At 38.5% G+C, this 121896-nt stretch overlaps 1 pseudogene; it reads right to left on the minus strand.

The window, feature by feature from the left end:
* Positions 1–59431: 59431 nt before the first annotated feature.
* LOC114118703 (probable inactive 1-aminocyclopropane-1-carboxylate synthase-like protein 2) lies at positions 59432–103534 on the minus strand (annotated as a pseudogene).
* Positions 103535–121896: the final 18362 nt, after the last annotated feature.

Below are 121896 nucleotides of genomic sequence, written 5' to 3' on the forward strand. Positions count from 1 at the left end.
CTGTATGCATAGCTCAGTCCCTTTATTTTGGAGCACCTGCTAACACAGATATGATTTTTGCCTGTTTCATAAAGGTATACCTCTGTGATGAGAGCTGTAGAATCTAGGACTATATAGGTAATTAGTCCAAATTGAGGGAATATGAAAAAGCTTAAGGAAGTCTGTCTTTTAATCCAAGTCATGTTCTCTAAAACCAATTCTACCAATCATAATAGTGATATATTAATGTCTATCCATTGAAATTTGATGTGCAAATATCTAAGATGGGGAGGAGAGTGTGATTAAACCCCAAACTCTAGCTGACTCGCCAACAACTGATGACTTCCCTTCCTGTTTCTTGGAGCCTACTCTCCTTTGCACCCAGGCTGTTGACCAGTACCCTTCATCCACCCATCCTCATATCCCATGTGGCACTGAGTCTATCTGAGTCTTTACTCATGATCAATGTATAGAGATTTAGAACTAAGAGACGTAGATACACACAGGAAGCCTTATCCTCCCTAATCCATTATACTTGCCTCTATAACCTGGAGGGCAGGCAACCAACTCTAGCAGGTAACTACTTCTCTGTTAAGGTGAGGAAGGTCTCTGTGATGCTAGGAAGTCATTATCACCCACTCACCTTTCATTCTAAGATTTACACTGAGAAAAGTTTGTCCCACATAGAAAAGACCATAATACACACTTAACAAAGAACTTACATTTATTTTCTTACCATTTTACTTCCCTTTTATTGAGGGTAGTAAAACTTTGTTTTAAAATTAAGTCTTGGATAACAAAAATTATATCTTTAAAAACTTAAACTGGCATAATTAAATCAATTTCTCATATATCAAGTTTCCCTGCAGCTGCCGCAGATGGAAGATATCATCTAGAAAAAAGAAGGAAATCTCTTTGTATTTCGACTCTCAAAATAAACTTTAAATCTGTAATAACATTATGGTCCTGAAAAGCTATTTTTGAAATATGAAAGTTCTTTTTTCTATATTACAAAAGCTTTCCTTACATATTAAGAGCAAATCATGGAATTCTGATCTTAGCTTAGGTTTATCTTAGTTATGGAAGACGATGAATATTGTTTTATATTTTTGTATTTGCTATGATTTAACTATAAAACAGAAAAATATACTCTTTAATTTTATAGCACATATATTTTTCCATTTTTATAATGTCATTTTTTTCTTCTCCATCCTCTCAACACATATCTGAATCCAAATAAACAGACCAAAAACCTAGTGTTTATAATTTAATTTATTTGTCAATTTTCATATAATCATATTAGAAAAAATATAGGGTGTTTTTGATATTTGCTTTTATAAGCCAACCTATATATGATAACCACTTAATAACACATTAAAGATTCCTTTTCAACTCAAAGTATGAATCTGACTCATTTTGTCATCATTGCTTTGTATATTTTTTAATTAATATACATTTAGAAAAATTATATATTTAAAGAAAAATGGAGCTAAAGTAGAGACCCCACATTCTCTCTTTCTCTCTCATACACACACACACACACACACACACACACACACATATAGTCACACATAGTCACCCTTATTATTAACATCTTGCATTCATGTGGTGCTAAAATAAATTATGGACTTAAGTTACTAATAAAATGGCACCCCACTCCAGTACTCTTGCCTGGAAAACCCCATGGACAGAGGAGCCTGGTGGGCTGCAGTCCACGGGGTTGCTAAGAGTCGGACATGACTGAGTGACTTCACTTTCACTTTTCATTTTCATGCATTGGAGAAGGAAATGGCAACCCACTCCAGTGTTCTTACCTGGAGAATCCCAGGGTTGGGGGAGCCTGGTGGGCTGCCATCTCTGGGATCGCACAGAGTCGGACACGACTGAAGCAACTTAGACTTAAAGCAGCAATGTACCATCAGCAGCTCATCAATTGTAACAAACAGGCCACACGAATGTATAACATTTTAAACGAATATATGACATTATGCTGATTGAGTTTAGTTCTCCATTCCTTAACTGACGAAGGTCCTCAATTCAGTTCAGTTCAGTCGCTCAGTGAGGTTCGACTCTGTGACCCCATGAGTTGCAGCATGCCAGGCCACCCTGTTCATTGCCAACTTCAGGAGTTTACTCAAACTCATGTCCATTGACTAGCTGTTTATAAATTTTTATCACTATAACCATTGCTGCCATAAACATCCTTGACTTTTACCCATAGGTACTAGGAGTTTTATTACTATGAAATGAATTTTCTTATGAAGTAATCAGGTAGGTGACAGTATATGCATATTTTACTCATTTACTGTCACTGGATAATTCACCCTCCTTTTTTCATCAGTTAGGTTCAGTCGCTCAGTCATGGCTGTCTGACTCTTTGCAACCCAATGGACTGCAGAATGCCAGGCTTCCCTGTCCAAAACTCATGTCCATTGAGTTGGTGATGCGATCCAACGATCTTATCCTCTGTTGTCCCCTTCTCCTCTTGCCTTCAATCTTTCCCAGCATCAGGGTCTTTTCTAAGGAGTCAGTTTTTTGCATTGGTGAAAATATTGGAGCTTCAGCTTCAGCATCAGTTTTTTCAATGAATATCCAAGACTGATTTCCCTTAGGACAGACTGGTTTGATCTACTTGCAGTCCAAGGGACTCTCAAGAGTTTTCTCCAATACCACAGTTCAAAAGCTTCAATTTCAGCACTCAGCTTTCTGTATGGTCCAACTCTCACATCCATTCACGACTGGCAAAGCCATAGCTTTGACTATGGACCTTTGTCTGCAAAGTAATGTCTATGATTTTTAATATGCTGTCTAGGTTGGTCACAGCTTTTCTTCCAAGGAGCAAGCGTCTTTTAATTTCATGGCTGCAGTCACCATCTGCAGTGATTTCAGAGACCAAGAAAATAAAGTCTGTCACTGTTTCCATTGTTCCTATTTGCCATGGAGTGATGGGACCAGATGCCATGATCTTAGTTTTTTGAATGTTGAGATTTAACCCAGCTTTTTCACTCTCCTCTTTCACTTTCATCAAGAGGCTCTTTAGTTCATCTTCAAATACTGTCATAATGGTGGTATCATCTATGAATTTGAGTTCTCCTGGCAATCTTAAATCCAGATTGTGCTACATCCAGCCCAACATTTCACATGATGTACTCTGCATATAAATTAAATAAGCAGGGTGACAATATACAGCCTTGACGTACTCATTTCCCAATTTGGAACCAGTCTGTTGTTCCATGTCTGGTTCTAACTGTTGCTTCTTGATCGGCATACAGATTTCTCAGGAGACAGGTAAGGTGCTCTGGTATTCCCATTTCTTGAAGAATTTTCCAGTTTGTTCTGATCTACACAGCCAAAGGCTTTTGCATAGGCAATAAAGCAGTAGATGTTTTTCTGGTACTCTCTTGTTTTTTCTATGATCCAATAGATGTTGGCAATTTGATCTCTGGTTCCTCTGCCTTTTCTAAATCCAGCTTGAACATCTGAAAGTTCACGGTGCACATACTGCTAAAACCTAACTTGGAGGATTTTGAGCATTACTCCAGTGTGTAAGATGAGTGCAACTGTAAGGGTAGCTTGAACATTTTGGCATTGCCTTTCTTTGGGATCGGAATGAAAACTGATCTTTCCATCCCTGTGGCCACTGCTGAGTTTTTCAGATTTTCTGGCATATTGAGTGCAGCACTTCCACAGCATCATCTTTCAGGATATGAAACAGCTCAACTGGAATATCATCACCTCCACTAGCTTTGTTCGTAGTGATGCTTTCTAAGGCCCACTTGACTTCACATTCCAGGATGTCTGGCTTTAGGTGGGTGATCCCACCATCGTGATTATCTGGGTCATGAAGATCTTTTTTGTACAGTTCTTCCATGTATTTTTGCCACCTCTTCTTAACATCTTATTCTTCTCTTAGGCCCATACCATTTCTGTCCTTTATCGAGCCCATCTTTGCATGAAATGTTCCCTTGGTATCTCTAATTTTCTTGAAGAGATCTCTAGTCTTTCCCATTCTATTCTTTTTCTCTATTTCTTTGCAATGATCGCTGAGGAAGGCTTTCTTACCTCTCCTTGCTATTCTTTGAAACTCTGCATTCATCAATCTCAAAGAAAGCCAATGCCAAAGAATGCTCAAACTGCTGCACAATTGCACTCATCTCACACACTAGTAAAGTAATGCCCAAAATTCTCCAAGCCAGAATTCAGCGATACGTGAACCGTGAACTTGCAGATGTTCAAGCTGGTTTTAGAAGAGGCAGAGGAACCAGATATCAAATTGCCAACATCTGCTGGATCATCAAAGAAACAACAGAGTTCCAGAAAACATCTATTTCTGCTTTATTGGCTATGCCAACACCTTTGGATCACAATCAACTGTGGAAAATGCTGAGAGAGATGGGAATACCAGAACACCTAACCTGCCTCTTGAGAAACCTATATGCAGGTTAGGAAGCAACAGTTAGAACTGTACATGGAACAACAGACTGTTTCCAAATAGGAAAAGGAGTACGTCAATGTTGTATATTGTCACCCTGCTTATTTCACTTCTATGCAGATTATATCATGAGAAACGCTGGACTGAAAGAAGCAGAAGCTGGAATCCAGATTGCCAGGAGAAATATCAATAACCTCAGATATGCAGATGACACCACCCTTATGGCAGGAAGTGAAGAGGAACTGAAAAGCCTCTTGATGAAAATAAAAGAGGAGAGTAAAAAAGTTGGCTTAAAGCTCAACATTCAGAAAACGAAGATCATGGCATCTGGTCCCACCACTTCATGGGAAATAGATGGGGAAACAGTGGAAGCACTGTCAGACTTTATTTTGGGGGGTTCCAAAATCACTGAAGATGGTGACTGCAGCCATGAAATTAAAAGACGCTTACTCTTTGAAAGAAAAGTTATGACCAACCTAGATAGCATATTCAAAAGCAGAGACATTACTTTGCCAACAAAGGTCCGTCTAGTCAAGGCTATGGTTTTTCCAGTGGTCATGTATGGATGTGAGAGTTGGACTGTGAAGAAAACTGAGCACTGAAGAATTGATGCTTTTGAACTGTGGATTTCTTTGGAAGGAATAATGCTAAGGCTGAAACTCCAGTACTTTGGCCACCTCATGCGAAGAGTTGACTCATTGGAAAAGACTCTGATGCTGGGGAGGGATTAGGGGCAGGTGGAGAAGGGGACGACAGAGGATGAGATGGTTGGATGGCATCACGGACTTGATGGACGTGAGTCTGGGTGAACTCCGGGATGTGGTGATGGACAGGGAGACCTGGTGTGCTGCAATTCATGGGGTCGCAAAGAGACACAACTGAGCAACTGAACTGAACTGAACTGCTTCTGTTAGGTCCATATCATTTCTATCCTTTATCATACCCATCTTTCCATGAAATATTCCATTGGTATTTCTAATTTTCTTGAAAAGATCTCTGAGTTCAGTTCAGTAGCTCAGTCGTGTCCAAATCTTTGCAACCCCATGAATAGCCGCACGCCAGGCCTCCCTGTCCATCACCAACTCCCAGAGTTCCCCCAGACTCACGTCCATCGAGTCCGTGATGCCATCCAGCCATCTCATCCTCGGTCATCCCCTTCTTCTCCTGCCCCCAATCCCTCCCATCATCAGAGTCTTTTCCAATGAGTCAGATCTTCGCATGAGGTGGCCAAAGTACTGGAGCTTCAGCTTTAGCATCATACCTTCCAAAGAAATCCCAGGGCTGATCTCCTTCAGAATGGACTGGTTGGATCTCCTTGCAGTCCAAGGGACTCTCAAGAGTCTTCTCCAAACCACAGTTCAAAAAGCATCAATTCTTCTGTGCTCAGCCTTCTTCACAGTCCAACTCTCGCATCCATACATGACTACTGGAAAAACCATAGCCTTGACTAGACGGACTTTAGTTGGCAAAGTAATGTCTCTGCTTTCGAATATACTATCTAGGTTGGTCATAACTTTCCTTCCAAGGAGTAAGCATCTTTTAATTTCATGGCTGCAATCACCATCTGCAGTGATTTTGGAGTCCAAACAAATAAAGTCTGACACTGTTTCCACTGTTTCCGCATCTATTTCCCATGAAGTGATGGGACCAGATGCTATGATCTTCGTTTTCTGAATGTTGAGCTTTAAGCCAACTTTTTCACTCTCCTCTTTCACTTTCATCAAGAGTCTTTTTAACTCCTCTTCACTTTCTGTCATAAGGGTGGTGTCATCTACATATCTGAGGTTATTGATGTTTCTCCCAGCAATCTTGATTCCAGCTTGTGCTTCTTCCAGTCCAGCATTTTTCATGATGTACTCTGCATATAAGTTAAATAAGCCGGGTGACAATATACAGCCTTGACGTACTCCTTTTCCTATTTGGAAACAGTCTGTTGTTCCATGTCCAGTTCTAACTGTTGCCTCTTGACCTGCATACAGATTTCTCAGGAAGCAGGTTAGGTGGTCTGGTATTCCCATCTCTTTCAGAATTGTCCACAGTTTATTGTGATCCACACAGTCAAAGGCTTTGGCATAGTCAATAAAACAGAAATAGATGTTTTTCTGGAACTCTCTTGCTTTTCCATGATCCAGCAGATGTTGTCAATTTGATCTCTGGTTCCTCTGCCTTTTCTAAAACCAGCTTGAACATCAGGGAGTTCACGGTTCATGTATTGCTGAAGCCTGGCTTGGAGAATTTTGAACAGTACTTTACTTGCATGTGAAATGAGTGCAATTGTGCAATAGTTTGAGCATTCTTTGGCATTGCCTTTCTTTGGAATTGGAATGAAAACTGACTTTTTCCAGTCCTGTGGCCACTGCTGAGATTTCCAAATTTGCTGGCGTATTGAGTGTAGCACTTTCACAGCATCATCTTTCAGGATTTGAAATAGCTCAACTGGAATTCCATCACCTCCACTAGCTTTGTTCATAGTGATGCTTTCTAAGGCCCACTTGACTTCACATTCCAAGATGTCTGGCTCTAGATGAATGATCACATCATCATGATTATCTGGGTAGTGAAGATCTTTTTTATATAGTTCTTCTGTGTATTCTTGCCATCTCTTCTTAATATCTTCTTCTTCTGTTAGGTCCATACCATTTCTGTCCTTTATCGAGCCCATCTTTGCATGAAATGTTCCCTTGGTATCTCTAATTTTCTTGAAGAGATCGCTAGTCTTTCCCATTCTGTTGTTTTCCTCTATTTCTTTGCATTGATCGCTGATGAAGGCTTTCTTATCTCTTCTTGCTATTCTTTGGAACTCTGCATTCAGATGCTTTTATCTTTCCTTTTCTCCTTTCCTTTTCACCCCCCTTCTTTTCACAGCTATTTGTAAGGCCTCCCCAGACAGCCATTTTGCTTTTTTGCATTTCTTTTCCATGGGGATGGTCTTGATCCCTGTCTCCTGTACAATGTCTCAAACCTCATTCCATAGTTCATCAGACACTAGTCTTTCCCATTCTATTATTTTCCTCTATTTCTTTGCATTGATCACTGAGGAAGGCTTTCTTATCTCTCCTTGCTAATCTTTGAAACTCTGCATTCAAATGGATATATCTTTCCTTTTCTCCTTTGCCTTTCACTTCTCTTCTTTTCTCAGCTATTTGTAAGGCCTCTTCAGATAAGCATTTTGCCTTTTCGCATTTCTTTTGCTTGGGGATGGTCTTGATCCCTGCCTCCTGTGCAATCTCACAAACCTTCATCCATAGTTCTTCAGGCATTCTGTTGGATCTAATCAGTTGAATCTATTTGTCACTTCCACTGTACAAGTGTAAGGGATTTGATTTAGGTCATACCTGAAAGGTCTAGCGGTTTTTGCTACTTTCTTCAATTTAAGTCTGAACTTAGCAATAAGGAGTTCCTGTTGTGAGCCACAGTCAGCTCCTGGTCTTGTTTTGTTTTTTTTTGTTGTTGTTGTTGGTGGTGGTGGTGGTTTTGTTTTTTGTGGTGTTTTTTTTTTTTTTTTTGCTGATTGTATAGAGCTTCTCCATCTTTGGCTACAAAGAATATAATCAATCTGATTTCGATATTGACCATCTGCTGATGTCCATGTGTAGAGTCTTTCCTTGTGTTGTTGGAAGAGGGTGTTTGCTATGACCAGTGCATTCTCTTGGCAAAATCTATTAGCCTTTGCCCTGCTTTATTGTGTACCTCAAGGCCAAATTTGCCTTTTACTCCAGGTATATGTTGAACTCCTACTTTTGCATTCCAGTCCCCTATGATGAAAAAGACATCTTTTTTTGGTGTTAGTTTTAGAAGACCTTGTAGGTCTTCATAAAACTGTTCAACTTCAGCCTCTTCAGCATTACTGGTTGGGGCATAGACTTGGATTACAGTGATATTGAATGGTTTACCTTGGAAATGAACACAGATCATTCTGTCATTTCCGAGTTGCACCCAAGTAATGCATTTTGGACTCTTTTGTTGACTAAGGCTACTCCATTTCTTCTAAGGGATTCTTGCCCACAGTAGTAGATATAATGGTCATCAGAATTAAATTTACCAGTTCCAGTCTATTTTAGTTCACTGATTCCTAAACCGTCAATGCTCACTCTTGCCATCTCCTGTTTGACCACTTCTAATTTAACTTGATTCATGGACCTAACATCCCATGTTCCTATACAATATTGCTCTTTATAGCATCGGATTTTATTTCCATCACCAGTCATATCCACAACTGGGCATTGTTTTCACTTTGACTTCATATTTTCATTCTTTCTGGAGTTATTTTTTCACTCTTCTCCAGTAGCATATTGGGTACCTACTGATTTGGGGAGTTCATCTTTCAGAGTCATATCTTTTTGCCTTTTCATACTGTTCATGGGATTCTCAAGCAAGAATACTGAAGTGGTTTGCCATTTCCTTCTCCAGTAAACCATGTTTTGTCAGAACTCTCCACCATGACGCATCCATCTTGGGTGGCCTTACCCAGCATGGCTCATAGTTTCATCAAGTTAGACAAGGCTGTGGTCCATGTGATCAGTTTGATTAGTTTTCTGTGACTATGGTTTTCATTCTGTCAGCCCTCTGAGATAATGGAATATTTTCATCAAATATTATGAATGCAAATCACATCTTCTTCTAGGGTCTTTGTACATATCTATTGAGATTTTTGAAGTTCATTTAATAGATTTAGAGTTTCACCAACAATTGGATAATAGGTTTGGCTGATATTACTGTGTTCTCAGTAATAACACAGTAAAAAAACTGTTCTCAAAGACATAATGACTATATAAGGATCTGTACCCATATAGTCTTTTTTTGCAATTTTTAAAAATTTTGTTGATGCATAGTCGATTTACAATGTTGTGTTTAATTTCCGCTATACAACAAAGTGACTCAGTTATATACATATATATATATATATTCTTTGTCATATTCTCCTCCACCATGTTTTATCACAGGATAATTAATATAGTTCTTTGTATTATATGGTAGGACCTTATTGTTTATACTTACATACTCTTATCTGAAAATGAAAGTGAAATTGCTCAGTCGTGTCTGACTCTTTGTGACCCCATGAACTGTAGTCTACCAGGCTCCTCCATCCATGGGATTTTCCCAGGCAAGAATATTGGAGTGGGTTGTCATTTCCTTCTCCAGGGGATATTCCTGACCCAGGGATTGAACCTGGGTCTCCCACACTGCAGGCAGATGCTTTATCTTCTGAGCCACCAGGGAAGCTTACTCTTATCCGAGGGTGGTCATTTTTTCCATAAGTTTAATAATAGTACTTTTGTGATGCTGTTCCTTGACAGAATTATTCCCTGTGTTCTCTGCTAAGTAATCTGTATACAACTCATCCAATCCAGCATTCAGGCCTTAAAATTGATATGGTCTTGCATTTTATATTGTGTATTCTGTTATACTCCTATCACTTCTCATATATTTGAAATCATTGTTTAGGGAAATACTATGAAGTCAAGTATTTACTATGAAATAAAACTTCAAGGACTCCTATGTGTTCAACAGTATGCCCATAACAGTAGCAATTTGCATCTTCAACTTCTTGACTACAAATTTGTTGACTGGAAACACATATTCTTGGCACTAGGAAGCAAGTGGAGTTAAGTCGCAAATTCTGAAAGTATATTTTTGTGTGCAAGAAGATACAGAAGTGATCCATTTCAATAATCAAATGTTAGTTGAAGAAACTCAATTTCAGAGAAGCAAAGTGAATTGCTAGAGATCACCCAATCCGTTATTAATAGAATCAAGATGAGAACAAATATATTCTTTTTTTTTGCCTTTGATATTTTTTAAATTTAAATTTTTTATTGAAGGATAATTGCTTTACAGAACTTCATTGTTTTCTGTCAAACCTCAACATAATTCAGCCATAGGTGTACATATATCCCCTCCCTTTTGAACCTCCCTCCCATCTCCCTCCCCATCCCACCTCTCTAGGTTGATACAGAGCTCCTGTTTGAGTTTCCTGAGCCATACAGCAAATTCCTGTTGGCTATCTATTTTACATATGGTAATGTAAGTTTCGATGTTACTCTTTCCATACATTTCACTCTCTCCTCCCCTCTCCCCATGTCCATAATTTTATTCTTTATGTCTGTTTCTCCATTGCTTCCCTGTAAATAAGTTCTTCAGAACTGTTTTTCTAGATTCTGTGTATGTATGTTAATGTTAAAATACCATATCTATCTTTCTCTTTCTGACTCACTTCACTCTGTATAATAGGTTCTAGGTTCATCCACCTGATCAGAACTGACTTAAATGTGATCCTTTTTATGACTGAGTAATATTCCATTGTGCATATGTACCACAACTTCTTTATCCATTCATCTGTTAATGGAAATCTAGGTTGCTTCCATGTTCTAGCCATTGTAAATAGTGCTGCAATGAACAAGGGGATACATGTGTCTTTTTCAACCCTGGCTTCCTCAAGGTATATGCCTTAGGAGTGGGATTGTTGGATCATATGGTGGTTTTATTCCTAGTTTTTAAAGGAATCTCCATACCATCTTCCATAGTGACTGTATCAATCTACATTCCCACCAACAGTGCAAGAGCATTCCCTTTTCTCCACACCCCGTCCAGCACTTATTGTTTGTCAACTTTCTGATGGCCATTCTGACTGGTGTGAGGTGATATTTCATTGTGGTTTTGATTTGCATTTCTTAAATGATGAGCAATGTTGAGCATATTTTCATGAGTTTGTTAGCCATCTGTATGTCTTCTTTGGAGAAATGTCTGTTTAGGTCCTTTTCCCCCTTTTTTATCGGGTTGTTTGTTTTGCTGGTATTGAGTTGTATAACCTGCTGGTGTATTTTGGACATTAATTCTTTGCCAGTTGTTTCATTTGCTATTATTTTCTCCCATTCTGAGGGTTATCTTTTCATCTTGCTTATAGTTTCCTTTCCTGTAAAAAAGCTTTTAAGTTTAATCAGGTCCCACTTATTTACTTTTGTTTTTATTTCCATTACTCTAAGAGTGGGTCATAGAGGATCTTGCTTTGATTTATGTCATCAAGTTTTCTGCCTATGTTTTCCTCTAGGAGTTTTATAGTTTCTGGTCTTACATTTAGGTCTTTATTCCATTTTGAGTTTATCTTTATATATGGTGTTAGGAAGTGTTCTTAATTTCATTCTTTTACATGTAGCTTTCCAATTTTCCCAGCACCATTTATTGAAGAGGCTGTCTTTGCCCCTTGTATATTCTTGTTTCCTTTGTCAAAAATAAGGTACCCGCAGGTGCATGGATTTATTTCTGTGCTTTCTATCTTGTTCCATTGGTCTATATTTCTGTTTTTGTGCCAGTACCATACTATCTTGATGATTGTAGAATTATAGTATAATCTGAAGTCAGGAAGGCTGATTCCTCCAGCTCCATTCTTCTTTCTCAAGACTTTTTTGGCTATTCAGGGTCTTTTGTGTTTCCATATGAATTGTGAAACTTTTTGTTCTGGTTCTGTGAAAACTGTCGTTGGTAATTTGATAGGGATCGCATTATATCCATAGATTGTGTTTAGTAGTATAGTCATTTTCACAATATTGATTCTTCCTACCCAGGAACATGGAATATCTCTCCATCTGTTTATGTCATCTTTGATTTCTTTCAACTGTGTCTTATAATTTTCTGTGTACAGTTCTTTTGTCTCCTAGGTAAGCTTATTCCTAGATATTTAATTTTTTGTTGCAATGGTGAATGGGACTAATTTCTTAATTTCACCTTCTGATTTTTCATTGTTAGTACATAGAAATGCAAGTGATTTCTGTGATTGATTTCTACAACTTTGCTAAATTCACTGATTAACTCTAGTAATTTTCTGATACTATCTTTAGGGTTTTCCATGTACAGTATCATGTCATCTGCAGACAGTGAGAGCATTACTTCTTCTTTTCTGATATAGATACATTTTATTTCTTTTTCTACTCTGATTGTTGTAGCTAGGACTCCCAGAACTATGTTGGATAATAGTGGTGAAAGGGGACACTGTTGTCTTATTCCTGAACTTAGGAGAAAGATTTTTTAGTTTCTCAACATTGAGAATAATGTTTGCTGTAGGCTTATCATATATGGCTTTTACTATGATGAGGTAGTTTCCTTCTATTCCCATTTTTTGAAGGGTTTTAATCATAAATTTGTGCTGGATTTTGTCAAAGGCTTTTTCTGCATCTATTGAGATGATCATATGGTTTTTATCTTTCAATTTGTTAATATGATGTATCACATTGATTGACTCATGTATATTGAAGAATCCTTGCACTCCTGGAATAAACCCAACTTGATCATGGTGTATGAACTTTTTGATGTGCTGCTGAATTCTGTTTGCTAAAATTTTGTTGAGAATTTTTGCATCTATGTTCATCATGATATTGTCCTGTAGTTTTCTTTTTTTGTATTTTCTTTGTCTGGTTTTGGTATCAGGGTGATGATGGCCTCATAGAATGAGTTTGGAAGTGTTCCTTCCTCTGCAACTTTTGAAAAAGTTTTGGAAGGATAGGCACTATCTTTTGTCTAAATGTTTGATAGAATTCACCTGTGAAGTCATCTGGTCCTGGGCTTTTGTTTTCTGGGAGACTTTTGATCACAGCTTCAGTTTCAGTGCTTATAATTAGGTTGTTCATAATTTCTATTTCTTCCTGGTTCAGTCTTGGAAGATTGAAATTTTCTAAGAATCTGTTCATTTCTTCCAGATTATCCATTTTATTGCCATTTAGTTGTTCATAATGGTCTCTTATAATCCTTTGTATTTCTGCATTTTCTTTTGTAACTCTCCCTTTTCATTTCTAATATTCTTGATTTGATTCTTCTCTCTTTTTCTTGACAAGTCTGGCTAAAGGTTTGTTAATTTTGTTTATCTTCTCAAAGAATCAGCTTTTAGTTTGATTAATCTTTACTATTGTTTCTTTCATTTCTTTTTCATTTATTTCTGCTCAGACCTTTATGATTTCTTTCCTTCTCCTAATTTTTTTTTCCTTCCTTCTCCAGTTGTTTTAGGTTTAAAGTTAGGTTGTCTATTTGATGTTTTTCTTGTTTCTTGAGGTAGGATTGCTATAAACTTCCCTCTTAGAGCTGCTTTTGCTGCATCCAATAGTTTTTGAGTTGTCTTGTTTTCATTGTCATTTGTTTCCAGAAATTTTTTAGTTTCTGTTTTTATTTCTTCAGTAACCTGTTGGTTATTTAGAAATGTGTTGTTTAATCTCCATGTGTTTGTGTTTCTTACAGTTTTTTTTTTTCTTCTAATTGATATCTAGTCTCTTAGCGTTGTGGTCTGAGAAGATGCTTGATAAGATTTCAATTTCCTTAAATTTACTGAGGTTTGATTTGTGACCCAAGATGTGCTCTATCCTGGAGAATGTTCCATGGGCACTTGAGAAGAAGGTGTATTCTTTTGCATTTGGATGGAATGTCCTGAAGGTATCAATGAGATCCATCTCATTTAATGTATCATTTAAGACTTGTGTTTCCTTATTAATTTTCTGTTTTGATGATCTGTCCATTGATGTGAGTGGGGTGTTAAAGTCTCCTACTATTATTGTGTTACTGTCAATTTCTCCCTTTATGTCTGTTAGTGTTTGTCTTATGTATTGATGTGCTCCTATATTGGGTGCATAGACATTTACAATTGTTATGTCTTCCTCTTGGATTGATCCCTTGATCATTAGGCAGTATCCTTCCTTATCTCCTATAATCTTTATTTTAAGGTCTATTTTGTCTAATATGAAGATTGCTACTCCAGCTTTCTTTTGCTTCCCATTTGCATGGAATATATTTTCCCATCCTCTCACTTTAAGTCTATATGTGTCTTGAGGTCTACAGTGGGTTTCTTGTAGACAGCATATATATGGGTCTTATTTTTGTATCCATTCAGCCAGTCTGTATCTTTAGATTAGAGCCTTTAATTCATTTATACTTAAAGTAATTATTGATATATATATTCCTATTGCCATTTTCTTAGTTGTTTGGGGTTGATTTTGTAAATCTTTTTTCTTCTACTGTATTTCTTGACTATATAAGTCCCTTTAACATTTGTTGTAAAGCTGGTTTGATGGTACTGAATTCTCTTAACTTATACTTGTCTGAAAAGCTTTTGATTTCTCCATCAATTTTGAATGAGATCCTTGTTGGGTACAGTAATATATGGTTATAGGTTTTTCCCTTTCAGTACTTTAAATATATCCTGCCATTCCCTTCTGGCCTGCAGAGTTTCTGCTGAAAGGTCAGCTGTTAAGTATATGGGGTTTCCCTTGTATGTTACTTGTTGCTTCATCCTTGCTGCTTTTAAGTTTGTATGTGTATGTGTGTTTAGTCTTTGTTAGTTTGATTAGGAGGTGTCTTGGTGTGTTTCTTCTTGGGTTTATCTTGTATAAACTCTTGCGCCTCTTGGCACAAGAGAGGACTCTTTGTGCCTCTTGGATTTGATTGACTATTTCCTTTTCCATGTTGGGAAAATTTTCAACTATAATCTCTTCAAAAATTTTCTCATACATTTTGTTTTTCTCTTCTTTTTCTGGGACCTCTATTATTCAAATGTTGATGCATTTGATATTGTCCCAGAGGTGTCTGGGACTGTCCTTAGCCTTTTCATTCTTTTTACTTTATTCTGCTCTTCAGAAGTTATTTCCACCATTTATCTTCCAGCTTACTGATTCGTTCTTCTGCTTCAGATATTTTGCTATTGATTCCTTCTACAGTATTTAATTTCAGTAATTGTGTTGTTTATCTCTGCATGTTTATTCTTTAATTCTTCTAGGTCTTTGTTAATTGATTCTTGCATTTTCTCCATTTTGCTTTCAAGGTTTTTTATCATCTTTACTATCATTATTCTGAATTCTTTTTCAGGTAGTTTGCCTATTTCCTCTTCATTTATTTGGACTTCTGTGTTTCTAGTTTATTCCTTCATTTGTGTAGTATTTCTTTGCGTTTTCATTATTATTATTATTATTATTTTTAATGTATTGTGTTTGAGGTCTCCTTTTCCTGGGCTTCAAGGTTGAATTCTTTCTTCCTTTTGGTTTCTGCCCTCTAATTTCGGTCCAGTGATTTTTGTAAGCTTGTTATAGGGTGAGATTTGTGCTGAGTTTTTGCTTGTTTATTTGTTTTTCCTCTGATGGGCAAGGCTGAGTGAGGTGGTAATCCTGTCTGCTGATGATTGGGTTTGTATTTTTGTTGTGTTCGTTGTTTAGTTGGGATGCCCTGCACAGGATGCTATTGGTGGTTGGGTGATGCCGGGTCTTGTATTACAGTGGTCTCCTTTGTGTGAGTTCCCACTATTTGATACCCCCTACAGTTAGTTCCTTGGTAGTCCAGGGTCTCGGATTCAGTACTCCCACTCCAAAGGACCAGGGCTTGATCTCAGCCTGGGCACACCTGTCAGCGGTATCTTATTCTGCTTTACCGGTGCCACCTCTAGCTCCTCCACCATCTCTTTTTGCCTCACTTTTCTCTGAAGTGGCAAAAGTGGGTTAGAGTAGTACCTGGTTGTTGGTTGAAAGCATTGGTTGAGGATTAAGTGAGGTTATCCACACAAAGCTCTTAAGACAGTTTTTCTAAACAGCAAGGACTCAAAACTGCTAGTTCTTTTGAATAGTATCTGTATAATCTTTGAGGCTCACTCTTTCTCTGGGATCAACAAATGTATTCTGAACTGACAGTTATAGCCCTTTTTCCCAATGCCATACTTAGTCCATCCAGTATTTAGGACTGACTGTATGAACTCAGCTATCCCTCCCCCTTTCTCAGCTTACTCAGTTGAAAACATAAACAAAATTTCTGCCTCACTTCAACTTTGCAGTGCTACTTATTAAAGAGAATATTAGATTCAAGTTGTAATAGCTAATTTTTTTGATCATTTACCATGAGTCTGACAGGCTTCTCAAGTGGCTCAGTGGTAAAGAACCTGCTTATCAAAGCAGGAGATGTAGCTCAGTCCCTGGGTTGGGAGATCCTCTGGAGAAGGAAATGGCAACCCACTCCAGTATTCTTGCCTGGAAAATTCCATAGACAGAGGAGCCAAGTGGGCTACAGCCTATGGGGTTGCAAAAAAGTAGGACACAACTTAGCAACCAAACAACAGCAGCAAAACATGAGTCTGGCATCATGGCTGAATTTTTAGTGATAATTTTTTAGATTGTGATAAAATAAACATAACATGAAATTTATTATCTTAACCACTTTGAAGTGTGCAGTTCAGTAGTGTTAAATGCATTCATTTTGTTGTACAGTCAGTCTCTAGGGCTCTTTAATTTTGCAAACCTCAAATTCCATTTCCATTAAACAATAGCTTCCCATTCCTTGATCCTCTGAATCGCTGGCAACCAACCATTTACTTCTGTCTTTATAATTTTGTCTACTCTATGTACTTCATATAAATAGAATTACAGTATTCATCTTTTTGTCACTGGCCTATTTAACTTCACATAATATCCTCAGAGTTGATCAGTGTTGTAGCACGTGTCAGAGTTTTCTTCCTTTCTAAGGCTAAATAACAGTCCTTTGTAAATAGATACCACAATTGTGTTTATCTATTCATCCATAGGGTTTAAAAAAATTCAAACACAATTGAGCAACTGAGTACACATGCATGCACTAATCCATACATGAACAGTTTGGCTGCCTCTGTTAATACCTTTTGGCTCCTGTGAGAAATGCTGCTATGAACATGATGTAAATTTATCTCTTCTAGACTTTGATTTTAGTTCTTTGGGGTTATGCCCAAAAGTGGAATTGCTCAGTTATATGGCAATTGTATTTTATATATTTTAAAGAATGATCAAGGACTGAAATCTGAAGATTTCATATTTCTCTCTCCCCCGCTTCCAATGGACATTAATAATAGTAGTAAGTCATTGGGAAAAAATCATAAAGAAATATATACATAAGAAGTGAGTTTATAAATAGAAATTGATAACAACAAATATTTTTAAAGACTATACATCAAATATGTTGTCTACCCCCTGGAGACTTTCTTGGCAATAAAACCATGGGCTAAATAGATTGTAAGTATGAGGCAGTATGGCAAATTCTATCTTCTTACAAACTAATCATGGGCAGGGTGGTAATTTTATACCACAGAGATGCCAATGTTGATAAATTTAATTTTTTTAATCTGGTATTCCTGTCTGTTCTTGATTCCAGGGAACCAAGATTTTTGTATTGCTTCCCTTTGAACATCTACACTATGAAAACGTGAACAGAAATGATAAAATTTTAAGTCTTATGAGGAAATGTTTTTATTTGAATTGAGACTGAGGATATTCCTTGGAGAAAATTCCACCAGTTTTCAGGGAGCAACTCTGTAGCCCGTCAGCACAGGAAGGGAAGTGCAATGGTGAGTGAGACGGGGCTGGTGTGTGAACCTGTCTTCCAGATTTTACAATCACAATAGCCTCAAGTCAGACTGTCTAAGGCTGTGGTAATAGATGTAATAGATGTCGGACACAAGGAATTCCGAGTCTTTCTAGAGCCCGTTAGTCTCATTTTTCTCACAAATCTATGTTTACTAACTCACAGTCTTTGTGATTGGCCAGAAATTTTTAAATGGCTCTGATGCTTTCTCTCTGGCAACTTTGAGAAAGTTAATTAACTTCTTTTTGCCTCAGTATCCTTTCAGTACAATATCTTCTATATTTTATCTACTATTAATTCAAAATAGAAAAAACTTACAGTTTTATCATTTCCGTTGAAGTTTTTAGAGTATAGGTATTTAGAGGAAAAAACACACAAAGTTTCTTTTCCTGAGTTATTTAGGTACTGAACAGGAAAACCAGATTTTTAAATTAAATTTGTCAGTATTACATCCTCAGTTCAGTTCAGTTCAGTCGCTCAGTCATGTCCGACTCTTTGTGACTCCATGAAACGCAGCACGCGAGGCCTCCCTGTCCAGCACCAACTCCCGGAGTTCAATCAGACTTGCATCCATCGAGTCAGTGATGCCATCTAACCATCTCATCCTCTGTCGTCCCCTTCTTCTCCTGCCCCCAATCCCTCCAGGTATCAGAGTCTTTTCCAATGAGTCAACTCTGTACATGGGGTGGCCAAAGTACTGGAACTTCAGCTTTAGCATCATTCCTTCCAAAGAAATCCCAGGGCTGATCTCCTTAAGAATGGACTGGTTGGATCTCCTTGCAGTCCAAGGGACTCGCAAGAGTCTTCAACACCACAGTTCAAATGCATCAATTCTTCGGCACTCGGCCTTCTTCACAGTTCAACTCTCACATTCATACATGACCACTGGGAAAACCATAGCCTTGACTAGACGGACCTTAGTCGGCAAAGTAATGTCTCTGCTTTTGAATATGCTATCCAGGTTGGTCATAACTTTTCTTCCAAGGAGTAAGCGTCTTTTAATTTCATGGCTGCAATCACCATCTGCAGTGATTTTGGAGCCCCCCAAAATAAAGTCTGACACTAGTTCCTTTGTTTCCCCATCTATTTGCCATGAAGTGATGGGACTGGATGCCATGATCTTCATTTTCTGAATGTTGAGCTTTAAGCCAACCTTTTCACTCTCCTCTTTTATTTTAATCAAGAGGCTTTTTAGTTCCTCTTCACTTTCTGCCATAAGGATGGTGTCATCTGCATATCTGAGGTTGTTGATATTTCTCCCGGCAATCTTGATTCCAGCTTGTGTTTCTTCCATTCCAGCATTTCTCATGATGTACTCTGCATATAAGTTAATTAAGCAGGGTGACAATATACGGCCTTGACATACTCCTTTTCCTATTTGGAACCAGTCTGTTCCATGTCCAGTTCTAACTGTTGCTTCCTGGCCTGCATACAGATTTCTCAAGAGGCAGATTAGGTAGTCTGGTATTCCCATCTCTTTCAGGATTTTCCACAGTTTATTGTGATCCACACAGTCAAAGGCTTTGGGAGAGTCAATAAAGCAGAAGTAGATGTTTTTTCTGGAACTCTCTTGCTTTTTCCATGATGCAGCAGATGTTGGCAATTTGATCTCTGGTTCCTCTGCCTTTTCTAAAACCAGCTTGAACACTACCTTCAAATATGCTATTGGCCTTCCCAGGTGGCATAGCGGGAAAGATTCTGTCTTCCAATATAGGAGACATGAGTTCAATCCTTGGGTTGGGAAGATCCCCCGGAAAAGGAAATGGCAACCCACTCCCATATTCTTGCCCGGAGAATCCCATGGACAGAGAAGCCTGGTGAGCTACAGTCAGTGGGACTGCAAAGAGTCAGACACAACTAAGGAACTGAGTGAAGTGCATCATGCTCTTACGGGATATGTACAGGAAAATGGACCAGCATAATCCAGAATCCTTTAGCTGATTTTTCAGCATGGGATCTTTAGTCATAAACTTTACCTAATCCCAATTCATTCCTTCCCTTAAAAGATCTGCCTTGCATCACTGGAGCCCAAACCCCAAACTCTTCAAATATTTTCCTTTAAACTTTCCACTCTAAGACATGATTCAGGTACTATCTATTTGTTATTCTTCCTATATGTGATTGAGTCTGATTAACATCGTTTGGTCACCATTTTTCCTGGTGGTCTTTTGGGGAGCTGAGAATGGAAATAAGAAAGCCATTGTGTCATTAACAATGGTGAGCTATTTATAAGCTGTTGGAAATCTAGAGTCTGTTTTTCCAGAAGAAATGCTATCCAAATAATAAGCTACTGTTGTTTTTTACTATAGATAAACATCTACTGAGTCCTTCTGTCTTCTATTTGTGTGTGCCTTTACATGTATTGCCTTTTAAAATACTTACTAAACCCTCCTCATTTTGCTTTAGGTGACTGTTCTCCTGTCTCATCATTCTGCAGCCTAGTCTTCCTGCAAACACGCTTGTTATCCCTACTCCTGCTAGGTATCTTGGCAATTGCCTCCTTTCACCATTACACTGTTCCAGTGAGTTTCTCAGTGCTGATATTCTCAAATTCCTCACATTCAGTCCTACCTACCTTGGAAAAGTCCTCATGTTCATAAGAATAGTAATAGTCTTATGATGATTGTCAAAGTTAAATTTTAAAAATGTTTTAAAATTAATTGGCATTCATATATGTATTCATGTGAGTGCTATGTCGCTTCAGTCATGTCTGACTCTTTGTGACCCTATGGGCTGTAACCTGCCAGGCTCCTCTGTACATGGGTTTCTCCAGGCAAAAATACTGGAATGGGTTGCCATGCCTTCCTCCAGGGGATCTTCTTCACCCAGGGATTGAGCCTGTGTCTCTATGTCTCCTGCATTGGCAGATGGGTTCTTTACATACTAGGGCCACCTGGGAAGCATATATATATATATATGCATACCTGACAGTTTAAACTCATTAATAAGGGAACCAATAGAATAAAAAACAGGAATTTTATATGATCAGTGAAGAAAGGTGCTGAAATAATATGGCTAAATTAGGTGCAAATGGGATTATGTTCTACAGAGCAATAAAACTGTGATTTTTAAGTCCTCAAGTCTGACAAAAAAAAAAAAAACCATTGCATCTAATCAGTTTTCTACAACTTAAATTCTATATTTCAAAGTTGTAAAGTGCCTGGATCCAAATCAATTTCGATTGCCATAGTGAAAATTCCATTTTCTGAGGGAGTCAGGTGTGTTAGATAGCACTTTGGCATAACATTAAAAGGTTGCACAATCATCTTGCTGATTTATTTCCAAGTCAAGAATAGTTCTCTGTAACGTCATAAAGAAATTATTAAAGAATCTAAAAAATTTTGATTACTAAATAAATGTTGTTTAAGGGGAGCAAATTTATTAACTAATGTGAACTTTTAGCTGAAAATAAGGGTTTCATTTATTAAATCCCAGTGCTGGATTGTGCTACATCAACTTGGTGAAGCTGGGATTTATGTTTTACTGAAGCTCCTTCTCTGTGTGGTGCTAGATAGGACTTGGAAGGTAGAAGTTAATAGCAGCCATGATTTATGGAAAGACAGTGGGATGAGTTACAGTGATGTTTCTTCATAGAAGCGCCCAACAGATCCTAGCTCATCCCCACTCCGTCCTGCTCTCTGATCAGCTTGCTTTCCCGGCCGGGGGCCAGGCTGGGCAACAGCTGTTCCAGGCCCACCAGCAGATGTTTGGCAATGGCTTCCTGGAGGCTAAGAGCCTCTTGTAGACATCTCTAGGCATACTCCTTTGCATCTGTTTCATTGTCTGGGCATGCTTAGTTTCTGTATTTGTCTTCAAGCTCTGACTTAGTCATTCTTGCCAGAGTTTTTGGCATGAACTGGTTAATGTCTGTGTCTGACCTCTATTTTCTGTTCCAGACCTTCACTTTACCACCTGTTCCCATATTTCTGTAAGAACTAAGGTCTGTGATAAATCTTTTACTCCCCAAATGTTCAAAGGAGCTCTGCTTCCCTGACTTAACCTTGACTAATGCATTCCTACTATTTTAGAGCTATGATCTCTAATTTCAACCCACTCAAATATTTCCAACCACATTTTGACACAGAGTCTAGTGACTAAAATGATAATGATGACCATAATATTAAAACAATAATAATAATAGTAATAGATAACACTTACCTAAGGAGGCTAGCATTATTGTAAATAATTTACTACTAAATGCTTAGATATTTCTCAGTCTGTTTAAGCTCTGCTTCCTTTCTCTGTCAACATCAGGTTGAAAGTATTTTTAATTGTGTGGTCATATACTTATGAAAGGATCACAGGGAAATCTAGGGGTGTAGTTAGATGAATGATGTAGGTAGCTAAATATAATCATTAGAGATTCTCTAAGATGTTAAGAACTATTGCTATAAAGGATCACAGGAAAATTTATTTGGACCCAAAATGCTGTATATTGCAATCACGCCCCTTATTGTGAACTTGTCGTATATCAGACACTTTGCAAAGGTGTTTATGTATACTACCTCATATAATTCTGCCAATGACACCAAAAGATAGAGAAATACCATACTTTTTATATAGGTGATAAAACTGAGACTAAGAAGAGTAACTTGTCCAAAGTCACACATTATGTATGCAATTATAATGGAGACTTGTAATTTTCTTCCTATATTCATTCTCTCCTATCACTAGACCTCTGAGTCTTACCCAAATGGATAGTCACAAAAATAGTGACTACGTCCCTACAGTGCTTTGGAACTATGTACTGCCACTTGGCTATATATCTGACATGAGATAAAAATAGAAGTGATAGAAAGTGATCCTAGAGGGAGAGCCTATATTCTCTTATTTGCTTTCTTTCCTGATTGCTATGATGCAGATGTAATGACTAGATCTTCAACAGCCATCTTTGGTCATGAGGTGACATTGGGAATGGTGATCAAGCTTAGTGGAGAATGATGCCATAAGTATCTTGAATCATTAATACACTGCAACACTTTAGACACCTTTAGAACTTTTACCTGAATAAAAAATAAACTTCTACCCTATGTAAGCCACTGTTATTTGGGATTTTCTGTAACATTCAACTGAACCTAATCTCAGTTAATGCAGCAATATAACTTTTTATGTACACACACAAAAATAAAACTGAAAAACCATACCATCAGTATCACCTTCATTCTTAGCATTTTTCCCCCTTGTGGTAGATTAGAAATCAGAAATATTTCTCTGTTATTATAGATTTCCAACCTCAAGTCTGAGAACTTATATTCATCAGGAGTCCTTGAAAATGCCCTCAACATGACTTCTAATCAGAGTACTAAAAGTATAGAGCTATTGCTAACTTCTAACTTTGACTTTTTTTTCTGTAATAGCAGGTTGGTAGAAAAATGCATTACTCAGGATCTTGAAAATTAAATTGACTTCTACCTTAAGTGATGATCAGTTGAAAAATTGGACTGGATTGCTTTTTACAAACCTTAAGAGCATAGACCCGATGCACTTCAAAATATATGTAGTCAAATTGACTAACTTGACGTCTTTTGCTCTTCCTTTATACCTATGGGAGAGTCAGACAGGCTTGTTTTTGGCTTGGCAATGAAAGTAAAGAGGTTATATTATGAGAAAATATTTTTTAGTCATTAAAAACAAAGAATAATGCTTTAAAAACTCTTGTAAATGTGTATTTGTGAATCTGAAGAGAGCAAAGCTAATGCTCTATGTACCCAAGTTCAAAATAGTTTTCCTAGTTCTTACTATTCTTGGGGCCAAATTCCCAAAACCATTGTTTTGGGAATTCTGTTTAGCAACAAAATTTGCTAAATTCAATTTCAGTGCCGAAAGTGGTGGGCCTCCAATTAACCAACAGCATTTATTTCTCCTGGGCATGCAGACACTAACAAGCCTTGTGAGTTAATACACAATTCATGACAGAAGCATTTAGACCTGGATGAGGGAAAATAAACTATGTTAAAAACTGTCCTGCAATGCCTGTATAGATGGTATTTAAGGTTTGGGATTTTAAGGTTTAGTGAGACAATCTCTCTATAAATTAATTCCCCCTGGACTTCTAGATGCCAATATTACACCATTAGAGCTTCATCTGGTCATAAGATGAGTATGTCTTTTGTTTAAATACTCTTGAATTGAATAACATGCTAAGTATGTCAACTCCTTTCTAAGTATGTGTGTCAAAAGTAGGTTGTAAAAGAATGAGGAACATTGGGCTACTACAGTGCCTTAGCCCTCCCCAAAGCAGGCAAGCTGGAGTGACATGCTTAGTTCACCAGGAGCATTAGAAAGGCATTTTGTACCTTTGGGCGTATGTAAGAAAAACAAAACAAAATAATAAGGTAGCTGCAAAAAGGGAAGGTGATGTGATTAGAGACTTGTTTTTCCTACTGACTACCATGTAATGTTCAGGTTGCAAAGCTGGCATTTTAAATCAAATCAGTTTACTTCTCAGTAATATTCTATTGAAGTAAGGGAAAAAAGTTGTGAAATTCTGTTGAAAATTTAAAAAATAAATAGTTCAATCAAATGAATAACTACTTTTATTATTTCAAAATGGTTCTATCAACATATTTTCCTAAATTTACAATTGAGCAGATTTTGGGGCATCAGAGGCCAGGAAAGGAAGACATGAAGTTGGTTGTGTCCTTCCTTGAGTGGGAAGGAAGAGGGTGAAGACAAATTTAGCTGCGTAAATCATCCTACAGGGAATTTTGTACCAGTATATTTGTCTCACTTACTATATAGAAATGCCTCCTTTCTTGTTGTTGCAGGTAACCCTGTTATCTTATAATCCAATGAATATCATTCTACTTCCAATTTAAAATACTAGAATCTATTCACAGCTGAAAAACATAGTGGAAATGTTGAAATAATCTTAATAGAACTTGGTCAAACAGTGATCCCACTGGGAAATCTTTTTCTAAATCCTGAATCCCTCCCTTAGGTACAGATTCAGAATGTATGGCTGAGTTCCTTTGCTGTTCACCTGAAATTAGCATAACATAATTAATTGGCTATACGTCAATACAAAATAAAAAGTTTACAAGAAAAATATATAAAAGAAAGCATCAATGGAGCCAGAACTCAATGTCTGTTAAGGATCTAAGTTGTTCAAATGAGAAGTGTATTCAGTTACCAGTAGTTTTCCTCCTGTTTTCACTATTTTTCCTATTATTCTGAGGTAAAATAAGAATCTAATGGTTTGTTTTTTGGAGCTATAAGCTCTCTTCCTATAGTCCCTTCCCTATGAAAGCAGATAGCTCTGTAATTGGACATTTGACTTAATAGAGCTACTGCTTTTAATGTAGTAATCCTTGCAAATGAAAATTGAGTTAAGAGAGACTGTCTGGAATGGAGACTCCAAAATAATGAACAACAAATCCACAATAGATGACAGGACCCAACAGTCCAGCAGTGTGCACTTGTCTTCATTTGGAAAATGCTGTGTATGTTCACCAATAATTGAGGAGTCCAACCAGGGATACAACAAAAATAAGCTGCTGGGAATTGTTTCCATGTTCCTGAGCTTGAGATCACAGCCCAGTGTCCAGCCTCTTCATTACTAGAGAAACATATGGTCTATTTCTACAGTAAACACATCCTTAAGAAAACAAAAAAGGAGTCCATATTGGTAAGGATTTAGGCTAAATTATACTGGGAAACACAATACAAATATTTCTGAGTGATTGTGTTATTTTATTTTATTATTGTATTTAATAATTTATTTTTATATTAAAATTACTGCTACTATAGCAGGTGACAGTATGCTGGATTCAACTCAGCCTTTTTTGAAAAACAGAAAAGAATCACCTCAGATTTTTGGCAAACAAAACTATTTTCTGTCTTCAACTTACATGAATTTATTTGCTTGAATGGTTTCCCAAATATCTTTTATATTTTTGTTGTAAATTTTGTAGAAACGTGCATTTTAGAAAATGTATATTCCAAAAAAAAGAAAATGTATATTCCTCATCAAATAAGAGAAGAAAAATATGCCCCTTCATTTTACTGCACATATAAATCTCCTACATTTGCAGAAAGATTTACCTGTTCTCTCATACTCAGAGGTAAAATATTTGTTGTTTTTTTCAGATTTTTATTTTTATTGAAATATAGCTGATTTACAGTGTTAACTTATTCTGCACAGCAAAATGATTCAGTTAGAGATATATATATATATTCTTTTCCATTATGATTTATTATAGGATATTAAATATAATACCCTATGCTATACAGTAGGGCCTTGTTGTTTATCCATTCTGTATACAACAGTTTGCATCTTGTTGTTGTTCAGTTACTCAGTCCTGTCCAACTCTTGCAGCCCCATGGACTACAGCATGCCAAGCTTTCCTGTCCTTCACTATCTCCCAGAATTTGTTCAAATTCCTGTCCATTGAATCGATGATGCAATCCAATCTTCTCATCCTCTGTTGCCACCTTTTCCTGCTGCCCTCAATCTTTCCCAGCATCATCATTTTCAATGAGTCAGCTTGTTGCATCAGGTGCCCAAAGTATTGGAGCTTCAGCTTCAGCATCAGTCCTCCCAATGACTATTTAGGATTGATTTCCTTTAGGATTGACTGGTTTAATATCCTTGCTCTCCAAAGGACTCTCAAAAGTCTTCTCCAGCACCACAGTTCAAAAGCATCAATTCTTCAGTGCTCAGCCTTCTTTATGGTCCACCTCTCACATCCATACATGACTACTGGAAAAATTCATAGCTTTGACTATACAGACCTTTGTTGGCAAAGTGATGTCTCTGCTTAATATATATGCTATCTAGGCTTGTCATAGCTTTTCTTCCAAGGAGCAAGTGCCTTTTAATTTCATGGCTGAAGTCACCATCCGCAGTGATTTTGGAGCCCAAGAAAATAAAGTCTGTCACTGTTTCCATTGTTTCCCCATCTACTGGCTATGAAGTGATGGGACATTTAGACATGGAAGCCCATGTCTTGGCTATTATGAAGAGTTCTGCTATGAATTAGAGGTCCATGTATGTTTTTGAATTATAGTTTTGACCAGAAGAGGATTTTCTGGATTACATGGTAGCCCTATTTTTTTTTTTTTTGAGGAATGTCCATATTGTTTTCCCTAGTGACTGTACCAACTTAAGTTCTCCCCAACAGTGTAAGAGGGTTCCCTTTAGAGACGAAATATTTTTAAAAAATAGAATGTTTTTTTTTGTAAAGGGTTACAAATGATCTAGACCTTAGAAGACTGGTTCAACAAAAATGAAACAGGTACTCTATGATAAAGTTTTAAAAGTTTAACCATATTACTGAATTTAGACTTCATCTATTCATAGTGGAAAACAACTTTCTTTCATGAATATAAGAAACAACAAACATCTTCATGTCATCAGGTACTACTTTGCAAAGTTCAGGAATAAAGCTGTTTGTGTTAGGGAGTCATCAATTTAAGGGAAATGCTAGAATTTTCTTTTCTTTGAAAGACTAGAATTCAATAAGAAACCCATCTTCTTCTTGTTGCAGCTGTTGGTATTGTTTTGCTGTTTGAACTTAACTCAGGATATACTGATTGTTCTATTTATCAGAAGAAGTTTCTACTAACCATGATGTCAAAGAGGGCAAAATGTTATTTTTCAATTGGAAGTTTTCAAAAGTTTTACATTATTATTTGAGGAATTAAAGAAGAGAGGAAAGAAGAAGGACGTCCAGAGTGGTGTGAAGAAAAGAAGACCGCCAAGGAAATGAGGCAACAATTGGCATAATCATTCAGCATCATCAGAAATACAGACTAGGGAATAAGCACAATAATATAATCCTCTCTGAAATTTCATGATTTGAGAGAAGGTAGATACTTCTTACAAAATTGGGACTGGAAGCTCAAGCTTGTTATTTGGATATTAATAAAGGGGAATCTTGGGGCTTCCTTAGTGTCTCAGATGGTAAAGAATCTGCCTGCAAACAGGAAATGCAGGAGACCCAGCTTCGATCCCGGAGTTGGGAAGATCCCCTAGAAGAGGGCATAGTAACCCAGTATTCTTGCTTGGAGAATCCCACGGACAGGAGCCTGGTGGGCTACAGTCCATAGGGTTGCAAAGAGTCGGACACAACTGAAGTGACTTAGCATGCACGCAAAGAGAAATCCCATTGTAGTATTTCAGTATATTTAGATATTCTATGCTCTGATTTCTGAAGTGACAAGCTCTTAGGATAAATGAACATATGTGTAACATTTTAAAAAAGATAGTCCTCATAACTTTGTTCTTTTTTAGTTAAAACATGTGTTTTAGTGCCAGACTTTTGAAGATATTCTCTCTAGCTAAAGGGAACTTTGTACATCATAACAAGCCAAGAAGGATATGGCATTTCTGAAAGGTGAAGGAAGGATTTTTATTGTGTTTCATGTTATCTTACATTTTTAAAAAATCAATATTATAAATTAAAAGTTGTCTTATCCAAAAATCCAAATTCTTTTTTAGATGAATTGTCCTCGTGTACATTTTCCAAGTTACTACTCAAGGATGGTATCTTCCATCTCTTTAAATAGAGCTGACCATTTCTTCTTTTGTACCTGTCCCTGGCATGGCATGAGTCCATAGCAAAGGAGGGGACTGTGACATTGTATCAGCTGACATAATCTCTTGCTGCTTACCCAAAAAACTCTCAGTGACTTAACAAAATCTACTGGACATCCATATGGAGTCCATAACAGTCCAACGGAATGTTTCCTGAGGAATATTCCACTCAGTGATTCTAAGACCCAACTCCTTCCATCTTACAGTTAGTCAACTGCCAAGGCCTTTGCCTGATTCGCAGAATCTGGCTAGCAGATGGAGGAAAAGAAAGAAGTCATCATGCAGAGAGAGATTTTATAGCCCAAGCCTTGAAATAGCACCCAACTTCCCAATGATATTTCATTGGCTGTAACCCAGTCACATGGCAAGACCAAGGAAAATGGAATTGCAAGGGAAAATGGAATTTGTACTTTGTTCATCCAGAAAGAAAAATAAGCATCTGTCTAATCTCTGCCAAAAAGTACATATCATTAACTGTAACACACCTTGCTTTCTCTGAGGTGTATATATTTAACAATTTTATATAAAATAATTTCAATTTCTAGGATCAAAGACACATCTGTAATCATATCCAAGAACTAAAAATATTCCAACAATAATTACACTGTGTTATTGTTGCTGTTTTGAATATTCTCACCCTTACCTCCTTTAATGTACTCATATTTAATAAAAGGAAATCTGGCTCTTCTTAATGTTCAAATTATCAAAATTGTATGCATCCATGTCAGCCCTATGCATGTTTCCTTTGAAACAGGTTCAGGTAAAGTTCGCTTTGTCAGAAATCTGTAATGATTTCATGCATTAAATAGCCTGATTTATGAGTATGAGCTCTAATGAAAGCAGCAGTCCTGCTTATCATCACCTTTGGCCCGGTTTTGCCGCAGTCTTGCTGGACTCGTTTTTGAAAGCTCAGGATTCATTTTCTCTAGTTGTCATAGAGATGACCCTCCAGTGCTGTGCTGTGGACTGTGCTGTCACTTCAGTCATGTCCAACTCTCTGCAACTCTATCGACTGTAACCCAACAGGCTCTCTGTCCCTGGGATAACTCCAGACAAGAATATTGGGGTGGGTTGCCATGTGCTCCTCCAGGGGATCTTCCCAGCTCAGGGATCAAATATGTGTCTCCTGTGCCTCCTGCATTGGCAGGCAGATTCTTTACCACTGGGAAGACCACTCATTCTCATAGCCAGTTCTTTTTGAAACAGATTACTGCCAGAGGGTGTAATCATTATATCTAGGTGTGTTAGTGAAGAAAGTTAGTGAATTGTTTAGCTTTGTAATGAGACATAATGTTTCTCTGAATTTTGTACTTTTACAAAATTTTGCCTCCCTACATGAGTTCTAGAGAATTTTGCAGTAATCAGTTGAGTTCATATATCATATAACTCACTGTCTGTAGTAAAAAGCAACATAATAATCAGTTTATAAATCTGATTCTTTTGCCCAATTTCATATAACATTGAAGGCTTCTGTTGGACAACTGTCTTTGAATATTAAAAGTTAATGTACTGTTAGTCAAAAAAAGGAGAAACAAAGCAAAATTGTTAGAGTAGGCCTTTTCCTATAAAGTGTTAGATAGTAAATATTTTCAGCTTGTGAAGAATAGTCTTTGCAACCTACTCAACTCTGATATTATAGTGTAAAAGCAGTCATAGGCAGAACATGAGAGAATGGGTAAGGCTGTGTCCCACTGTAACTCTATTTACAAAGAGGGACAATGGGCCAGATGTGTCCGGCAAGGTAGAGTTTGCCAGAGTTTGATGGAAAGATTACTGGCAGTCAATACCAAGCTTTAAAATTAATGAGTTTCACAGGTTATTTTATTCCCTCGTTAAAATTAGCACCTATCTGACTATTCTAAAATGGGCCAGATGTGTCCGGCAAGGTTGAGTTTGCCAGAGTTTGATGGAAAGATTACTGGCAGTCAATACCAAGCTTTAAAATTAATGAGTTTCACAGGTTATTTTATTCCCTTGTTAAAATTAGTACCTGTCTGACTATTCTAAAACTAACTCTTTCGTATTTTAACTAATGTCTCCTATACATGGGCTTCCCAGTGGTAAAGAACCTGCCTGCCAATGCAGAAGGTGTAAGAGATGTGGGTTTGATCCCTGGGTTGGGAAGATACTCTGGAGGAGGAAATGGAAAGTCACTAAAGTATTCTTGCCTGGAGAATCCTGAGGAGCCTGGAGGGCTATAGTCCATAACATCACAAGGAGTTGGATATGCCTGAAGTGACTTAGCACACAGCCCTCCTCTATATACTTATACTGATCAAACGTTTTCTAAACGGTCTATAACTTCTTCCTCACTATACTTAATCTTACTTTAATTAGCTTTCTGCCCAGAATATTTTGCTTTCACCTACAAAACATTGTGCTGAGTGGAATAAAAGATGATGATGCTTTTTTTCTTAGAGTTCAGACGCAGAAGGAAACGGCACATACAGAAGCAAAAGACCCAGACATAGGAGAGGGCCTGACTTGCCACTGCTACCTAACAAGAATGAACAATTTTTAAAGAGGTATTGCAAAAACAACGGATCCATTAAAGAAAATAAGTTCCCCTAAATCTATTAAAGGTGCAGTCATATAAGAAATAATGTAATAGACTGTGTCAGGAATTGTGTTTAATAGTGTGTCAGGAACTGAGAGAGGAAAAGTAGATACTGTGTAAAAATCCCCAGCAATCCAGTGCTTGTTGAATGGACTGGTCAAATGAAAACCATACTCTGTTGAACTTGAAAGGATTTTATGGTACACTTAATATGAAGTAGATGACAAAATGTTATATGCTATTATTTTAGAATAATGTTTGGAAGGAATTTTCCAATAAAAAAGCATTTATGAAAGCTTTTTGAGCAGTGAAAACACTGAGTCTGAATAAAACAATAAAAATATATTTCAAGCAGTGCAGAAGCAAGACTGTTTCTGTCCTGAGCCCTTCCTCGTTTCCAGTGTGGCAAAGTGCCGCTGGCAGCTGCCCAGAAAGTATTTGTTTAAAGGATATTGACTTTGTTTTCAAACAAAAATTTCCAACAGGACTTTGTTTAAAATATTCCTATTCCTGAAGCGCCATTCTAACCTTAAGAAAAACAGTCATTTAGAGTTGTGTGTGTATGCTTTAGTGTGGAGTGTCCAATGAAAAGTGAATTATAATTTTTACCAGGTCTCTTAAAATCTCTTCTAATTTGATTGATGAAGTGTTTAGTCATATTTTGAGTAAATATTCTGACTCCACCTTATTTTTAAGCATCCTTTTTGGCTCAGCCCCTGGTGCATTAACCTTTTATAATTCTAAGTATTTCTTTCCTAAACTTCCAGTTTCATGTCAGGCTAATGAAAACTGATCAGAAAACATACTGCACTTAAAAATAATATTCTGTATTTCTATTCTAGAGAGAGAAAGCACAAATAGAGAATAAAAAGTGCAAAATAAATGTCAGTCTTTAGCAGAGCAGCAGAGGGTGTGTTTTCTCTCATTTCCGTGCCAACCATCATTAGGCTGGGAATGACAAGAACAGCCTGACAGAAAGCAGAGAAATGTCTCTGGCTAACGATATAGCAGGCATTTGGGGCACTGTTGGGTGGTTAACTTACTGGCCAGCCCTTGTTTTTGGCCTATTACTCCATCCCAGGGTTTTTCTAGGCCTCTTCAGATACGTTAGTTCTCTCTGTCCTGTGTTCCTATAACAACCCATCCTTCATATTTCTTACCTGTTAAATTGTAAATTCCATGAAGGTCAGTAATTTGCTTGTGATATTCATTTCTATTAGCCCAATACCTCAGTCAGCGCCTGGCCCTTTGTCAGCATTCAGTAAATAGTTATTGAATGAAGGAATGAAAATACGAACTGCCTGAGAGATTCGCGTTATTGGAATTGACCGTCTTGATATGGTGGCTGCCCATATAATTTAAGTAGAGTTATCAGGAAAGCTTGTATTCTTAAATGTCCCTCCTACATCCTCCCCAGAATGCTTAAAATACCACTGTTAAGGCATGCTATCTACAAGGCATCATCTGATCAAATGCAATGTAAAAACAAAGGACCTTGTTTTCAGTCTCAAATAGTTTCTTATGAAAGAAACTTATGAAAGAGTCCAACCAGGACAACCTATTTCATAAATAGATAAGAGAAGGGCCATAAGGAAGAGCAACATATGAGCACAAGGAGAACAAAGGAAGGAGAGATGAAAGGCATTCTGAATGGAGGCTGATGGTCAGCTGTCCTGGTCAGGGTGCTTCCAGTGGTCCTACTACTCAGGACCTGTGATGCTGGCCTTCATTTGACCTAAATGAGAGGCTTCAAATAAAGAGAGCAGTGACCCTCAGGACAAAAAGGTGCCCCTTTGCTTTTCCTCTGTCTGTTTCTATTAATGTATATTCCCATCATGCAGGGAACCATATTTTTGCACATCTGATTTTTCCCTGATGCTACCCTGAACCATTACTTTGTGTACTAAAAATTATATAAAAAAAAAAAACAGTTTTAAAAGAAATTGCTTCTCAAAAATTAGTATGTAGTACATTTAGCTGGAAAGTACTGTACTTTAGTGCTCTTATATGTTTTTATACAGTACTAACCCTTACAAATAGCTGTGAAAAGAAGAGAAGCGAAAAGCAAAGGAGAAAAGGAAAGATATAAGCATCTGAATGCAGAGTTCCAAAGAATAGCAAGAAGAGATAAGAAAGCCTTCCTCAGTGATCAATGCAAAGAAATAGAGGAAAACAACAGAATGGGAAAGACTAGAGATCTCTTCAAGAAAATCAGAGATACCAAGGGAACATTTCATGCAAAGGTGGGCTCGATATAGGACAGAAATGGTATGGACCTAACAGAAGCAGAAGATATTAAGAAGAGGTTACAAGAATACACAGAAGAACTATACAAAAAAAATCTTCATGACCAAGATAATCACAATGGTGTGATCACTCACCTAGAGCCAGCCATCTTGGAATGTGAAGTCAAGTGGGCCTTAGAAAGCATCACTACGAACAAAGCTAGTGGAGGTGATGGAATTCCAATTGAGCTGTTTCAAATCCTGAAAGATGATGCTGTGAAAATGCTGCACTCAATATGCCAGCAAATTTGGAAAACTCAGCAGTGGCCACAGGACTGGAAAAGGTCAGTTTTCATTCCAATTCCAAAGAAGGCAATGCCAAAGAATGCTCAAACTACCACACAATTGCACTCATCTCATACGCTTGTAAAGTAATGCTCAAAATTCTCCAAGCCATGCCTCAGCAACACATGAACTTCCAGATGTTCAAGCTGGTTTTAGAAAAGGCAGAGGAACCAGAAATCAAATTGCCAACATCTGCTGGATGATAGGAAAAGCAAGAAAGTTCCAGAAAAACATCTATTTCTGCTATATTGACTATGCCAAAGCCTTTGACTGTGTGGATCACAATAAACTGTGGAAAATTCTGAAAGAGATGGGAATACCAGACCACCCAATCTGCCTCTTGAGAAATGTTTATGCAGGTCAGGAAACAACAGACAGAACTGGACATGGAACAACAGACTGGTTCCAGATAGGAAAAGGAGTACGTCAAGCCTATAAATTGTCACCTTGCTTATTTAACTTGTATGCAGGGTACACTATGAGAAATGCTGGGCTAGATGAAGCACAAGCTGGAATCAAGATTGCCAGGAGAAATATCAACAACCTCAGATATGCAGGTGACACCACCCTTATGGCAGAAAGTGAAGAGGAACTAAAGAGCCTCTTGATGAAAATGAAACAGGAGAGTGAAAAAGCTGACTTAAAGCTCAACATTCAGAAAATGAAGATCATGGCATCTTTTCCCATCACTTCATGGCAAATAGATGGAGAAACAGTGGAAATAGGGGCTGACTTTATTTTCTTGGGCTCCAAAATCACTGCAGATGGTGACTGCAGCCATGAAATTAAAAGACGCTTACTCCTTGGAAGAAAAGTTATGACCAACCTAGATAGCATATTGAAAAGCAGAGACATTACTTTGCCAACAAAGGTCTGTCTAGTCAAGTCTATGATTTTTCCAGTGGCCATGTACGGATGTGAGAGTTGGACTGTGAAGAAGGCTGAGTGCCGAAGAATTGATGCTTTTGAACTGTGGTGTTGGAGAAGACTCTTGAGAGTCCCTTGGACTGCAAGGAGATCCAACCAGTCCATTCTGAAGGAGATCAGCCCTGGGATTTCTTTGGAGGGAATGATGCTGAAGCTGAAACTCCAGTACTTTGGCCACCTCATGCGAAGAGTTGACTCATTGGAAAAGACCCTGATGCTGGGAGGAATTGGGGGCAGGAGGAGAAGGGGACGACAGAGGATGAGATGGCTGGATGGCATCACTGACTCGATGGACATGAGTCTGAGTGAACTCTGGGCGATGGTGATGGACAGGGAGGCCTGGCGTGCTGCGATTCATGGGGTCGAACATGCCTGAGCGACTGAACTGAACTGAGGAACTCAAAGTAAATGTATTATTCTTTAAAAAAAAACAAAATGTTCCCTTTCATATATCAATTTTGTACATAATATAATACGAAAATGGAACATCCTTGTCACTGAAATCCCTTGATTTTTATTTGGTATTAAGTATAAATCAAATGGCATTTTTAAATGGGCTCTCTTAGTCACATGTCATTAAAGAGTACTTACGTTTCTTAAAAGTGATTTGCCAGTAGGTGTGTCATCCAACAGAGAAGTGTGCCTTAAGTGGATTTGTTTCATATTTTATTATTTACACCACAATATCTTTCTAAATCCAAGAGCCTATGAAGTCCAAAATGCATTATATAGATTTTTCAAATGTGAAATGGTATGAGAGTCTTATCATTAACTATCATGAATCTATCATAGAAGTCAAACACTGTTAAAAGTTAAAATCTACATGTCTAAAGAGATGAACATGTGTAAGCTAGGAAAAATCCATCCTAACAGAGTGGAGTGGTTTTCGAAGCTGCCTAAAACATTTATTTTCTTTTCTCAATAACTGCTACTGCTTAACAAGAAATATGTATTTCTGACTCACACTGCTTTTTAGTAAGGGATGATTTACTTTAGAGGAATTTATCATTGTAGCTAGAAACAAGAGATGTGCAACTCTTTTACTTGTCTGTACAGAATCTCATCTAGGTGGAATAGAGAGAAGATACTTAGTGACTTAATACATCAAATAAGTGTAGACCTTGTGTAGTTTGAAGATGCTAAACAGAAGTAGAGGAGAATAGAAGAAAGAACAAGAGACTGGGAATCAGAAGTCTGCCTAATTGGATTCTGAGCTCTAGTTTCTCTCACCTGTTAAATCAAAGAGATCATAAGAGTATCTACAGCTTCTCATCCAAGTCCATTGATCCAAGTCCATTCCAAGTCAGTCTCACATTATTAACTCTATTTGGGTCAACGGAGACTACAGAGAAGGGACAAGAGTAAAGAAACAGCTATTTTTATTAGATTAAGGCCACAGTTTTAGATCTTCCTAGCAATTTCCCTTCGTGACTAGCAGAGATTCCTAAAGAGAGTCCATTGCACCCCCTAACAAACTTCAGTTTCATGTAGGAGTTTCAAATACATAATACATGTTAAAACTCTGTTTATATTCCAAAGATACTACAAACTTTATCTAGTTCATCTATTTACAGTTAGCATGCAAATCATAAGTGGTAGCTTGGCTTGTAAGCTGCTACAGCAGCAACACTTCTAGAACTGGCCATTTTGTAGTGATTCTAGGGGCAGATTATGTTGTGCAGATAATGTTTATGTTCTTGATTTACTAAGTCCTTATTTTTCAAGTAATGGCAAATTTAGATGAGTAAAACATGAACTAAATCTTAAAAATTAGATAATATAAGGAAACTTGAGAGGTTGAATGTAAAACCCATTCACTTATTATGTACAGATACCAAGACAATTTATAGCACTAGTAAAAACAATCTACATCTTCCTTTAATTTGTGTTAGAACTGTTGCTCAGTGAACTGATACAAATATACACGAACACTGATGATGTATGTCTAAGTTCATCCCTTGAGAAATTAGACTTCAAAATAAAAGAAGACTTCCCTGGTGGCACAGTAGATAAGAATCCATCTGCCACTGCAGGAGACAAAGCTTTGATCCCTGGTCCAGGAAGATCCCACGTGCCATGGAGCCGCTAAACCCATGTGCCTCAGCTACTGTGCCAGAGAGCTGCAACTGCTGAAGCCCATCCCCCAAGAACCTGTGCTCCACAGCGAGAGAAGTCGCTGCTATAAGCAGCCTGTGAACTGCAATGAAGTGTAGCCCCCATTCACCTCAACTAGAGAAACCCCACGCAAAGCTACAAAGACCCAGAACAGTCACAAATTTTTTTTTAATTTAAAATTGATAAAAGAATACAAACCAGAAAAGAACGTTAAAAACAATGACTAGCTGATAATAAGGGACAAAATTAAATTAAAGAAATTGTCTTGAATCTGTATTCAAAGTTTCCAGAACATTCTTTTGTTGTTTTATTAACTTCATCAATTTTATTCTTTACTGCATGAAATAAGTAAGGAGCATGTGTTCCTATGCATGGGTATAATGTCACTGAAGTTCAAATGTATGAAGAGGCCAAGTCAGGGTTGCGTGCCCTTTGGCTTCAGAATTTGTCATGGATATAGTGAATTTACTCCCACATTAATATTAGTGAGATGTGAAAAGTCATACTGCTGACTTCAATTCAGATGCTTCAAGAAACGATATCATCAACTTTGTAGCGAAGTCAAATTAGAATATTAGTCAAATAAGTAATACAAATCATTATTTTCTTATAATTCAACAATAAAATTAAATTTTCTTTCTTAAATTCTTTGATGTGATGGTCAGGAAGCTAAAGTTCCACAGAAAACAGTAATTAGATATCTTCTCTTTTTTTATCACTGATCTAATGTACAGAGTGTCTTGTGAATAAATTCAAGAAGGCACCCAATAGTCTCTGCTGTCTTGAATTTATTCATCAAACACCCTGTACCCGGCAGGTGCCACACTCTGTAGTCAGGGAACCTGGCCACAACTGTAGTTTAGCACTCACTAACATTATCACCATAGACAATTTAGTTAACTCAGAAAGCCTTAGTCTCCTCATTTGTAAAATAAGGATTGTACTAATCATATCTTGCAGAGTTACTGTGAAAACAAGAAGTAATGCATATTAATCACTGATTGTAAATTATCTTCCTCATTTGAATTTTATAGACATGTATTTCCCCCTAACCTATGGCCATCAAAAGCCAAACCAGCTGCGAAGTCTAATACCAGAAATAATCACCCGTCCCCCAATTCCACTTTTCCCATTCCCAAGCTGGGGCAGAGGAATTACAGGGAATGAGAACAAAGAGTAAAACAGACTATATACTTTATGTGCAATCATCTTCCTTTAAACAAGTTGACTAAACAAGGAGTCCCATTTGTAATACTCTAAAGAGGGATGCTGGTGGCTCAGTGGTAAAGAATCTGCCTGCAGGAGATTCTTGCAGGAGACACAGGTTTGGTCCCCAGGTCTGGAAGATCCCCTGAAGAAGGAAATGGTAATCTACTCCAGTATTCTTGCCTGAGAAATCCTACGGACAGGGGACCTTGGTGGACTCCAGTCCATGGAGTCAGACATGACTTAGCAACAAAACAACAACAACAAAGGAGGGATGAATATTGACTCTAGAGGAGGTAAGAGGGTAGAACACACTCCGAAAGAAATGGGGTGAGTCATAGCAGAGAGCCTAGGGAGCCCAAGTTGAAAAAGCCATTTGTGAACATGCAGTCATTTCATGTATGCAGCAGGCTACTTAGAGAGGACTTTTGCAGCATAAATGGCCAGAGCATAAACTTATTCTTATGACATTCACTCATACTTCTTCAAAGTATTCAGTATGCAACAAATAATTTATAAAAGTAAGAACGCTGTTATATAAACTTGTTTCACTAGTCAACGTGCCAAGGTACTTCTCTATGTACCTTATCTATCTAGATCTTTCTATAAAGAGAAGCTTAAATATTATCTGCTCAAGTCTCCTAAAATTGAATAAAAGAAAATATAAGCAAGAATCATTTAACTATTGATATTATTTTCTTAACTCCTGAAGCTAGTTAAAGACAAGAAAACAAACTCTGTTTTCCTGATTACCAGGTGCAAAAGACCATATATGAACATCCATGCCCAACATTCAGTCAATCATGGTAGGATATGTGGTCCAACTATCTCTAAAACTGTTGATCTATGGTCATAAGTACGTCAGGCAGGTCAGCTTTTTATTTCATTCTCTTTCCATTTCCAAACCCTGATTATCCAAAATGTCCCTGCATATCCAGTTTCCTACATTCTCTATAACAAAACAATTTGCTTAACTTCTAACAACTAGACTCCAGACAAAATGAGTCATCAGGTGAGACTGAGAAGCAGATCAGGAAAGTCCTGAGGCAATGGTTTTCAGAGAAGAGCAGGGGATCAGATGGAAGAAGAGTGCCACACACTGGGAAAACAGAATATTGTCTCCTCAGATGTTTCTAAAATGGTGTTTAAAGGGAAGTTCTCAAACTGAGAACATTCAAATTTAATTCTCCCCCTCCCCTTTTATTGTCATTTATTTTGCTGATATCAATTACAGAGGATTGGGCTTTGGATTAGTCATAATCCCAGTTCATGACAACATCATCATGTTGTATTTAAGGCAAGGGTTGCTTTTAGTGAGTTCTTGAATTGATATTTTTTAATAACATAGTAAGCCCGGTGGACCCAACACCCCAAACAAAAGCAAGGCCCTTGACAACAGTTTACATGAAGCCATGACCCCACCTCATCTCCTTGCCTGCCCACACCCAGAAGAACCAAGCTTAGACAAGTCTAGACCAGAGTTGAGGCATGATTGTCATAGGCAATAACGGTTCTGAAGTTTTGTTATACTGAATTAACAATGATTTTCCTAACTGTCATTAATGGCTAATCCCACTATTTTCATGCAATTAATTTAATCCAGTTTCAGATTTCAAGTTGGCAAAGTAGTTGGGCACTTTGGCGAAGCAGTTGGACTTGAATTCTGGAGTCAGACTAACTTCGGTTTAAATTCAAGAGCCACCACTTATTACCACCATTTATTTTTACCCTGGGCAAGTTGGCATAAGTTCCCTAAGCTTCAGTTTCCTCATTACAAATAACAACAACAGCTAGTATTGTGAGAACGTAATGATATAATCATGAAAACTAACATACTGCTTGGCACAGAGAAAATGCTCAATTTATGCAAGCTATTAGTATTTCTATCTTTTATTTTCTGGGAAGTATTTTATAAGAATTATGTTTAAAAATTTATAGTTATATTTCATAAAACAAATTTCATGTTATTGTGGACTTTTAATTCCAAGGAGATGATTACTATTACTATATGACATGTTTTTTGTAGTTTCTCTGAAACTATATGATTTTCAGAACATCTTTACCTCATCTGATACGTAAAAGCTTTCTAGGTATGTTTGAATACGTCAGATTGCTTCAAATGTATGCAATTGAGATTCAGTACAATTAAACTGGTAAAAAATGCATGACATCCATATGCCTATAATAATCTGACACTCAGTAAATTTTGTCTTCAAACTCTCTATTCTACTCTGAGAACGTGGGCAATGTTTTAATGAGTCTCTTTCTTTACACACTACAGGTCATAATATTTTGTTTACTGGGATAAATTAAACACTTCTTTCCCAACTAAAGAAATTTATTACTTAGCTTCCTATCATGAACAACTCCTTTCAAAAATCAAACACACCAAAAACTTTTCAGTTCAGTTCAGTTCAGTTGCTCAGTCATGTCCGACTCTTTGCGACCCCATGAATCGCAGCACGCCAGGCCTCCCTGTCCATCACCATCTCCCGGAGTTCACTCAGATTCACGTCCATCGAGTCAGTGATGCCATCCAGCCATCTCATCCTCTGTGGTCCCCTTCTCCTCCTGCTCCCAATCCCTCCCAGCATCAGAGTCTTTTCCAATGAGTCAACTCTTTGCATGAGGTGGCTAAAGTATTGGAGTTTCAGCTTTAGCATCATTCCTTCCAAAGAACACCCAGGACTGATCTCCTTCAGAATAGATTGGTTGGATCTCCTTGCAGTCCAAGGGATTCTCAAGAGTCTTCTACAACACCAAAAACTTTTACTTAGTTTATTTTTATTATTAGTCCCATTTATTATATTCTGTATTAGAGAAAATATTTTCATTTCCAAAGAAATCCCAGGGCTGATCTCCTTCAGAATGGATTGGTTGGATTTCCTTGCAGTCCAAGGGACTCTCAAGAGTCTTCTACAACACCAAAAACTTTTACTTAATTTATTTTATTATTAGTTCCATTTATTACATTTTGTATCAGAGAAAATATTTTCATTTCCTTGGAACTTTTACATATTCTCCACTACTCCTCCCACATTAATCAACAAGTCTTCCAAAGCGTTTGAATGGCATTCAAATTTAGAAATAACCTTATAAACTTCTCAGATCTAGAAGTGACTGGTCTAAACCAACTTGTACTTCCTGATGCATTTTAACTTCTAGGTTAATAAAGCCTCTTGTCTACTCAGAGTTGTAAATTTCATTATTTTATTTCTATTTATTTATTTTTAAACCAAATTAACATAAGAATTGAGAATTGTGGGGAAAAAATAAAGTTGAAGAAATTATAGGAGAAGAAACATCTATGAGAAAAGCTAAGAAATCTTAGGTGGTGATTAAGAAGAGATGCTTCAGGGGACTTATATTTATGTAAATGTATTGTTGATGTTTATATTTACATACTCAAAGGAAAACTGCGGTGGATTAAACAGCAAAATGAAGTTAAAAAAAAACTCACCATATGGAAACTAAAATGAATTTTTCAGAAGTACATAAATACATAAACAATACTTAATAGTCCTTGTATGAAGAATAAAGAAATAAAGCAAATCAGAAAATACTTATAGATGAATGACAATGAAAGGACAACTTCAAGATTGCAGCACTTTTATATGACAAATGGCTATCATATCAGAAAACAGGAATGACAGAAAACATAGGCGTCAAGGATAAACTACATATGACCAAACAATCCCACTATTGGGAAAATACCCTGAGGAACCCAAAAGTGAAAAAGATATATGTACCCCAATGCTCAGAGCAGCACTATTTACAATAGTTAGGACATGGAAGCAACTTAAATGTCCATCAACAGATAAAGAAGTAGCGGTACATATACACAATAGAATATTATTCGGCCATAAAAAGGAACACATCTGAGCCAGTTCTAATGAGGTGGATGAACCGAGAGCTTATTATACAGAGTGAAGTAAGTCAGAAAGAGAAAGACAAATATCATATATTTACACATACATATGGAATCTAGGGCTTCCCTGGTAGCTCAGTTGGTAAAGAATTCTCCTGCAAGGCAGGAGACCCCAGTTCAATTCTTGGGTCAGGAAGATCTTTCTGGAGAAGGGGTAAGCTACCCACTCCAGTATTCTTCAGCTTTCCTTGTGGCTAAGCTGGTAAACAATCTGCCTGCAATGTGAGAGACCTGGGTTCTATGTCTGGGTTGAGAAGATCCCTTGGAGAAGGGAGAGGCCACGCACTCCAGTATTCTGGCTGGAGAATTCCAAGGACTGTACAGTCCATGGGATCACAAAGAGTTGGACATGACTAACTAATATTCTTTCACTTTTCATGGAATCTAGAAAGATTGTACTGATGAACCCATCTGTAGAACAGCAACAGAGACACAGATGTAGAGAGCTTGTGGACACAGGGGTGGGGGAGGAGATGGCATGCATTGAGAGAGTAGCATTAAAACATATATATTACCATATAAAAAATTAGGTAACAGGTGGAAAGTTGCTGTATGATACAGCAAGCTCAAATCCAGTGCTCTGCGATGACCCAGAGGGGTAGGATGGGGTGGGTAGTGGGCGGGAGGTTCAAGAGGGAGGGAACAGTCCCCGCTCTCTGTTCCCTCCACTCCCATCAAAAGATCAATTTCTAAAAGTCCCCTGATTTATGAATGACTTTGAAATGCACCAGAAATCCAAGAACTGTTCAAATCAGAACAGATGTAGGGGTTTCCCTTGTTTAAATGAGTGTAAATTTCTAAAGTAAAACCAAAACGGTTTTCTGAAGGGAAGTTGAAGTTAGAATTCTGTCCTAAAGCAAGAAAATCTATATAATGGCATTATTTATTTTTTAACTTTTAATTTTGTATTGGAATATAGCCAATTGACAATATTATGTTTTCAGTTCAGTTCAGTTCAGTTCAGTTAAGTCTCTCAGTCGTGTCCGATTCTTTGCGACCCCATGAATCGCAGCACACCAGGCCTCCCTGTCCATCACTAACTCCTGGAGTTCACTCAAACTCACATCCATCGAGTTGGTGATGCCATCCAGCCATCTCATCCTCTGTCGTCCCCTTCTCCTCCTGCCCCCAATCCCTCGCAGCATCAGAGTCTTTTCCAGTGAGTCAATTCTTCACATCAGGTGGCCAAATTATTGGAGTTTCAGCCTCAGCATCAGTCCTTCCAATGAACACCCAGGACTGATCTTCAGAATGGACTGGTTTGATCTCCTTGCAGTCCAAGGGACTTGCAAGAGTCTTCTCCAGCATCACAGTTTAAAAGCATCAATTCTTCGGCGCTCAGCTTTCTTTACAGTCCAACTCTCACATCCATACATGACCACTGGAAAAACCATAGCCTTGACTAGACGGACCTTTGTTGGCAAAGTAATGTCTCTGCTTTTTAATATATTGTCTAGGTTGGTCATAACTTTCCTTCCAAGGAGTAAGCATCTTTTAATTTCATGGCTTCAATCACCAGTGATTTTGGAGCCCCAAAAATTAAAGTCTGACACTGTTTCCCCATCTATTTGCCATGAAGTGATGGGACCAGATGCCATGATCTTAGTTTTCTGAATGTTGAGCTTTAAGCCAACTTCTTCACTCTCCTCTTTCACTTTCATCAAGAGGCTCTTTAAGTCTTCTTCACTTTCTGCCATAAGGGTGGTGTCATCTGCATATCTGAGGTTATTGATATTTCTCCCAACAATCTTGACTCCAGCTTGTGCTTCTTCCAGCCAAACATTTCTAATTATGTACTCTGCATATAAGTTAAATAAGCAGGGTGACAGTATACAGCCTTGACATATTCCTTTTCTTATTTGGAACCAGTCTGTTGTTCCAGGCAGACAGCAAAGGGACTCAGCCGTACTTATACATGTATCCATTTTCCCCCAAACTCCCCTCCCACCCAAGCTGTCACATAACATTGAACAGAGTTCCCTGTGCTAACGTAGTAGGTCCTTGTTGGTTATCCATTTTAAACCCAGCAGTGCATACATGTCAGTCTCAAGCTCCCTAAATTCCCTTCCCCTCACCCTTTCTCTCTAGTAACCATAAGATCATTCTCTAAGTCTGTGAGTCTGTTCCTGTTTTGTAAATAGGTTCTTTTGTATCATTTCTTTTTTAGTTTCTGCATATAAGAGATATCATACTTTCTGACTTACTTCATTCAGTGTGACAATCTGTAAGTCTATCCATGTTGCTGCAAATGGCATTATTTCATTCCTTTTAATGGCTGAGTAATATTCCATTGTATATATGCACCACATCTTCTTTATCCATTTATATATCAATGGATATTTAGGTTGCTTCAATGTCTTCACTACTTTAAATACTGCTGCAAGAAACACTGGGATACATGTATCTTTTCAAATAATGGTTTTCTCTTGACCTATGCCCAGGAGTGGGATTGCAGGATTATATGGTAGCTTTTAGTGTTTTAAGGAACCTCCATACTGTTCTCCATAGTGGCTGTACAAATTTACATTCCCACCAACAGTGTAGGAGGGTTCCCTTCTCTCCACTCCTTTTCCAACATTTATTGTTTGTGGATTTTTTGATAATAGCCTAAAATAACAGCATTCTTAGAAACATTAAAAATTGATTTCTTTCTCACTTAAAAGAAGTCTCAAACTTAAGAAAATTATTAGGGACCCAGATTCCTCTCATTTTGCAGCTCTGTTATTTTTGGCATGTGGCTTTCTCTTCATCGTCCAATACAGCTTCTGGAACTACAACCATCATGTCTGTATTTTAGCTAATAGGAAGAAGGAAATGAGAGGAACACATTGTCTCCCTTCTAGAACAATTTTCTTAGTCATACACAACACTTCTATTTACATCCCATTAGCCAAATCTTAGTCACAAAGCCATAACAAGCTGCAGAAGGCCAGAAGATAAATATTTAGCCCAAGCAGTCATGATTGCAGCTACAAATGAGAAGTTCTGGTGAAAAAGAAGGGAAAAAGTAGATATTTAATCCAAACTAAGACCTTCTGCCATAGGAGAGTGAAAACCATCTTCCAGGACTTTCTGTCTACAATATTGAGTCTTCTGCTGCTGCTGCTGCTGCTAAGTCGCTTCAGTCGTGTCCGACTCTGTACGACCCCAGAGAAGGCAGTCCACCAGGCTCCCCTGTCCCTGGGATTCTCCAGGCAAGAACACTGGACTGGGTTGCCATTTCCTTCTCCAATGCATGGAAGTGAAAAGGGAAAGTGAAGTCACTCAGTCGTGTCCGACTCCCTGCGACCCCATGGACTGCAGCCCACCAGGCTTCTCCGTCAATGGGATTTGCCAGGCAAGAGTGCTGGAGTGGGGTGCCACTGCCTTCTCCATTGAGTCTTCTACTTGCCCCAGTTAGGAATCTCAAAAGGAAGGCTTAACTTGGTGCCTGCAGCATACTCTTTGCTACAATTTATTTTGCACTGTTGCCCTCAGTGGGCTTTCCTGCCGACTCAATGGTAAAGAATCCTCCTGCCAATGCAGAGGACACTGGTTCTATTCCTGTGTTGGGAAGGTCCCCTGTGGGTAACCATTTGGAGAAGGAACGGTTACCCACTCCAGTACTCTTGCCTGGAAAATCTCAAGGACAGTGGAGCCTGGTGGGCTAAGTCCATGAAGTCACAAAGAGTTGGACACAACTTATCAACTAAACAGCAGTAGCATTGTTCTCAAGTGCTGACTATTATGAAATTAGGCTTGACTTTATGAAAGTAAATAGGAAAACGTGAGGACATTAATCATTGAAAGTCTTTTCCAAAAGCTTAATTTATCTGACGCCATTTTATTATCACTGCACCTGAAACTAGAAACTGGGGCAGAAGCCTTTAATATGCATTAAACATTCCTGCCTGCTTATCTTTCCTTCCATCTCTGTATTCCTTTCTTTGATGAGTAAGCAGTCTCAGAGTCTCAGGGATCACTAAATATAGGTGTCAGCCAACTAGTGTCTGCTGGCCAAAGAGTGGCCCACTGCTAGTGTTTATAAATAAAGTTTTACTAGAACACAGACAAATCCATTAGTTTACGTATTATTTATCACTGCTTGCACTGGTAATAGCAAACACCCTCTTCCAAAAACACAAGAGAAGACTCTACACATGGACATCACCAGATGGTCAACACCGAAATCAGATGGATTATATTCTTTGCAGCCAAAGATGGAGAAGCTCTATACAGTCAACAAAAACAAGACCAGGAACTGACTGTGGCTCAGATCATGAACTCCTTATTACCAAATTCAGACTTAAACTGAAGAAAGTAGGGAAAACCGCTAGATCATTCAGGTATGACCTAAATCAAATCTCTTATGATTATAGCTGCTTCCCTGGTGGTGCAGAGGTTAAAGCGTCTGCCTGCAATGTGGGAGACCTGGGTTCGATCCCTGGGTCAGGAAGATCCCCTGGAGAAGGAAATGGCAACCCACTCCAGTATTCTTGCCTGGAGAATCCCATGGACAGAGAAGCTTAGTGGGCTACAGTCCACAGGTCTCAAAGAGTCGGACACGACTGAGCAATTTCACTTCACTTCACTTATGATCATACGGCGAAAGTGAGAAATAGATTTAAGGGCCTAGAACTGATAGATAGAGTGCCTGATAAACTATGGAATGAGGTTTGAGACACTGTACAGGAGACAGGGATCAAGACCATCCCCATGGAAAAGAAATGCAAAAAAGCAAAATGACTGTCTGGGGAGGCCTTACAAATAGCTGTGAAAAGAAGAGAGGTGAAAAGCAAAGGAGAAAAGGAAAGATATAAGCATCTGAATGCAGAGTTCCAAAGAATAGCAAGAAGAGATAAGAAAGCCTTCTTCAGCAATCAATGCAAAGAAATAGAGGAAAACAACAGAACGGGAAAGACTAGAGATCTCTTTAAGAAAATTAGAGATACCAAGGGAACATTTCATGCAAATATGGGCTCGATAAAGGACAGAAATGGTATGGACCTAACAGAAGCAAGGTGGCAAGAATACACAGAAGAACTATACAAAAAAAGATCTTCAGGACTCAGATAATCATGATGATGTGATCACTCATCTAGAGCCAGACATCTTGGAATGTGAAGTCAAGTGGGCCTTAGAAAGCATCACTACGAACAAAGCTAGTGGAGGTGACGGAATTCCAGTTGAGCTCTTTCAAATCCTGGAAGATGATGCTGTGAAAGTGCTGCACTCAATATGCCAGCAAATTTGGAAAACTCAGCAGTGGCCACAGGACTGGAAAAGGTCAGTTTTCATTCCAATTCCAAAGAAGGGCAATGTCAAAGAATGTTCAAACTACCACACAATTGCACTCATCTCACATGCTAGTAAAGTAGTGCTCAAAATTCTCCAAGCCAGGCTTCAGCAATACGTGAACCGTGAACTCCCTGATGTTCAAGCTGGTTTTAGAAAAGGCAGAGGAACCAGAGATCAAATTGCCAACATCTGCTGGATCATGGAAAAAGCAAGAGAGTTCCAAAAAAATATCTACTTCTGCTTTATTGACTATGCCAAAGCCTTTGACTGTGTGGATCACAATAAACTGTGGAAAATTCTTCAAGAGATGGGAATACCAGACGACCTGACCTGCCTCTTGAAAAATCTGTATGCAGGTCAGGAAGCAACAGTCAGAACTGGATATGGAACAACAGACTGGTTCCAAATAGGAAAAGGAGTACATCAAGGCTGCATATTGTCACCCTGCTTATTTAACTTATATGCAGAGTACATCATGAGAAAAGCTGGACTGGAAGAAACACACACTGGAATCAAGATTGCCAGGAGAAATATCAATAACCTCAGATGTGTAGATGACACCACCCTTATGGCAAAAAAGTGAAGAGGAGCTAAAAGGCCTCTTGATGAAAGTGAAAGAGGAGAATGAAAAAGTTGGCTTAAAGCTCAACATTCAGAAAATGAAAATTATGGCATCCGGTCCCATCACTTCATGGGAAATAGATGGGAAACAGTGGAAACAGTGTCAGACTTTATTTTGGGGGGCTCCAAAATCACTGCAGGTGGTTACTGCAGCCATGAAATTAAAAGACGCTTACTCCTTGGAAGGAAAGTTATGACCAACCTAGATAGTATATTCAAAAGCAGAGACGTACTTTGCTGACTAAGGTCCGTCTAGTCAAGGCTATGGTTTTTCCAGTGGTCATGTATGGATGTGAAAGTTAGACTGTGAAGAAGGCTGAGCGCCGAAGAATTGATGCTTTTCAACTGTGGTGTTGGAGAAGACTCTTGAGAGTCCCTTGGACTGCAAGGAGATCCAACCAGTCCATTCTGAAGGAGATTAGCTCTGGGATTTCTTTGGAAGGAATGATGCTAAAGCTGAAACTTCAGTACTTTGGCCACTTCATGCGAAGAGTTGACTCATTGGAAAAGACTCTGATGCTGGGAGGGATTGGGGGCAGGAGGAGAAGGGGACGACAGAGGATGAGATGGCTGGATGGCATCACTGACTTGATGGACGTGAGCCTGAGTGAACTCCGGGAGATGGTGCTGGACAGAGAGGCCTGGTATGCTGCGATTCATGGGGTTGCAGAGAGTCAGACACAACTGAGCTACTGAACTGAACTGAACTGAAATATCGCTGCTTTCACACTATAGTGGCAAAATTGAGTAGCTCTGACAGAGTCATTTGGCAGACAAAGTCTAAAATAGTCTCTATGTGGTGTTTTAACAGAAAAAGTTCACCAACTCCTGGTCTAGAATACTGGAGCTGGAACACTTTTTAGATAACCCAGTGCACGGGTTTCCATTTTTAACTCTTCAATAAATACCGTGTTCCTTTTTCTCTTTGATGTCTTTTGCCTTAAACGTTTGTACCTACCAAATTCTAATTTATTAATTAAATAATTTAATGCACATAAAGATGTTCAACCAGAATATTTGCTCAGCATGAGACCACTTGTGGGCTAACATGCTCTTATTACCACAAGTGGGGTTACATTAAACTGCTATTATTGCTTTAAAAAAGTACAGAAACAGTTTCTTTCAGACTATGTACCCAAATTGAGAAGAACATAATTGATTTCAATTAAACTTTTTTTTTTAATTCAATAAAGCTTTCAGATTCCTCTGACATCCTAAAGGACCCAGAGAGGTTTTGGGATCCTAGGTTGAGGATTAAAATAGGTGAGAATAACAGCCTAGAGAGATTCTTGCTCAGTGTCACCAAATAAGATTTAACAGTGAGTAAGACCCAGGTATTCAGACTCACCTTTCTATGTATTGCCTTGACAATTGCACAAGTGAATGGGAAGCCAGGATATAATGCTAAGCTACTTACAGTCTAGGTAAGTATACACCTGTAAACAACATGGATTCCTGAGAGAGCTGGGATCCTCACGGAAGGATCAGGGTGAATCTAAACCATGTAGATTAATAAATCTCTTGAGAAAAAATTCCTTTGTCTTTCTTTTTTAATTCATCTTTTTTATTGAAGTATAATTACTTTACACAATTTTGTTGTTTTCTGTCAAACCTCAACATGAATCAGCCATAGGAATTTCTTTAAAAAGAAAGATAGAAAAATAACATATTTTAAAATGTTAATAGATACTCATTCTGGATGGTATGGGGAGGGAGGTGGGAGGGGGATTCAGGATGGGGAACACGTGTACACCCGTGGCGGATTCATGTTGATGTATGGCAAAACCAATATAATATTGTAAAGTAAAAATAATAATAATAATAATAAATACATGTATCATAAAAAAAGAGATACTCATTCTGTTTCAATACCTAACTTTCTAAGGCACAACAAATTTTAAGCACCCTTAATCATTACCAGATAGTGAAACAATTGTGGAGTTTTCTGCATTCTCTGAAGGATGTCAAGCAATTCTTTGTTTTTTTCTCCATGTCAACATTGTGTTTTCTTTCTAACTTCATCCATTTGGCAAGAAGGGCCTTCCTGTCACTGTGGTCTCCTTTCTCCCATAGTATGAAATTTTGCAGAATAGTTTGCTCAAGTTACCAGGAGTGATTCCAGAACTGTATGCTCCACATTCACTAGCAACTTTGGAAATGTTTTGCCTTGAAACAGGATTAAGCCTTGCACAAGTTTGACTGGGAAAAGGCCCCACAAATTCCTTGGCAAAGAAGGATCAGAATCAAACTCTTCTATTTCTCCTTTAAATGTGTTGCAGAGTTGCTGTTGTTATTTTGTCATTTGTTTCATTCAGAAATAAAGTGTCAGTAAGGCGACAATAAACATATTGAACATAGAAACACAAGGAAACCTTGTTTTAATTTACTAAAAATGTGAATAGGAAATAAAAATCAACAAAGAAACAGACATTGCCCCATAAATGATCTGAAATTCATAACCTGAGAAACTCTTGTGAACACCTACCTCAACCTTTTAGAGATGAAGTCATCCAGCTACAGTAGTCAAGAACTTGGCCAAGTCATTAAAGGAAGAACTCAAAAAACGAAGCAAAAATATCTGAGTCTAGGATACAAGACCATTGCTTTCCTCGGTCATAAAATGACAAAGAGAACATCTCAGAAAACATTTCTATCCAGGCAACTCCATGAATTAATGATTTTGATGGGACTCCAGGATGTTCTTGGACCCTAAGCCTCCTGAGCCCAGTGCGGTGATATTCTGCTAAATCATATTATTACTGTCTTAGATTTAATGAAGATAATTAAACTTGCCATGTCCTCCTAAACCATCTATATGTCTTTTTGACAATACCATGGTATAATGATTTAATAGTAATTTAATAAATTGCATGCCTAATGCCTGCATTAATTTCAATCATCTATTAAACATTAGATCAATTATTTTCAAGTGCCTGCCAGCGCCTGAAGTGAAAGTGAAAGTCGCTCAGTCGTGTCTGACTCTTGCGACCCCAAGGACTATACAGTCCATGGAATTCTCTAGGCCAGAACACTGGAGTGGGTAGCCTTTCCCTTCTCCAGGGAATCTTCCCAACCCAGGGATCAAACCCAGGTCTCCCTCATCACAGGCGAATTCTTTACCAGCTGAGCCACAAGGGAAGCCCTGGAATGTTTAGCCCATCCCTTCTCCAAGGGATCTTCCCGACCCAGGAATCGAACCAAGGTTTCCTGCATTGCAGGCAGATTCTTTACCAACTGAGCTTACCAGTGCATAGAACTGTAAAAAAAAAAAAAATGCTAGGAAAAACTCTTGAAAATGTCAAGATCTCTGCACTTAAAGAATTTATAATTTTTGTATGAATGGATAGAAATTATTCTCTCCCTCTGATTGAAGGAACAGAAACACAGGTGGGTTAAATGATTAGCCAGGGTCACACAAGAAGAATGAAGCAAATGTTAAGCTGGAAATCAGTGCTCCTGGCTACAATCATATGTTCTCATCACCATATGCAACTAGGCTTCCCCAATACTGTACCATTTTTTTTTGTAACGTCCCTCCGCCACTATCATATGTAGTACAAAATAAAACAATATAACAATATTCAACTCTAGAACAAAATGTTCACGTATGCTGCAATTAACACTGCCTCAAAACAATACAGTTCTGAATTCATAATAGAACAGAACTGAAACAAAAAAATAATGATGTGAAAGAAACATGTGATCAAAACTAAATTCTTTAATTAATATATGTATGTGCTTTTAAGATTAAAAAAGAACACGGTGAGTGGGAATAGGGGGAATTGGATAAAGATAGTCAAAAGGTACCAACTTCCAATTACAGGATAAATAAGTACTAGGAATGTAATATACAACATGATAAGTATAATTAACCCTACTTACATTATATATGAAAGTTGTTTACAGAGTAAATCAGGAGTCCTTATCATAAGGAAAAAATATTTTTATCTCGTATCCACTTGAGATGATAGATGTTCATGAAACAATGTGGTAATCATTTCACTATATATCTAACTTTTTATGCTGTGCACTTGAAACTTATACAGTTCTTAAACTTATACAGTATGTAAATTATATCTCAGCAAAACTGGAAGAAAAGAAAAGAATATTTTTTTAGTCCAGTCCCACCATCTCATATCTATTTGTGCTAAATCATTCCCAGGAAAAACGACTTAAACTCTGACTGATTCTAGTGATGAATTTGGAAGCTCTGCTTTTTTAAAAAATTTTTATTTGTCTCTTCTATTTTTGACAGTTTTCTAAACCATTTTGTGAACCCAGTGTTCTAAGAGTGCTAGTTGTCTGAATTTCAAGAGCTTTTGCAAAATCCTTATATCTGTGAAGTGCTATTATCTAAAGTAAACTCTTTAAATAAAACATAATTTAATTTGTGGAGAAGAGAAAATGTAACTTTATACTTAAAGATTATCCCAACATTTTAAAACATTGAAATAATTTATCTTAATATTTTACCTACATATTGCCAGGTTGCTATGTATTGAAAACCACCGCAATTGTCAAAGTGATCCTGTTTATTTTTTTCCATATAGCTTTCATATGAAATTATAAGACTCTACTATTAAACAATCATTCTTGATCAGGGAATATTTGCTAAAACAATAAGTTATGCTATAGCAGCAATGTGAGTACTTTATGGACTTAAACAATCAAAAAACAAAACTTGCAAAGTACGTGCGTGCATGCTTAGTCACTTCTGTTGTGTCAGACTCTGTGACTCTGTACCCTGTAGCCGGTCAGGCTCCTCTGTCCATGGATTCTCTAGGCAAGAATACTGAAGTGGGTTGCCATTTTCTCCTCCAGGGGATCTTCCTGACCAAGGGACCAAACCTGTATCTCCTGAAGCTCCTGCTTTGCAGGCAGGTTCTTTACTGCTGAGCCACCGCGGAAGCCCCTTGCAAATTATACCTATCATAAAATGGCATCAAATTATTTTTTCAATATGTTATAGCTGCTTATGAAATAAAAAAAGCACCACTGAATTATTTGGTGTGAGATGTAGTCTACAATACTCTTAGATTAAAAAATCACATCCACCCAGTAATAATTGGGTGAAAATCCAGTTATATTGATTTATTTTCTACATCTTCACCTGTTTTACAAACTCTTATCTACAACAAATACATTTTCATTTCTTTTATTTCATGACATTATATCTTAAAATTCTATTCAAAATGCAAACTCTCCTGGTACTTGAGAATTGAAACAATATTAATTTGAAAACAAAAGTTTTCCATTTAGTTCTAAGTTGCCCTTTAGCCATTACTTTACCATCATTTTACGTGTGATTTTTTAAAACACAATACAAGAAAAGAAAGCAAAAAATTCAATGTTTGTGAGACAGTTTTGCTTATCTTTTGTCAATGTTTCATTGGAAGCATTGCTTTCTATAGACTTTATTTCAGTGAAAACCACCTTTATTGGATGCTTCAGATTTGGGGGCTGTGAAGTTTGTGCAGGTAGACAAAGGTCCATTTATTTCTATGGCTAATAAAATAAATAATGAGATATTGTCACTACTTACACCTATGGCTTTGAGGCATCATTCGTATCAAAATTCCAGTTCAGTCACTTAACATGACTCCCTCTCATCTTTTCTATTTTCCTCTCCGTTCTTACATTTTACTCTCTTTTAAGAAAGCCATCTATGACTTTAATTCAGCTAAATCAAGATTCTGCATTAAATGTGCCACTTAGAATGAAGTTTCCACAAATTTATATGTTTCCAGGAGCTTTGACCCTTCAAGGCAACCACTGTGGCATGTACTTGTTAGAAAGATAAGTAACCATAAAATGTTTTTTTAAAACCATCCAAAAGCTTGATTTTGATTCTCAGAGAGTATCTAGGAGTAAGTGGCATACACAAACAGAGATTCTACAAACTAGAATGAACAAACACCACATGTATATGTATTTCCCCAATTTTAAGATGACCTTCATTCTCCTCAAAATGAAAAGGACACAATTTTTATAAATTCTGCACAAATTACTTTGGAATTAGTCTCAGTGGTTCTCAACTCTCTCTCTTTAGATTCAGCAGAAGCTCTGGTTTCATCCAAAGATTTGATCTCATTGGTTTGGGATACAGTCTGGATGTCAATATTTGTTAAAAGTTCAAAGCATGTATATGAATGTAATATGTATGCCAAGATTAAGAATCAGTGAGATATGGTAAAAATAACTTTATCACAAAGCATTTAATTCAATTTACCTCTAGAAACTCACCAACCTCAAATACATGTTGCCTATGTCACACCTGGTCAAATATTTGCTATTGAAAAACGGATGCTACTACAAATATTAAAGCATCCTTAAATGCATAACATTGCTTGAAAATTATTTCACAGAAGCATTATTTCATAACAATAATTCCTCCATTATTTCAGTGGAAGATAATGAGTTTATTCTGAAACTAGAAATAGGATCCTCAGAGAGGTGTGGGAACTAGGTATGCACAAATATGCAAATAAATATTGCAAGGCAATTAAAATAATGATAAGATTATGTTCATTGATAGCCATGAAATAATGCTAAGTCAAATTAAAAAATACAGATTAAAGAATATTACATTAAAATGGTATTTTTATGTGAATAATATTTTGGTTATATATATTCCATAGTGTTTGATCTTTAAAATTAGTATGCATGCTTTTAACAAAACAACAAAGAAAACATAATTTGAAAGGAAAGAAAAAGGACTAAAAGCAAGAGAAAGAGAAAAAAGAGATAAACTGGGCAAAAAGTTGTTTGTATTACTTTGGACATCAAAATTTTAGCAGGTCTTAAAAGATGAGTTTATAAAATCCTTGAGAAAAAATCGATTCCAATTTCCTAAATGTGTTTGTAACAAATTGCACAATTTCCTTGTCAGCAATAGTACTGATAAAATCTTCAGAGATTATTGAAACTCTTAAAAGAAATATTGTCTTACTTCAGTTCATTTCAGTTCAGTTGCTCAGTCATGTCCAGCTCTTTGTGACGCCATGGACTGCAGCATACCAGGCCTCCCTGTCCATCACCAACTCCCGGAGCCTACTCAAACCCATGTCCCTTCAGTCAGTGATGCCATCCAGCCATCTCATCCTCTGTTGTCCCCTTCTCCTCCTGCCCTCAATCTTTCCCAGCATCAGGGTCTTTTCCAGTGAGTCAGTTCTTCGCATCAGGTGGCCAAAGTATTGGAGTTTCAGCTTCAGCATCAGTCCTTCCAATGAACATTCAGGACTTATTTCCTTTAGGATGGACTGGTTGGATCTCCTTGCAGTCCAAGGGACTCTCAAGAGTCTTCTCCAACACCACAGTTCAAAAGCATCAATTCTTCAGCTGTCAGCTTGCTTTATAGTTCAACTCTCACATCCATATGTGACTACTACAAAAACCATAGCTTTTGCTAGATGGACCTTTGTTGGCAAAGTAATGTCTCTGCTTTTTAATATGCTGTCTAAGTTGGTCATAACTGTTCTTCCAAAGAGTAAGCGTCTTTTTATTTCATGGCTACAGTAGCCATCTGCAGTGAGTTTGGAGCCCAAGAAAATAAAGTCTGACACTGGTTCCACTGTTTCCCCATCTATTTCCCGTGAAGTGATGGGACCAGATGCCATGATCTTTGTTTTCTGAATGTTGAGCTTTAAGCCAACTTTTTACTCTCCTCTTTTATTTTAATCAAGAAGCTATTTAGTTCTTCTTCGCTTTCTGCCATAAGGGTGGTGTCATCTGCATATCTGAGGTTATTGATATTTCTCCCAGCAATCTTGATTCCAGCTTGTGCTTCTTCCAGTCCAGCATTTCTCATGATGTACTCTGCATAGAAGTGAAATAAGCAGGGTGACAATATACAGTCTTGACATACTCCTTTTCCTATCTGGAACCAGTCTGTTGTTCCATGTCCAGTTCTAACTGTTGCTTCCTGACTTGCATACAGGTTTCTCAAGAGGCAGGTCAGGTGGTCTGGTATTCCCATCTCTTGAAGAATTTTCCACAGTTTATTGTGATCCACACAGTCAAAGGCTTTGACATAGTCATACCTACAATTTTATAGTTTCATTATTTACAATTGGAGATTCATAAGTGATGTATTAGTTTACACTGTTTAGGTTTCCAAATGAAAAGCGATTAAAAAGTATTTTTTATTTAAGGGGGACTTTTTGGTGGCTCAGCAGTAAAGAATCCACCTGCCAATGCAGGAGACATGAGTTTGATCCCTAGATTGAGAAGATCCCCTGGAGAAAGAAATGGCAACCCACTCCAATATCCTTGCCTGGAGTGTCCCATGTGGGGTCTCAAAGAGTTGTGACAATTTACCACACTTGGAAAAAACCTAGACCATTCTTCTATGATATTTTCTCATTCATTTAAGTATTTACTCAATATCAGATAACTATATATCAATAAATTATAATGTATGTTTCTATCACTTCCCTATTTTGTTCTTCAGATGAGAGGATGCAACTTAGAGAGCTTTTTTCTTCCAAAATTGTAAACATATGGATCTTTCTTCAAATAGCCTTTATATCATATTTTAATATCTATAAGGCTCCACACTAGATATAAATGGGATAAAAGGTGCTATCTTCAAGTCTCTAGGAATCTGAAATGCACCATAGAAATGACAAAACACACACACAGAAATGTAAAGTCTAATGTGCAGATACAACTTCATACACAGAACTGACAAGCAGCATTTTGGAACTAGACCTTGAAGATCCAGCCAATTTCAATAGTCAGAGGTTGCATAAGGAAAATCATTCTAGTAGCAGATCCATGAGAAGCAATTTGGGGTCTGATGAAGACTGCTGGGCTAATGTGAAGTATTCATGTAAGGGGATTATTAAAGTTGGAAAAGGTTGAAAAAAATTAGTGGGGAGCCTTGGTTACTCAGTCAAGCATCTGAATTTTGTTCACTGAAATTTGAGGAAACATCAGGTTTGGATAGGGGACTGTAATGACCTGGCCATTCTGTACATTTTCTGTCTTTATCTCTTACCAGATTTCCTCTGTTCCAGCCGCACTAGAAAAGTGAAGTCACTCAGTCGTGTTCAACTCTGCAACCCTGTGGACTGTAGCCCACCAGGCTCCTCTGTCCATGGGATTCTCCAGGCAAGAATACTGGAGTGGGTTGCCATTTCTGGCTCTTCAAATGCATCCAAGTTCTCCTGCCTTGCGGCCTTCGCACTTGCTGTTTAGGGCATCATTACTGTTGTGTTTTCTCCTGGGATCTTTTCTTAGCAGGATCCTTTACTTCACTGTTGTGCCTATTCACCATGCTCCTCAAACAAGGATGGATCAAAAATAGCACTTTCCATACCAGCATTCTATACTTTTATGATTTTCTTTGGTGTTCTTCTTAACATTCATATTTCCTTCTCAGACAGGACACATACATTTTGTTGTTGTTTTACTTATCTGTCTCCCCTACTAGAAGGTGAAAAAGAAACTCATGCAGCATGAACAGCACAACTCTACCTGTCATCTTTACTTCAGAGCCTGGAACGTAGGTGAAAAGTAAGAATATTCAACATGCATTATTTAAAGAATTAATAACATTTTAACTAAGTAATTAAATAATCAAAGGAGAACTTCAGGAACATTGGTATAATATGGGAATCTGTGACAATAATCTAGAAAAGAGGTAATAATTGACCAAGAATAAGCACCATGGGGATAAAGTGAAAGTGAAGTCGCTCAGTCATGTCTGACTCTTTGTGACCCTGTGGATGTAGCCCACCAGACTCCTCTGTCCATGGGATTCTCCAGGCAAGAATATTAGAGTGGGTTCCCATTTCCTTCCATGGGGATAAGGAGAAAAGAAATGGATGTAAAGCTTGATTTTCCTCCCTGGACTCAGAATCCTTATCTGTAAAGCAAGGATTGTTGAACTAAAATTATGAATACAATTTTTTCAGTATAGTAAAAATAATGCCTCCTCCAGGGCCAAATTTTAGGCAGGCTTACTGGCCATTACAAAAGAATCAGGTTCCCTAAATGTGGGTTCCCTCTCTTGCAACCCCATTGCACATGCTGGCATCCCTTGGTCCTCCTCACTTTGCCCTGTAGGAAGCAAGGCTTGGGGAACTAAGCAAAAATTAATACTCTGATTACTGCTATTACTGTGGTAAGTTGTCATTTGTCTGTAATCCAAGCTTCTCATGCCTTCTGTCAACATCCATGGAATCTATGAGTTTGCAAGTAGGGTAAAACCTCAAGTCCCCCAGGTGGCACAGTGGTAAATAATCTGCTTGTCGATGCAGGAGATGCAAGAGACATGGGTTCAACTCCAGGGTTGGGTAGACCCCCTGGAGAAGTAAATGGCAACCCACTCCAATATTCTTGCAGGGAAAATTACATGAATAGAGGAACCTGGTGGGCTACAGTCCATGGGGTCATGAAGATCTGGAGACAACTGAACATGGGCACAGAACAAAACACCACGGTAAAGCCTCAGAGTCGTCAACGTTCTTGGTAGGTGCAAGATTCATTTTATAGACGTCAGTTATTTCAGTATACAAACAATTAGAAGACGAATTAATTAACAAGACATTTAAAATAACATGAAAAGCACAACAGAGTGATAAATTTAACAAAATATCTGTAAGACATTTATGCCAAAAACTAGTGAAGCCTTATTGAGAGAAATCAAAGACCTAAAGAATGGAGGGAGATTCCATACTTGTAGATGTGACAGTTTTCTCCCCCACTCCCAACTCTATTATCTGAATCTGTGGAACAGGAGACAGAAACAGTCTATATCTTCCATGGAAGGTATCATCCTTCCCATCTTAGGGACAGCATCCTGATAAGACTGTCTATTAGCTGCTATTTCAGAGGCCCTAAGAAGAGCATGTCTGGTCACAGGAGCTCCCTCATCTTTCCAATGAATTCCTTTTCTCTTTTTATTAGTGGTAGTCAATTTCTAAAGAACACTATCTGGCGTTTAAAAAAAAACTTAAGAATCAGGATTTGTTGGTACACTTCTTTTTTTAATTTTTAATTTTTTATAAAAGAACATTATTACTGAAGAACAAGAACCCCCAAACCTAGACCCAAAAGGGAGGATGAGCACAAGCCCAAATGACTGACCAAAGCCACCAGGTGTTTCTAAAAGTCCTATTATTGTCTATAAAATGGTGGTGGTCCCTGTCCAACTCATTTCATAGCAGCAGTGTTCACACTAAATCTCAGATATGCCAAAGTTTTGCAGAGAAACTCAAGTGGTATGATTAAAACAGCTGAAAACACCAGAGATGGAAATGAAAGACCCCAGGCTTGTCCCAAGAGATTCATTTAGAAAAAGAAGAAATAGGAACTTCTGGAATTCTGCCTCCACCCTGCCATTCAATCACTCATGGGCAAGGACAGTGTGATCTTGTCAGGATCCTATGGGACAGTGCCTCTAATGCCTGGAATATGTTCCATCAGTTAGGGGTCATTTTTTCCCTTCCTTTCTGGCCTGCCCCTGACAGTATTCATCACATATAACCTCCCTTAGAATTTTTAAAAGGACAAAAATTAATCTAACTTCCAAAGGTGATTATGAAAAATATCAACTGGAAAAAGAACAGGCCTGGAATTCAAAAGAATATGGAATTTAGAAGACATCAAAGACAAAAATAAATCCAACTAAACAAGACCCAAGGAGTTCCTTTTATTCCCGTAGGCTTTCCCATTCCAACCCCATAAAAAATGTTTTGCACATGCAATAGCTAGCAAATAATGAAAGGATGCAAAGCTTCCAAAAATGAAAGATGCTCAGTTGAAGGAGGTTGATGACTGAGTCACGTGAGCCCCTTCCTGGAGGAGCCCACTGTTTGCTCAGCCGCAGCACCAGTTCAGCTCAGTGCCCCAGTTTTCTAGACCAGAGGCTGATAACAAGCCTCCCTGAGCATGTGACTGGCTGGAGAGACTGACTGGGAGGAAGAGAGCTTACTCACTCCCTCTGCACATCCTCCAGCCGCTTCACTATCAAATCCTGCTTCTGCTCCATAGAAGCACCTGATAGAACTGTTGCATTGTTGTGTTTTAACAGATGAGTTTATCCACCATGATTAGGTAGAAAATTCTAGGCACCTTATACTTGTAGGTTTCACCACGGGACATCAGCTTGCTGTTCAGGAAACAGCAATGGAGGAGCAGCTCTTCCTCACATGCATACAGGTCCAGGATGTGTTCCAAGTTGACTCAGACATAGAGGCCAGAGCCACAGTTGAGAAAGGGGATCTTCAAAACCTTCACTTGTTGATAATGCACCTGTGAGAGTTAGTGAGCAGATACACTTTTTCAATCTGTTTTCTGTCCTGGAGCAGCCAATATGGCTTGTCCTGGGTGATGCCAGAAATGCTGCAAAGCTCATGGCAGAGCCCCACCTCCTTGTTGTGGGTATACAGAGCACCTAAGCCAAAGCAAGAGATGCTGAAATCCTTATTGGTACTGACTGATTGATCGCATGGGTGTTGTTGAGGTCAGACAAACTTTCCATGCCCGGAACATTTTCATGTTCATCCAACACAGACAGCATGTAAATTTCATCTATGATGACATGTAGGTTGTATCTCTTGGCAAATTCCAGGTATTCCTTCAGTGAATCTGGGAGTTGAAGTCATCCAGAGGATTCTGAGGATTAATTGTGCTTATTCTCCGTAAGCATAGCCTCAAGCAGAGCTTTCTCCAACTTGTACAAAATGAGCTGGAAAGCATGGATATTCACATCAGTGGACAAGCATCAGCTCAACTTTCACACACAGCTGGAAACTGAAGAGGAAACCACCACAGAAGGGAGTGAGGAGTCAGAAAGGCCTTAACTGGATCACACTAAACAGTGGCCAGCATGGAAAAGACAGAGCAACAACCGTTTAGAAAAACCAAGTTTTCTGGATCAAGGTCGGCACCTTCCTTGCAGTAGTATGTCAGGAATGGGGTCACTTCTTCCTCAGAGATGATCGCCCTCTCTAACTGGGATCTTGCAGTAAGATCTCCTCAGTGCAGTTCACATCACTCTGACTTAAGATTTCAGTCATCAGATCAGTACACAGCTTATGTTTATCAGTACCAAGGTTAATGAAGCCCAGAGTATTCTTGTCTTCCTGGTATTTGTCTCCATGGCAGCTCTTGTCATCCTAGAAGCTGGAGTGGTACAAGGCAGAGATGTCAATCTTATGGTTGCATAGGTCAAGGCTGACAAATGAAGCTTCAAAATCTCTCAGTTGATGAACGAGGAGGCTGGGCTACCTGGATGATGGGCTCACTGCCCAACTCTGACATCACTCCTAGAGTCCTGGGAAGGGCAATACAGTTTGTTGGAGCTCCAGGACACCCATGGCCCCAGATTGTAGGAGGTAGACCAGTTGACAGATTAAGTGGTCCAAGAGAGATTCCTGCTCCTGACTGGCCTGATTGTTCCTTTGCTCTTCCAGTGTCGGGTTCTGATTGCAAATGCTTGGGTATCAGCTGTATCCTTCAATGATCTACTGTAAATGCACCATCATCTCCATCAGCTGGCTATGAATGCGCTGGTTTCTGAGACCCTGGCCCCTCATTGGGCCACAAGGCATGTGGAAAGTGTCTGATTAGTGATTCATGCTCTGGGTATTTGCATTGGCCTCTGCAGGCTGGCTAGAACTTTTGCCTCTGTTTTCATTCATCTTTCTCTGGTCTAAGATCCTCATGCCTGATGAAATTATCCTGGACCATCAGGGCTTAGAGATCTCTCCAACACACTCATCTCACTAAGCTTGATTATCAATCTTTTTAATTATAATATGTAGGTATTTCATTGTAGTTTTTTGATTGGCATTTCCCTACCGACTAATGATGTTGTATATTTTCTCATGTGCACACTGGCCATTTGTATATTTTCTTAGGATAAAGGTCCATTAAATATTCTTTGCCCACTTTTTAATTGAGTTATCTGTCCTTATAGTATTGGGTTGTCAGTGTTTTTTGTATATTCTGGATACAGAATATGATTTGCAAATATCTTCTCCCATTCTGTAGGTTGTTTTTTTATTTTCTTGATTATATCATTTGCAGGACAAACTTTTTAATTTTGGTGAAGTCCGATTTAGCTGTTATTTTCTTTTATATCTTTGCTTTTGGTGTCATATGAAAGAAACCACTGTCTAAAATTAATGTCATGAAGGTTTACTCCTATGTTATCTTCTAAGAGTTTTCTAGATGTAGTTCCTATGTTTAAGTCTATGAATATTTTGAGTTCATTTTTGTATATGGTGTGAGGTAGATTCCTCAATTTCACTCTTTCACATGTGAATATTTCATTGTCCCAGTGTCATTTTTTAAAAAGATTGTTCTTTCTTCCAGTGAATTATCTTAGTACATTTGTTAAAAATAAATGTGTCATTAATGTAATAGTTTACTTCTGGACTCTTAAATCTATTCCATTGATCTATATATCTACCCTTATGCCAGTACCACACTGTCTTGATTACTGTAGCTTTGTAATAAGTTTTCAAACCAGAAAGTATGAGTACTTTAACTTTGCTCTTTTTCAAGATTATTTTTTGCCACTTTCAGTTCATATCCATTACTTTAAGCTACCAAGAACACATTCTTCCAATTTGCTTGGTTTTAGACTTCTTTTAAATCCTTCCTCAAATGCCAGACCATTCTGCCCCTTTGTTTGCAAGCATGTTGCCACCTCTCCAAATTTTCACTTATTGTAGCCAACAATGAGTGCAAAGAGTAGCTGGAAATCAAGGACAGGATGGAAAATATGGACTTTTAAAACTAAATGACAGATTTAGGTCACCAGAAAGTCTTTGAATAGGATGTTGTGGGAACAAAGTGGCTGTCATGGTGAAAAAAATTAGATCATAAATTTTAGAATAAATTCCCAAAACAGGTCTCATGTTTTCCTCTTCTTTATGTGGACTGAGAAGATTGTATTGACTAAGTTAGTTCATTTTCTCAGATTCCTCCAAAATGAAATAAAGCTGTGCTGTTTCTCATGTTCTTATTGCAGACCCTGCCTGTTGGCCTTTTGTAGTTAGTGTTCTTGATATTTGTTATATCTGTTAGAAATTAAGCACTGCATTCCTTAATTATGCTCAAGGGAAAAAAGTTACCATTTAGAGATGCACATACAATAAGAGGGTTAAAATAAACATGTCCACATATGAGGGTTTCTGAGAACACATGTCCATGTTTCAACACTTTACGTAGTCACATCAGACCCCGTTGTTTGGCTAAAGAAAGTTATTGCTCTCATTTTACAGAAGCATAACTGAAGTGCCAGGAGGTAAATTGAATTGCTTAGATGATTGAGCATGGCAGGGACAAAGCCAGTATGAAAGTGCAATGTATCAGCCTCCTGGGGATGCTGTTAAGGGTTAAAATGTGTCCTCCAAAAGAATATGTTGAAGTCATAAGCCCTGGTACCGATGACCTTATCTAGAAAGAGGGTCTTAGTAAATGTTAAGTTGAAATCATTAGAATGAGCAAACATGACTGGTATCACTCTGAGATGAGGAATGTCGTGTGAAAACAGAGGCAAAGGCTGAAGCAATGACACTGCAAGCCAAAGAATGCCAAGGATTGATGGCGTTCAGAAACTGGGAAGAGTCACAGGAAGATTTTTTTCCCCTATAGATTTCAGGAGTCTGTCCCTGCCACCATCTGGATTTTGAACTTCTAACCTGTAGAAATTTGAGACAACAAATTTCTGTTGATACCATCTAGTTTTAAACACTTTGTTATGGCATACCTAGAAAATTGATGCAGACAGTATTCATTCCTTGACACAGCACTTTATTTTTAAAATATTTTTTATGTGAACCATTTTTTAAAGTCTTTATTGATTTTTTTTTTTTACAATATTGCTTGTTTTATGTTTCAGCCACAAGGTATGTGGGATCCTAACTCACCAATCAAGGATCGAACCCACACCCCTTTCACTGAAAGGGGAAGTTTTAACCACTGGACCACCAGGGAAGTCTTGACATAGCACTTTATAACAGAAAGTCAGCCTTCTCAGAGCACCAGAGGGTGCTTCACAATTTAAGACCCATTCCCTACTATTTAAACACAATTCCGCTGCCCTAGGACTTCCCTGGTGGCTCAGATGGTAAAGCATCTGTCTACAATGCGGGAGACCTGGGTTCGATCCCTGGGTCGGGAAGATCCCCTGAAGAAGGAAATGGAAATCAACCCCAGTACTATTGCCTGGAGAAACCCATGGACAGAGGAGCCTGGTAGGCTACAGTCCATGGGGTCTCAAAGAGTCAAACATGACTGAGCGGCTTCACTTTCACTTTCAGGACAAATTCAGTCTTGGACAATGACCCTGGTATAAAATATTCTTCCACTGATTGAATATGATCAGTGAAGAAAAGCTTCCTATTTCATGATTCAGAAGAATAGCCCCCCTGACCCCTTCTGCACAGCTCTGGTTGTTTAAATTTTCTTCCTCATAAACTAATTTGCCTTCCTCTCATATCTATCCATTAATACTAGCTCTGACTTCTGAAGGCACTTGGGATTACCCTAATTCCTCTTTTATATGCTAGGACTTTAAACATGTCCCCCACATCTTTTCTCCTAAGAATTTCAACTATTCCTCATCGATCATGCTCCTAAAACCACTAACCATCCCTACTGGCCGGAAGTGAATCAATGTCCCTCTAAGTGTAGCATCAAGAACTGAACAGCAGGTTTTCAGTGTCAACTCCTTACAATAGATGAAGCAGAGCCAGTTCTTCTGCTGTATAGACAATTATTCTGATACAGGAAAATATCACTAGTATAGTCCAAACTGCCTTTCAATGAGGTAAATCTAGACAAATGAAAGGACACTTTATTCCTGTTACCATCTTCATAGATTAGGGTTGGTGGAGGGGACAAATTTTGGAGTCCATCAACTTTTCCACGTGAAGATAGGGTTTCCTAAAAACTGTAGGGGCATGAGATGAGTGTCTACTCTATGAAATAAAAACCCAAAGTGTGATAGCCAGTTAGAAAGATGGGCCAAATAAAACAACATTAAGTTGAATATGGATAAATAAGAAACCATCACTTGGAATTTTAAAATTTAAACTTGCTATAGACTGAATTTGGTCCCCTGCCAAAAATATTAGATGTTGAAGCCCTAGCCACCATCCCATCCAATATAACCATATTTGGTGATAAGGCTTTTCAGTTCAGTCCAGTTCAGTTCTGTCACTCAGTCGTGTCCAACTCTTCGCGACCCCATGAATCGTAGCACGCCAGGCCTCTCTGTCCAGCACCATCTCCCAGAGTTCACTCAAACTCACGTCCATCGAGTCCGTGATGCCATCCAGCCATCTCATCCTCTGTTGTCCCCCTTTTCTTCCTGCCCCCATTCCCTCCCAGCATCAGAGTTTTTTTCCAATGAGTTAACTCTTCGCATGAGGTGGCCAAAGTACTGGAGTTTCAGCTTTAGCATCATTCCTTCCAAAGAACACCCAGGGCTGATCTCGTTTAGAATAGACTGGTTGGATCTCCTTGCAGTCCAAGGGACTCTCAAGCGTCTTCTCCAACACCACAGCTCAAAAGCATCAATTCTTTGGCGCTCAGCTTTCTTCACAGTCCTACTCTCACATCCATACATGACCACTGGAAAAACCATAGCCTTGACGAGACAGACCTTTCTTTGCAAAGTAATGTCTCTGCTTTTCAATATGCTACCTAGGTTGGTCATAACTTTCCTTCCAAGGAGTAAGCATCTTTTAACTTCATGGCTACAGTCACCATCTGCAGTGGTTTTGGAGCCCCCCAAAAATAAAGTCTGACACTATTTCCACTGTTTCCCCATCTATTTCCCATGAAGTGATGGGACCAGATGCAATGATCTTCGCTTTTCTGAATGTTGAGCTTTAAGCCAACTTTTTGCTCTCCTCCTTCACTTTCATCAAGAGGCTTTTTAGTTCCTCTTCACTTTCTGCCATAAGGGTGGTGTCATCTCCATATCTGAGGTTATTGATATTTCTCCCAGCAATCTTGATTCCAGCTTGTGCTTCTTCCAGCCCAGGGTTTCTCACGATGTACTCTGCATATAAGTTAAACAAGCAGGGTGACAATATACAGCCCTGACGTAACCCTTTTCCTATTTGGAACCAGTCTGTTGTTTCATGTCCAGTTCTAACTGCTGCTTCCTGACCTGCATACAGGTTTCTCAAGAGGCAGGTCAGGTGGTCTGGTATTCCCATCTCTTTTAGAATTTTCCACAGTTACTTGTGATCCACACAGTCAAAGGCTTTGGAATAGTCAATAAAGCGAAAATAGATGTTTTTCTGAAACTCTCTTGCTTTTTCCATGATCCAGCAGATGTTGGCAATTTGATCTCTGGTTCCTCTGCCTTTTCTAAAACCAGCTTGAACATCTGGAAGTTCACGGTTCATGTATTGCTGAAGCCTGGCTTGGAGAATTTTGAGCATTACTTTACTAGTGTGTGAGATGAGCGAAATTGTGTGGTAGTTTGAGCATTCTTTTGCATTGCCTTTCTTTGGAATTGGAATGAAAACTGACCTTTTCCAGTCCTGTGGCCACGGCTGAGTTTTCCAAATTTGCTGGCATATTGAGTGCAGCACTTTCACAGCATCATCTTTCAGGATTTGAAACAGCTCAACTGGAATTCCATCACCTCCACTAGCTTTGTTCATAGTGATGCTTCCTAAGGCCCACTTGACTTCACATTCCAGGATGTCTGGCTCTAGGTGAGTGATCACACCATCATGATTATCTTGGTCGTGAAGATGTTTTTTGTACAGTTCTTCTGTGTATTCTTGCCACCTCTTCTTAATATCTTCTGCTTCTGTTAGGTCCATACCATTTCTGTCCTTTATCGAGCCCATCTTTGTATGAAATGTTCCCCTGGTATCTCTAATTTTCTTGAAGAGATCTCTAGTCTCTCCCATTCTGTTATTTTCCTCTATTTTTTTGCATTGATCACTGAGGAAGGCTTTCTGATCTCTTTTTGCTATTCTTTGGAACTCTGCATTCAGATGTTTATATCTTTCCTTTTCTCCTTGGCTTTACACTTCTCTTCTTTTCACAGCTATTTGTAAGGCCTCCCCAGACAGCCATTTTGCCTTTTTGCATTTCTTTTCCACGGGAATGGTCCTGATCCCTGTCTCCTGTACAATGACATGAACCTCAATCCATAGTTCATCAGGCACTCTCAGATCTAGTCCCTTAAATCTATTTCTCACTTCCACTGTATAATCATAAGGGATTTGATTTGGGGCATACCTGAATGGTCTAGTGGTTTTCCCTACTTTCTCCAATTTAAGTCTGAGTTTGGCAATAAGAAGCTCATGATCTGAGCCACAGTCAGCTCTCGGTCTTGTTTTAGCTGACTGTATAGAGCTTCTCCATCTTTGGCTGCAAAGAATATAATCAATCTAATTTCGGTGTTGACCATCTGGTGATGTCTATGTGTAGAGTCTTCTCTTGTGTTGTTGGAAGAGGGTATTTGCTATGACCAGTGTGTTCTCTTGGCAAAACTCTATTAGCCTTTGCCCTGCTTCATTCCATAAGGCTTTTAGGGGGTAATTACGATTAAATGAGTCATGAGGATTAGATCTTAATAGGATAGAATTGATGACTTTGTAAAAAGAAGAAAAGTACCCCTCTCTACTTCTACCTCTCTGTTTTCCCATCTGTATGTACAAAGGAAAGACCATATGATGATATAGCAAGAAGGTGGCCATCTACAAAGCAGGAAGAGAGTTTTCATCAGGAACCAAGTTAACCAACACCTTAGTCTTAGACATTTCAGCCTCTAGAACTGTGAGAATTAAATTTCTGTTATTTAAAGCCATCTAGACTATGGTACCTTGCTGTGTATGGCATCCTGACATAAGACAATATTAATACAAGATGGAGAAGATAAATAGCAAATGTGGCAAAGACTCAATATGAATTGCAAAGGTGTTAAAGCGATTCCAAAAGACAATGTAGCCAAAGATTGTCCTAATACAGGTGTAACCCAGATGTGCGTTTGGTACTTGTCTTTGTTAGATTTAAATGAAGTGTATTGAACTCTTGACTTCTAAGCTGCTGATGTCTAAATGCTTCCCTGGACTTCTGCACATTTCTAGAGCTGGTGAGCTCGTGTTCCTACAACCTTCTCAGAGCCCTAGCTTCTGCATATGTTTCTAGAATTATATTTCTCCATGATAATTCTGACATTGGGCTGTGGAGCACTGTATTAAAAATCCTCTTTGTTTCATGTTAACCAAATACTTCATTAAAAAAACTCATTTAACAAGTAGCATGTGGGTTTACTTCAGTCATGGCTCAAATATTTCATGGCAAGATGTTGCCTACCCAAGAAAAACACAAGGAAGAAAGCCTTGGGGAACAGTAACAATAAAAACAAAAATAGAAAAACCCCGTTCAGCTTCCAGTGAAAGCAGGAAGTGGGTTGTATATAGGAAATAACCAAAATGTTAGCATGGAAGACAATTAATGTACTTATATCAAATTACAATCCACTAAATTAATGCAGTTAAAATCAAAATATAGTTATTAAATGTTACAAGCAGTAAAAATATTTAAAATATTTATAGGTATAGGTTTACCATTTTGTCATAGCTAATCAAATAACTACAAAGAATGCTAAATGCAGAAAGGTTAGAAAAAAGCAAAAGGCATTATTAAAGTTTTAGAAGCAATAATTATGAGGGAAAGTTTCACATAAAATTTATGCAATCTGGTTAAAAGGAAAAGACAGCTAAGCATTTATTAATAATTGCTGACAAATATGCAAATATATGTATACTTAAAAGAATTCTTGCCATTCCTTTACTTTCCTCAAAATGTTAATAAAAGGATTTAATCAATGACAAAACCTTAAGCATAATAGTTTTTAAGCACCTGGGACATGCTGTGAAATTAGGCTTCCAGTGAGTCTTTTTAAAAATGAGAAACCAATTTGCTTCCTAGTGTTTATGCTTTTCTAGCTACAAGTCATGAGCTTGACTAATGATGACTACCAATACATTATATTCTCAAAACTAAAATCCTTTGGGAAAAAATGACCTACTCTTTGAGAAAAATTACATATAATCTGATCACTTATGTAACAAAATAGATAAAATGACATCTTCTTGTCAGTCCCTAGTAGAATTCTTTGATGGAGGGACACCCATTAGTTAAAACAATCAGTAGTAATCTTGGCAGTGGAGGGGTGGGGGGTGGTGAGGGGCATTGCCATGCATGCAGTGACGAAGGGAGATAGGAATTTGTGTGTTGCTTCTGAGAAAGGATAAAGATGGGTGGATGGGGCAATGACAGCCTTGGCACCAACAGGAAATCCAACTGTGCACGCCTGCCCTTAATACATCACATCATCAGTACAGCTAAAATCTGATAGTGGAATTTTATTCAGCCTTTAAAAAGAGGAAAATCCTATCATTTGCAATGACATGGATAAACCTGAAGACTGTTATAGCAAGTGAAATAAGACAGATAGAAAAAAGCAAATACCCCAGGCCATCAATTATATGAGGAATCTAAAAAAAAATTGTGTGAACTCATTGAAACAGAAGAGTGACTGCCAGGAGTTAGGAGGGCTGGGGGAAATAGGGCAAGGTTGATCAAAAGTACAAACTCTAAGCTATAAGGTTAAAAAGCTCTGAGGATCTAATGTAAAATATGACGACTATAGTTAATAACTGTTTCTGTAAAACTGAAATTTGCTAAGAGGGTAGAACTTAAAGTTTCTCACAAACCAAAAATAAGATAAATATAAGAGATTATGGATGGATTAACTAACCTAAGGGGATTATATGTATATCAAATCATAGCATTGTACATTTCAAATATTTTACAATTTTATCTGTCTGTTATACTAAAGTAAAAAAGGGAGGAAAATGCTTTCTTGGACTGGAGTAAATGGATGTCCTAAGAAAATAGTTGAAAGAAGCTAAGATTTGTAGTTAAGGTGCTATGAGGACTGACATATCCAGTGATAGACCAAGTGTAGAGCTGTGGATGGTTAGAGAGGCGTAGTTGAAGACAGGACAGGGGATTGTCTGTAGATTTAAAGATACTACTAAAGTCAACTAAATGTCTGTCTGTTTTGGCTAGCAATTCTAAACAACTTAGAGATACAATACTCTTTCTTAGGGGAAAAAATGTTTTTTATTGCTCTAACTTCTAAATTTAAAAAATTGTCCTTTTTATTGTTGAATAAGGAAGGTAAAAATTGACACATTTGTATTGCTTATCTTTTTAATGAGTATTGTGTTTTGAAAAGTGAAAGTCGCTCAGTTGTGTCCGACTCTTTGCGACCCCATGTTTTACACAATTTGAAGAAATTCCAATTTAACATCAGCTCCCAAATATGCGTACTTGGTGTCATATATTCATTTCAAGACTAAGAAATGAATACATGTTTCTTTAATTTTACAATCACTGTGGTGTCATTGTTCATTTCAAATTTCTTTTTAATTGAAATAAAGTTTATGTACAATCAGTTCAGTTCAGTTCAGTCACTCAGTCATGTCCAACTCTTTGCGACCTCATGGACTGCAGCATGCCAGGCCTCCCTGTCCATCACAAACTCCTGGGGTGTACTCAAACTCATGTCCATTGAGTCGGTGATGCCATCCAACCATCTCATCCTCTGTCGTCCCCTTCTCCTCCTGCCTTCAATCTTTCCCAGCATCAGGGTCTTTTCAGATGAGTCAGCTCTTCACATCAGGTGGCCAAAGTATTGGAATTTCAGCTTCAACATCAGTCCTTCCAATGAACACTCTGGACTGATCTCCTTTAGGATGGACTGGTTGGATCTCCTTGCAGTCCAAGGGACTCTCAAGACTCTTCTCCAACACCACAGTTCAAAAGCATCAATTCTTCAGGGCTCACCTCTCTTTATAGTCCAACTCTCACATCCATACATGACTACTGTAAAAACCATAGCCTTGACTAGATGGACCTTTGTTGACAAAATAATGTCTCTGCTTTTTAATATGCTATCTAGGCTGGTCATAACTTTCCTGCCAAGGAGTAAGCATCTTTTAATTTCATGGCTGCAGTCACCATCTGCAGTGATTTTGGAGATCCCCAAAAATATTATGTACAATATTATGTTAAATTCATGCATACAGCATAGTGATTAAACATACAAAGTTATTCCAGTATTACTGGCCATAATGCTAATGCTGTATATTACTTCACCGTGACATTTATTTTATGACTAGATGTTTGTACTGCTTAATTCTACTTATAGAAAAACAAGCTATGAAAATGGCATGAATACTAGCATAGAAGATTCCCAACTGAAGAGAAAAAAAAAAAAGAGACACAACAAGATAGGCAGAAGGAGTAGAGATGTATCTAGTCAGGACGCACATTCTGTGGTCACCTATTTTGCCCATATCCACACCCTCCCAGCTCTGGCAACCACCTGTATTTCCTCTGTGTCTATGAATCTCTTTTCATTTTGCTTTATTTATCCATTCGTTTTCTGTATTAGAGTCTATATATAAGTGATTAAAATATAGTAATTGGTCTTTCTTTGTGTGACTTAGCATAATGCCCCCTTCTGCCATCCATGTTGTAAATTCCATGTTTATGACTGGGTAATATTCCACTATATATATACATCACATCGTCTTTATCCATTCATTTATCAGTAGACACATGTTGTTTTCATAACTTTGCTATTGTAAATAATGCCGCAATGCTTTGCTTAGATTTATTCCCAGGTATTTTATATTTTTATGCAACTGTAAAGGGAACTGTTTTCTTGATTTCTTTTTCAGATGTTTCATTATTTATGTATAAAAATGCAAGAGATTTTTATTATTAAAATCTTATTAACAGACAGAAAGGAAGAAATTGACAGAAATACAACAGTAGGAAATTTTACCACCTCACTTACATTAGTAGACAGATAATCTAGACAGAAAATCAAAAAGGATACATTGGCCTTAATGGAAAGTTAGACCAGAAGAACTTAATAGTTATATGTATAGAACATTCCATCCAAAAGTAGCAGAATACATATTCTTTTCAAGTGTACATGGAATATTTTCGTGAGAGATCACAAAACAATCTCAGTAAATTTAAGAAGATTGGACAACAGCCATAGCATTCAGGCTAGCAAAAGAAATAAAAAGAATCCAAGGTCCCCAGAATGTCTGCCACTAGTGCCTCAGTCCCTAGGGGCTGTCCCATTGCCTCTTGCCTCTGTGGGAGGCTCTCAAGCAAAGTTGCCCTGACCACTTTCTTCTGTTGTAGGACTCAAAGCATGTGAAATTTTTGCATGCTTCCTTGGCAGCCCATTGCAGTATTCTTGCCTGGAGAATCCCACGGACAGAGAAGCCTGGCAGGCTATGGTTCACAGGATCACAAAAGTCAGACACAATTTAGCACACATGCATGTAGGAGGGGGGTCTCCTAAACACCAGTGGGTTTCCACCTTGTATATTGGACAGGGGAGCCTGCTGGGGTGCCGTCTTTGGGGTCGCACAGAGTCGTCTACGACTGAAGCGACTTAGCAGCAGTAGCAGCAGAAATGTAAAACAAATTTACATTCAAGAGCAAAAAAAAATTAAGCTGTGAAGGCCATTTCTCCAGTTCTCAAAGTTTAAGCTGGCCATGTGAATGGCTTTGGCATGTTATATGCTAGAAAACCTGATGCAAGTAAAGGTTTGAAAAGTACTTGTGCTTTGGGGCTTCTTGCCTCTTGCTGTTGGGAACTCTGCAATCGACTCTGTGGGGAGGAGCTGGGATAGCCCACGGGAAGATGAGGGATGCCTAGTCATTGAGCCAAGCACTAGACTTGTGACTGTAGGGAACCTCTAGATCTTCCAGTCTGAGCTGAGGCCAAAATTACCCAGCCAATTCATAGAATCATGAGAAATAATTTTTTAGAACAATGAGAAATATTACATTTTTGTTGATTGAAGGCAAAAAAGCAGAGTTTCTGTTTACTATAATCCATATGTAGGCTTCCTGTTTTCATAGCCTGATTTTTTGCGGGATTCATTTCCTAGTGCAGAACCCTTGGGTTGAGGAGCCTGAAATGGAGTTTGGACCCCTTATTCCTTAGGGAAGACCTTTGCAGTTGTGATATCCTTTCCATTTATGAGTCACTGACCACAGAATGTGTGTCCTGACTAGATACATCTCTACTCCTTCTGCCTATCTTGTGTCTCTTTTTTTTTCTCTTCAGTTGGGAATCTTCTATGCTAGTATTCATGCCATTTTCATAGCTTGTTTTTCTTTAAGTAGTTGTAATTTTGGTGTATCTGTAGAATAAGATAAGCTCAGGGTCTTCCTATTCTGCCATCTTGTTCCACTCAAATTGACTATTTAAATTAAACTCATAAATACATAATACTAGATCTCAAACTTCTCCAAATTATATACAGAAATTATGATTTTTGGTGAATATATCATTTGAAGGCCACTAAAATTGATCTAAACAGACATGACAGTCTTGCAGCTTCCTGAATGTATTGTAAAGTGGACAGTTTTATGGATGTATCCCTAACATTCTTATGCTTACAACTTTTCCTAACAAAGGACATTAGTTTAAAAAAATAGTAAATTTGAGTAAAGTATGTGCTTTAGTTAAAAATAATGCTTAAATATTAGTTTGTTAATTGTAACAAATGTATAAAGTAATTTGTTAATAGGGGAAAATGGGTGCTGGTCTATGGGAACTCTTTAAACTGTCTTTGAACTACATGATGATTTATATAATTATTACTGCATGTGAAAGAAAAACCTTGAAATTAAAATTAATAAAAATTGTTCCTCTATCAGGTATGAACAAATTTGACTGTGCTTTCTGTTAAAAATGAATACACAAAGAAAAATCATTTCCATGAAGTCACTTTAATTTTTTGGAAATTAGAAATTGAAAACAGGCACAGTAATGTTATTTATTAGTGTGACAGACTGATATGTGGTTATAAATATTTATGTATTTGTTTCAAAACATGAATAAATGTAATTTTAAAATATCAGCCCTTAATTTTTTATTTCAGTATGGTTGTATTTATTCTATTTTTCATGTTTTTATGGTCATAATTATATATAAGTAAAATATATTTATAAAGAGCAATAACAGAATTTTTATTATCATTTCTGGGCACTAATGTTATTTGCTTAATTTCATGGTTAGTGTTAGAAATAGTTCATCGTGTAGAAGGAGGCAAGTAAGGTGGTCTGATGTTCCCATCACTTTAAGTTTGTTGTGATCCACACAGTCAAAGGTAATACATTAAATTTAAAAAAAGAAGAAATAGAGGTGAAGGTATATGTATAGAAACTAGCTTATTTTACAGAGATACCAAGGTAGCCAAAGTTCTATATTTAGAAAAGGATATTTTTCTTTCTGGTTTGTTTCCAGCAAGTATTCCTCTCATGTACATTCTGTCTTCATATTATGCAGGACACTGGTTGTCAGGATTTGTTTTTTCTACCCTAAACACGTGAGCTTATCACTGCCTTAGTGTGGGGAGTTGGGAGGAGGAGGACAGAAAATATAAACCACAACCCTAAGTATATATTAGATTTTCTGAAATATAGTATGTAGTAAAAAATGATCTGACAAAGACTTATGATTCTAATCAACTCTATCCCCTGGGATATGGCCCTATCCTCTTACAATCCCAATTTAGAATCCCTGATATAAAGAATCTTTCATTTATTGGATAAATATTTAATAAATATAAGGACTATGGAAAGAGATTTGTGATATTGTACAGGAGGCAGTGATCAAGACCACCCTCAAGTAAAAGAAATGCAAAAAGGCAAAATGGTTGTCTGAGGAGGCCTTACAAATAGCTGTGAAAAGAAGAGAAGCTAAAGGCAAAGGACCGAAGGAGAGATATACCCATCTGTATGAAAAGCTCCAAATAGCAAGGAGAGATGAGAAAGACTTTCTCAGCAATCAATACAAAGAAATAGAGGAAAACAACAGAATAGGAAAGACTAGAGATCTCTTCAAGAAAATTAGAGATACCAAGGGAACATTTCATGCAAAGATAGGCACAATAAAGGACAGAAATGATATGGACCTAACAGAAGCAGAAGATATTAAGAAGAGGTGGCAAGAATACACAGAAGAACTACACAAAAAAGATCTTCATGACCCAAATAACCATGATGGTGTGATCACTCATATAGAGCCAGGCATCCTGGGATGTGAAGTCAAGTGATCCTAAGGAAACATCACCATGAACAAAGCTAGTGGAGGTGATGGAATTCCAGTTGAGCCGTTTCAAATCCTAAAAGATGATGCTGTGAATGTGCTGCACTCAATATGCCAGCAAATTTGGAAAACTCAGCAGTGGCCACAGGACTGGAAAAGGTCAGTTTTCATTCCAATCTCAAAGAAAGGCAATGCCAAAGAATGCTCAAACTACCACACATTTGCACTCATCTCACAGGCTAGCAAAGTAATGCTCAAAATTATCCAAGCCAGGCTTCAACAGTATGTGAACCGTGAATTTCCAGATGTTCAAGCTGGACTTAGAAAAGGCAGAGAAATCAGAGTTCAAATTACCAATATCCACTGCATCATTGAAAAAGCAAGAGAGTTTCAGAAAAACATCTATTTCTGCTTTATTGACTATGCCAAAGCCTTTGACTGTATGGATCACAACAAACTGCAAAATTCTTCAAGATCTGGAAATATCGGACCGCCTGACCTGCCTCCTGAGAAATTTGTATGCAGGTCAAGAAGCAATAGTTAGAACTGGACATGGAACAACAGACTGGTTCCAAATTGGAAAAGGAGTACGTCAAGGCTGCATATTGTTACCCTGCTTATTTAACTTATATGCAGAGTACATCATGAGAAACGCTGGGCTGGAGGAAGCACAAGCTGGAATCAACATTGCCAGGAGAAACATCAATAACCTCAGATATGCAGATGACACCACCCCTATGGCATAAAGTGAATAAAAACTAAATAGCTTCTTGATGAAAGTGAAAGAGGAGAGTGAAAAAGTTGGCTTAAAACTCGGCATTCAGAAAACTAAGATCATGGCATCTCGTCCCATCACTTCATGGCAAATAGATGGGGAGACAATGGAAACAGTGACAAACTTTATTTTGGGGGCTCCAAAATCACTGTAGATGGTGACTGGAGCCATGAAATTAAAAGACATGTGCTCCTTGGAAGAAAAGTTGTGACCAACCTAGATAACATATTAAAAAGCAGAGACATTATTTTGCCAACAAAGGTCTGTCTAGTAAAACCTATGGTTTTTGCAATAGTCATGTATAGATGTGAGAGTTGGACTATAAAGAAAGCTGAGCACTGAAAAATTGATGCTTTTGAACTATGGTGTTGGAGAAGACTTTTGAGAGTCCCTTCAGCTGCAAGGAGATCAAACCAGTCAATCCTAAAGGAAATCAGTCCTGAATATTCATTAGAAGGACTGATGTTGAAGCTGAAATTCCAATACTTTCACCACCTGATGCGAAAAGACCCTGATCCTGGGAAAGATTGAAGGCGGGTGGAGAAGGGGATGACAGAGGATGAGATGGTTGGAGGGCATCACCAACTCGATGGACACGAGTTTGAGCAAGCTCTGGGAGTTGATGATGGACAGGGAAGCCTAGCATGCTGCAGTCCATGGGATCTCAAAGAGTCAGACACAACTGTGTGACTGAACTGAACTGAATTGACCATATATTGTATCCCTGGTGGCTTAAGACAGTGAAGAATCTGCCTGCAATGCAGGAGACCTGGGTTAAATCTCTGGCTCAGGAACATCCCCTGAAAAAGGGAATAGCTATCCACTCCAGCATTCTTGAATGGAGAATTCCATGGACAAGGGAGACTGGCAAGCTAAAGTTTATGGGGTCACAAAGAGTCAGACTCAACTGAGCGACTAACACTTACTTATTTTTCCAGGCTGGGTGTATTCTTACCATTAGTTCATCACATTGCTACTGTTGCAGTCTATCTCTGGGATTAGGTCATCTTTTGGCAGTGCTGGGTATTTTTACTCTATCTCATCCCCAAATCTTTAACAGCATGCATGATTTTCAAGTCCCAGGACATTGCTGTCTCACGCTGATCATTACCTTGTTTCACTCTTAAAATTCAATGTCATCTTCTCACCCCTTGGTGATTTACAATATTTGAGAAGGAAGAAGAGGAGGAGATTTATTCCCCAAAAGCTTAAAAGAAGAATTTTCAACTATTCAGCATTTGAAGCGCCTCTTTTTCATAAATAGATTTTGTCTCATTCATAGCTTTTAGTCCATTGATCTCATATTCTTATTCACCAAGCTTAGATATAAAGGTAGCCCATAGTCCTCAGAGCTTCCCTGGTCGTTCAGGCAATAAAGAATCTGCCTGCCTTGCAATCCAGGACGCCCTGGTTCAATCCCTGGGTTGAGAAGATCTCCTAGAGAAGGAAAATGACCACCACTCCAGGATTCTTGCCTGGGAAATTCCATGGACAGAGGAGCCTGGCAGGCTACAGTCCACGGTGTCACAGGAGTTGAACACAACTTGGAGACTAAACCACCACAGTAGTCCTCAGATTTTCAAGGATAGTAATACTATTTTCTATTTTACCCTTTAAGAATGCTCATAATTTGCTATGTTGTGTCCTCATTTTTTGTGCAAAATATAACATTGTTTTATCTACATATCTACCTACACAGCATCTTTTCAAATTCAAGAAGGAAATTTTAAGGTTCCTTCATAGCCTCATATACTTAATATTTTAGTTCTTCATTATGAAGTTGGTTTTCTAATATTTCTATTATTTCCATAGCTTTCCTTGTGAGTGCATATTTATTTAAACAATAAAACAACCAGCTAAGAAGTTCAACTCAGAGGGGAAAAAAATCATCACCAAATCCCATCAAAGCATTCAGTGACATTCTTAGACCCATCAAATGGGCCCCATGTGTACTTCAGCATTTGGACTAACAAAGTGACCCTAAGCTCTGACAAATATGGACACAATATGTTCTCTTCCAAAGCCTATACGTTTTGTTCCCACTTCATCTATTCTTGCCTTTAATGAATTGTGTTCCAGAAGTCTATTAATTGAGCTTGTTTTGATTTGTAATGTCTTTTCCCAAAGAAATGTGATGGGTGTGTTCCCAGGCCTGCCCACAAACTGCTTAGTCATAAAGTGTTATATCTAAGGGGACTTAAAAGATCATCTAATCCAACTAGTTTAAATCAAAAATAATATTGCTAAAATTGTAATTATAGTTGCCCCCAGAGAGTCTTTGGAGCCTTTCTTGAGATCAAGGCTGTGATGTGTCCTGTGTCCTGATGGAGTCAGTCTATTTGGGATTGTTAGAAGACAATGTCCAAGGACTGTACCAGGAACTGGGCTTATCCTGGGAAAATCTTCCCAGCACAAAGAGCATCTCTAGCTTTGTAGATCCAGTGGGGGAAGGGCACTAGCAATAAAGCATTGCTGAACTCACCCCCGGGGTAGAGGTGTCTCTCCAGGAAGCAGGAGTCTCAGTCTAGAACTTCTCTACATCAACTAGTTTTTATCTATTTTACCAATAGTTTTCTTTGACTGACTTAATTTTACGCTGTGGTTCTCTTGAGCAAGTGATGAGGAGAGATGTCACCTTAACTGCCACCACCACCCCATGCTCAGCTCAGCGAACTTGGGGTGGCAGGAATGTTACCCCAGGAGTTTGGACAACCTCATGTTTATTTCCCAAATGCCAGGACTCAGGGTTATTAGCCCTCTATAGACAATACACTAGAAGTCAGGCTTCACTCCTTAACAGTAGAATCCCAATAAGGCAAAATAATATTTGTAAATAGCTTCTTCCTAGCAAGAAAGATTCCAGAATAAGATTTGTTCCAGTTTTTGCTTTCTTTAAATCATATCTCTTTTAGAGAAATCACATCAGAAAAATCTCATCTCCTTTACTCCCATTTTTAAAAAATTATATTGAAATGTAGCTGATTTACAGTGTTGTCTTACTTTCTGCTATTCAGCAAAGCGATTCAATTATACACGTGGTATGTGCAACTGCGTACATGCTTAGTTGACTCCTTGGAATGTAGCCTGCTTGACTCCTCTGTCCATGGGATTTCCCAGGTAAGAATACTGGAATGGGTTGCCTTTTCCTTCTCCAGGGAATCTTCCTGACCTAGAGATCAAGCCCACATCTTCTGCACCTCCTGCATTAGCAGCCAGGTTCTTTACCACTACACCACTTGGGAAACCTCAGTTATTTATACACATATACACATACCTTTTCGTATTCTTTTCCATTATGGTTTATCACAGGGTATTGAATATAGTTTTCTGTGCTATACAGTAGGACATTGCTGTTTATCCATCCTATATATAAGAGTTTGCATCTGCTAATCCCAAACTCCCAATCCTTCCCTCTATCCCTCAGCCTTGGCAGCCAACCACAGTCTGTTCTCTCTGTCTGTCCTTCACCCTTATTTAATGTCACTTGCTCTCCCCTAGGATTACAAGGTCCAGCATAAAGAATTACTGTCCTGGGACAAATTAAGATTTCTTCTGCAGAGAAAATAAAACCCCAAATTCATGGTATCTTATTTGGTAGTCTATAGAGTATTATGATATTATGATCATGTAACTATAGAATTTTTACTTCTTACTATTTAAAAAGGTACCCCAGCAGATAATTTAGGCTAATACAAATTCTGGAGACTGATCCAAATCTTTGTTCCACTAACGTAATAGCTTGTAAACTTGAGAGAGTTACCAGATCATGCCAAGTCTTAGTTTTCACCACTAGTGAAATGATGATAATAATAGCACCAAAACTCACAGGCCAGTTTTAAGAATTAAAAGAGAATATATAAAAAAGTTTATTAGGGATAAAATAAGTTACAGGATATATTGTACAGTTCAGGGAATATAACCAATATTTCATAACAACTAAAATAAAGTATAACCTTTGAAAATTGTGAATCTATATTATACTAAACAGGTGTACTATTTGGTACACCTGTAACTTGTATAATTGTACATCAACTATATTTCAATTTTTAAAAAGGCTGTAAAAAAAATTAAAATTTAGGTTAAAGAGTATGTAAATAGGCTAGCACAATGTCTGACACCAGAGTAAATACTCAATGAATATGTAATTTTTGCTATTGTTAATATTGTTATTTTTGACATTAGTTTTATTTTAAATCTGATCTAATTCTTTAGATCATTTGACTTCTTATTTGATTTGCTGTAACCATGTAAATTTTAGTCATATTTATATAAAACAATCTCTCCAAGCTTACTACAAGCTATTTTTAGATAAATTTTCATCTCGTTAAGTGGTATTTTGGCAATGTTCATTTATGTCTCTGATTTGTTCAAATAATTTTGAAAGGGCAGCTTCCTTCTCTTTTTCTCCCTATTCTCCACTCAGTGTGATATTGTTGTGAACACAGGACTATGTCAGGATCAACACCAACATCAACAAACACATAAATGTTTAACATCAGTTCCTGGAACTTTTCACTATGCAACAAGTTCATGGAGGGCAACGATGATACTTTATTAAATTTTCTCTTTTTCTCTAATCCCTCACCCACAAAATGTAGGTAATCTTTTCACCTAACAGATGATCATTTAATGCCTTGAACACAGCAAATCTTTCAAATCTTTCAATATAATTGTCCACTTGTTATTGTGCCTTTTGCCCTCCCATTAATTGCTAAAGATTTTAAAGATGAGTTTGAATTGAAGATATATTACCTCTGTCACTGCATATTTGTCACTACATTGCAGAGTTATTTTTTTTTTCAAGTCAAATATCACAGAACATAAGGGAACACACACGCTCTTGGGAGGAATTTAATATTCTGAGACTGTTGCTTGACACTGGGCTGTGAATATCATCCAAATAGTACATTTTGTGCTGTCTGCTGGAGCATAATGAATTGAAATGTACAAGACTGAACAATTTCACTAGAGACCCTACTGTCTTAAATAGTTGCCATTATTTATACTAATGTGGCCAAAAAAAGTGGTTGTAAAAGATCTGAGGAGGCACATTAAGTGACAATCACACAGTGTACCTTGCTTTTGTTAAGCAAGCTAGAAATCTGGTGGAAAGATTTTTAAGAAAATTTACAGGAAGTAGGGATCTTAGAGGCTTTTCAGATGACTTTTCAACAATTGTTATGACTTTTCCCATTTTTCACTATTAAATACATATTTTTAGTATTGAGGCAGTACATGTAATTGGCTTTCTTTTAAAGAATGCTGGAATATTACTCATCATTTCAGAATGAAAACAAGCAACATATTTCTGATATTAAAGTTTATACATTTTTTAAAATTTGTGGGTTTAGTTCCCTTGAGGAAATTTTGTGCTGACCAATTAAGCAACATAGCTATAATTTTTTTTCTATTTATATTTGCTGTGTCAAAACACTGTTTTTAGCATTTCTTGAAATCTGATAGGAAGAACACTTTCTAGAATCTAGCATACTCATTAAAAAGCTATGTATGGTATCATTGTTTTATCTACTTGCTTATTCTCTGCCCTTGTCATGTTTCCTTGCCTTACAAACCCTGGGCTTGGTCATTTGATGTGCTTTGGAATATGAAAAATGTGACATTTGTCACTGTTGAAGATAAACAGCAGTTAAAGCAGTATTATTATTCAGTAATACACTCTTGCAATAGGGAAAAGGGTCCAACCTCAACTTTGCAGAGGTAATGGGGCTTTTAAGGACAAGTGAGGGAACAGAGATTGAGTATAGCTGGGGAAGGGAAAACTTACAAAAATCAAGAAAGGTGTCAGTTACTGTGACCAAGTCATTTGGGTTTGTGCTACAGGGGGTCGCTAAGAGTCAGACACGACTGAGCAACTTCACTTTTCACTTTCATGCATTGGAGAAGGAAATGGCAACCCACTCCAGTGTTCTTGCTTGGAGAATCCCAGGGATGGGGGAGCCTGGTGGGCTGCCGGCTATGGGGTTGCACAGAGTCGGACCCGATTGAAGTGACTTAGCAGCAGCAGCTGGTGCTTATCTGAAAGAGAAACAAATTACTGTATCTTCATGACAGGAGGTAGTGATATACAAAGTTAGGCTCTTATCTTCCCAAGGGGAAAATTAGCTAGAGTCATGAAATGTTTGCATTTCAAAGAGGTGGCTCTCAGGTCTGGATGAGATGGTTCTGATTGGTGGAAAGGGCAGAGAAGGGATTTATATTCGCAAGTTTTCTCAAGTAACTCCTCTAAGAAGGAATTCAGGAGTCAGCCTATCACCAGGTTTTACTCTGGAATGAACAGGAAATTTTGCTGGCAGTACTGAACTTCCTTAGGCATGCATTTTGAGAAGGGCTGGGGTCATCAAAGATGTGTGTGGGTTCAAGGAGGGAAGAAGGGTGTGCTAAGAATCTGATGTATTAAGGCCTACTGGAGAAAAAGGCTCAGAAGAATTTGACTGGAGTTAAAATGATGTGTCTTTGCCATCATGTTATCCAGAAGAAGCTTTAAATACCACAGAATGACTTGTATGTGGCCCTCTTACTCTGGTCTTCAATTGTATATTCCCAAAAATAACTACCAAAATGTACATGGAGCTGAGTCTAGCCCAGCAGAATCCAATGGAGCTCTGAAAACCTACTAGTAGAGCTAAGTAGAGTCCAACAGAGCTCAAAAAGATCTAAAAGAACCCCAACAGACCCCAGTGGTGCCAGTGAGGTCCAACAGATTCCACTAGAGACCAGGAGAGTGGCAGATAATCACAGCAAGCAATGAATGCTGTTTCCCATATGCTATTGTTTACTAATGTAGCAAAGTGTAAAAGTGTTAGTTGCTCAGTCATGTCTGACTCTTTGAGACCCCATGGGCTGTAGCCTGCCAGGCTCCTCTGTCCATGGAATCCTCCAGGCAAGAATACTGGAGTGGGTAGCCTTTCCCTTCTGCAGGGGATTTTCCCAACCCAGGGATCAAGCCTGGGTCTCCTGCATTAGAGGTAGATTATTTACTGTTTGAGTTACCAAGGAAGCTGACTGATAAACCAAGAATAATTGTCCTGGAAAATAATCACCTCCTCTTTCTCTGCTTTTCATTGAGACATGGAAGATGAACTATCGCTACTCATGCCCAAATGGATTCAATAAAGCAAAGGAAATACAGCTGTGATTAAGTCAGCTCTATTTGCCTCCTAACTGCTCCAAGTAATGCACAAAATCCAAAAAGAAAGGGGTGAGATGGGGATATTTGTCTAATCCACATGATGGAGAAAGTTTCCTCTCTCACACACACACATACAAAGTCAAAGCTCTTGATTCCCTGGGTTTAGAAAACTATCACCAGCAACCAGTTAATCAGAATATACCCAAACTCCTTTTTATAATGGGTTTCCCTGGTGGCTCAGATGTAAAGAATCTGCCTGAAATGCGGGAGACCCAGGTCTGATCTCTGGGTGTGGAAGATCCCCTGGAGAAAGAGATGGCTACCCACTCCAGTATTCTTGCCTGCAGAATTCCATGGACAAAGGAGACTGATGGGCTATAGTCCATGGGGTCACAAAGAGTAGGACACAACTGAGCAACCAACACTCAAGATCTATTATAATTCCAAGTGTCTTCAATATTCATGTGGTTGACTCACTTGATAACCTGGTTTGATACTTCTTTGACTTCCTGAACTCCAATGGTCTTCAGATTTATTTTATTTCATCCATCTACATGGATAGCATCTGTAGGAACTGTTTCACCTCTGAAATCTCAAGTTCTATAGTTCTTTTTCTGACTACAGCTTCCTCTCTAACTCTTTCTCTCAATGTGACATTTTTTTAGTCTCGTGAAATATTGACCTTATGTTTTTGGTCATCCCTTCAACAACATCCTGGCTGTTGGCTTGTCCCTATCCAATGCCAACCTTATGGCACAGGGCAACACTTGCCTATATCTTCAACTGTGATTTTGTCTATACCTTCGACTATTTTGTTCAGTCATGCTCACTCTGTAAAACTCGTACTGAATAATTTGGTAGTCTGCTTTATTTTACCTTAATCTAATGTTCTAAGGATTTTAAGAGAAAAACCACAAAACCATTTTATTTCACTTAGGAAACTCTTAGCTGAAAGTAATGGAAAAACTAAATGAAAACACTTTAAACAATAAAGATGCTTATTATTTCACATAACAAGAAATCCAAGGGGATGGTACTTCTAGCTTTAATTCATCAGGTTGTTATCTTGGCTTGGTTTTGGGGCTTATGCCTTCAAGACTGAAAAATGGTTGCTATAGTCTCATTAATCACATATAGTTAGAAAAATATTCAGACCAAGAAAGTAGGAGTTTAATGCTATTCATTTGCTTGAATGAGATGAAAGTCTCTCTGAAAATTCTCTCAGTGTGTTACCCATAAGCTTCCATTGGCCAGGTTTGGGTCATAATCCCTTGATACATGAACAAAAGAGAAAGCAAGGATTTGACCATTTCTGTAGGACTTCAGTTTTGTCCCCAATCATGAAATGACTTCTGGATAGGCAACAAGAGAGGTTTGCTAAACTTAAGCTTATAAATGCATAGTCTCCATTTCAGCTGGCCTTTTAATGCTGCTTGACAATAACTCTGCTTGTCCTTGGGCATCTCAAACTTTAATGAATACAAAAAAATCACCTAGGGAAATTTCAAAATGCAGATTTGATTCAGTTGGTCGGGTGCTAAGATCTGCATTTCTATCAGGCTACCAGGGAATGTCAAAACTACTTAACCTATGGCTACACTTTGTGTCATAAGGTTCTATATCTCTCTCTCTCTCACTTCAAATACTCATCATCACTCTCCACTAACCTAGCACCATCCCTGTCATGGTGAGCAAATTATTTCATTTTCTATTTCACAGAGAAAATAGATCCCATAAGTAGGGAACTTTCAACATAAAAGCTAATACTGGGACATGCCTGGACATACAGTGGTTACTATTCTGCACTTCCAAGGCAGAGGGCACGAGTTTGTTCCCAGGTTGGGGGCCTAAGATCCCACATGCCACATGGCCAAAAGAAAGAAAAAGTCCCAAGTACTTCTGTATAAGCATCAAGAGAATGGCTTGGAACATTAAAAAGTTGAGGTTCCCTACTGCAGATATACTACTGTGATGTTTTCCTATATCGTTAACCTTTCTGAACTCCAGACACTTGACATATAAAAATGAAAACAATAAAGCCAGGATTTCCCTGGAATTCTTGTGGTTAAGACTCTGTGCTTCCAATGCAGGGGGAGGAGGTTTGATCCCTGATGGGTGAACAGATCTCACATGCTGCATAGTGTGGCCATTTTTTTAAATTTAAAAATAAAATATGAAAAAAATAATGAAGACAAATTCTTGGTGTTTTTGAGAACTGAGATAATCTGAATAGGTCCTATTTAAGTTTTTCAATTATAAGTAAAGAAATAACTTAGAAAAAGGATTGAAAGAATATTAAGTAATATATTGGTTAAGATTCATTTTGACTGGAAGAGAAAAACCCAAAGTAACAGCAGCTTAAATAAGTTAGTTACTCACTACTCTCTCATAGTCAACAGTCTGGAGAAATCCTATCCAGGTTGATACGGCTCTCCACAGTGACAGAAAATCAGGCTGGGATTCTCCAGTTGTTGAGAGTATTTATTTCAAGCATACACTTAAAAATGGAGATGGATTCAGTATTCCACTGGGCTTACTATGAGATGGAATCCAATTAAAACTCATTTATCAGCTCACTACACAAAGTTCCACTTTTCCTGATGTGCTGTTCCTGATCTCAGGAGCTAGAGTTGACTCACAGTCTGTTCTCTGTGAAACCTGAAATCTCTGGTTATTTCCCTTTACCCAGAACGCATTTACTCTAATTAGTGGATGGCAACATATTAGAGGCAAGTAAGGAGAAAATTTATAGGAAGTATTTGTATAGTGACTGAAGTGAAGGATGCATCCTCAAAGGATGCATACCCAACTTCTTTTCAATTCAAGGAATGCTAGATCTGGATTTGGGGTGAAGATTTTGACTTTATATGGTGATGTCTTAAATCAGGCCTCTGGTGTTCTTTCAGTTATAAAAATCAAGCATAAAACTAATGGGTTACACATATATTTTGGTTTTGCACTCAGATCTTTCTGATTACTATTTTATGCTTTCTGCTTCCTTTGATAAACACAGCTCATCTGCTGTCTGCAGAACTGCCATTTGTCTCCAACAACTTGAGATTCTTTAATTTCTACTGAAATATGGGAACCAATTTAAATGGCACTCTCTCCACCAGGGCCTACAAACAACAGAAAACAGTCAAAATGCTTTTCAAAGCTGCAAATGTTACCAGCCCATATCACTATCTCTCTCTCTCACATGCACGCACACGCACACACACAAATACACACATACATGCACACACACACATGCACACACACACCCATAACTGAAAATAAAGGAGGGGTACATATAAGGCAAGTGTATCAACCTACAACCAACTGGAAAATAAAATAGCCCTTCACAATAGGTAGTCTGAGACACACTCCTAAGGCTTCTATGCATCTCCTATGGATTCGTGAAATCCAGGCTATGAAACTTTAGGAAGAAAATCAAGCTTTAATGAATATAAAGACACTTCTATTTCTTCATTTGAAATGTAATAATGTCTCAGCACTTGCATATTTAATATGCTATATTTCAACTATTTATAAGAAAGTTCTTGGCATTCAGTATTTTTTCATTTTGCAGAGACAACGGTCTGAATTTTCCTTTGAGACTGGTGTGTCCAAGTAAGTCACTGCTAATAAATAAGCCTTGTCTGACCCAACATTCATCACACTGTGATTCTGTAACATTTGACTCTTTGTCACCCACACAATTCATGGTAAGGATTTATGTTTGCCTTTGTATTAAGGAATATCTGAACTTCACAGGAAGTTCTTTCAAACGACTCTAAAAATCAACATCAATTAAATAATCATTATATGCTAAGTCACTTCAGTCCTGTATGACTCTTTGCAACCTTGTGGACTGTAGCCTGCCAGTCTCCTCTGCCCATAGGATTTTCCAGGCAAGAGTACTAGATTGGGTTACCACGCCCTCCTCCAGGGGATCTTCCTGACCCAGGATGGGACCCACATCTCCGGTGGCGCCTGCATTGCAGGTAGATTCTTTACCACTGAGCCCCCAGGGAAACCCCTAAATAATCATTATAGGTTTAAATAAATAAACATTATAATGGAAAGAGAAATTAAAACTCAGATATAGAATAACAAAGAAAACAAAATATATACATACACTGAAAAGAAAGAGAAGACAAGTCTAAGAGAAGAAGAAATTTGCAAAAGACCTATCTGGTAAAGGATTATTATGCAAGTATGCAAAGAACTCAATACTGAACAATAATAAAATGGACAACTTCATAAGAAAATGGACACCTTCATAAGAAAATAGACACCTTGATTAAAAAATGGGCAAAGATTTGAGCTGACACCTCACCAAAGATATACAAATGTTAAATAAGCATATTAAATTTTGTTCAACATCATATGTCACTAACGAATTTCAAATTAAAACAAGATACCACTCCATACCTATGATAGTGGCAAAAATCTGAAACATTGACAACACCAAATGTTGACAAAGATGTGAACAACAGAAATCCTCATTCATTGCTGGTGGGAATGCAAAATGATACAGTCACTTTGGAAGGCAGTTTGGCAGTTTCTTATAAAGATGAACATATTCTTACTATACAGTCCATCAATTGCAGTCATTAGTATTTATCCAAATAAATTGAGCACTTATGTCTATACAAAAGTCTGTACATGTATATTTATAGCAACTTTATTCATAATGGCCAAAGTTGGAACTAACCAATATGCCCCTTTAATAGACGAATGGATAAACAAACTGTTGTACATCTAGATAGCTGGAATATTATCCAGCACTAAAAAGAAATGAATCGTCAAACTATAAAAACACGTGGAAGAACCTTAATGCACATTGCTATCTGAAAACAAAACATATCTGAGAAAGGTATCTTGTATGATTCCAACCTTGACTCTCTGGAAAAGGTAAAACTATGAAGACAGTAAAAAGATCAATGCTAGGAGTGGTGGAGGAGGAGAGGATGAATTGCCCGAACATAGAAGTTTTTAGGGAAGTGAAACTACTCTATATGATACTATAATGGTGAATATACGTCATTATAAATTGGTCAAACCCATTGGAGGCACAATACCAAGAGTTAACTTTAACATAAACTATGGGCTTTGGGTGAAAATGGTGTAACAGTATAGGTTCATATTGTTATTGTTGTTTAGTCACTAAATCAGGTCCAACTCTTTGCTACCCCATGGACTATAGCCCTCTAGGTTCCTCTGTCCATGGGATTTCCCAGGCAAGAGTAGTGGAGTGGGTTGCCATTTCCTTCTCCAGGAGGTCTTCCTGACCCAGAGATCAAACCTGTGGCTCCTGCATTACAGTCAAATTCTTTACTGCTGAGCCACTAGGGGAGCCCATGTAGGTGCATAAATTATAACAAATATACCAGTCTTTTGTGGGTTGCAGATGGTGGGGGCTGGGAGTATGTAAGAACTCTCAGTATTCTGCTCAATTATTCTGTGAACCTGAAAAATTAATACTATTAAAAATAGAAGACATGCAGACAGAATTTATTCATAATTAATTTAGAGACATATTAAGCCCTGACTCCATAGTTTAGAATAGTAATTACAAAGAAACTTTAAAATGGCAACTTATTCATTTAGGGTGTGTCCATGGAACTAGATGCATCATCAACTGTTTTGAAAAAGCATGCACTGTATTAACAATTAATTGGCAACACACTCTCTAGAAATGGGTCTGATCAATTCAACATAGAGCATTTATCCAGTAATGGTGTTTGCTTGCAAAGTCATGTTTATTTACCAAAGATTAAAAACTATAGTACAGTGCCAAAGGTTTTGTTTTAATTAAAATATTTTAATGTTAGTAATTCTATAACTTGCTTAGAAAACAGCCAACTGGGAAAAACAATGTTTATTAAGTACAAGTGTTGTTTGTACTGGAAGAAAGCTAACACTCAAAGATAACTCTCAAATTATAACAGCCTAGATATTTTAGAATTAGCATGAAGATTCTGATGTATATAGTTTTTAGCCTTCTGGCTTGTTTTCTAGTTGATTGTCTTGTCTTAGCTGCTTATAATTTAATATTTGATAGAGTTGAGTGAGTACAATTTTGTTCTTTCTTTCTTATATTCCACAAATGGATTGAAACACTCTACCAGATGGTGCAGAGATAAAGAATACACTTGCCAGTGTAGGACACTGGTTCGATCCCGGGGTCAGGAAGATCCTCTGGAGTAGGAAATGGCAACCCATTCTGGGATTCTTGCCTGGAAAATTCCATGGACAGAGGAGCCTGGAGGGCTACAGTCTATGGAGTTGCAAAGAGTCAGACACCACTGAAGGCACACACACACACACACACCTTCATATAAAATAATTATTTGATATAAACTTTCTGGCAAAGAATAAATTAGTATATAGGACATTAATATCCATTTTCTTAGAACAACAAAGCTGCATTCTTCAATTTTTTTTCTCTTCCTTTTTCCAACTTTAAAGAAATTTTGCTGAGAGAAGCACCTAGAATAAATTTTAATAAATCAAATTATTGCCATATTTTGTCATACTAATGACAAAAAGTTACTAAACTTTAAAAAAAATCAATGTATAGAGAAAACATGAGGAATATAGTATATGACAAAAATATCTCAATTAAAGTTGAGAATTTTTCCTTTTAAAATCTTTTATATTTGTATTTTCAAAAAATTGGGGCTATTGTTTGGAAAAGATTCCATCAGATTCTTATTTCATGCTGCTTAAACAAACAAACAAACAAAAAAGATGAAATAGTTGCATGTATGTTAAGCTAAATGATAGCCCCAAAGATACCCAGGTCCTAATCTTTGGAAACTGTGAATGTCACCTTGTCTTGCAAAAGAAATTTTGCAGATGTAATTAAGTTTAGAATTGGAAACTTTATCCTAGACTATCTGGGTACACCCTAAGTGTAATTACAAATGTCCTTATAAGAAAGGGAAAGACAGAGATTTGACTGTAGAAAAGACATGACAATGGAAGAAAGGGTTTGGAATGATTTAAGAAAGGGATTAGGGTTTCTCTGGTGGCTCAGTCATAAAGAATCTGCCTTCCAATGCAGGAGATGTGGCTTTGATCCCTGTGTTGGGAAGATCCCCTGGAGAAGGGCATGGCAACCTTCTCCAGTATTCTTGCCTGGAGAATTCCATGGACAGGGGAGTTGGAGGACTACAGTCCATGGGGTCACAAAGAGTAAGACACGACTGAGCAACTAAGCAACAACAACAAGACAGGGATTGCAAGTCAAAGGACACAGCCAGTCAGAAGCTTCTAGAAAAGTCTTGGAAAAGGATTCTCCCCAGAGCTTCTAGAAGGAACCAGTCCTGCCCCCTGTAGCCCACTGAAACTGACTTCACACTCTGGTCTCCAAAATTGCAAGAGCATAAATATGTTATTTTAAGCCACCCACACCACATGAATTGCACTTTGGGCAATGGAAATTTTGGCAGACCATAGTTTGGAAACCAAAGGTGAAAGGTGAAGTCGCTCAGTTATGGTCAACTCTTTGTGACCCCATGCACTGTCGCCCACCAGGCTCCTCCATCCATGGAATTTTCCAGGCAAGAATACTGGAGTGGGTTACCATTTCCTTCTCCAGGGGATCTTCCCAACCCAGGGATCAAACTCAGGTCTACCACATTGCAGGCAGACTGTTTACTGTCTGAGCCACCAGGGAATCCCATAAGCCACCCAGTTCATAGTAATTAGTTTCAGCTACCATAGAAAACAAAACTATATGTGTAAGTCAAAATATACCAAAACAAGAGAAATCCATTCAAACATCCTCAAGTAACAGCAACAAATAATGCACCACTCATATATTCTTTGATGTGGGATGGCAGAAGTAACTATTTAAAATGCGCTCTATCTGGCTAAGAAATTGAGAAATCAAAGTGTCACGAGTGTGAAAGGTTTTTTGTTGTTGTTGTTAGAGTATAGTTGCTTTACAATGTTGCGTTAGTTTCTGCTGTGCAATTAAGTGAATCAGTTATATCTATCCATATATCCTCTACATCTTGGACCTCCCTCCTCTCCCATCTTGCCAGAGATAGGTACCCCCATGTTTTCGCACATATATCTGTTAACCATTTTCTGGAATAATCTTTCATCTTTTAGTGTTGATATTTATCTAAGGTCAGTATGATTTTTGTTCCCTTGCAGCAACTTTAAAGACTTTAATCATAAAATAAAATCATTTCCAGTACACAAAAAAAGGACAAAATTTATGTCAAATACATATAGTATGCATACTGAGGTTTTCAAGAAATGCAATTGATGAATACCACTTTGAAATGAATAAAAATAGATTGGTGTGTTGGATAGAATGATGGAAAGATGGAAAGACATATAAGAACGGAAAGAGTACAATGCTAATGGTAGAATCCAGAGGGTACTAATACAGGTTTTCACTGTAAATTGTTTTCATGATTCCTAAGTTTGAAATAATTTTAATAAAATAGTGGGGATGAGTCATAAATGAAAACACAGGTTATCTGTGGGATAGGAAATAATCTTTTTTTCCATGAGATCAAGAGTAAAAGCTGGAAATCAAAATTTTATTGGATTTGCATGAGTCAAGTGAATAAAGTTAAAAAAAATAACGAAGTGGGAAATATTTGCCATATGTGTGTCAGAAGGGTATGTATCCATAATATGATAATAAAATATTGTCCCTAGAGATCGACACATATACACTACTACATATAAAATAGACAACTAATGTGAATCTACTGAATAGCCCAGGGGGCTCAGTGCTCTGTGGTGACCTAAATGGGATGGAAATCTAAAAAAATAGTTCAGTTCAGTTCAGTTCAGTCGCTCAGTTGTGTCCGACTCTGCAACCTCGTGAATTGTGTGTGCATGTATTTAACTGATTCACTTTGCTGCTCAGCAGAAAATGACACAACATTATAAAGAAACTATGTGCTGTCCTGGGCTTAGTCACTCAGTCGTGTCTGACTCTGTGACCTCATGGACTGTAGCCCTCCAGGTACCTCTGTGCATGGAGATTCTCCAGACAAGAAAACTGGAGTGGGTTACCATGCCCTCCTCCAGGGGATCTTCCCAACCCAGGGATTGAACCCAGGTCTTCTGCATTGTGGGTGAATTCTTTACTGTCCTAGCCACCAGGGAAGCCCAGGAATACTGGAGTGAGTTGCCTATCCCTTCCCTAGAAGAACTTCTTGACCCCGGAATTGAACTGGGGTTTCCTGCGTTGCAGGCGGATTCTTTACCAGCTGAGCTACCGAGGAAGCCCAAAGCAACTATACTCCAGTAAAAATCAATTAAAAAATAAATATTGTCCTTGGAGGCATGCAATAGTCTCCAAATGATCCTGAATAATTAAAACTATTGAGTTTTAAGATTCGGATTAATGCTCTATATTTATACTTTGAAGTCAACTCCTTTTCTTTATCTACAATATCATTATTATTTGAGGAAAATTATATGCAAAAAGTATGGAAGAAACCCCATGAAAAGTTGAGAAAACTCTCTTTTATTTGTCATAATTGCTAAGCCACTTCAGTCGTGTCTGACTCTGTGCGACCCCATAGATGGCAGCCCACCAGGCTCCCCCATCCTTGGCATTCTCCAGGCAAGAACACTGGAGTGGGTTGCCATTTCCTTCTCCAGTGCATGAAAGCGAAAGGTGAAAGGGAAGTCACTCAGTCATGTCTGACTCTTCGCGACCCCATGGACTGCAGCCTACCAGGCTCCTCCATCCATGGGATTTTCCATGCAAGAGCACTGAGCAAGAGTGGGGTGCCATTGCCTTCTCCATTTGTCATAATGAATGATGCTAATTAGTGATATACATGATATTCTGGATCTTCCACCAGCAGAGCATGCACATGGATGTTGACTCAGAAGTAAACGTGCATCTATTAATAGATGACCTAGCCAGTCTTTCTTTGATCTCTCTTCCAACACACAAGGTGGGTTCTTTAGAAACTAACTCAACTGCAATTAATTTAAAGATTATAAACTGAATATAAAATCTAAACTGCCCCTTCATATCTATTCTCTAGAAATAAGATCATTTATTTAAACATTATAAAGATGAGCTACTGTCTCAAGAGTCTACATTGGAAAAAGAATGAGAATATTCTGAATTAATAAGAGTATTATGGTGTGTTCGAATCAGTGGAATTGTATGTATCCAGTGCAAACTCTTTTCAGAGAATCTTTAGCTATCGGGGGATATGTTCATAAAGGATGTTACACAAACTAGCAGTTATGTAGAGTTGTTTGTATGATATGGTCCCAATATTTTAACAAAACAGACCAGAAGGAGCAACACCAAACTGCTGGCAGTCATTTTCTGGACTGTGGGAAATGGTTGCTGTTTCTAGCTTTCGGTTCTCTCCTGTATCTTTCTTTCTTTTCTCCTTTCTTCTTTTCTTCCTTCCTTTCTTTCACTCTCTCCATGTCTTTCTTCTTATTATAACCATGAGTCATTTTTATAATAAAATAACACAAAAGATACATTTATACATGCATGTATGTGTAAGTGGACAATGTGATTCCGTGAAATCACAGAAGCAGTAATTCCAGTCTTAGTAACCTTAAGGGAGTTGGTCATTACTGAATTCCACCCAATCTGCTTCTCAACCTTGAGCCTCTGGTTCCTCAGGGCAACCACTGAGGGAACTTTCTAACATGCAATACTTAGGCCCTACCCTTAGAAAAGCTGAGATTGTCTTAAATGAGGACAAAGCATTTGTATTCCATTAAGTTCCCGCAAGAGACTAACATGCAGGCAGATGTGAGGATTACATAGCTAAACAGTGGTTCTCCAGAGAAGATGATGGCACCCCACTCCAGTATTCTTCCTAGCAAATCCCATGGACGGAGGAGCCTGGTAGGCTGCAGTCCATGGGGTCGCTAAGAGTCGGACATAACTGAGTGACTTCCCTTTCACTTTTCACTTTCATGCTTTGGAGAAGGAAATGGCAACCCACTCCAGCGTTCTTGCCTGGAGAATGCCAAGGATGGGGGAGCCTGGTGGGCTGCCGTCTATGGGGTCGCAGAGTCAGACACGACTGAAGTGACTTAGCAGTAGCAGCAGCAGTAGCTAAACAGTGGTTCTCAGATTTTCATATGTAGAACTACCACCTGGTACTTGTTAAAAAATACAGTTTTTGGACTCTTACCTTTCAGTGTGAGGCAAAGCCAAAGCAGAAATCTGCATTTTTAACAAGCACCTAAACTGTTCTGATACATGCATTTAATAAGCGATGTCTTATAAAACAGACTGGAGAAGGAAATGGCAACCCGCTCCAGTATTCTTGCCTGGAAAATCCCATGGACAGAGGAGCCTGGTAAGTTACTGTCCAAAGAGTCGGACACGACTGAGCGACTTTACTAACTTATAAAACAGAGCTATTATGCTTTAAAATATACAGGGAAGTTGAGAGAAAGTATTTTATAAGGGTAATTTATACCTTTACTCCAAATTCACACTGCCAACACATATGTATCTATATGTACTTTTTTTTCCTACTATTTCTCATCTTGCAATTATCAGTTTCCATTTGTAGTTTACCTTATAAATACAAAAGTGTCATCTAGGGGTCAAAAGAGGTAACTGCAAGTTTATTCCAGTTTCTGAATTGAATTGTTTGTAGTTATTCCACTTCTAAGAACTCTTGCACAAACACTAGAGAAGCAAGTTTCAAGCTGAGACAAGTTCTGAAGTCCCTCTAATCTTTGACTCCTTGCTTTACTATTGTACTTGCAAACCATATGATCCTCTGAATCTCAATTCCTTTACTAGAAAAATAAGGCTGTCAGTTGTGCTTCTTCCACAGGGTTAGGTATTAGTGCTTGAATGTACTTAGCACAGAACCTAGCATCTACTACAAGCTCAGTGAAAGGTTATGCTTTCTTATACCAAAATCTGCTCACTAAATTTGATGCATATTTAAGTTGAATAATGTATCAGGTAACTCCAATACTTTAGCCACCTGAAAGCAGGAGCTTACTCATTGGAAAAAACCCTGATACTGGGAAAGATCAGAGTCAAAAGGATGAGGAGGCCCCGGAAGGTGAGATGATTCAATTGTATCATCGATTCAATGAACACAAATTTGAGCAAACTCTGGGAGGTAGTAAAGGACCATAGGAGCCTGGTGCGCTGCAGTTCATGGGGTCACAGAGGGTTAGACACAACCGAGTGACTGAACAACAACAAATATGACTTCAGTGGTATATGCTGTTCTTGATCATTGCAAAACTGCTAATATCTAAAATCTGGGATAAAAGTTTAGCTACAGTAACACTGATGCAAACTACTGATCTTGTTTTGATGATTAGCCCTAATGTGCACTCAGAACTAAGACTCAGTTGTGAATTCAAATTAGTTCAATTCTTTCTATGACCTTAAACATATCTTCAGTTCAGTCACTCAGTCATGTCTGACTCTTTTCAACCCCATGGACTGCAGCACACCAGGCTTCCCTGTCCATCATCAACTCCCAGAGCTTGCTCAAACTGATGTCCATCAAGTCGGTGATGACATCCAACCATCTCATCTTCTCTTGTCCCCTTCTCCTCCTGCCTTCAATCTTTCTCAGCATCAGGATCTTTTCCAGTGAGTCAGTTCTTCCCATCAGGTGGCCAAAGTATTGGAGCTTCAGCTTCAGCATCAGTCCTTCCAATGAATATTCAGGACTGATTTCCTTTAGGATGGACTGGTTGGATCTCCTGGCAGTCCAAGGGACTCTCAAGAGTCTTCTCCAACACCACAGTTCAAAAGCTTCAATTCTTTGGCACTCTTTATAGTCCAACTCTCTCATCCATACATGACTACTGGTAAAACCATAGCTTTGACTAGATGGACCTTTGGTGGCAAAGTAATGTCTTTGTTTTTTAATAAGCTATCTAGGTTTGTCATAGCTTTTCTTCCAAGGAGCACATGTCTTTCAATTTTGTGGCTGCAGTCACCATCTGCAGTGATTTTGGAGCCCAAAAAATAAAGTCTGTCACTGTTTCCATTGTTTCCTCATCTATATGCCATGAAGTGATGGGACCAGATGCCATGATCTTAGTTTTTTGAATGCTGAGTTTTAAGCCAGCTTTTTCACTTTCCTCTTTTGCCTTTATCAAGAGGCTCTTTAGTTCTTCTTCATTTTCTGCCATAAGGGTGGTGTCATCTGCATATCTGAGGCTATGATATTTCCCCCAGCAATCTTGATTCCAGCTTGGGCTTCATCCAGCCTGGCATTTTGCATGCTGTACTCTTCATATAAGTTAAGTAAGCATGGTGATAATATACAGCCTTGACGTACTCCTTTCTCAATTTGGAACTAGTCTGTTGTTCCATGTCTGGTTCTAATTGTTGCTTCTTGACCTGCATACAGATTTCTTAGAGGTCAGGTGAGGTGGTCTGGTATTCCCTTCTCTTCAAGAAATTTCCACAGTTTATTGTGATCCACACAGTCAAAGGCTTTGGTGTAGTCAATAAAGCAGAAGTAGATGTTTTTTCTGGAATTATCTTACTTTTTTGATGATCTGTTGTTTTTTCTATGATCCAACTCTCTTACTTTTTCTATGATATATTTAAGTGTTATATAAAACTTATGTAACAATCCAAAGCATACCAAGTATGCAGCAATCTCTGTTTTCCATGCATGGGCAATTGCCTCTTCTGAGTCCTACAATTTTTGCTGGAGAATGCATCCTACAGTCATCTACCTGTGTTCCACTGTCACTCAGTGAAATTCCTCGTCTCCATTGCTTTCCAGAGCCACTGTGGCCAGCTGTCTATGAAGCTGTAGAAGGAAGATACTCCCCAACACAACTCTGCATACCAAGGTGAACAAATCTACCTCTGTCCTCTGCATGAAAGGCTGCATACCATGTTCATTAGCTCCGTTGTTCATAACACGAGATTTGCAGAAGTTATGCCAAGGATATGACGGTATGGGCCTGAGTGGGATCCACAGTTTATCTGACTCCAAAAAAGGTATCTCTCTTTCTCCCTCTCTCTGTGACTCTTTTTCTTCCTCCCTCCTTCTCTCTCTTTCTGTTACATATGTGTGTATATATATTAAATATTTTATTATAATAAATGAGAATATGTGTAAAGCTTTTCACACAATGGTAGGCACATACAGAATACTTACTGTGTGCCACCCAGTACGCTAAGAACTTTGCATACATCCTCATTTATTTTCACGAACTTGAGAATGTGCATCCCTTCTTATGTTAGGGCTTCCCCTGTGGCTCAACTGGTAAAGAATCTGCCTGCAATGCAAGAGACCTGGCTTTGATCCCTGGGTTGGGAAGTTTCCCCTGGAGACGGGAAAAGCTAACCACCCGGTATTCTGGCCTGGAGAATTCCATGGACTGTACAGTCCATGGGGTCACAAAGAGTCAGACACGACTGAGCAACTTTCACTTTCACTAAGAATGTGCATGATAATATCCTCATTCTACAAACATTATTGCAGGATTAAAGAACTTGAATAATTATCTAAGGGCATACAGCTATGAAGTAACAGAGCTAGAATTCAGTACTCCATCTCAGAATTTCTCACTTCAAATTATATACACATATTATGCATGTATATACATATTACATATAACATTTATATTTAGATTATGTAGCTTTTTAATGGGAAAAATACATATATAGAGGCACACATATATGCTTACCTGTATATATATTTATATGTATATGTTTAAGCAACTATGTATGTAAAATTTAAGCTCCTGATTAACTATTAGTAGAACATATGCTTTGAGTTATTTTCTCAGTTTGTAAGTGATTTCTTTGTTTGTTCTCAGTTTGTAAGTGATTAATTCCACCTAAATTTAGGACTCACCTCTACTGAGTCCTTTTTTGTTCCTTGAATAATGCATATGTAATATATATGCATATATTTGTATATGTTTTACATGTCATATATATGTTTTGTATTTATACATATGTATTTTATATATTTGCACATATATACACACACATGTGTTTTTCAATGAACAATATAAAATCCAGCAGAAGTATGACCTAAAATCATTCTCAAATCACATGCCCTACCTTGGTGAACCAGTAGCTTAAATTTTACAGTATATGCCAATTCTATGAGTTGTATGTAATCTTTGGTTGTAAGTACGCACTTTTTGTTTTCTGATCCTCAAAGAATAGGAGAAAACAAGCAAGAGCTTTAAGAGATCACTTGGGTTCACAGCAGCTATATGCATGGTTGGTGTTAATCCTTGTTTAGAACTGGGCAAAATCCAGAGACATCAGGGCTCTCTCCAACATTCTTTCAATGTTATCTTTGGAAAATAAAGTTACTCTATATTAACCACACAAATGAAAATCTTCATTTGTTAACCCTGTTGACTTAACCTGGTTCTCTTTTCTATTCATTTCAGACTATTTCCTTCTTTAATTGTCCTTTATGTGTCTACTTATTATCTATCTTGATTATTAGCTAGATTCGTTTTAAAGCCAACTAGAATCTGTTTTCAATTTCTTTCAGAATGGTCAACCACACAGCGTTCCCAGCATTTAGCCCGAAGTTTTCAATTAGGTTGCAATGACTTTTTAACTTGAAAATATTGTTGTTCTTTCTGGCTGTATACCTAAGGAAGGAAAAACAACTTTCCCTTTACTTTGATGGTCTTCCACCAAATAATAAAAGCCTGAGCCAAGACACTAAAGCAGACCAACCCACCGAAACTGGTGGGAGGTAGGGCAGAGTGAAAATGAAGTGGCACTGAAGAATTCTGACAGCAAGTTAATTCTGTATGGTTTTTAAAGAAAGCTAACTTAATCAAAGCAAACTGCAATGCGTTCTGGTATTTAAAAATAACATTTGGTCTATCTTTAGAGTTTATTATAAAAATACTATTGACTCTGACTTTTACAGTGTTTTCATTCTAAAGAGTTCCAACTTCTGCCCAATCTTCATTTCCAGTTTAAGGATGATTTGACAAATGGGTAAGGAAAAACTCATTTTCTTTGGGGCAAATCTTAAGAAGAGAAGACATAGATTCACATTCCCAGGTGACTCAGTGGGTAAAGAATCCGCTTGCAATGCAGGAGACTCAGGTTTGATCCCTGGGTTGGGAAGATCCCCTGGAGGAGGGCATAGGCAACCCATTTCAGTATTCTTGCCTGGGAAAGCCCATAAATAGAGGAAGGGGCCTGGTGGGTCATAGTCCATAGGATTGCAAAAGAGCCAGACACGACTGAGTAACTAAACAACAGCAACAACAGGAGTACCACCGTGATCAAACATTCTTCAGTGAAGCCCTGACCTACTTACTGAATACTTAACATTTGGTTCAGACTCTGGTTGGAAACTAATGCTCCACTATGGAGAACACATTTATCAACATACTCAGAATACCACTAGTATTCAGCAAAAAAACAAAGTGTAAGATAAAATGCATATGTTGTAGGTATCCAGCTGTTGCTAACTATAAACAGACACAATTATTTCCAATCATTTCTCTGTCACAGTCATTTTTTTTCTTTTGATTTTCTATTGACAAGGCTACCAACCCATCTAATCATTGGAGAATACAAAGATAAATTACTAAATTATTTTGTTCCATCCTATGTATTATTATATATCATAAATACATAACTCATTTTATTAATCTTTGATCACAGCAATCAGTTATTAACTATGTGCCAAGTACTCTGCTCAATGTTTTACCTTCATTTTTTCCATTTAATCCTCATATCAGCTTTAAGAGATGCACATTATATTTATTCCTATTGATAGATGAAGAACCTGAGGTTCAGTGAGCTTCAGTGGCAGTGAAGCATGTTGCCAATAAGCATCTATTAATGGTATGATGTATTTCATGCTATCAATTCTAATTAAATATCCCTTAGCAGCCACATGCGAAGAGTTGACTCATTGGAAAAGACTCTGATGCTGGGAGGGATTGGGGGCAGGAGGAGAAGGGGATGACAGGATGAGGTGGCTGGATGGCATCACTGACTCAATGGACATGAATCTGAGTGAACTCCAGGAGTTGGTGATGGACAGGGAGGCCTGGCATGCTGCGATTCATGGGATTGCAAAGAGTTGGACACGACTGAGCGACTGAACTGAACTGAACTGAGCAGCCACATCTCTTCTTTTATCAGAGAAAAATAGAGATGACAGCCTTTCAGTCTTATTTATGGATATCAAAGAATGGCTGGACTTGAAGCCACCTGTTCCCTAGAAGAAAAGCCAAATAGTGAGCAAGAGAAGTCACAGACCGATTGCAAATATAAATTGTACCCAAGTGATTACAAATATAATTATGAACTTGGCTAAGGACTCTATCTTTTAGAGTGCAAATAGTCAATTTTACCATCCAAAATATACTAAATCTGATATTAGAAACATTAGCTAAGAGAAGTCAAGTTTCTAGATATGGAAAAACTAGAAATGAGCATGCTTTATTTGTGTGTGTGTGTGTAATAAAGTTTTATTAAAGTATAAAGGAGATAGAGAAAACTTCTGACATAGACATCAGAAGAGGGTAGAAAGAGTACCCACTTGCTTAGTGTTAGCAATGGAGTTATATAATCTCCAATGAATCCAAAGAATGGCTGGAGGTTGTAAAGACCTCACCAGACCTACTCCCATAATTTACATTTTAGGATAACAGAATTAGCCAGAAGGTTTAATCCAGAGACTGTCCTCAGGCAGGATACATTATTGTTATCTAATCCTAAGGAATGTAGACTGTCCCTGGTGGCTCAGAGGTTAAAGAATCCCTCTGCAATGTGGGAGACCTGGGTTCGATCCCTGGGTTAGGAAGATCCTCTGGAGAAGAAAATGGCAACCCACTCCAGGAGAATCCCATGGATGGAGGAGCCTGGCAGGTTACAGTCCACGGGGTAGCAAAGAGTTGAACATGACTGAGCGACTTCATTTTCACTTTCAAGGAATGTAGAGGAAAAAAAATTTTTTACCTTTCTTCCTCCTTGAGGATTCCAGACCCCTCTCTCCTTGGGGACCCCTAGACTTATCAACCTGCCTAGGAAATGACTCTTTCATTCCCCCGTTTTCTTTTAGGAGAATTATGTTGCTAAGGGAAAGGGGCATTGTTTTCATTCCGTAACTACTTCCTGCTGTTTAGGGGCATGGTCCCTAAATTGTGGAGGCAACATATTCTCCTAACCCTCATATTGAGGGTCTCTGATCCAGGGGCCCCAAGCAATATTTGGAGGAGGCTGTGGCACTCGTAGGAGCTTGGACAACCATTTGTAACTTAAAAGCTTTTAGACGGTTAGAAAACCCCATTATACAGTTACAGACGTAAGGCAAAATAGTCATTAAAACAAATTAAAATCAAAATGAAAAGTCACATTATGTCCATAGTTAAAGTACAGAGTGTTGTACCAGTCCATTTTAAGGTTATTCAGTTCAGTTCAGTTCAGTTCAGTTCATTTCAGTCGCTCAGTCGTATCCGTCTCTTTGCGACCCCATGAATCGCAGCACGCCAGGCCTCCCTGTCCATCACCAATTCCTGGAGTTCACTCAGACTCATGTCCATCAAGTCGTTGATGCCATTCAGTCATCTCATCCTCTGTCATCCCCTTCTCCTCCTGCCCCCAATCCCTCCCAGCATCAGAGTCTTTTTCAATGAGTCAAGTCTTCACATGAGGTGGCCAAAGTACTGGAGTTTCAGCTTTAGCATCATTCCTTCCAAAGAACACCCAGGACTGATCTCCTTCAGAATGGACTGGTTGGATCTCCTTGCAGTCCAAGGGACACTCAAGAGTCTTCTCCAATGAAGAGGCATCACATGCGATTGTTGTCGAAGGTATTTGCAGACTTGGAGAAAGTCTTTTCCTTGAAGTGAAGATGTCCACCATGGGAAGCCTTCCACTGATGAAGAAGGGAGAGCTCCACAGACCCAGCAGTTAGACTGATTGTGGAATTCAGTGTAGGAGTGAGCCCAGGACAGGAAGCCCAAATGGCAGACTCAGGAATTTTGGAGTCAGCAGAAGTAGGCTCATACAGATTATCAGGCCCATCTTTTGGCTTGTCCAGACAGCTCCATTTACATCAGGAAGAAAGTGGGCTAGGGGTTTCAGTAAGCAAGGAAGAAGTTGTCCCAGTATTTAAAAGGAAATCGACGGATTGGCCCCCCACAGTTATTAATACCTGGGGTTCCTCAGGTGTAATTAGCATGGGAGCTTGTGTGGGGACCCCCAGGCACCTTCAGTCCTGATTGTCTTGAGAGTTCACCCCTGAAACCTGCACCTCTGGGGGCAGTCTCTCTTCCAGTGTGGTCCTTTGCAGACCGGCCCTGGAGCCAGGTGCAGCTTAGATGCCTGAGGGCAACTCCGCATGAGGCGCCCCTCCTTTCCACAGTAATAGCAAGCCCATCTCTTTTCACCTGGGTCCCTCTGGGCCTTTTTTTTTTTTTCCAGGCTGTTTTAGAACGGTTCTCATAGCCATTGCGAGGGCTTCTGCCTGTTCCTTTGTCTTTTTTCTGCCTTTCTTTCTTTTCCTCATATTCCCTTCCATAATAGACTGTCTGCGCCAGTTGTAACAGATTATCTAAAGACTGATTTGATCCATATGCCCATTTTAATAGTTTACGGCGGATATCTGGAGCCGACTGAGTGAGAAATCTATCTTTTAAGATCACTTTTCCCTCTTTTTCCTCTTTCGGGATCAATCTCAGTGAACCTGCGAAGGGCTTCTCTCAGTCTATCTAGGAATTTACCAGGAGCTTCCTTCTCCTCCTGTTCTTTGTCTGCCAATTTGCCATAATTTAAAGGCTTAGCACACGCCTGCCTGAGACCTTCAAGAATACATCTGACAAAATGACTCTGATCCCATCTTCCTCTAGCTGTGTTGTAGCCTCAGTCTGGTTCTGTAATTGGGATGGCCTGATTTCCAGTGGGAAGGGCGGATATCTCATTCTCCCTCTTCCCTACTGATTCATTACCAAGCCATTCATCTTCATAAGCTACCACTTTTCCCAAAACTCAACTCTTTGAGTCAGGAGTTAGCGTTTGTCCCAAGATATACATCACATCTTTCCAAGTAAGGTCATAAAGCAGAGTAACACCTTTAAAAGCTCCAATATATATATTTTCTGGGTCCTCTAAATAGTCTCTCAGATCCTCCTTGATTCTTTGTATTTCTTGATAAGAAAAAGGCCTGGTAATTCTCATGGACTGATTATTTCTCCCGGTGGGTGCTTCATGAAGAGGCAACAGCTCATGTGGCTGTTCCTCAGTCTCTCTGGCTGCTCTGCACATATGATCCCAGGGATAGAGTGGAGAAACCTGCTTTTCTTTATCTCTTTGTCTCCTGTCCTCCATCTCATCTAGCAAAGTAGGAGGACAGGAGGAAGCTGAAGGAGTCACACCCAAATCTATACCCTTAGGACATAAGTCTGGCATATTTCGCAGAGAGAAAAAGGGCAACACATAGGCTACTTCTATCCATTTGCCTTGTTTTCTACAGAACCGGTCTAATTGTAAAGCAGTATTATACTTAAGAGACCCTCCAACCAGCCACCGTTCACCATCCTGCAGTGGATACCATGGCCATGCAGTATCACATAAGAAGACCAGGTGCATCTTCTTTAAGCCCTGGGGATTAAATCTATCCCAGTTTTTCAGGATACAGTTCAAATGAGTGAGGCTGGAATTGTTAGCTCCCATCTGTAAGAGAAAAAAAGTGACCAGCACCATCTTTCTACCAGAAGCATCCCTCCTTGCTCTAGATGAGAGTGTAGACAGATTTTACACCAAAGCTTTTCTTTCCTGGTCAGACTTAATCTGTCCCTTACCGATGTAGGTGCCGTACACATCCCTCCCAGTCCTACCACTGAGACGGGATGGGGATGCACCAGGGGTAAACCTGATGGCATCCCTAACTAACATCCAGCTCTTCACCATTACCTCTGATGCCACCCGGGGTACAATCAGAATAACCTTCTGGAATGCCTCCCAGGCTAAACCACTGGGGGAAACATTCATCACCTGAGTACCTGTGCATGACCCTGAGTACATTCCTGACCACAATAAGACCGATACAAACATAAAACTGAGATGTTCCTTCCAAGCATCACCACACCAGTATAAGAGTCTACTCTGGTCCACTAAGAGCGAGTGCTACCAAAGGAAAAAAAAAAACCCATTGTAATTCCAATCTGAGTAACCTTTAACCTCAGAGATGCTCTTGTAGCTAGAGCTCCATCTAACTTCTGAACTTTTGATTCCTAGCGAGGCTAGGCACTTCCTGACTACCAATCCAAGTTTGGGACCTAAGTCATAGTACACATAGCAGCATAGGTCATAAGTCCCTTGAAAGTCTATGATCCTAAAGATTAGGTTCAGTTCAGCTCAGTTCAGTTTAGTTGCTCAGTCGTGTCCGACTCTTTGCGACCCCATGAATTGCAGCACACCAGGCCTCCCTGTCTATTGCTAGCTTCCAGAGTTCACTCAAACTCACGTCCATCGAGTCGGTGATGCCATCCAGCCATCTCATCCTGTCATCCCCTTCTCCTCCTGTCCTCAATCCCTCCCAGCATCAGAGTTAGTACTTCTAATTTCCAAGGAGTTATGAAATGGTCAAAGAGACCGAAAAGTTTGACCGAGAAAGGAAAGTTCGGTCCATATGTTTGCCCATTTCTGGTCAGCTCCCGAAGGAGATTTTGGGTGCCTCTTGGCATTGGCAGGTAGGTATAAACCCCTGACAAGTTTCTGCCATAAGCTCTATGAGGTCACCGTGGAACCGCAGAGCAGGGCTCCTCACTTGCTTCATGCAGGGCATGTCATTCATTCATGCAAGCACACCGTAGAGTTAGTAAAGTACAGCAGAAAACTTGCTCACTAGGAGAACAAAGAACTAGAGCTCCAAGCATCCTTACCTTGTCCTGAAGAATCCCGGACAAGCCCCCAAGATTAAAGCTTGTTGCTGAATCATGCAACGATGCCGGGATTCTTAGCCTCTGGAGGAGAAGAATTCAATCCAGGGCCAGAGAAGAGGCTCGATTGCTCAGAGCTTTTGTGTAATAAAGTTTTATTAAAGTATAAAAGAGATAGAGAAAGCTTCTGACATAGACATCAGAAGGGGTTAAAAAGAGTACCCTGCATGCTTTATTTTTAAGCAGCCAAAATAATTTATTAATTGAGATCAAATGAATGTCAAGATCACTTTTGCCAGACAGATATATTATCAATAACTACCTTGCCCCTTTTCTACACAGACTCTGGGGCCAACACCTATTATAAGAGCACTTAAGAGTTTTGATGGAAAACGTTGCTTCCTTCTCCAGGTTCCCTGGCCGCACTTAAACAGAGAATGCTGTAAAAAGTAGAGTCACAGTTAGCAGTCCTGGTGTGTCATGCCCTAAAAAGTTTTCTCAGAATAAAAATTATTCCTCCTCAAAGATGGGCAAGATTGCTCATTGCCAGAGAATTACTAGAATACATCTTTCTTTTCCTATTTCCCATCTTCCACTAATGATAACCCTTCCACAACCCTTTTTGGGGAAAGCAACAGAGTAAACATAAGAGTATTTTAATTTCTCCAAAGATCATAGTCTTACCTCTAAAGGGGCTTGGACTCACAACTCTAAATCTTTGGGAAAAGAATAAACTAGAAATATATCTCAAAATGAAAAGTGCAAACTGAGACTGTCAATAGTAACATGACTGAGCTGTTCAATAAAAGTTTGTCTAGAAAAGGTAAGACCAAACCCAATAAATATTATTTTATCAAGATATTCATGCATTGATTACTTGGGCAAAGTACTGTCTTCTCAAATGATAGTTTATCCATCAAATCTTTCCTTGAGATACTCACCTTACTCTGTCCACCAATCCTAAACTATCATATCATAAATTTGGGGCAATCTCATCCTCTCTCCACTTTGAAACACTGCCCAGAACCTAACCTCCCACAAAGGTCCATTCAGACTTCCCTTTTGTGAGATTCTACTGAAGTCAGTCAAAATAAGGTTCTGTCACACAGCAGTGACTTCTAATCTATTTAACTGTGCTTTATTAAATGGCTATTTTGTAATATTTTAGGGAATTCAGTAAAAGAATGCCAGTATGGTACAGAGATCTGGAATCTTCCAAGTGTACTCATCAAGAGCTCAAGCTGGTTTTGTTTAATCCACTTTACGAGCATTTTTGTTTTTCAAGATTTCAGGGAACTGATTTGGATGATTTCATCATAACTACAAGTATGGAGATTTCACAGAGAGAATATTAAGATTATTTAGCATAGTCTCATAGTTTGTAAGTGCAGATCAAAAATACTTTTCAGAGGTTGATTTTAAAGCATCAGCAGCTTTTGAAAGTACAAAGGAATACAAAAGACAGAATTTCATTTTTTTTTCAATTTGTGTGTGCATTTCTCACAAATTAAATCCAGACATGTTTCTTAATGCAACATTTGGAAGATATTTTTTAAATAGGCCAACAACTAATTATTTGCCTACTTAAACAAATAAGTAGTTTAGAGAAGGTAATTTTTTTATTTTGTTTTTTTAAAAACAAGTCCAAAAGGAAAAAAAATTGGCTTAAATTCACAGAAATAAGTGAATTAAGCTATAGTTATCTAAATAAACATTTGCTTAAAAGACTAAATTTTAATTTTCTCTATTGCCAGTTTTCTCCTTTAAGAAAAAATTTTTGAGGAGCTGTAAATGAAGTAGTTGTGTTTATAATGGTTTGAATACATGATATAACTACCTTTTCACTGCAAATGTATTAGTATCTGTGCTAACCACAGATTATTTCTTAGAAGAAAAGCTATGACAAACCTAGACAGCATATTAAAAAGCAGAGACATCACTTTGACAACAAAAATCTGTCAAGTCAATTCTATGGTTTTTCCAGTAGTCATGTAAGGATGTGAAAGTTGGACCATAGAGAAGGCTGATGGCTGAAGAATTGATGTTTTCAAACTGTGGTGCTACAGAAGACTCTTGAGAGAGTCCCTTGAACAGCAAGGAGATCAAACCAGTCAATCCTAAAGGAAATCAACTCTGAATAGTCATTGGAAGGACTGTTGCTGAAGCTGAAGCTCCAATACTTTGACCAACTGATGTGAAGAGCAGATTCATTGGAAAAGACCCTGATGCTGGGAAAGATTGAAGGCAGAAGGAGAAGGGGATGACAGAGGATGAGATGGTTGGATGGCCTCACTGACTCAGTGGATTTCAGGGAGACAGTGAAGGACATCAGCCTGGCCTGCTGCAGTTCATGTGGTCACAAAGAGTTAGACACGACTTAGTCACTGGGCAACAGCAACCATATATATCATCTGTATTAACTGTGCCGCACTGACACAGTATTTGATTGAACACCTTTCAATATCAGTTCCATTTGCACTCTTAGCAGGAAGTTTTAATGCAATGGATCTAATCTGGGTTCAAGGACAAATAGCCCATAACAACAGATAGAAAGAACTATTGACTTGATAATATGTCAACTTTTCCTTGGCAAAAGCCTTAGCATATGGAACTACAAAGGCGTACCTCATTGGATCAGATGGGAGAGGAAAGGAAACTGAAAAAAAAAAAAAAATGCACAAATTAAGGCGTCAATGACTTGAAAAATGGAAGTGTGAAAATCATTTAGTCTCTCAGTCCTTTTCGACTTTTTGAGACCCCATGGACTACAGCCCACCAGGCTTCTCTGTCCATGTAATTCTCCAGGCAAGAATACTGGAGTGGGTAGCCATTCCCTTCCCCAGGGGATCTTCCTGACCCAGAGATAGAACCCAGGTCTCCTGCATTGTAGGCAGATTCTTTACCATCTGGACCACAACAGAAGCCCATCGATGATCTAACCAGGCTCAAAACCTGGCTCTGTGGAATCCTGGAAGGCAATAGAGAACTTTTCTTCACCTATTCACTTTTTAGACATGAGAAGAAGCACAGAAGCTAATTAAAAATGAAACGCTTAATAAACACAAGGAAACTTTAACCTTAAAAAGCAGGGATTTTGACACTTAAGAGAACAAACTGTGGTTACCAGGGGGAAGAAGGGAAGAAACAGGGAGTTTGGGAAGGACATGCACGTGCTATATTTAAAATGAATAACCAACAATGACCTATCAGATAGCACAGGGAACTCTGCTCACTATTCCAGAACAACCTAACTGGAAAAATAATTTGACCAACAATTAGATACATTGACATGTTTTAAAAAAAAAAAAAAACTTAAAAAAAATACAGAAGTTTTGTGTTTACAAAACACGTGTTTTATCATCAGGCTCTGAAACTGTTACATGAAAAATACTGATATGCCAATTAGAAAGAATAACCAAGGAATTTTTCAGCAGAGATATGAAGTAATTAGCAACTATGCCGTGCTTATTGAAAATAGCCCCTCCTTCCTTCCTTCCATTTTTTCTATTTATTTTTCATTATTTAGACATATGGAAAAGAATAACAATATAGATCATTCAAAGTTACAATTAAGTTATATCAATTTATATTTGGTTTAAGGAAATAGTTTAGAAGTTATACTTTGTGTGGAATTTTGGTATAATGGCTAGGGTTTCATAAAACAGTCGTGTGAGATGGGTGGGTAGAGAGCTGCTCTGGAGACAAAGCTGTCTGTTTTAATTATCTTTGCCAATCTGGTGCTCAGCTCAGCATCTGACACTTAGTAAGCTCTCATTTTTTAATCTGTGAAGAAAATGTTCTCTTAAAGGACCTAGTATGTCCAATTACAGATGCCAATACTACATGATTGTTTTATTTAATAACTGATCTTAGAGATGTAACTGAGAACATAGACACGAAGTTTCCTATCATTTCTTCAGCAGCAGGGCTGGAATGGGTATGGAATCACGTGGTCCAAGTTCAAATTCCATCTTCAGCACTCACTCACTGTGTGACTCTGGGCAGGCTCCTTACCTCCCTTAGAGTGGCTCTTCTTGCTAGGAAATGATATAAGAGGGGAAGTTGCTTCAGAGGACTTTTGGAAGGACTGACATGGAAATCCATGCAGAGAGCTTAGGGTGATTGCCAGGTCCATGCTGCTGCTGCTAAGTCACTTCAGTCGTGTCCGACTCTGTGTGACCCCATAGACGGCAGCCCACCAGGCTCCCCCATCCCTGGCATTCTCCAGGCAAGAACACTGGAGTGGGTTGCCATTTCCTTCTCCAAGGCATGAAACTGAAAAGTGAATGAAATCACTCAGTTGCGACCCCATCCATGGACTGCAGCCCACCAGGCTCCTCCATCCATGGGATTTTCCAGGCAAGAGTACTGGAGTGGGGTGCCATTGTGGACATTCAATAAATATCAGTTATCACTATTACTCATCCCCTAGTATGAAAACATTAAATTTTTGATAGCTCACTGTGTTAATGTTCTGTGGCTGCTGTAACAAATTACTGCAAACTGGGTGGTTTAAAACAACACAAACACTTTCTCATCATTCTTAAGTTCTAAGTCTGTATCACTGGGCTGAGATCAAGCTGTTGACAGATCCATGGTCCCTTAGAGGCTCTGGTAGAGGATGTTTCCCACTCTTGCCTCTTTGAGCTTCTGGAGGCTGCCAATATTTCTTGGCTTATGGACACAGGGGTCCAATCTCTGCCCCTGAGGTCACTTGATCTTCTGTTCTGTGTATGTTTGTATCAGTCTCCTCTGTCTCCCTCTTATAAAGTGAAAGTGAAAGTCGTTCAGTCGTGTCTGACTCTTTGTGACCCCAAGGAATTCTCCAGGCCAGAACACTGGAGTGGGTAGCCTTTCCCTTCTCCAGGGGATCTTCCCAATCCAGGGATCGAAGCCAGGTCTCCCGTATCTTTACCTGCTGAGCCGCAAGGGAAAGCCCCTTGTAAGGCTACACATGATTGTATTCAGGGCCCACTATGATAATCTCTTCAGTCTCAAGAATCTTAAACTTAATAACAATTACAATACCTTTTTTTCCATATAAAGTGATCTTCGTGGACTTCCCAGGGGGTACTAGTGGTAAAGAACCCACCTGCCAACACAGGAAACATAAGAGACGTGGGTATGATCCCTGGGTTGGGAAGATCCCTGGAGGAGGGCATGGCAACTCACTCCAGTATTCTTGCCTGGAGAATCCCCATGGACAGAGGAGCCTGGCAGGCCAGAGTCCCTAGGGTCCCAAAGGGTCAGACAAAACTGAACTAATTTATCAAGCATGCATGCAAGGTGATCTTCACAGGTCCCAGAGATTAAGACCTGGATATCTTTGGGGGAACCATTATCTAGCCTACCATATTGATATTTATATCTCAGAAATCAGAGGATTTACTTCCCCAGCTGCATGGGAGTAGTCTGTCTATCCTTCTGTCTGTGTGTCTGTCTCTCTCATACTCTTACTCCCTTTTTCTCTCCTCTTCCTCTAACCCTGGTCTCACTTACCTAATTATGTATGTCAAGTGGTTTGACCAAAAAGAGTTTTGTTCTTATTATACCTACTGAAAGACTGGTATAGGCAGCTGCAAGCCGAAGTCAGAACTCACATCTCTGCAAGGCGTGCTTATTGCAATCTGGTCACGAAATGGCTGTTCCAGACCCAAGCATTCAAGATAGGAAGAAGAGTGTTTCCAGTTACTTCTGTCTGCTTATCAGCAAACCAAAACTTTCCCTGAAAACTCTCTGTTCAGTTCAGTTGCTCAGTCATGTCCGACTCTTTACGACCCCATGAATTGCAGCCTTCAGGCCTCCCTGTCCATCACCAACTCCTGGAGTTCACCCAAACTCTTGTCCATCGAGTCGGTGATGCCATCCAGCCATCTCATCCTCTGTCTCAGGAGATATCTTTTTATGTCTTTTGGCCAGAGGTGTGTCCTACATCTCTAGACACTGAGGAAGCTGAGAAAAGATGATAAATCTTTTCTCATGTGGATAATGGAAAGCATCAAGACAGATCAGAGATAACTGCTGTGGAAGCCAAGCAACAGGATCTGCAGGATACCAGGTCTGAAGAAATGCTGGGGAGAGGGTGTGCTGGGCAGGGGAACAAGGAGGAACAGGCTTGGAACCCTAATGAAGAGCTGCAAGGAGTCAGATATGAGACTATATAGCTCCATATAGCCTCTCATGTCATCTTCACATGAATCATTTGAGATAATAATTAGCATTCCCACTTTGCAGAGAAGAAAGTAAGATATATACTCTAGTAGGCAGAGTTAATAAATGATGAACCCATGAATAAAACTGAACTGTGTCTAAATCCAGAGACTATGCTCTTTCTAGCTTCTGAAAAGAAGTTTCAGATCAGTCAGCACATCTGTGGCTGGCTTTTTTCCCTAGCAGCCACTCTTCTTCAAAAGCTATTTTATTTTGACAGCGTTGACCAAAACTCAGAGTGCTTCCCCGAGATCATAAATCTAGTCCAGGGCTGCGGTTATGGGGGCAGCTAAAATGCTCTGGTTCCATCACACACTTGTCCTGAGAGGCAGAGCCTGGTCATCACACTGTAATGTGCAGCTGAGATGGGAATGTGGCACAGCGGGCCCAAGGGCTTGTCTTCACCATAGACCTTGGGATCCCTGGGCTGCCTGTGTTGCATGTGAAGCTTTTCATCAAGAATCATTGGCTAAATTGTATTTGCTAGTGACAAGTGCTGACAGGAATGCAACTCAAACCTTGCTGCTAACATTTGGAGTTAAATCAGACTTATGTCTCCAAATCTGCCTTTAAGACATGAGTTTCCAAATATATTGCTGAGAGATTTTTACAGAGAAGTTCCATTGGTAGAGGTTGGATCATTATTAAAGAAAGGCAAATCCATGTTTAAAAGTTTCTATAAACATAGAAACATTTAGACAAGAAGAAAAAATATATATATATAATTCAAAAATCTGCCCCAGAACTGAACCATTTTTGATGATCTGAAGTTTATCTAGTACCCTCATCTCCTTCCCCTTGAACTAATCTAGTGTTTTCTTTTCCTGTTTGGTTTACATAATTCAAACTCATCAGTTTCTGTGTTTTATGAAATAGATAAAAATAGATAAAAAGAAAAAAATTTGGCCCACCAATAAAAACACAATCTACAATGAAAAACAAGTTTTAGATTTATGTTTTGTTCTGATAAAGTGTAATGATTGTAGCAACACAAATAGGCAGTTATCAAGAGGATCTCAGATCCTAAAAAATGAATTTATTCCCTTACAGTTAAAGAATGTTCTATACAGTGAAAATACAAGACAGGATTTCATAATTTCCACATTCTTGGAGGTGGAGGGAAATTATTGACTTTATCCATCCTTGAAAATAAATCCATCTCTCTACGGCTCTGGAGGAACAGGTAAGTTCTAGAAGACATGGGAGTAAGGGTATCAACCCCTAGGAGAGATCCAGTCCCTTTAGAGTGAGGAAAACTGAAGAAAATGAAAAAGAAATCTCTTTCAAATCATTATGATGTACACCTTTAACTTAAACAGTGGTGCGTGTCAATTATATTTCAATAAAACTGGAAGGAAAAAAGAGATCTCCTTTCAGCTTGTTGGAAACACAGATTGGGTTTAGACCCAGTTTCTGTATCACTCAAAGCCAGTAAGTCTAACCCATTAGACCCTTCATGTCTACACTTGGCCACTTTCTTTAATTACTGGCCAGCAAGAACGGTCCCAGAGATGAACACCAAAAGCTAGTGGATTTACCACTGTAGACCCATGTGCTTGCTCAGTCACTCAGTCATGTCTGACTCTTTGCGACCCCATGAACTTTAGACCACCAGTCTCCTCTGTTCATGGGATTCTCCAGGCAAGAATACTGGAGTGGGTAGTTATTCCCTTCTCCAGGGGAACTTTCCAATCCAGGATTGAACGTGGGTCTCCTGTATTGCAGGCAGATTCTTTACCATCTGAGCCACCAGGGGAAGGCCATAGACCCACATGTGACACCAGTTGTCAGGAAGAGACTTTGTGTTACAGCCCTATTAGATTTGTCAAGGCTCTGGCTCCCCCTAAATCTGCCTGAAGAGGCTTAATAATGCTACCTATAAGTACAAGAAAGTTATTCCCATAAGGGATGAACTTGGACCGAAACAAACGAGAAGATGGAGGAAAGTCAGCAAATAAATTTCTCACCCTCTTCCTCTATGGGCAGTTCTAAGACATAGTTACCTATACAACTTTTCTAAAAATGTTCTGCAAGATGAACAACCAGCTGTGCATTTTGCAAAGCTATGGCCAGTTCAGTAATGCACCCACTGTCCTTCACTCTAGATTTCCCAAGACTGAACCCTCAATAAAGTATTAGCTTCTAAGTTATACTGCAGGCTTTATTTCCCGAAGAACCCATGTTAAGACAAAGACTGATAAGAATCACACCTTCTCCCTGAAGTAATTTATGAGGCATTAGTGAAGTTTAAAGAGTGCAGAAATGGGTCTGGTACAATCCAGGGATGGTCACAAACCTAAGTCAGAGCTGAAATGAAGCAGAGAAACTATGCTTTCCTATGGAAATGGAAATGAAATTGGGAATCACACTTACCTGTGCCCAACAAAGATCAGAGAGAGGAAGAACTGGAATTCTCATGTAAGAATGCACTCCATCTCACTTCTCAGATCACAGTGAGGCCCTTTAAAAAGGGCATTCCATTAGAAGAGGAGGCTGAATTTTCAGTAACAAATGAATGAAAGGAAGGAAGAAGACGGGACGAATGTGAAAAAGAATTTCCTTCCAAACCTTTATTTCTGGGTGTGCTAACAGTGGACTCCTCCAAAATGTTAGGAAGAGATCAGCCTTTAGCAGATGTGGAAGTTCATGAGGACCTGCCTGAGGAAAAAGGAAATTTCCCCAAGATTGCAGCTTCACTCATGTCAGCAAATCCTTGCCTGTCGTTACTTGACACAAGTCAAACAAGTGCATTGCACCGAGTATATGAGTGGCCATCCAAAGTTCGGATTTTCAGTGTTAGGTCTGTCTGCTAGTTTTGTGATGTTCGTCAAGTCAGATCAATGTTCTGAGTATCAACATCCTCTGTGGGCTCCAGTTAACATTTACAAGATTATTAGCTGAAACAATGAGATAATGTGAGATATCTTTTTAAATTTCTGCCTCAGCTTAAATGTTTTTGACTAGGAAGTACAAAATAACCAATGTGGCAAAGTCATGAAGGCATTTATTGTCATCGTTATTGTTGGCCCGTTATTGTTGGCCCAAAACCCAGAAGTAATTGCGAGCGTTGGTGAATCCTGCCACCTAGTCAGCATTTTCCCACAGCTCTCTTCAGTTATCTAGCTTTCCCCTTGAGTTTGCCACAGCTACAAACAGCATGTCCTCACACAGTTGTATTGAAAAGTAGGAAAGGGGAAAGTAGGAGAGAGGAAAGAGTCTCTTCTGTTTTCCTTTTCAAATCAGAAGCAAGAAAACTCTCAAAAGTCTCTGCAGACTTCCCCTCAGTTCTCATTGGCCAGAACAGGCTTATATACTCCACTCTAAGCCAATCACAAATAAGGAGGTCAGTTCAGTGCAGTCGCTCAGTTATGTCCAACTCTTTGCAATCCCATGGACTGCAGCATGAGAGGCCTCCCTGTCCATCACCAACTCCCAGAGCTTGCTCAAATTCATGTCCATCAAGTCGATAATGCCATCCAACCATCTCATCCTCTGTTGTTCCCTTCTCCTGCCTTCAGTCTTTCCCAGCATCAGGGTCTTTTCAAATGAGTCAGTTCTTCGCATCAGGTGGCCAGAGTATTGGAGTTTCAGCTTCAGCATCAGTCCTTTCAATGAATATTCAGGACTGATTTCCTTTAGAATGGACTGGTTGGATCTCTTTGCAGTCCAAGGGACTCTCAAGAGTCTTCTCCAACACCACAGTTCAAAAGCATCAATTCTTCAATGCTCAGCTTTCTTTATAGTCCATACATGACTGCTGGAAAAACCATAGCTTTTACTAGACGGACCTTTGGTGGCAAAGTAATATCTCTGCTTTTCAATATGTCTGCTTTTTAAATGGTTGGTCATAGCTTTTCTTCCAAGGGGCATGTGTCTTTTTAATTTCATGACTGCAGTCACCATCTGTAGTGATTTTGGAAATAAAGTCTGTCACTGTTTCCATTGTTTCCCCATCTATTTGCCTTGAGATGATGGGGCCGGATGCCATGATCTTCGTTTTATGAATGTTGAGTTTCAAGCCAGGTTTTTCACTCTCCTCTTTCACTTTCATCAAGAGGCTCTTCAGTTCCTTTTCATTTTCTGCCACAAGGGTGGTGTCATTTGCATATCTGAGGTTATTGATGTTTCCGCCGATAGTCTTGATTCCAGCTTGGGCTTCATCCAGCCTGGCATTTCACATGCTGTATTCTGTATGTAGGTTAAATAAACAGAGTGACAATATCTAGCCTTGAGGTACTCTTTTTCTAATTTGGAACCAGTCTGTTGTCTCATGTTCAGTTCTAACTGTTGTTTCTTTGATCTGCATACAGATTTCTCAGGAGGCAAGTCGGGTGGTCTGGTATTCCCATCTCTTGAAGAATTTTCCACAGTTGTGATCCACACAGTCAAAGGCTTTGACATAGTCCATAAAGCAGAAGTGAAGTGAAGCAAAGTGACGTTGCTTAGTCGTGTCCGACTCTTTGCGACCCTATGGACTGTAGCCTACCAGGCTCCTCTGTCCATGGGATTTTCCATGCAAGAATACTGGAGTGGGTTGCCATTTCCTTCTCCAGGAGATCTTCCTGACCCAGGGATTGAACCTGCATTTCCTGCGTTATAGGCAGACACTTTACTGTCTGAGCCACCAGGGAAGTCCAAAGCAGAAGTAGATGTTTTTTTGGAACTCTCTTGCTTTTTTGATGATCCAACAGATGTTGGCAATTTGATCTCTGGTTGCTCTGCCTTTTTAAAATCCAGCTTGTACATCTAGAAGTTCTCAGTTCACGTACTGTTGAAGCTGTCTTGGAGAATTTTGAGCATTTCTTTGCTCATATATGAGGTGAGTGCAACTGCATGGTAGTTTGAACATTCTTTGCCATGCCTTTCTTTGAGATTGGAATGAAAACAGACCTTCTCCAGTCCTGTGGCCACCACTGAGTTTTCCAGATTTACTGACACATTGAGTGCAGCACTTTAACAGTCATCTTTTAGGATTTGAAATAGCTCAGCTAGAATTCCATCATCTCCACTAGCTTTGTTCATAGTGATGCTTCCTAAGGCCTACTTGATTTCACATGCCAGGATATCTGGCTCTAGGTAAGTGATCACACCATCATGATTATCTGGGTCATTAAGAATCTTTTTTGTATGGTTCTGTGCATTCTTGCCACTTCTTCTCAATATCTTCTGCTTCTCTCAATATCTTCTCCATTTCTGTCCTTTATTGTGCCCATCTTTGCATGAAAATTTCCCTTGGTATCTCTAATTTTCTTGAGGAGATCTCTAGTCTTTCCCATTCTATTGTTTTCCTCTATTCCTTTGCATTGATCACTGAGGAAGTCTTCTTGTCTCTCTTTGCTACTCTTTGGAACTCTGCATTCAGATGGCTATATCTTTCCTTTGCTCCTTTGCCTTTAGCTTTTCTTCTTTTCTCAGCTATTTGTAAGGCCTCCTCAGACAACCATTTTGCCTGTTTGCATTTCTTTTTCTTGGGGATGGTCTTGATCACTGCCTCCTGTACAATGTCATGAACCTCCATTCATAGGTCTTCAGGCACTCTGTCTATCAGACCTAATCCTTGAAGAAATGAGGAGTTCAGTTCATTTCAGTCACTCAGTCATGTCCGACTCTTTGCTGCCCCATAAATCGCAGCACGCCAGGCCTCCCTGTCCATCACCGACTCCCGGAGTTCACCCAAAATCATGTGCATTGAGTCGGTAATGGCATCCAGCCATCTCATCCTCTGTCATCCCCTTCTCCTCCTGCCCTCAATCCCTCCCAGCATCAGGGTCTTTTCCAATGAGTCAACTCTTCGCATGAGGTGGCCAAAGTGTTGGAGTTTCTGCTTCAGCATCAGTCCTTCCAATGAACACCCAGGACTGGTCTTTTAGGATGGACTGATGGAGTTGGATGTGCCCAATTCGGTTTAATCCAATTACCATTCACTTCTGGGCTAGGGGAAGAACTCCGTCCCTTCCCAGAGTCCATTACCACCAGATAGGTAAACAGAAAAAGAGTTTTATTGCCACAGAAGTGGTAATAACTATTGGCCAAGTGATTGTCAAAATTTTAAAGTGTTAAACAGGTAGCATTTTTAAAATACACTGTATGTCAAATATAAATAAAGATTAAGAGCAAGTTTCTGTCCTTATGGATCTTGAGATTTAACCTAAGAAACAGCTTTATTGAAATCAGGAGAATATAGTTTGAGAATCTGTGTTTTGTATGAATTTGGATTCCCACTACTTTCCAAGCAGTGATCAGGGTAATAGATGTATACTCTATTTACCATTTGATCAGTCCATTCTGCAAAGATATATAAAAAAAAAAAAGGAGCCCTTCCCATTGAAAATAAATCCCTGTTTATTGACACTGGGAGTTAAAATTGCATTTCTAATCTTTACAGATATAAAAAGAAAGTTGATTTCTTTGCTTTTTCTGCTTGGGTTCTGATGTACATAAAAATTGTTGTGCATCCCTCCCTGGGGGCTCTATCTTCTAGCAGACCACAGCCTTTCCAGGCCTCCAAACATGCTAACATGTGGGCAGTGATACATAGTAGAACGGAGTCATTTCATCATCTTTCATTTGATAGGACTGTTGACAGAAATGGTACAGCCTGATCTCAAGAATTAAAAGCAGAGACAGGTATTTGGGAATTTATAAACAAACTCTTTATCTGTACAGAAAAGAACAGATAACAGTTCCTGGAAGTGCCCCCCGCCAACCGCCCTCTTCCTGTCTTTACTTTCCTTTGCCTCTGTGTTTGAAAATTCTGTCTTGCTATTAGTTTTTAATGAAATCAGTATGTTTATCATATTTGAGGGCAGACTTGGTTGTTTGCAATTCAAGGCTATGTTATTTTTTCCTCACACAGATTCAACTGGCAACCTCTGCAGATTCCTTTGCACAAAAATGACACCATGACACCAAAGTTCTAGTGGCAAGAAGCAAATTCTACACCTCAGTAATTCTGCCAGCAAGATAAAGTATTGCCAACTGAGTTTTATTTTCCTAAGTGGGGGGGGGGGGGGGGAAACAAAAGGATAAAATTTAAATTTGGACGAGAAAACATGCTTCCATATTGTAACGGAGCAGTGGGCTTCAGAGCTTTCTATGATTCTAAATGCTTGGTTGATGCTTCAGCAGCCTCTTCAGACTTACCATTTACCACTATGTCAAAAGATTTTGGACTCGGCAAACAGGCTTGGTTAGCGTGACTAAGTCTCATAGTCTCAAAGCTTCCTGCATCACTGGATAAATAGTAAATAATTAGAAACGTGTTGCAACATTCATTGTCAAATTATAGTCTCCATTCTTTCTTACATCTATGAATGTCTAGGAAAATGAAGTTCTGCAGTTTCATTAAATTATCTAGATGTCATTTAAGAAGAAAAAAGAAAAGAGCTTTAGTATAATTTTAACTGTCTCCTTCATGACAGACACAAATACATGGAAAACTCTGGACTTTGTAAAGATTTTCCCTTGTCCCGACCATCCAGTCAACCTACAGAACCACGGCTTCTTTTCCCATCACTGCCAGACTTCTCAGAAGAAACTTTACGTTTTTTCTTCATTTCTCCTTTCCTTTCTCATAATAATCTTTCTGCCTCCACCCATTTGTGTAATGGTTTGTCAAAGTGCAATGATATCTTTACAGATGATCCCAAGTTTTTAAAATATCTGTTACTCTTATTCCATTTGTCCTTATTCATAGGCTTTGAAAGACAGCACACTCACCTGAAAATCCTGCTAAACTTAATCATATGTTCAGATTCTCCTAAATGCAAGTATTCTCGAGAAGATTCCTAGGACTTCAGCCTTTTTCATCTCAGACTTTCTCATCTACTCCCCTGGCTACAAATATCTACCACTTCTGCATCTATCTCTGAAATGTCATTTCTCATCTAAACAGTAGACTGTCATGTGAGATGCTAAGTTAAATCAGCATACAGGTGCACCTTGGCACTTCAAAATATTCCCTTTTGTCCAAACCTACTTCTGTGCCTTCTAGTTATCTTCCCCTAAAACCATGATTAAGACACAAGGCTTATCTGTGGCTCTTCCTTCTTTTGAACTTCTAACATCCAGTCAGTTGTTCAGCTATCTCTGTGGATGTCTGCAGTTATTTCCTCATCTAAGCCATAGCTTTTTTGTTGTTTGTTTATTGATCTTGCTGCTTCGGGTCCTAGTTGCAGCCCATGAGATGTCTGTTGTGTCATGAGGGATCTTTTGTTCCAGCACATGGACTCTCTAGCTGTGGCTCACAGGCTCAGTTGTTGCAATGGGCAGGCTTAGTCCTCCAGTAGCACAGGGTATCTTCCACAACCAGGAACTGAACCATGTCGTCTGCGTTGCAAGGTGGATTCTTAACTGGTGAATGACTGAGGAAGTCCCTAAGCCATAGTTTTTACTGCCATGTTCAAGATCAATTTCCTATTACCTCTGTTCTAAGCCATTCCAACAAATATTTATTCTCTTTCCACATCTTGCCACTTGTCCTTTCCCAGTCAGAGTGATTTTCTTAATGTACAGTTCTGACCATATCAGTCAGGACTCAAAAGATATCTATGCTTTCTCCATTTTCTACAGCATAAAGATCAGTGTCTAGTTTAGCATTTAAGGTCTTTTATAAATAAGGTGTTAGAAAACTTTGCAATCTTAAAAACTCTTGTGTAGAATGCATTGTTTTAGCTTACCACAAAGAAGGACTTGCCAGAGGATTGTAAATAAATAAATAAGAAAGAGTAAGCCATTTTTGTCTTTTTTTAAATTGGATGGTGAAACATGTTTTTTTAAAGAATGATTGTATTGCCATCTGCTGGGATGATTAGAGCACAACATTTGAAGCAACTCTTTTTTTCAAACTTGTGAAAGGTTTGGCTTCAATATTCAAAAATTCTCTCTGAATACGGGTTTTAATGTCTAATAAAATAGCACACCAAATTACAATTAAAAAATTGACAAGGCCTTTGCTTATAAGAGACTGTGAATATTCACCCTTTTTTACTGAGAATATTCCAGTTGAGTCCAAGAATAAAATGATTATTTTTATGAGAAGAAAAGTGCCTTGTCTAAGATCAGGTGACTTTTAAAAATCACATTTTCTGATGCTACTCAACAATTCAAAGGTTTCCTTCTCAACCTTTGAGACTCAGAACTAGAATTTTCTTTCCCAGTGAAGGATTCCTATGCCAAGTCTCCCCCTTCTTGAATTCATATTTGCATGTACTCTTCATTTGGGAGATTAAACAGATTGCAATATATTGGCATGTACATTTCCTGTGTTTGCCTCTCAATATGCAGTCATACTTGAGGAGCTGGTCTCTAAAGTCAAACTACCTGTTTCAAAATGTAAATCTGACACTTACTAGCTGTTAATTAATATCTTGGTGATTAGCTTCCTCCCCTGTCAAATAGAGATAACAATACTTTCCTCAGAGGGTTGTTATAAAAATTATTTTAACAAAAATTATAAAATATATAAATTATAATTTATAAATTACAAAATTATAAAACAGTGCTGCCATATAGCAAACCCTTAAGAATTAATAGCTAGTATCATGGAGAGAAGGCAGTGGCAACTCACTCCAGTGCTCTTGCCTGGCGAATCCCATGGACAGAGGAGCCTGGTGGGCTGCAGTCCGTGGGGTCGCTGTGAGTCGGACACGACTGACCAACTTCACTTTCACTTTTCACTTTCATGCATTGGAGAAGGAAATGGCAACCCACTCCAGTGTTCTTGCCTGGAGAATCCCAGGGATGGGGGAGCCTGGTGGGCTGCCGTCTATGGGATCGCACAGAGTTGGGCATGACTGAAGCGACTTAGCAGTAGCAGTAGCAGTAGATCACGCATATTGCTTCAGATAGGATAGGATTTTTGTGCAAAAATAATCCCAAGATGTACCAGTGAGTCCAATTCATAATAGTACTCTTATTAAATGACAGATTTTTATTAGCTAGTTTTAAATTAATTAGATTTTTAAAGTACAATTTACATACACTAAAATTTATTATTTGATGAATTTTGACAATAGTTGAATAGCCATGACCACAATTAAGATAAAGAAATTGTCTATCACCCTAATGTATCGTATGGCTTTTTCATATATCCCTTGTTCCTACCTCCAACTGCTAAGAGCCCCCAAGCTCTAGCAATCACTGAATCTATTGTATGTCACTATAGCTTCATTTTCCAGAACTCTATATGAATGGAATCATACCATATGCTGTCTTTTGTGTTTGGATTCTGTTACTTAGGGTAACAATTTTAAGATCCATCTATGTTGTTTTGTGTAACAGTAGTTCATTCTTTTTTATTACATATTAGTGTTTCATAGATTTTGGGATTGCTTCTATGTTTCTGCCACTGTGAATAAAGTAGTTATGAGAATTTGCATGCAAGATTTTGTGCACTCTTGGCAATATTTTTCTGAATAAATCTCCTCAGATAAGGAAACAAAAGTAAAAATAAACAAATAGAACTATATCAAACTAAAAGCTTCTGCATAGCAAAGGAAACAGCCAAGCAAACATAAAGACAACCTACCAGATGGGAGAAGATATTTGAAAATCGTTTATCTGATAAGGGGTTAGTATCCAAAATATAGAAAGAACTCATACAACTCAACAACAACAAAAATAAACAACTTAATTTAAAAAATGGGCAAGGGGTTGAATAGTTTTTTTTTCCAAAAAAGACATATAGATGGTCAGCAGTCACATTAAAAGATGTTCAGTATCACTAGTTATTAGGGAAACACAAGTCCAAACCACAGTGAAATAACACATCACAACTGTTAGAATGATTAAGAAATAACAAGTGTTGGAAAGGATGTGAAGAAACACCACACACCCTGTTCATGGGAATGTAAATCAGTGCAGCCACTATGGAAAACAATACGGAAATTCCTCAAAATATTAAGAATAGAACTAGCATATGGCCCAGCTATTCCACTTCTGAGTATTTTTTTGAAGAATATAAAAACCTAATTCAAAAAGATTTATGCACCCCTATGTTCATAGTAGCATTTGTCTATAATATCCAAGATACGGAAATAACTCATCATTGGATGAATGGATATAAAGATGATGCGGTAATATATACACAATGAAATACTACTAAGTCAGAAAAAAAATGAAATCTTGCCATTTGCAACAACATAAATGGATCTTGAGGTATTATGCTAAGTGAAATAAGTCAGATGGAGAAAGGAAGATACAATACCTTATGAATTCACTCATATGTAGTATATAAGTAAATAAACAAAGCTAAAGTAAACA

This window comes from Ovis aries, chromosome 16 (assembly GCF_016772045.2).
Source record: "Ovis aries strain OAR_USU_Benz2616 breed Rambouillet chromosome 16, ARS-UI_Ramb_v3.0, whole genome shotgun sequence".
NCBI lineage: Eukaryota > Metazoa > Chordata > Mammalia > Artiodactyla > Bovidae > Ovis > Ovis aries.